General features: G+C 43.1%; 1 protein-coding gene across 1 annotated transcript; it reads left to right on the forward strand.

Annotated features, from left to right (window-relative positions):
- The first annotated feature begins 61370 nt into the window (after positions 1 to 61370).
- Positions 61371 to 115881, forward strand: N4BP3 (NEDD4 binding protein 3). The gene is made up of 5 exons (XM_069764214.1): positions 61371 to 61547; positions 101675 to 102109; positions 103147 to 103719; positions 104061 to 104321; positions 113110 to 115881. Exons 2-5 carry the CDS (start codon positions 101702 to 101704, stop codon positions 113638 to 113640), a joined length of 1773 nt encoding a protein of 590 aa, XP_069620315.1. The 5' UTR covers positions 61371 to 61547; positions 101675 to 101701; the 3' UTR covers positions 113641 to 115881.
- Positions 115882 to 144179: the final 28298 nt, after the last annotated feature.

A 144179-nucleotide genomic window follows, 5' to 3' on the forward strand; every position in this document is an offset into this window, starting at 1 on the left:
CCTCCTTCTCCACACAGCCCCTCATCATCCCTCCTTCTCCACACAGCCCCCTCATCATCCCTCCTTCTCCACACAGCCCCCTCATCATACCTCTTTCTCCACACAGCCCCCTCATCATCTGTCCTTCTCCACACAGCCCCCTCATCATCCCTCCTTCTCCACACAGCCCCCTCATCATCCCTCCTCCACACAGCCTCATCATCCCTCCTTCTCCACGCAGCCCCCTCATCATACCTCTTTCTCCACACAGCCCCTTCATCATCTGTCCTTCTCCACACAGCCCCCTCATCATCCCTCCTTCTCCACACAGCCCCCTCATCATCTGTCCTTCTCCACACAGCCCCCTCATCATCCCTCCTTCTCCACACAGCCCCCTCATCATCCCTCCTCCACACAGCCTCATCTCTCCTTCTCCACATAGCCCTCTCATAATACCTCCTTCTCCACACAGCCCCCTCATCATCCCTCCTTCTCCACACAGCCCCCTCATCATCCCTCCTTCTCCACACAGCCCCCTCATCATCCCTCCTTCTCCACACAGCCCCCTCATCATCCCTCCTTCTCCACATAGCCCCCTCATCATCCCTCTTTCTCCACACATCCCCTTTCAAGTTACATCAAATAAATTCATCCTCTGACCACTCACACTGAATCCTGGGTCTTCATTCCTATTTGTGCAGGGGGCCATTGTGCAGACTCTCATTCCTATCTTCCCACAGTTCCATAGTGCAGCCCCCTCGGTTCTCTAGTAGTCACAGGGCTCCAGCAGCCTCAGTCAGCACAGCGCTGCTTCCTGTTATCAGGTCACTGGTCTGATGGAGGCCCCGCCCCTTCCAGTGACATCATGCCCTCAAAAAATCAACTCCGTTCTAGACGCTGTGTGCAGTGTCTCACAGCCTGTGGCGCTGTGCGGGTTATTCTATACCCGGTGCCGGCCGCCTGCACTGCTCAGTAACATGTGATGTGAGAGCTTTCTATCACCTGCTGCTGCCGCTTCTATTGATCTCATGAGCACTGCGCAGCTGAGAGAGTGGCGCCAAGACATCTGTAGAAGCCGCAGCAGGTGATGAGAAAGCTCTCACCTCACATCACATGTTACTGAGCAGTGCAGGCGCCGGCACCAGGTATGGAATAACACTGCTGGGTGCCTGCAATCATAATGCGCTAAAATACAGGACAGAGCAGGAGTCTGGTGAGGGGGAGGGCCCCCTGGGGGGTGGGCCCACCGGAGGATTCTCCGATCTCCCGGTGGGCCAGTCCGACACTGCATGTGCGGTACGTGTTTTACACGGACCCATTGACTTTAATGGGTCCATGTAATACGTGCGCTCCCACGAACACTGACATGTCTCCGTGTTTGGCACACAGAGACACGGTCCGCAAAAAATCAATGACATCTGCACAGATGCATTGATTTTAATGCGTCTACGTGTGTCAGTGGCTCCGGTACGTGAGGAAACTGTCACCTCACGTACCGTAGCCACTGATGTGTGAAACCGGCCTCAAATGTTATCACTAAGAAGGGCACCCCTACTCTCCTCCTCTTCTCCTTTATATCCCCTCTCTTAACGCTCCTATTTTCCTTTTTTTAAGTTTTTATATTTGAGGTTTTGCTGGGCTCAGCTACCATTTATACTTTGACCGCTAAGATTAAGTTCCTATGATGAGTTTTTGGTGTGTTTTTGACACTATATTTTTGCTGTACAAAAAACACTGTGCATTGCAGTTCCAAACAAATATAACCTAATATAAAAGCATACTGCATAGACACACAGCAGTAAATTAACCCCTTTACCCCCAAGGGTGGTTTGCACGTTAATGACCGGGCCAATTTTTACAATTCTGACCACTGTCCCTTTATGAGGTTATAACTCTGGAACGCTTCAATGGATCCTGGTGATTCTGACATTGTTTTCTCGTGACATATTTTACTTCATGACAATGGTAAAAATTATTTGATAGTACCTGCGTTTATTTGTGAAAAAAATGGAAATTTGGCGAAAATTATGAAAATTTCGCAATTTTCCAACTTTAAATTTTTATGCAATTAAATCACAGAGATATGTCACACAAAATACTTAATAAGTAACATTTCCCACATGTCTACTTTACATCAGCACAATTTTGGAACCAAAATTTTTTTTTGTTAGGGAGTTATAAGGGTTAAAAGTTGACCAGCAATTTCTCATTTCTACAACACCATTTTATTTTAGGGACCATATCTCATTTGAAGTCATTTTGAGGGGTCTATATGATAGAAAATACCCAAGTGTGACACCATTCTAAAAACTACACCCCTCAAGGTGCTCAAAACCATATTCAAGAAGTTTATTAACCCTTCTGGTGCTTCACAGGAATTTTTTGAATGTTTAAATAAAAATGAACATTTAACTTTTTTTCACAAAAAATTTAATTCAGCTCCAATTTGTTTTATTTTACCAAGGGTAACAGGAGAAAATGGACCCCAAACATTGTTGTACAATTTGTCCTGAGTATGCCAATACCCCACATGTGGGGGTAAACCACTGTTTGGGCGCATGGCAGAGCTCGGAAGCGAAGGAGCGCCATTTGACTTTTCAATGCAAAATTGACTGGAATTGAGATGGGACGCCATGTTTCGTTTGGAGAGCCCCTGATGTGGCTAAACATTGAAACCCCCCACAAGTGACACCATTTTGGAAAGTAGACCCCCTAAGGAACTTATCTAGAGGTGTGGTGAGCACTTTGACCCAACAAGTGCTTCACAGAAGTTTATAATGTAGAACCGTAAAAATAAAAAATCATATTTTTTCACAAAAATTATCTTTTCGCCCCCAATTTTTTATTTTCCCAAGGGTAAGAGAAGAAATTGGACCCCAAAAGTTGTTGTACAATTTGTCCTGAGTACGCTGATAGCCCATATGTGGGGGTAAACCACTGTTTGGGCGGATGGGAGAGCTCGGAAGGGAAGGAGCGCCGTTTGACTTTTCAATGCAAAATTGACAGGAATTGAGATGGGACGTCATGTTGCGTTTGAAAAGCCACTGATGTGCCTAAACATTGAAACCCCCCACAAGTGACACCATTTTGGAAAGTAGACCCCCTAAGGAACTTATCTAGAGGTGTGGTGAGCACTTTGACCCACCAAGTGCTTCACAGAAGTTTATAATGTAGAACCGTAAAAATAAAAAATCATATTTTTTCACAAAAATTATCTTTTTGCCCCCAATTTTTTATTTTCCCAAGGGTAAGAGAAGAAATTGGACCCCAAAAGTTGTTGTACAATTTGTCCTGAGTACACGGATACCCCATATGTGGGGGTAAACCACTGTTTGGGTGGATGGGAGAGCTCGGAAGGGAAGGAGCGCCGTTTGACTTTTCAAAGCAAAATTGACAGGAATTGAGATGGGACGCCATGTTGCGTTTGAAGAGCCACTGATGTGCCTAAACATTGAAACCCCCCACAAATGACACCATTTTGGAAAGTAGACCCCCTAAGGAACTTATCTAGAGGTGTGGTGAGCACTTTGACCCACCAAGTGCTTCACAGAAGTTTATAATGCAGAGCCGTAAAAATAAAACAAAATTTTTTTCCCACAAAAATTATTTTTTTAGCCCCCAGTTTTGTATTTTCCTGAGGGTAACAGGAGAAATTGGACCCCAAAATTTGTTGCCCAATTTGTCCTGAGTGCGATGATACACCATATGTGGGGGGAACCACTGTTTGGGCACATGGGAGGGCTCAGAAGGGAAGGAGTGCCATTTGAATGCAGACTTAGATGGAATGGTCTGCAGGTGTCACATTGCGTTTGCAGAGCCCCTAATGTACCTAAACAGTAGAAACCCCCCACAAGTGACACCATTTTGGAAAGTAGACCCCCTTAGGAACTTATCTAGATGTGTGCTGAGCGCTTTGACCCACCAAGGGCTTCACAGAAGTTTATAATGGAGAGCCGTAAAAATAAAACAAAAATTTTTTCCCACAAAAATTATTTTTTAGCCCCCAGTTTTGTATTTTCCCCGAGGGTAAAAGGAGAAATTCGACCCCACAATTTGTTGTCCAATTTGTCCTGAGTGCGCTGATACCCCATATGTGGGGGGGAACCACTGTTTGGGCGCATGGGAGGGCTCGGAAGGGAAGGAGCTCCATTTGGAATGAGGACTTAGATGGAATGGTCTGCAGGTGTCACATTGCATTTGCAGAGCCCCTAATGTACCTAAACAGTAGAAACCTCCCACAAGTGACACCATTTTGGAAACTAGACCCCCTAAGGAACTCATCTAGATGTGTTGTGATAGCTTTGAACCCCCAAGTGTTTCACTACAGTTTGTAACGCAGAGCCGTGAAAATTAAAAAAAAAAATCTTTCCCCCCAAAATTATTTTTTAGCCCCCAGTTTTGTATTTTCCCGAGGGTAAGAGGAGAAATTCGACCCCAAAAGTTGTTGACCAATTTGTCCTGAGTACGCTGATACCCCGTATGTTGGGGGAAACCAACGTTTGAGCGCATGGCAGAGCTCGGAAGGGAAGGAGCGCCATTTGGAATGCAGACTTAGATGGAATGGTCTGCAGACGTCACATTGCGTTTGCAGAACCCCTAATGTACCTAAACAGTAGAAACCCCCCACAAGTGACCCCATATTGGAAACTAGACCCCCCAGGGAACTAATCTAGATGTGTTGTGAGAACGTTGAACCCCCAAGTGTTTCACTACAGTTTATAACGCAGAGCCGTGAAAATAAAAAATCTTTTTTTTTCCCACAAAAAATATGTTTTAGCCCCGAGTTTTGTATTTTCCCAAGGGTAGCAGGAGAAATTGGACCCCAAAAGTTGTTGTCCTATTTGTCCTGAGTACGCTGATACCCCATATGTTGGGGTAAACCCCTGTTTGGGCACACGGGAGAGCTCGGAAGGGAAGAAGCACTGTTTTACTTTTTCAACGCAGAATTGGCTGGAATTGAGATCGGACGCCATGTCGCGTTTGGAGAGCTCCTGATGTGCCTAAACAGTGGAAACCCCCCAATTATAACTGAAACCCTAATCCAAACACATCCCTAACCCTAATCCCAACAGTAACCCTAACAACACCTCTAACCCTGACACACCCCTAACCCTAATCCCAACCCTATTCCCAACCGTAAATGTAATCTAAACCCTAACTGTAACTTTAGCCCCAACCCAAACTGTAGCCCTAGCCCTAACCCTAGCCCTAACCCTAACCCTAGCCCTAACCCTAGCCCTAACCCTAGCCCTAACCCTAACCCTAACCCTAGCCCTAACCCTAGCCCTAACCCTAACCCTAGCCCTAACCCTAGCCCTAACCCTAGCCCTAACCCTAGCCCTAGCCCTAACCCTAGCCCTAACCCTAGCCCTAACCCTAGCCCTAACTCTAACCCTAGCCCTAATGGGAAAATGGAAATAAATACATTTTTTTAATTTTTCCCTAACTAAGGGGGTGATGAAGGGGGGTTTGATTTACTTTTATAGCGGGTTTTTTAGCGGATTTTTATGATTGGCAGCCGTCACACACTGAAAGACGCTTTTTATTGCAAAAAATATTTTTTGCGTTACCACATTTTGAGAGCTATAATTTTTCTATATTCTGGTCCACAGAGTCATGTGAGGTCTTGGTTTTTGCGGGACGAGTTGATGTTTTTATTGGTAACATTTTCGGGCACGTGACATTTTTTGATCGCTTTTTATTCCGATTTTTGTGAGGCAGAATGACCAAAAACCAGCTATTCATGAATTTCTTTTGGGGGAGGCGTTTATACCGTTCCGCGTTTGGTAAAATTGATGAAGCAGTTTTATTCTTCGGGTCAGTACGATTACAGCGACACCTCATTTATATCATTTTTTTATGTTTTGGCGCTTTTATACGATAAAAACTATTTTATAGAAAAAATAATTATTTTTGCATCGCTTTATTCTCAGGACTATAACTTTTTTATTTTTTTGCTGATGATGCTGTATGGCGGCTCGTTTTTTGCGGGACAAGATGACGTTTTCAGCGGTACCATGGTTAGTTATATCTGTCTTTTTGATCGCGTGTTATTCCACTTTTTGTTCGGCGGTATGATAATAAAGCGTTGTTTTTTGCCTCGTTTTTTTTTTTTTTTTGTTACGGTGTTTACTGAAGGGGTTAACTAGTGGGCCAGTTTTATAGGTCGGGCCGTTACGGACGCGGCGATACTAAATATGTGTACTTTTATTGTTTTTTTTTTATTATTTAGATAAAGAAATGTATTTATGGGAATAATATTTTTATTTTTTTTTCATTATTTTGGAATATTTTTTTTAATTTTTTTTTACACATTTGAAATTTTTTTTTTTTACTTTTTTACTTTGTCCCAGGGGGGGACAATACAGATCAGTGATCTGACAGTTTGCACAGCACTCTGTCAGATCACTGATCTGATAGGAGTGCAGGCTGCTTCACAGTGCCTGCTCTGAGCAGGCTCTGTGAAGCCACCTCCCTCCCTGCAGGACCCGGATCCGCGGCCATCTTGGATCCGGGGCTGGAGGGAGCAGGGAGGGAGGTGAGACCCTCGCAGCAACGCGATCACATCGCGTTGCTGCGGGGGGCTCAGGGAAGCCCGCAGGGAGCCCCCTCCCTGCGCGGTGCTTCCCTGTACCGCCGGCACATCGCGATCATCTTTGATCGCGGTGTGCCGGGGGTTAATGTGCCGGGGGCGGTCCGTGACCGCTCCTGGCACATAGTACCGGATGTCAGCTGCGATAAACAGCTGACACCCGGCCGCGATCGGCGGCGCTCCCCCCGTGAGCGCTGCCGATCGCATATGACGTACTATTGCGTCCTTGGGAAGAAAAGCCCACCCCACATGGACGCAATAGTACGTCTAATGGCAGAAAGGGGTTAAAGAGGTTGTCCACTACTTTAGCATTGATGACCTATCCTCAGGATCGTAATGTGAAAGTAGTGGACAACCTCTTTAATTGTAAAACATGTAAATTACAAAGGGTACTAAGTTTATATTTTTTTGTCAAAAAAGCGTTAAAGACATTCCACCACAATAAGGTGTACCCAATCAGGATAGTCCCTAACTCTAGTAATTCACCCCACTAAGTGCAAACAGGCCTCAAAATGAACAAGGGGCAAAAACATGATCAGTGTTTGACTGTTTTCAAGTAGAATTGTACTAGTTGTGGAAAATCTGCAGGTAAAAAACACGTATACATTTTTAGTGTATCTGCACTGCAGAAATGCACTAAAAATCTAAAATTTAAAAATAAATGCATGTGAAAAATCAATGGATAAAAAAATGTTTCTGTCCACTGTATATACAGTCAGTGTAAAGATGGCAGATACTGGTGATGCACTGTATATAGTCAATTGTGTTATTCTAGAGCCATTTTAATCAGTTATAAAAAAAAAAGACCTGTGCTGTACACGGAACAGAAAAGTGGAAATGCAAAACATTACGCATATACCATTCCACTATTCGAATGCATTTTACTTTATTAGCAAGAAAAACATTAAAATTATGTGATGAAAATCATTTAAAGGGGTTTTCCCATGACCAAAGTACATTTTACTTAATAGAACGTGGAATAATAATAAATTCCAGAATTGGATGTGTTTAAACAAATGTTCCTGTGCTGAGATAATCTTATTAATGTGCCACTGTTATGTACTGTGTAATGGAACTTATTATTATTCAAAAATATATTGATTAAAATGTTGATTAAAATTTGTTTGTGTGAAAACCCCTTTAAAGTAAATTTGTCTGCAGGATTTTGCTCCGTAAACTACAAACAGTGTCAGGTTGGCACCATTATACTAATTAAAGTGATACCTGGGTTGATTAAATCCAACTTGTGGTTGTTTTACGGTATGTTCTCACAGTCAGGAATCGGCAGCTCTTTCCACTCCATCCAAAGTGCCCCCGGCTTTTGTACACACGGTGATTCCGCATGTGTTCATTGAACCATGCGGAATCACCGCGTCTAATACATCGGACGGGAAATTTATCTTGAGGAGACTGAGCGTCTCTGCAAGATAAATTGACATGCTGCGGTCTCGAAAGATGCGTCGCATGTCCATCTCCGCAGGGAAGCCAAAGGTGTCCCTGCACGCATAATAGAGATAGGATTTCTTCAAATCCCATCCACTATGCTGTAACATCTGGTCGCTGTGGGTTGGACGCTGCAGACGTATGCAGCATTCAACCCGCAGCGTTTCCTGACCGTGGGAACATCCCCTAATCTGTATTTTTTTTTAGTTAATTTGATTCTCATGCTTCAGAGCAGCATGTGGGTGGAACTTTATGTGATGCTCTGGGGGGCTTCATGTGGTGCTCTGCTTACATATGCATCTGTATGGGCTTATCGCAGGTCACTGATCCCTCACTGACCCTAACAGCGGCGGACACCGCGTTATCTGTGCAGCACCACAGGTCCACTTTAGGCACACCCATCTACCTAGCATGCTTACATTCATATAGCGGCAGACATCGCATTTGTAGCGTGACAACACAGGTTACTATTGGTTTGCCCCATGTATATTGGAATGCCATCTCTTCTCTAAGTTATATCTATTACAAGTGAACTCTACTAACAGGGTCTGATTCCCCTCACTTCTTGGCTCTGATACGACCAAGCTTCTGGTATTAGGTGGATCTCCATATTTGGTTTATCCATTATACATTATGATACTCTTCATAGATATTCTCTCTTATTTGGTCTCCATATACATGGACCCATATTGCTGCCTACTTTATACCACAAGAGCAGTCGGTTTACTGAAGAAGGTCTTTTTTGGACCGAAACATTTAAATTTTGGACTGCAATAAATATACTTCTTCAAAGGTACTACTGCCTACAAGATGAGTGCCAAATTATTTATTATATAACTGATCCCTCACTGACCTGCCCCCTATTTTACATACTGCACATCATATCGTGTGGTTAAAAGAATATATATTTATCAAAAAACAGCGCCTGTGGCGCCTGCGCAGTAGCATCTATCACCGTTAGATGCTTCTGTGCAGGATTCAACGCCATCTTGATGGAGCTGATTTTTTTTCTCCAGCAAAATGGTGGCGCCGTTTGGCTATTAGCATCTATCGCCGATAGATGCTTCTGTGCAGGTAGCGGCGCCATTTTGATGGAGCCCTATTTTTTTTCTCCAGCAAAATGGCGGTGGCGCTTGCGCAGTAGCATCTATCGGAATGCCATTTTAATGAATGTTAATTTTATTTCCCCTCAATAGTATATGCAGTATGTAAAATACGGGGAGGATCAGTGACCCGTCATAAGCCATTAGTATGAATTCCTAAGCAGAGCACCACATAAAGGCACCCCCCCACAGGCCGCTACGGAGCACCAAAATCTCATTAACTGAAAACTACAAATAAAAATTAAACAACCACAAGATGGATTTCATCAACCAAGGTATCATTTTAATCAGTATAACGGCACCAACCTGACACTGTCTGTACTTTACTCAGCACAATCCTGCTGACAGGTTCCCTTTAATATTTATATATCAGTGCAATTTTGAGCCTGTTCAGGTTGTCACATGTGTTTAGAATACACATTGAGAAACCCATGTGGCCATGTTTCCAGCTTGCTATAGCAAAGATCACCAGTGAATATTATTGCAATATGATCATCCAGTTAAGCTGGTTTGTGGTTAAAGCACTGTAAACATGTTTGAATGATCTACAATATTTCATGGCTAATCTGTTATTTTTTTTATTTCAAGGGTCAAAAAAGAGTTCCCCATAACCCTCAAAGACGATGAGTTTTTTTCTGCAATAGATGAAATAAGAAATTTAATTGAAAGGTACAGTGATGTACAGCATCTTTACAATACTCTGTTCATACTGGCATTTGTTAGTTTTATTTCTTCATTACAACAAAACTGAATTCATCTGGAATACAGATCTATGACTTTGTGCCCTATTGATCAGAATGGTATCTGTCTGACGTCAATTTTTAAAGAAATAGAGAACAGGGTGCTAAATGTGACAATTTATTATGTAATTCCCCATGTGGTGGACCGTTTTATTCCCAAACTAAAGTCAGTGGGATTAGAGATCTTCCACTCTCAGAATTGTCTAGCAGCTGCTCTTTCCCCACCACCCACTGCTATAAGAATGCAGGCTCTAGGGGGCTATGCATGTTTATAGAGGAGTCAGGAGAGACTGTTGACTACCCTAGCTGCTGTTCTTCTTCAGGCCTCAAACGCACATTTGTAAAGCGCTGCGGAATATGTGGGCGCTATATAAATAAAAATTATTATTATTATAAATATATGTTATATACAAGGTTTTGGATTGCATTTTAGCTAGGGAGAGGTTGCCATATACTACAATAATTCCTATCGGCAGAATGCAAGCAAGAGCTTTCCTGCCAGTTTGACCCTACAAGTGTCAGCTGGGTGATGACAGGGTAATATTTGTCCGCCATCTCCATAATAAACACACAATTCTCCTGATTTGTTTGACACGTTGCCTTTGTTTGCCAGGGGCAGTGTGCCATAAATAAACATTAGACAATGAAGCCTTCTTAAAGTGTACCTGCCATATGTTTAGCCATGTGTTTCAAAGCTGCAAGCTATGGAGCATCATCAATAGAATGTATAGTTTAAATTTGTTCTCCCAAATATACAACAAAAATCAGGAAATCTGTTAAAGAAAGTGAGCACCTTTAAGGTTTGTTTCAATGTTCAGGTTTTTTGAATGCAGTTTTGAATGGAAACATTGAGACTTCTTTTTCAAAAACAGCATCAAAAACCTATATCTGAAAGCAAGCCCTGAGTGCTATCATTTCATAATGCTGAATTACTCTAATAAATAATTACAGTGCAGAAAATCCATCTTTATCAGGAATTTTCCATTATTGTTGTCCTAAAACAAACAAATGTGTACTGACATTTATTGAAAGGGATGCCCAGTTGCGTTTCTAGCAGTATTATGGAGGCGAGGATCCTTGGTTAATGTGTACTTGCTATTTATTTTCTTGTTGGTTGGTCCAGAAGAGCACTGTAAGGCCTCTTTCTCACAAGTGTATTTGTCATTTAGTGGGTCCTAATGTAAACCAATGGGGTTAGTCTCGTGGACTTTTTTCTCATGTCCATTCTTGAAAAACAGAGCACGTGATCCATTTTTTGAAAAGGATACAACCATTAAAGTGAGGGCCTTTAACCAAATGTTGAGCTGGACGCACAATGTAATAGAGCGGAATGAAATGTGTTTTTTTCTTATTGCTCCTCTATTGCATTATTAGGAATCAAAATATTTGGCACCGAATGAGTTCACTTTATTTAAATCCAATTGGGTGTTTTCACTGGGGTGTGTACTTCTCCCTCCGTGAGTTTCTATCTGATAACACCCACTTGGACGTTACTCGTTATTTGCCATGACTTTGATTTCTAATATCTCTGCAACGGAGGGGCGAAATTTAAAAAACACCAAACGTTTTATTCTGCTCTGCATCCACTATTGTCTTGTGCGTCCAGTTCCACATCTAAAATTTGGAGAAAGCTCCTCTTTTAATCCATGAAAAGTGCTTAAAGTACATATGCATCAGTATTATTTTCTATTGAGCAAACATGGATACATTTGAATGCAAAAACGGATCAAGTAATGCGGAAATACTGATACATCCGGTAAGTTAAACGTCCGTATTGCAGATCCGTAATACAGACTTATGATAATTCGCTCGTGTGCAATAGGCTTTATAGTCAGCGCTAGAGTTGAGCGACCTTGACCTTTTTAGAGTCGAGCCGGGTTTTGCGAAACCCGACTATCTCAAAAGTCGGGTCGAGTGAAATCGGCCGATTATGACGTAAAGTCGGGATCGACCGAAACACGAAACCCAATGCAAGTCAATGGGGCAGCATAGTCGGCAGTGAGTGGGGGCCAGGAAAACACCTAGAGTGCCCATTTTAATGTCAAAACCATCCATTCTTCTTAATGAAGCTTGTCACGCGTAATTTACCTTATAGTAATTGGAAGGCATTTGAAATTGGGGGTCATTTGGCTAAAGTTGTGGTGGGTAGGGCTGGTTCAAGTAATTAGTGGGCCCAGGAAATCTGGACCACGTCACGGCAGTGGAGCAGGGAGAGGTAAGTATTTCAACTTTGCAAGTGCTGTGAACCTGAGCAAGCAGGGGGGGCCCACTCGTTGGCATTGGCACTGGCACAGGGCCCCTCAAAGTACAGCGGTGTGTTTGCACGGCGGGGGCGCCTCCCACCGGCAGCAACACTTTTGCGTACTATGAGAGGCCCTGTGCCAGTGACGTCGCCAACTAGTATTCCTCCCCCCACCTGATGAAGGAACCTGCACTTTCATCTGCACCTTCCTCTTTGTCCCCGTGTAAGGTGGTATGGTATGCGGGAAGAGCAACCTGACTTTCAGCAGGGTCACAATGTTGTTGTGTAGCGTGCACGGGGAATGTTGCGTTATGGGTCAATGTACCAGCAGACTCATCTATCACTGGCTGGGCAATGGGCAGGATGAGGAGGAAACACAGATATAGGCCCAAAGAATAAAGTTGGCTAAATGCAGTTCAAAATTGGTAACACAGGAATAACCAGGGGCATTGCAGTGGAGGACAACTGGAATGAGAGGCAGACACCGATAGTAGGCCCCAACCCAACTAGTAGGCCAAATGCAGTCTAACATTAACAACTACTTAACGAGCGCCTGAAAACGGAATTTCAGGACAGGAAACCAGGAGAACAGCAAGGAGCGGCAGACACTGTTAGTAGTCCCCAAACCAACTAGTACGCCAAATGCAGTTGTTCCATTTAACCACAATTTAACGAGAGCCTGAAGATAGAAGCTCAGGAAAGGCAACCTGGAGAACACCTTGGAGTGGAACACACCATCTCTCTCCACCCCATACCCATTTTGTAGGCCTAATGCAGTGTAGTTTTCTACAACTACTAAACGAGAGTCGGAAGACCGAAGTAATGGCAAGGAAACCTGGGGAACACCTTGGAGTGTAACACACCATCTCTCTCCACCCGATACCCATTTTGTAGGCCTAATGCAGTGTAGTTTTCTACAACTACTAAACGAGAGTCGGAAGACCGAAGCAATGGCAAGGAAACCTGGGGAACACCTTGGAGTGTAACACACCATCTCTCTCCACCCGATACCCATTTTGTAGGCCTAATGCAGTGTAGTTTTCTACAACTACTAAACGAGAGTCGGAAGACCGAAGCAATGGCAAGGAAACCTGGGGAACACCTTGGAGTGTAACACACCATCTCTCTCCACCCCATACCCAATTTGTAGGCCTAATGCAGCCTACTTTCCGACAACTACTAAACGAGAGCATGAAGATCGAAGCTCAGGAAAGGCAACCTGGGGAACACCTTGGAGTGTAACACACCCTCTCTCTACACCACGGAAGGGCTGATTCTTAGGAAGGAAGGCTGTCGGAAAGAAGCAGGGCGCGTCCGAGGGTGATTATATTCTTATTAGGTATATACTCACCCTCGGACGCGCCCTGCTTCTTTATTTGTAATGAATTTTTTGGGTAAATAATGATTTTATTATTTTCATTGTTTTGCATCTTCTTGGCAATAATATAAAGAAGACGCGACAGGACAACACTCGGTGGATGCCATATCTGTGTTTTAAATTGAAAAAAACTTTCAGTTAACTACTTGCAGGAGAAAGTTATTGTAGCTGGTGGCCATTTTTAGTACTGTACCAGATTTTTGTTGTATGTGTTTGTTTTTAATGTTAAAATGTCTGCATTTGATATCTCTCCAGTATTTTCTATTTTATAAGCAAAATACTTATTTTTATATTTTCTGATGTTGGTTCAAGGGGTACACGGGCAGCAGTAGACAGGTCAGTGGAGGCCTAGTGGAAGGAGGGACCGCAGACAGGCTTCGAAGCCCTAACATAATAAATTGGGCTGGCTGTAGGCAATTTAAAATTGGTTCCAGGGGAACCCGGGCAGCAGTAGACAGGTCAGTGGAGGCCTAGTGGAAGGAGGGACCGCAGACAGGCTTCGAAGCCCTAACATAATAAATTGGGCTGGCTGTAGGCAATTTAAAATTGGTTCCAGGGGAACACGGGCGGCAGTAGACAGGTCAGTGGAGGCCTAGTGGAAGGAGGGACCGCAGACAGGCTTCGAAGCCCTAACATAATAAATTGGGCTGGCTGTAGGCAATTTAAAATTGGTTCCAGGGGAACACGGGCGGCAGTAGACAGGTCAGTGGAGGCCTAGTGGAAGGAGGGACCGCAGACAGGCTTCGAAGCCCTAACATAATAAATTGGGCTGGCTGTAGGCAATTTAAAATTGGTTCCAGGGGAACACGGGCGGCAGTAGACAGGTCAGTGGAGGCCTAGTGGAAGGAGGGACCGCAGACAGGCTTCGAAGCCCTAACATAATAAATTGGGCTGGCTGTAGGCAATTTAAAATTGGTTCCAGGGGAACACGGGCGGCAGTAGCCAGGTCAGTGTAGTAGTAGTGGAAAGAACGGGCCGCAGACAGGCTTCGAAGGCCTAACATAACAAAAATTGGGCTGTAGGCAATTTAAAATTGGTTCCAGGGGAACACGGGCGGCAGTAGACAGGTCAGTGGAGGCCTAGTGGAAGGAGGGACCGCAGACAGGCTTCGAAGCCCTAACATAATAAATTGGGCTGGCTGTAGGCAATTTAAAATTGGTTCCAGGGGAACACGGGCGGCAGTAGACAGGTCAGTGGAGGCCTAGTGGAAGGAGGGACCGCAGACAGGCTTCGAAGCCCTAACATAATAAATTGGGCTGGCTGTAGGCAATTTAAAATTGGTTCCAGGGGAACACGGGCGGCAGTAGCCAGGTCAGTGTAGTAGTAGTGGAAAGAACGGGCCGCAGACAGGCTTCGAAGGCCTAACATAACAAAAATTGGGCTGTAGGCAATTTAAAATTGGTTCCAGGGGAACACGGGCGGCAGTAGACAGGTCAGTGGAGGCCTAGTGGAAGGAGGGACCGCAGACAGACTTCGAAGCCCTAACATAATAAATTGGGCTGGCTGTAGGCAATTTAAAATTGGTTCCAGGGGAACACGGGCAGCAGTAGACAGGTCAGTGGAGGCCTAGTGGAAGGAGTGACCGCAGACAGGCTTCGAAGGCCTAACATAAGAAAAATGTCAATACAATGGTATTGACAGTGCCAGGCATTGAAGGATGTCAGCGCATAGACTAAACATTGGTGGAGCTGTGAGAGAAAATTTTGCAAGTGGTAGAGCACTGTTTGACCTGGGGGGGGGGACTGTCTTGTGGCCGGCGGTACAGGCCCAGGGCCCCTCATATTACAACGGTGTGTTTGACGTTGGGTGCGCACCACCACCGCCAGACACTTTATTGTACTATGAGGGACCTAGTGGCAGTGCCGTCGACCAAAAGCGGGCACACCCACCTCTTCAGACAAACAGTACTCTCATGGGTGCTGGCGCCAAGTGGCGATACCACGGCCCCGTGTGGGGACTTTGGCCATTTAGGGAGGTGTTAACATGTCGGATGCTGGACAATCAGGTGCTGCAAATTACGAGATTGGAAAAGTCGTTCAGAATAGTCCACAGGCAAGACCTTTACATAGGAAAGCTAGGTGTCAGCCGGGCAAGGTGGGGCAAAAGATTTCGAAATCCAGTTGTGGTTCATTTTAATGAAGGTTAGATCATCTACATTTTGGGTAGCCAGACGAGTCCTTTTTTCTGTTAGTATTGAACCTGCAGCACTGAATACTCTTTCTGATAGGACACTAGCTGCCGGGCAAGCAAGCTCCTGCAATGCATATTCTGCCAATTCTGGCCAGGTGTCTAATTTTGATGCCCAGTAATCAAATGGGAATGACGGTTGAGGGAGAACGTCGATAAGGGATGAAAAATAGTTAGTAACCATACTGGACAAATGTTGTCTCCTGTCACTTTGAATTGATGCTGCAGTACCTGTACTGTCTGCGGTCATAGCAAAATCACTCCACAACCTGGTCAGAAAACCCCTCTGGCCAACGCCACTTCTGATTTCTGCCCCTCTAACACCTCTGGTCTGCTGGCCCCTGCAGCTCGTGTTAGAACGATCACGGGCGCTGTGTGCAGGGAATGCCAGAAGCAAACGGTCAATAAGAGTTGATTGTTTGGTTGCTAATATTAGTTCCAAGTTCTCATGTGGCATTATATTTTGCAATTTGCCTTTATAGCGAGGATCAAGGAGGCAGGCCAACCAGTAATCGTCATCGTTCATCATTTTTGTTATGCGTGTGTCCCTTTTGAGGATACGTAAGGCATAATCCGCCATGTGGCCCAAAGTTCCAGTTCTCAAATCTGTGGTTGTGCTTGGTTGAGGGGCAGTTTCAGGCAAATCCACGTCACTTGTGTCCCTCCAAAAACCAGAACCCGGCCTTGCCGCGCCAACAATTTCCACTGGCCCAGGAAAAGCTTCCTCATTAAAAATATAATCATCCCCATCATCCTCCTCGTCCTCCTCCTCCTGTTCGCCCGCTACCTCGTCCTGTACACTGCCCTGACCAGACAATGGCTGACTGTCATCAAGGCTTTCCTCTTCCTCAGCTGCAGACGCCTGATCCTTTATGTGCGTCAAACTTTGCATCAGCAGACGCATTAGGGGGATGCTCATGCTTATTATGGCGTTGTCTGCACTAACCAGCCGTGTGCATTCCTCAAAACACTGAAGGACTTGACACATGTCTTGAATCTTCGACCACTGCACACCTGACAACTCCATGTCTGCCATCCACTGCCTGCCCGTGTATGTGTATGCTCCCACAAAAACATAACAGCCCGCCTCTGTTCACACAGTCTCTGAAGCATGTGCAGTGTTGAGTTCCACCTTGTTGCAACGTCTATGATTAGGCGATGCTGGGGAAGGTTCAAAGAACGCTGATAGGTCTGCATACGGCTGGAGTGTACGGGCGAACGGCGGATATGTGAGCAAAGTCCACGCACTTTGAGGAGCAGGTCGGATAACCCCGGATAACTTTTCAGGAAGAACTGCACCACCAGGTTTAAGGTGTGAGCCAGGCAAGGAATGTGTTTCAGTTGGGAAAGGGAGATGGCAGCCATGAAATTCCTTCCGTTATCACTCACTACCTTGCCTGCCTCAAGATCTACAGTGCCCAGCCACGACTGCGTTTCTTTCTGCAAGAACTCGGACAGAACTTCAGCGGTGTGTCTGTTGTCGCCCAAACACTTCATAGCCAATACAGCCTGCTGACGTTTGCCAGTAGCTGCCCCATAATGGGAGACCTGGTGTGCAACAGTGGCAGCTGCGGATGGAGTGGTTGTGCGACTGCGGTCTGTGGACGAGGTCTCGCTTCTGCAGGAGGACGAGGAGGAGCTACAGCCAACTGTTTCCTAGACCGTGGGCTAGGCAGAACTGTCCCAAACTTGCTGTCCCCTGTGGACCCTGCATCCACCACATTTACCCAGTGTGCCGTGATGGACACGTAACGTCCCTGGCCATGCCTACTGGTCCATGCATCTGTTGTCAGGTGCACCTTTGTGCTCACACATTGCCTGAGTGCATGGACGATGCGCTCTTTAACATGCTGGTGGAGGGCTGGGATGGCTTTTCTGGAAAAAAAGTGTTGACTGGGTAGCTCGTAGCGTGGTACAGCGTAGTCCATCAGGGCTTTGAAAGCTTCGCTTTCAACTAACCGGTAGGGCATCATCTCTAACGAGATTAGTCTAGCTATGTGGGCGTTCAAACCCTGTGTACGCGGATGCGAGGCTAAGTACTTCCTTTTTCTAACCATAGTCTCATGTAGGGTGAGCTGGACTGGAGAGCTGGAGATCGTGGAACTAGCGGGGGTGCCGGTGGACATGGCAGACTGAGAGACGGTGGGAGATGGTATTGTTGCCGCCGGTGCCCTAGATGCAGTGTTTCCTACTACGAAACTGGTGATTCCCTGACCCTGACTGCTTTGGCCTGGCAAAGAAACCTGCACAGATACTGCAGGTGGTGCAGAAAATGGTGGCCCTACACTGCCGGAAGGGATGTTGCGTTGATGACTAGCTTCATTGGCCGAGGGTGCTACAACCTTAAGGGACGTTTGGTAGTTAGTCCAAGCTTGCAAATGCATGGTGGTTAAATGTCTATGCATGCAACTTGTATTGAGACTTTTCAGATTCTGCCCTCTGCTTAAGGTAGTTGAACATTTTTGACAGATGACTTTGCGCTGATCAATTGGATGTTGTTTAAAAAAAATGCCAGACTGCACTCTTTCTACCATCGGATACCTTTTCAGGCATTGCAGACTGAGCTTTAACCGGATGGCCACGCTGTCCTCCAACAGGTTTTGACTTTGCCACGCGTTTTGGGCAAGATACGGGCTCAGTAGATGGAACCTGTTGCGATGTTGATGCCTGCTGCGGCCCCTCCTCCTCCGCTTCAGAACTGCTGCCGCCTGCACCCTGTTCCCCCAATGGCTGCCAATCGGGGTCAAGAACTGGGTCATCTATTACCTCTTCTTGTAGCTCGTGTGCAACTTCGTCTGTGTCACCGTGTCGGTCGGTGGTATAGCGTTCGTGATGGGGCAACATAGTCTCATCAGGGTCTGATTCTTGATCATTACCCTGCGAGGGCAATGTTGTGGTCTGAGTCAAAGGACCAGCATAGTAGTCTGGCTGTGGCTGTGCATCAGTGCACTCCATGTCAGATTCAACTTGTAATGGGCATGGACTGTTAACTGCTTCACTTTCTAAGCCAGGGACGGTATGTGTAAAGAGCTCCATGGAGTAACCCGTTGTGTCGCCTGCTGCATTCTTCTCTGTTGTTGTTTTTGCTGAAGAGGACAAGGAAGCGACTTGTCCCTGACCGTGAACATCCACTAACGACGCGCTGCTTTTACTTTTACCAGTTTCACGAGAGGAGGCAAAAGAGCTAGAGGCTGAGTCAGCAAGATAAGCCAAAACTTGCTCTTGCTGCTCCGGCTTTAAAAGCGGTTTTCCTACTCCCAGAAAAGGGAGCGTTTGAGGCCTTGTGTAGCCAGACGACGAACCTGGCTCCACAGCTCCAGACTTAGGTGCAATATTTTTTTCCCACGACCACCTGATGCTCCACCACTACCACTACCCTCATTACCAGCTGACAATGAACGCCCCCGGCCACGACCTCTTCCACCAGACTTCCTCATTTTTTTAAAAACGTTACCAAACTAACGGTATTTGTTGCTGTCACACAACTTACACGGTGAGCTATAACTTCAGTATGATTTAGCTACCCCTTTACAGGTGGGTGAGACCACAACGAAAATCAGGCACAATGTAACACACTCTGTTGTTGGTGGCAACAAATGAGAGAGATGCCACACACGCAGGACTGTCACTGAAGCGCAAATGTAAATATTAATCTCCCACTGATTTGTTTGTTTTTTTTTAACAGGGAGACTTTAGAAAAAAAAAAATAATTAAAAAAAATGATTTTTTAAGGAAGAATTTATAAACCAAATAAAATAAAATGATTTTTTCAGGGAGAATTTAGAAAACAGATAAAAAAAAAAAAAGGCTTTCTAGGGCCCACTGAGTGAGAGAGGACGCACACAGGAGTCAGGAGTGGCACACAAGCCCAGAGGCCAATATTTATCTCCCACTGATTGATTTAGTGATTTTTTCAGGTAGATTTTGGAACCCAAATCAAGCAAAAAAATTAATAGGCTTTCTATGGCCCACAATTGGAGAGAGAGAGATGGCACACCCAGGAGTCAAGACTGGCACACAAGCAGAAAGGGCAATATTAATCTCCCACTGATTTGATTTTTTTTTTTTTTGTTTCAGGGAGACTTTAGAAAAAAAAAATACAAAAAAAATGATTTTTTTTCAGGAATAATTTAGAAACCAAATAAAATAAAATGATTTTTTCAGGGAGAATTTAGAAAACAAATAAAAAAAAAAAAGGCTTTGTAGGGCCCACTGAGTGAGAGAGGACGCACACAGGAGTCAGGAGTGGCACACAAGCCCAGAGGCCAATATTTATCTCCCACTGATTGATTTAGTGATTTTTTCAGGTAGATTTTGGAACCCAAATCAAGCAAAAAAATAAATAGGCTTTCTATGGCCCACAATTGGAGAGAGAGAGAGAGATGGCACACCCAGGAGTCAAGACTGGCACACAAGCAGAAAGGGCAATATTAATCTCCCACTGATTTGATTTTTTTTTTTTCAGGGAGACTTTAGAAAAAAAAAATACAAAAAAATGAATTTTTCAGGAAGAATTTAGAAACAAAATAAAATAAAATGATTGTTTCAGGGAGAATTTAGAAAACAAAAAAAAAAAAATAGGCTTTGTAGGGCCCACTGAGTGAGAGAGGACGCACAAAGGAGTCAGGAGTGGCACACAAGCCCAGAGGCCAATATTTATCTCCCACTGATTGATTTAGTGATTTTTTCAGGTAGATTTTGGAACCCAAATCAAGCAAAAAAATTAATAGGCTTTCTATGGCCCACAATTGGAGAGAGAGAGATGGCACACCCAGGAGTCAAGACTGGCACACAAGCAGAAAGGGCAATATTAATCTCCCACTGATTTGATTTTTTTTTTTTGTTTCAGGGAGACTTTAGAAAAAAAAAATACAAAAAAAATGATTTTTTCAGGAATAATTTAGAAACCAAATAAAATGATTTTTTCAGGGAGAATTTAGAAAACAAATAAAACAAAAAAATAGGCTTTCTAGGGCCCACTGAGTGAGAGATGACGCACACAGGAGTCAGGAGTGGCACACAAGCCCAGAGGCCAATATTTATCTCCCACTGATTGATTTAGTGATTTTTTCAGGTAGATTTTGGAACCCAAATCAAGCAAAAAAATAAATAGGCTTTCTATGGCCCACTGAGTGAGAGATGACACAGACAGGGATGGCACTCTAGCAGAAATGCCAATCTTAATCTCCCACAAAAAAAAAAAAAAAAGGAACTGTCCTTGAATTACTATCTCCCTGCAGTAATCTCAGCCAGGTATGGCAGGCAGCAATAAGGAGTGGACTGATGCACAAATTAAATAAAAAGTGTGGACAAACAAACAAGATAGCTGTGCAGAAAGGAAGGAACAAGAGGATTTGTGCTTTGAAAAAAGCAGTTGGTTTGCACAGCGGCGTACACACAGCAATGCAGCTATCAGGGAGCCTTCTAGGGCAGCCCAATGAGCTACAGCGCTGAGGAAAAAAAAAAAAATGTAGCTTCCACTATCCCTGCACACCGAAGGTGGTGTTGGGCAGTGGAAATCGCTACAGCACAAGCGGTTTGGTGGTTAATGGACCCTGCCTAACGCTATCCCTGCTTCTGACGAAGCGGCAGCAACCTCTCCCTAAGCTCAGATCAGCAGCAGTAACATGGCGGTCGGCGGGAACGCCCCTTTATAGCCCCTGTGACGCCGTGGACAGCAAGCCAATCACTGCAATGCCCTTCTCTAAGATGGTGGGGACCAGGACCTATGTCATCACGCTGCCCACACTCTGCGTTTACCTTCATTGGCTGAGAAATGGCGCTTTTCGCGTCATTGAAACGCGACTTTGGCGCAAAAGTCGCGTACCGCATTGGCGACCCCTCACAGGGGTCGGATCGGGTTTCATGAAACCCGACTTTGCCAAAAGTCAGCGACTTTTGAAAATGAACGACCCGTTTCGCTCAACCCTAGTCAGCGCCTTCTCGTGAAAGGCTCTTACTGTTATGTTGCTCCTCATACTTCACACTGCAGTTTTGCCATCTCAAATTGATTGATGTATATAAACAAAGTCCAGAAACTCAGTGAATGAAGTACTGATTTCTTTTAAATCTTCAGACAGTTAAAATATCAATTTTAAAGAATTCTCGGTAATTGGCACTTACATTGTCTTGAAAAAGTATTCATACCCTGTGAACTTTTCCACATTTTTTACAATACTCCCTCAAACTTAAATGTATTTCACTTGGATTTTATGTGACATACCAACGCAAAGAAGCAAGTATTTGTGATGCGTAAAGGAAATTGTATATGGTTTTCTAAATATTTTAAAAAAATATAAATCTGACAATTGTGATATGCATTTGTATTCAGCCCCCTTGAGTCAATACTTTGTAGGACCATCTTTCCCTGCAATAAGTGCTGCAAGTATTTTGGGAAATGTCTCTACCAGCTTTGCACATCTAACGTCTGAAGTGTTTGTTCATTTTTTCTTTGCAAACTACCTCTAGCTTAGTGAGATTGGATGAACAGAGTCTGTGAACCACAATTTTCAAGTCTTTCCATAGATTCTCAATAGGATTTAGGTCGGGACTTTGACTGGGCCATTCAAACACATGAATATACATTGATCTAAACCATTCCATTGCAGCTCTGGCAGTACAAGTGCTTCTCACTAAATTAGAATATCATCATAAAGTTAATTTATTTCAGTTCTTCAATACAAAAAGTGAAACTCACATATTATATAGAGTCATTACAAACAAAGTGATCTATTTCATGTGTTTATTTCTGTTAATGTTGATGATTACGGCTTACAGTCAATGAAAACCCAAAAGTCATTATCTCAGTAAATTAGAATAATTAATAAAAAGCACCTACTAAGGCTGCCTAAGTATTTAAAAAGGTCCCTTAGTATGGTTTCAGTAGGCTCAAGGCCGGCTCCAGGTTCTTGAGGGCCCCGGGCAAAAGAGTCTCAGTGGGCCCCCCTTTAACACATACCACGATTCATGATCGCATATAAACACAGCCATACAGTATATAACAGCCCACATAGTATATAGCACAGCCACGTAGCATATAACAGCTATGTAGTATATAACAGCCCACGTAGCATATAACACAGCCACGTAGTATATAGCACAGCCCACGTAGCATATAACAGCCCATAGTTTATAGCACAGCCACATAGTATATAACACAGCCCACGTAGTTTATAGAACAGCCATCTAGTATATAGCACAGCCCACGTAGTATATACCACGGCCCACATAGTATATAGAACAGCCATGTAGTATATAGAGACACTTGCCCCATATAGTGCTGCACAAACGTTATGGCCCCATAGATGCTCCATACAGACACTTGCCCCATATAGTGCTGCACAAACGTTATTGCCCCATAAGATGCTCCATACAGACACTTGCCCCATTTGCTGTTGCTGCGATAAAAAAAAAAATCACAGTCTCACCTCTCCTTCGCTCAGGCCCCGGCACTTTCAATATTCACCTGTCCTCGTTCCAGCCGCCGCTCCACCTTCTTCAGTGTCTTCTGCACTGACGCTCAGGCAGAGGGCACGCACTAACCACGTCACTGAGCCTCTGACCTCAGTGTCACTGCAGAAGACGCTGAAGATGGAGGCGGAGCGGCGGCTGGAACGAGGAGCAGGTGAATATCGCGCAGTGCTGCGCTCCCCTCCCTGTTATACTCACCTGCTCCTGGCGCTGTGCAGTCCCTGCTTCCCTGTGCTGACAGCTTCTTCCTGTATTGAGCGGTCACCGTTACCGCTCACTACAGTAATGAATATGTGGCTCCACCCTTATGGGAGGTGGAGCCGCATATTCATTACTGTAATGAGCAGTACCATGTGACTGCTCAGTACAGGAAGAAGCTGGGGAGCCGGGGACCTGCAGGGGCTGTGCCAGCCACCAGGAGTAGGTAGGTGAGTATAATTAGACAGCCCCTGGCCGCTCCCCCTCCCCTGCCGAGTCAGCTGCGTGATTTGCTGCTAGCTGAGGGCCCCTGGGGGAGCGGTGGTCCTAAGCACTGGCAGCTCCCTGCCCCTAACGCTGGCCTTGAATGGGTCCCCCTGTCTCGCCAGGGCCCCGGCACTTGCCTGGGTATGCCAGGTGCTGATGTCAGCCCTGAGTAGGCTCCATAATCATGGGGAAGACTGCTAACTTGACAGATGTCCAGAGGTCAGTCATTGACACTCCACAAGAAGGGTAAGCCACAAAAGGTCATTGCTAAAGAAGCTGGCTGTTCACAGAGAACTGTAACAAAGCATTTTAATGGAAAGTTAAGTGGAAGGAAAAAGTGTGGTAGAAAAAGATGCACAAGCAACTGGGATAATTGCAGCCTTGAAATGATTGTTAAGAAAAGGCTATTCAAAAATTTGGGGGGAGATTCACAAGGAGTGGACTGCTGCTGGAGTCATGGCTTCAAGAGTCACCACACACAGGCATATTCAGGACATGGGCTACAAGTGTTGCATTCCTTGTGTCAAGCCTCTCAAGACCAATAGACAATGCCAGAAGTGTCTTACCTGGGCCAAGGAGAAAAAGACTTGGACTGTTGCTCAGTGGTCCAAGGTGTTGCTTTCAGATGAAAGTACATTTTGCATTTAATTTGGAAATCAAGGTCCCAGAGTCTGGAGGAGGAGTGGAGAGGCACACAATCCAAGCTGCTTGAGGTCTAGTTTGAAGTTTCCACAATCAGTAAATGGTTTGGAGAGCCATGTCAGCTGCTGGTGTAGGTCCACTGTGTTTTATTAAGACCAAAGTCAGCACAGCCGCCTACCAGAACATTTTAGAACACTTCATGCTTTCTTCTGCCGACAAGCTTTTTGGAGATGGACATTTCATTCTCCAGCAGGACTTGGCACCTGCCAAAGTACCAATACCTGGTTTAAAAACAATAGTATTAATTCGCTTGAATGGTTAGCAAACTCACCTGACCTTAACCCCATAGAGAATCTATGGGTGTATTGTCAAGAGGAAGATGAGAGACACCAGACCCAACAATGCAGACGAGCTGAAGGCTGGTATCAAAGCAACCTGCGCTTCCAAAACACCTCAGAAGTGCCACAAGCTGATCGCTTCCATGTCATGCCGCATGGATGCAGTAATTGATGCAAAAGGAGCCCCGAGTAAGTATTGAGTGCATTTTTTGAACATACACTTCATAAGGCCAACATTTCGGATTGTAAAATCATTTTTCAAGGCTGGTGTAGTAAAATATTCTAATTTACTGAGATAATAACTTTGGGGCTTTCATTGGCTGTAAGCCATAATCATCAACATTAACATAAATAGACACTTGAAATAGATCACTCTGTTTGTAATGACTCTATATAATATATGAGATTCACTTTTTGTATTGAAGGACTTAAATAAATTAACTTTTTTATGACATTCTAATTTAGTGAGAAGCACTTGTATGTTTAGGGTTCTACTGGAAGCAGGCTCGGACTGGCCCATAGGGTAACAGGAGAATCCCCTGGTAGGCTCCTTGTGCACATCTTGGCCCCCAACCCCTCTGTACGGCCAGTACTTGGCATAATTTACTTGATTCACTCTGTACAGAAAAAACAGCATATCATCGTTCATTAACCACACTACCCAGTTTATTAATGTATATGGATATAGGTAAATTTGTGAACACGGGTAGTGTAATATTTATATGCAGGTGAAAAATGGGCCCCTCAAAGTCAATGTTACTGGTGAGCTCTTAGCACCCCAGTCTGACACTGGCTGGAAGGCAAATCTATGCACCAGACTCAAGTCTTTTGCAGCCAGGTTCTACTCCAGGATTGCCCTGTGATTAGCTTCATCAATCTTCCTATCAACTCTAACCAACTTCCCTGTCTCTCCTGAAGAAAATCATTACACAGCAATGACAGCATGATGCTGCCACCACCATATTTGATGGTGAGGATGGGGTTTTCAGGGGGATGTGCAATGCTAGTTTTCTGCCATACATGGAGTTTTGTATTTAGCCTAAAAAGTTCTACTTTGGTCTAATCTAACCAAAGCACCTTCTTCTACATGCTAGCTGTGTCTAGACATTGCTTTTAGCAAATTGCAAACAGGACTTACAGACTTGATATGGCCATAAAGGCCAGATTAGTGGAGCATACAACTAATAGTTGTCATACTTGGAAGGTTTGTGTCACAATTACACCCCATAGTGTGTCTGGAATGCAGTTACTGATGGCTCAGCTGTTCAATTTGGTAGAGGGGCATGTTGAAGCTGTCAGTACTTTCATGAACAGCTCAGTATTTATTCTGGTGCAGGGGCGTACTGAGCTGTCTGTGTTTTGATTGACAGTTCAGCCATCCAATCTGAGACTGGGAGGTGCTGTCTGTCTCCAGGTGTTCATTGTCCCAGGTGAATGCTCTGCTACTTAGTTGGACTGTTAGTCCCAGACGTTTGACAGATGTACAGTACAGACCAAAAGTTTGGGCACACCTTCTCATTTAAAGATTTTTCTGTATTTTCATGACTATGAAAATTGTAAATTCACACTGAAGACATCAAAACTAAGAATTAACACATGTGGAATTATATACTTAACAAAAAAGTGTGAAACAACTGAAATTATGTCTTATATTCTAGGTTCTTCAAAGTGGCCACCTTTTTGCTTTGATGACTGGTTTGTACACTCTTGGCATTCTCTTGATGAGCTTCCAGAGGTAGTCACCGGGAATGGTTTTCACTTCACAGGTGTGCCCTGTCAGGTTTAATAAGTGGGATTTCTTGCCTTATAAATGGGGTTGGGACCATCAGTTGTGTTGTGCAGAAGTCTGGTGGATACACAGCTGATAGTCCTACTGAATAGACTGCTAGAATTTGTATTATGGCAAGAAAAAAGCAGCTAAGTAAAGAAAAACGAGTGGCCATCATTACTTTAAGAAATGAAGGCCAGTCAGTCCGAAAAATTGGGAAAACTTTGAAAGTGTTCCCAAGTGCAGTGGCAAAAACCATCAAGTGTTACTGGAAAAAAAATCGCAACATGCTATGACTGTAATCGAATCGCGTTCGACAATAGAAGTCAATGGTAGTGATTTAAAAATCTGACAATAGGACATCACTCAACTAATCCAAATGGCGTGAAATTTTCTTGTAAAATTCTCCACTGGACCTGGAAATTGCATTAGCCCAATGCAGGAAATTGTAAGCCAAACCCATCCTGGCAACCTATAAAGAAAACACCCCTCCACGGAGATCAGAAACATGGCACCTCACATTAATGTGGAGATCCCAATTGTCTTAGTGCAGGAGCAGCCTAAGCTCTGGGATAATTAAGATGTAGCATATCAAGATTGCAGCAAAAGGGATGCATCTTAACTTAAGCGTCAGGAGAAGTCACCCCTCAGCAGATAAACATCGCCGCATCCTAGTATTCTGAAAGGTGATGTCGGGCCAGAGTACCTCCAAAAGCTTGTCAAATTTTACTTTGTTCATCCTTGTGTATTTATAAAACTTTTGCGGATGCTTGCGTAGCTCATCATAGAGGCGATGGAAGTGTCCCTTTGTTGCTTGTTTGGCCAGGAGTGGATATATCCAGTACTGCCTCTTCGGAACACCAAGAATTGGTTACGGCTCGCCATAGCGCCAGTGAAGTTTGATCTGATCGATAGTTTTAAATGTCAGGTAGAAGGATATCTTAAGCCACAAAAATACTAACAAGACAACAGGGTCATTAAGAGGGAAAAGACAATAAACCTATATGTGCTCCGAGTATCAAACAAGGAAAAGTGGCCTTTATAGGTTTTGACCAAAGAATTACTTAAGTTTGTAATATATAGCAACGTGTCACTACGGAATGTGGGATTTACCGTACATTGGTTTTGTTATGTACTGTATGTGTATAATCTGTGAAATACATACAACACGTCTGTGCTGACAGACAAGCTGGGTAGATACCTTATCAAATCCGTTTCCTTATGCATCCACTGTCATCAGAGTATGAAGTGTCAGCATTCCCCTGGTGTTTCTGAAACCAGCCTATGTTTACCATGCATTCTGCACCAGATACTAGTCACACTTAATTAACTCTGCGATGTTAAGTTCACTTTTATGAGATCACTTGAATTTCTAGTTCTATAACTATGTCTTATACATTGCATGTATTTTATTGCTCCTACACTTTTTTCTGCTAGACTTTAAGGAAATATGTATTTAATCAGAATACAAACAGGCAGGAGATTGAATGCATTAAAATAGTAACGAGTAATGTAAATTATTGTCCCATATAAAGCTAATACAAACATGTTTGTTATATTGCTACAGATAAGGTATATGCTATCCTAAAAGTAGCGTCTGAAGGTACCGTCACATTAAGCGACGCTGCAGCGATATAGACAACGATCCCAATCGCTGCAGCGTCGCTGTTTGGTCGCTGGAGAGCTGTCACACAGACAGCTCTCCAGCGACCAATGATGCCGAAGTCCCCTGGTAACCAGGGTAAACATCGGGTTACTAGGCGCAGGGCCTGGTTACCATTGTAAATGTAAAAAAAAAACACTACATACTTACATTCCGGTGTCTGGTCACGTCCCTCGCCTTCAGCTTCCCGCACTGACTGTGAGCGGCGCGCCGGCCGTAAAGCAGAGCGGCCTTGCGCTTAGTAACCCGATATTTACCCTGGTTACCAGTTAAGACATCGCTGAATCGGCGTCACACACGCCGATTCAGCGATGTCAGCGGGAGATCAGCGACCAAAATAAAGTTCTGATCATTCCCCAGCGACCAACGATCTCCCAGCAGGGGCCTGATCGTTGGTCGCTGTCACGCATAACGATTTCGGTAACGATATCGTTGCTACGTCACAAAAAGCAACGATATCGTTAACGATATCGTTATGTGTGACGGTACCTTAAGGGGTATCGTTTCTCCTTATGGAGAGTGACATACCATCTCTGGCTTGTCAAGGTAAGGAGCCTTATTCACTGTGCAATGCTCCTCTGGGAAATATAATATGCAAATTGCCTCTTCTGAGAAAAAGAGGACTTAAACTCTATAGCGCCACCTGTTGGAAGTAGCGATCCTACAAGTCACAATCAACCCTTTAACGAGTCGTGGAATATGACTTAGGATAAAAGCCAAATCAGTATCTCAATTCGCAGACACGGTGTTTCGGGCTGTTGGCCCTCGTCAGTGCGAAGCATGAGAACTAATTTGGCTAATTGAGAGGCTCTGGACTGCGGTCTAAGGGGTATCGTTTCTCCTTATGAAGAGTGACCTTATTATTATTATTATTCAAAATCTTTATAAAATCATGGCAGGAGACAATGCACACAGACGAATTGTGCATTGTCTCCTGCCATGTTATTTAAAGATTCTGAAGAATAAAATTTTGGATTTTTAAGAAGCTGAAATAATTCTCCTCTTTCTTTGACTCCCACACGTGTGACTCCACGAGTTCTGTGGTTCTGCACGCCACATGCCGCTGCAGGTGAGCGGTTTTTTTCCCTTTTTCCCTTTTTCCCATGCATAATATCTAATTGTAGTTCTCTAGTGTTGTATTCGAGCTACTTTATTTTGGAGCTCCAGTGTAGCAGTATAGAGGTGAACACTCCCAGTCTTCAATGTCGAGGGGTCAGTGACACAGTAAACCATATTCATGGTGGAAGCAAATAAATGGCTGTCCATAAATATTTTAAGACTAGGAGAAGCCCTTGATCACATAGCATAAGACTCGCTCTCCTTATTACAGCTCTGGCGAATTATAAGAGTTTAGAAAGGTTTACTGTGCTTGGTTGAGCACGCCTCTCTAGATTTATTTGCATTGCTCCTGTCAGTGCTCTACTATAGTTACCTAACCCAGTCTGCAGCCACTCAAACAAATGGAATTTTCGCCATGGTGTTTGCTTATTTACACATGGTATTTATTTAAACTCCATGTCTTTCGAAAATTGTTTCTCTTCCAGTCAATATTAGGATTAAAGTATTAACCTTCTTGTATGTTTATAGTTTTTGTCCCCAGTCTGATAAGAAATAAAAAGCCATGGTATAATAATTATTATTATTTAGTTTTTGGAGCATCATTAATTCCATGGTGCGGTACATAAGGGGTTACATACATTTTCTTCAAACCCAGTGATTTCAGTGAGAATGGCCCAATTGTAAATGCTAAGATCCACAAGAGTGACATTACAATACAGGATGCCTAGGGTGCTGCAAGGGCCATGTGTTTTAGATTTGTGTGCCCTTTGCTCCCTGTAATCCCAGCTGTACAGCTTAAAATAATTGCTATGCAGTTAGGCTATTCCCTAAATAACTGTCATGCTGTTCAGTCTGACAGATAAGGGACATGATATATGTTTGACTAGTTGTGCAATTCCAAGTTCAGTTGTTTGGCCCATGACTGAATACATAGCTGCAAGCTCCACTGCTGCTATATTTCATTTTTTAGAAGATAACTGCGTAGGGTGGGTTCCGGGTGTTATTTATTAGAAACAGGAAAACATAATTCATGCCACATGGACAGATCATTTGCATTAGTATAAATACTTTCAACTAACCAGTCTAAACATGCAGGAAAACATTACCTGAGTTCATTTATTGTATAAATCTACAATATACATACAGCTTAACATCCAATGATGTGCAGTATCTGTCATTGTATGCCTCCCCTTGTTTGATCAGCTGTCATGTGCTGGAAAAAGTGCAGGCTCATCGCTGGAGCCTGCACGTTTTCCGGTTTTCCCTCACATGACAGCTAATTTGATCAGCTGTCATGTGCCCCTAACTGCCGCAGGTAGAATCGCGATCCACCCGCGGCTGTTAACATGTTAAATGCCGCTGTCAAACTCTGATGCCAACCATCCAGAAATTCTTGAACAGTAAAAATACAACATTTTATTGACCCAGTTCGTAAAAAATAACAAAAATTGATATGTCTTTGATTTTTTTTTTTTTTCAAAGCGCTGGAGAAACTTATACAGATTGTTATAACTGTAATTATCATTTTATAGTTCACAGTGAATGCAGCTGATGTTTCATATCAGAATTATGGGCTGTAGACATTATATATCAATTAAAATCTAAATGATTTGTTATGGTTTTACAATGTGTCCATATAAAACGTTGGCAGTTAGTGATTTTTTTATAAGCTCTCCAAAAAATAAAAATCCAATTGATAACCCTGCCAATAGCCAAGAAAAAACAATGCCATTTGATGCCAATAACTTAAAACTGGGGTCTATTTCTCATGGATTCATTCATAAAAAGCCTTACTGCTGATATACTGAACAAAAATATAAACACAACATTTGTTTTTGCTCCCATTTTTCATGATCTGAACTCAAAGATCTAACACTTTTTCTATGTACACAAAAGGCCTTTTTCTCTCAAATATTGTTGACAAATTTGTCTAAATCTGTTAGTGAGCCCTTCGCCATAGCCAAGATAATCCATCCATCTCACAGGTGTGGCATATCAAGATGCCGATTAGACAGCATGATTATTGTACAGGTGTAGAAGGCCACTCTGAAATGTGCAGTTTTACAATATTGTGATGACTGGGTTGTTCAGAAAACCAGTGAGTATCTGGTGTGACCACCATTTGCCTCAGTTAGTGCAACACATCTCCTTTGCATAGAGTTGATCAGGTTGCTGATTATGGCCTGTTGAATTTTGGTCCACTCCTCGTCAACAGCTGGATATTGGCAGGAACTGAACAGGCTGTTGTATACGCCAATCCAGAGCATCTCGAACATGCTTAATGGGTGACATGTCCGGTGAGTATGCTCATGCAAGAACTTCGCACAGCCATTGAAGAAGAGTGGACCAACATTCCACAGGCCACAATCAACAACCTGATCAACTCTATGCAAAAAAATGTGTTGCACTGCGTGAGGCAAATGGTGGTCCCACCAGATGCTGACTGGTTTTCTGACCCCACGGGCACTCCCAATACTGTAAAACTGCACATTTTAGTGGCCTTTTATAGTAGTCAGCCTAATGCATGCCTGTGCAATAATCATGCTGTCCAATCAACGTCTTGATATGCCACACCTATGAGGTGCTCATTAACACAGATTTAGATACATTTGTGCACAATATTTCAGAGAAAAAGGCCTTTTAAGTACATAGAAAAAGTTTTTGATCTTTGAGTTCAGCTCATGAAAAATTGGAGCAAAAACAAAAGTGTTTGGTTTATATTTTTGTTCAGTATCGTTATGTCATATTTGTACATTGACAACAACATAACTTAAAGGGGTTATCTGGAACTTTTTTCCCCTATGGGGCTAAGCATTTACCAACAGGTAGTTATTAACTTCCTGCCTGTTCTGCCCTGCGACAATATCTCCTATCTCAGAGAAGGTACATACAGCTCCGTCAGCGATCCTCCTGCTTCCTTTGACATCATGCCGACAAAGCAACTCCTTCTCTTCCGCTCTCTTCTGTCATCGGGGCCTCACTCACAACATCTTTCTAATTGACAGGCAACTCAACGTGATACAGCAAGCATGGAACCAGTTGTTAATCAATATGATGTCGGCAGTGACACTCCATCGAAGGAGCAGGCCGAAAAGAAGGCATTGCTCTGTCAATGTGAGGTCAGAGGAAGCCGCATAATCACTGCCTAAGCTGGGAAAAATCGTCACAGGGCAGAACAGGCAGGTAGTTCTTAGCACCATAGAAAAAAAAAGTCCTGGATAACCCTTTAAAAGGTCAGGAAACAGCTTATTTCGGTATGGGTGAAATTCAGCCATTGCAACCAAACAATAGTCTTTTATTACCTCGTAGTCACCTGATGCATCTGACAGAATGGGATACAGGGCACGGAATGGAGGAGTGGGGGGTTGAGTAGATGTGTCCCTGAGTCTATCACCCCTTAATGCTTTATATCGTACATGTCATGTCATGAGCACGTCATTGTCACTTTTAATATTAACCCCTTAGTGACAGAGCCAATTTTGTACTTAATGACCGAGCCAATTTTTACAATTCTGACCACTGTCTCTTTATAAGGTCATAACTCTGGAGCGTTTTAATGAAGCCTGCTGATTCTGAGATTGTTTTTTCTTGACATATTCTATTTCATGTTAATTGTAAAATTTCGATACCCCATATGTGGAGGTAAACCACTGTTGGGACGCACGGCAGAGCTCGGAAAGGGAAGGAGCGCCGTTTGACTTTTTCAACGCAGAATTGGCTGGAATTGAAATCTGACACCATGTCGCGTTTGGAGAGCCCCTGATGTGCCTAAACAAAGGAAACCCCCCACAAGTGACACCATTTTAGAAACTATACCCCCCCAAGGAACTTATCTAGATGTGTTGTGTGTACTTTGAACCCACAAATACTTCACAGAAGTTTATAACGTAGAGCCGTGAAAATAAAAAATATATTTTTTCCACCAAAATTATCTTTTTGCCCCCAAATTTTTATTTTCCCAAGGATAACAGGAGAAATTAGACCATCATAGATATTTTGCAATTTGTCCTGAGTATGCCGATACCCCATATATAGGGGTAACCCACTGTTTGGACACCCGGCAGAGCTTGGAAGGGAAGGGGTGCCGTTTGACTTTTTCAACACAGAATTGGCTGGAATTGAAATCGGACACCATGTCGCATTTGGAGAGCCCCTGATGTGCCTAAACAGAGGAAACCCCCCACAAGTGACACCATTTTAGAAACTAGACCCCCCCCAAGGAACTTATCTAGATGTGTTGTGCGTACTTTGAACCCACAAATACTTCACAGAAGTTTATAACGTAGGGCCGCGAAAATAAAAAATCAAGGGTAACAGGAGAAATTAGACTGCCAAAGTTGTTGAGCAAATTATCCTGAGGATGCTGATACCCCATATGTGGGGTTAAACCACTGTTTGGGTGCACGGCAGAGCTCGGAAAGGAAGGAGCACCATTTGACTTTTTAATCCCAAAATTGTGAGAGCGGATGCCAAGTCGAGTTTGGAGATGGGCCTGAACAGCAGAAACTCCCCACAACTGACCCCATTTTAGAAACTATACCCCTCAAAGATTTTATCCAGGGGTACATATAGAGCAATTTGAACTCACAGGTATGACACAGAATTTGATAACATTAGGTCATCATATTGAAAAAGTTCATTTTTTTCACCAAAATCTTGTTTTGGACCTGAATTTGTCACTTTTGTCAGAGATTACACCAAAAAGTGGACCCCACAATTTGTTACCCACTTTATGAGCGCGGCGATATCCCATGTGTAATCAAAAAGTTCTGTTTGGACAATGGCAGGGCTCAGACAGGAAAGGGCACAATGTGACAAATTTGGTTTTATTTGTGTGGTTCAAGAGCAGCAGAAATCCCTCATAAATGTCTTTTTTATAAATTGTACCTTCTAATCTATTTATCTAGGGAGGTAGTGAAAAGTTTGATGCCACCATTTTTATGCATTTGATGCAACACAAGTTTGAAAATTTCCAATTTGCATTTTTTTCACTGTCTCTTTTATGATTCTTTTTTGTACATTCTGAGGAACAAACCTTAATTTTTAGACCACTAGTTTTTATGTGTTCAGAGCTATATCCAATATGGCACCAATGTGAGTACTGAACACACAGTTTTGCCTATAATAATAGACGGCACACCATTTGGTCTTTAGGCTGTGTGCACACGTTCCGGATTTTTCGTATTTTTTTCACGTTTTCGCTATAAAAACGTGATAAAACCGTGAAAAAATGCATCCATTAAGCATCATATTAATATAATGCAATCAGCAATTTTTGTGCACATGTTGCGTTTTTTTTCTGCAAAAAAAATGCATCGGGGTAAAAAACGCAGCATGTTCATTAATTTTGCGGATTTTTCGCGGATTTCCTGCTATTTAATGCATTGGGAAGCTACGGAAGAAAACGCAAAAAAACCACACAAAAAACGCAAGAAAAATGCGCAAAACAAAACACAAAAAAAAGCATGTGGATTTCCTGCAAAAAAGTCCGGTTTTGTTCAGGAAATGTCTGCAAAGAATCCTGACGTGTGTACATAGCCTAAAGGTAAGATTGAAGTTCCAGGACCCATTCAAAGCTTCTAGAGAAAATCCTTCCAGGAATTATTACTCACAGAAGGAGGCATGCTCCTAAAAATACATTGACTGATTATAAAATTTGGTCTTGCTAACAAACAGTTCTCCCACATTTGCATATACTGTAGCAGGAAGAATAAACAGTACTGGAATGAAGGACAAAATGCGGTGGAAAATGCAGCCAACTATGTGGCAAAGCGGAGTTTGTTCCAAAGATAAAAGAACACCAGCAGGGCTAGAATGGCAGACTCTTTCAGAAACTGGTCGTACAACGTCCATTTAGCTCCATCAATCCCTTTATGAGAGATGAATGTGCCAATAGACATGGTACACCATATCAAGCTCCAATCCGCCAAGGTCAGAACCGCTATATGCACAAAATAAGCAGTTCTCTACAGAAACTGTAAAGTATTGTATGGTACCAGAGGTTCGGCAAGAACCATAAAGTAAAGCCCATAGTGTATAAGTACGGAACTTCCTCATTATTAGAAATCCTCCAATAAAATGATCATGCCCATATCACAAACATAAATATAAGCAATATAAATGGAAGCCAAAGTTTTGTGTAGCAAGACAGTCGTAAAAACAGTCAAAGTTAGATAAATGGTCAAAAATGTTTGTGAGTAATCAAGTCCTAGAATTAATTTTCAGAAGACCTGACTTTTTAAAAACATTTGTGGGGTCCACACTCTGGAGTGTACAGACGTGGGTACGTGGACGAGAATTTGTTGGAATAGTAGTTTGGTATGTGATTGATCATGTCCTGGAATTAATTGTGAAATGGGGTAAAATGGGATCTACTAATGAAAATATTCTCTACTACTTGTTCCAAACCGCTCTACTGGGGCCACTAAGCAGAAAATAAAAATTAAAAAAAAAAAAACCTAATAATTGTAAGAGGTGTGCTAGGTCTCAAAACAGGGGGAGATACAAAGGCCTGGTTGGGATGGGCATGTGGGGCAATAGTACCGGGAATCACTTTGTCTGCCACTCTTCTTACAAACCCGGCATCTTTTTTGAGGATACCTTTGGGTGGAAGTGACAGGGACAGGGAGAGGAAAATGGCGCTCTGCAGGTCTCCGGGCATCCTCGCAGTCAAAGGCTTCCCCCTGTGCCATCGACTCAAACATGAGGCCCTCTACAATTTATTCCTGAAATTGGAGGAATGTAAGCGGTCCTTGGGACTTTTTATACAGAACAAAGCTGTTGTATGTGGCAGTTGGATAAGGTAGATTGCCACCTTTTTGTACCAGGCCCTGGTCTTCCACTTCACCAGGTATGGTTGTAGAATCTGGTCTGACAAGTCAATGTCTCCCATATATTTATTATAGTCTGTGACGCAGACAGGTTTTTCCTTGTCCCTGGTGGTGTCCCTGTCTCTGACTGTCACAGTGGTGTCCGCATGTAGTGTGGTCAGTATGTAGATGCCCTTCCTGTCATTCTACTTCATTGCAAGAAGTTGGTCACTTGCGAGTGAGAATGACACCCCCTTCTCCAAACGTCTGGACACCAACTGTGACGGAAACCCCACTTGGTTTTTCCTGACTGTCTCACATGCCCCTGTATTTGCAGCATGAATGGCTTTGTTTAGGGGGATGCTTGAGTAATAATTATCTGTGTAGATGTGGTACTCTTGATGGATAAAGGGCGTCACTAGCTCCTAGACAATTTTCCCAGGGATGACAATTGTCTGGGGGCAGTTTGGGGGGTTGATTTGGCGGTCCCTACCTTTATAAATTAGGAAGATGGAAAGGTACCTTGAGGAGTCCTCACAAGTTTTATACAATTTTATGCCTTACTTAGCTCGCTTGGATAAGATAAATTGGCAGAATCACAGACGGCCCTTGTAGCTCATCAAGGACTTGTCGACTGCCACATTTTTCTCTGGGGTATAGGAATGTAGAAATGAATTTTGTAGGAGGGAAATTCGGGGTCTCAATTTATTTAGCCGATCATAGTTGGGGTCAGTTCTAGGGGGGCTGGGGAATTGTCACCGAAGTGGAGGAATCTCATCAGGGCTTCATAACGGACTCGGGACATGACGGCTGCAAATACAGGGGTTCTGTGGACAGCTTTTGTTGCCCAGTAGGAGCAGAGTGTGTGTGTTTTTTTTTTTTTTACTAAAACCATGTTCAGGGTAAGGCCTAAGAAATGTTTTATTTCAGGGACCAGGAATGGGAATGAAAGGCAGTGGGTTTTTGGAGATATATTGTCGGACATATAAGTTTGTTTGGTGGGCGATTAATTCTAGGACTTCTGGGTTAATGAAAATTTGGAAAAAATCAATGAGGTTAAAATTGGTGACATCTACTCTTATTCCAGGGACTGCAGAAAAAGGGGGAATTTGAGGGGAAAATAAAGAATCATTATACCACAGCGGTGGGGGGACTGCGGTACTTGGTCCTGCCTCTGAAGCTTCAGCAGTGACGACCGACTCCGCTACCATCGGGCTGGGGGATCCCGTGGAGGAAGAGTCATCGTCACTGCCTGAAAACTGCTTTACTTCATAGGCAGATTCTGTTTCACTGCCGGAGCAAAGCAGGCTGTATGTTTGCTCCGAGCTGAATGTTCTGTGGGCCATTTTTTCATTTGCCTGGCTAATGAAAAACTAACCTTAATCTAACAGTAGTAGTTTTTTCCAGATTGGTTTTACACTTGCCGTGTTTTTTCGGCCCGTTTTTGCAGCCCCAATGCATTTCTATGGGGCTGCAAAAATTTGTAGGAGCGCCATACGCCATAAGGCCGTGAGGGCCGTATTTACGGCCTTAAAAAAATATTGAACTTGCTCAATAAATTTCACCGCTTATTTACACGGGCCTCATTGAAAATCAATGGTGCACCGTGAATTCCGTTTTGCGGATCACTGGATTTTTTTGGTCCCTACTTTTTGCCTACTATTCAAATGCAGAAAAATGGTGATCCGCAAGATTTTTGGGGTAGACCGGGAAAATTACGGTGATACGGCCTGCAGAAAAGGCCCACAAAAATGGGCTGCTAAAATCACGGTAAGTGTAAAAGAAGCCTAATATGTGTAACCCTAACCCTAATCTAACACTAGTATTTTTCCATGCTAACCCTAACCCTAATACGTATAACCCTAATACATGTAATCCTAATGGAGCGCCCCCAAGGGCTGTGGGGTACTCAGATCCAGGCCCTTCTGTAGTCAATGGGGATGTCACTGTGGCTGACCCGGTCCGTGGCCCTCAGGAGGTCCGTTGATGAAATGGGGAAAGGTCTTTAAAGGGATAATGTTCGTGACGCCACCTGTGGTATTCGGTCAGGGTGACCGACGCTGCTGAGGGGTCCGCTGGGGTGATATTATGGCAGCTAGATGGTATACCTTCCCACAGGTGAAGTATGTCCCCAGGGCTTCCCAGAGTGTAGATGGTGGATGGTGAATGATGTAAGGCGCAGTGAATAACGAGGACACAAGGGTGTAGTCTCTTTACCTTTACTGAAGGCTTCAGCATTCACAGTCCAGGGTAGGGACCACAGAGCAGACAGAGTCCGGCCGGTCTGAAGGCAAATCCAGAGTCCAGGCAGATCTTGGCGGGCGCATGCGAGATTCCAATCCTTCCCCCCCCCCCCCCCCGTTAAATCCAGTACTCCCGGACTGGGAAAAAAGAAAACAACAATACATCAGCAAAAGACATGCAAAATTTTTGAAATGCTATGAAACAAGTTAATATATAATAAGCCTCCCTTTATGGGAGGTGAGAACACTTGAACGTTGAAAACAATAACATATTTACATTGTCCGTACGACTTTCAAAGGCAAATAGAAAACAATTACTATCTATCTATGAAACATAATTACCCATACAGGTATTCTACCTACTAAGTGCAAGTACCCACTAAGGGTATGCTATAATTAATCCTTAAAGTGCTAATCAACATTTTCCTTATCTTTCTTCTATACATCCTTTTCTAAAACCTATCATTTTATTTAAAGTACATCAGCTTACATTTTTATTCTCAACATTATAAAACATTCTATCACTATCTAACCTGCTACATACTATCTGCTATGTAAACATTATTGCTATCTACTTCTTAAGGCAACATTATCACTCTTTAGCAAGGTGCAACTAATGAACATTCCCTTTAAGAGAAAACTCAAGTCTTTTGTGAGGTAGTGCAAACAATCAACAAGTCAGTCATCAACTTTTAAAACAGCAAAACTTTCACGAAGTCCTCAGGAACAGTTTCTTCGCAAAAGCTTCTTCTTGTAAAACCAGTAGGGAGCACCTTTAAGAAGGTGCAAACTATATACAAGCAAGTCACAATCATGCACAGTTCATGATTCCGCAGTTCTTTGGTATAACAGTAGAAAACTTGTGCAAAACAGGTGCTACTAAAACATAGGATCCCTTTAAACAGGGGACCCCTTTAAGGAAATAACCCTAGATTGGTTTAACCCCTTTCTGCCATTAGACGTACTATTCCATCCATGTGGGGTGGGCTTTACTTCCCAAGGACGGAATAGTACGTCATAGGCGATCGGCCACGCTCACGGGGGGAGCGCGGCCGATTGCGGCCGGGTGTCAGCTGCTTATTGCAGCTGACACCCGGCACTATGTGCCAGGAGCGGTCACGGACCGCCCCCGGCACATTAACTCTCGGCACACCGCGATCAAACATGACCGCGATGTGCCGGCGGTGCAGGGAAGCATCGCGCAGGGAGGGGGCTCCCTGCGGGCTTCCCTGAGACCCCCGCAGCAACGCGATGTGATCGCGTTGCTCCGGGGGTCTCCGTACCTCCCTCCTGCAGCAAGTCCCGGATCCAAGATGGCCGCGGATCCGGGTCCTGCAGGGAGGGAGGTGGCTTACCAAGTGCCTGCTCAGAGCAGGCACTTGGTAACGCTGCAGCGCTGTTTGACAGATCGGTGATCTGTCAGAGTGCTGTGCAAACTGGCAGATCACCGATCTGTATTGTCCCCCCCTGGGACAAAGTAAAAAAGTAAAAAAAATTCTTTTACAAGTGTGTAAAAAAAAAAAAAAAATCCTAAATAATGAGAAAAAAAAATATTATTCCCATAAATACATTTCTTTATCTAAATAAAAAAAAAAAAAACAATAAAAGTACACATATTTAGTATCGCCGCGTCCGCAACAACCCGACCTATAAAACTGGCCCACTAGTTAACCCCTTCAGTAAACACCGTAAGAAAAAAAAACAAATTAAGCAAAAAACAACGCTTTATTATTATACCGCTGAACAAAAAGTGGAACAACACGCGATCAAAAAGACAGATATAAATAACCATGGTACCGCTGAAAGCGTCATCTTGTCCCGCAAAAAACGAGCCACCACAAAGCATAGTAAGCAAAAAAATAAAAAAGTTATAGTCCTGAGGATAAAGCGATGCCAAAATAATTATTTTTTCTATAAAATAGCTTTTATCGTATAAAAGCGCCAAAACATAAAAAAATGATATAAATGAGGTATCGCTGTAATCGTACTGACCCAAAGAATAAAACTGCTTTATCAATTTTACCAAACGCGGAACGGTATAAACGCCTCCCCCAAAAGAAATTCATGAATAGCTGGTTTTTGCTAATTCTGCCTCACAAAAATCGGAATAAAAAGCGATCAAAAAATGTCACGTGCCCAAAAGTGTTACCAATAAAAACGTCAACTCGTCCCGCAAAAAACAAGACCTCACATGACTCGGTGGACTCAAATATGGAAAAATTATAGCTCTCAAAATGTGGTAACGCAAAAAATATTTTTTGCAATAAAAAGCGTCTTTCAGTGAGTGACGGCTGCCAATCATAAAAATCCGCTAAAAAACCCGCTATAAAAGTAAATCAAACCCCCCTTCATTACCCCCTTAGTTAGGGAAAAATAAAAAAAAATTAAAAAATGTATTTATTTCCATTTTCCCATTAGGGTTAGGGCTAGGGCTAGGGTTAGGGTTAGGGCTAGGGTTAGGGTTAGGGTTAGGGCTAGGGTTAGGGCTAGGGTTAGGGTTAGGGCTAGGGTTAGGGCTAGGGTTAGGGCTAGGGTTAGGGCTAGGGTTAGGGTTAGGGCTAGGGTTAGGGTTATGGTTAGGGCTACAGTTAGGGTAAAGGCTACAGTTAGGGTTAAGGCTACAGTTAGGGTTAAGGCTACAGTTAGGGTTAGGGTTTGGATTACATTTGCGGTTGGGAATAGGGTTGGGATTAGGGTTAGGGGTGTGTCTGGGTTAGAGGTGTGGTTAGGGTTACCATTGGAATTAGGGTTAGGGGTGTGTTTGGATTAGGGTTTCAGTTATAATTGGGGGGTTTCCACTGTTTAGACACATCAGGGGCTCTCCAAACGCAACATGGCGTCCGATCTCAATTCCAGCCAATTCTGCGTTGAAAAAGTAAAACAGTGCTCCTTCCCTTCCGAGCTCTCCCGTGTGCCCAAACAGGAGTTTATCCCAACATATGGGGTATCAGCGTACTCAGGACAAATTGGACAACAACTTTTGGGGTCCAATTTCTCCTGTTACCCTTGGGAAAATACAAAACTGGGGGCTAAAAAAGAAGTTTTGTGGGAAAAAAAAGATTTTTTAATTTTCACGACTCTGCGTTATAAACTGTAGTGAAACACTTGGGGGCTCAAAGTTCTCACAACACATCTAGATAAGTTTGTGGGGGGGTCTAGTTTCCAATAAGGGGTCACTTGTGGGGGGTTTCTACTGTTTAGGTACATTAGGGGCTCTGCAAACGCAATGTGACGCCTGCAGACCATTCCATCTAAGTCTGCATTCCAAATGGCGCTCCTTCCCTTCCGAGCCCTCCCATGCGCCCAAACGGTGGTTCCCCCCCACATATGGGGCATCAGCGCACTCAGGACAAATTGGACAACAAATTTTGGGGTTCAATTTCTCCTGTTACCCTTGGGAAAATACAAAACTGGGGGCTAAAAAATAAGTTTTGTGGGAAAAAAAAGATTTTTTAATTTTCACGGCTCTGCGTTATAAACTGTAGTGAAACACTTGGGGGCTCAAAGTTCTCACAACACATCTAGATAAGTTCGTGGGGGGGTCTAATTTCCAATATGGGGTCACTTGTGGGGGGTTCTACTGTTTAGGTACATTAGGGGCTCTGCAAACGCAATGTGACGCCTGCAGACCATTCCATCTAAGTCTGCATTCCAAATGGTGCTCCTTCCCTTCCGAGCCCTCCCATGCGCCCAAACGGTGGTTCCCCCCACATATGGGGCATCAACGCACTCAGGACAAATTGGACAACAAATTTTGGGGTCCAATTTCTCCTGTTACCCTCGGGAAAATACAAAACTGGGGGCTAAAAAATAATATTTGTGGGAAAAAATGTTTGTTTTATTTTTACGGCTCTGCATTATAAACTTCTGTGAAGCTCTTGGTGGGTCAAAGTGCTCACCACACATCTAAATAAGTTCCTTAGGGGGTCTACTTTCCAAAATGGTGTCACTTGTGTGGGGTTTCAATATTTAGGCACATCAGTGGCTCTCCAAACGCAACATGGCGTCTCATCTAAATTCCTGTGAATTTTGCATTGAAAAGTCAAACGGCGCTACTTCCCTTCCGAGCTCTCCCATGCGCCCAAACAGTGGTTTACCCCCACATATGGGGTATCAGCGTACTCAGGACAAATTGTACAACAACTTTTTGGTTCCAATTTCTTCTCTTACCATTGGGAAAATAAAAAATTGGGGACGAAAAGATCATTTTTTTTCACAAAAATTATTTTTTATTTTTACGGTTCTGCATTATAAACTTCTGTGAAGCACTTGGTGGGTCAAAGTGCTCACCACACCTCTAGATAAGTTCCTTAGGGGGTCTACTTTCCAAAATGGTGTCACTTGTGGGGAGTTTCAATATTTAGGCACATCAGTGGCTCTCCAAACGCAACATGGCGTCTCATCTCAATTCCTGTGAATTTTGCATTGAAAAGTCAAACGGCGCTCCTTCCCTTCCGAGCTCTCCCATGCGCCCAAACAGTGGTTTACCCCCACATATGGGGTATCAGCGTACTCAGGACAAATTGTGCAACAACTTTTTGGTTCCAATTTCTTTTCTTACCATTGGGAAAATAAAAAATTGGGGGCGAAAAGATAATTTTTGTGAAAAAAAAATATTTTTTATTTTTACGGTTCTGCATTATAAACTTCTGTGAAGCACTTGGTGGGTCAAAGTGCTCACCACACCTCTAGATAAGTTCCTTAGGGGGTCTACTTTCCAAAATAGTGTCACTTGTGGGGGGTTTCAATGTTTAGGCACATCAGTGGCTCTCCAAACGCAACATGGCGTCCCATCTCAATTCCAGTCAATTTTGCATTAAAAAGTCAAATGGCACTCCTTCGCTTCCAAGCTCTGTCATGCGCCCAAACAGTGGTTTACCTCCACTTATGGGGTATCGGCGTACTCAGGACAAATTGTAAAACAAGGTTTGGGCCCATTTTCTCCTGTAACTCTTGGCAAAATAAAACAAATTGGAGCTGAAGTAAATTTTTTGTGAAAAAAAGTTAAATGTTAATTTTTATTTAAACATTCCAAAAATTCCTGTGAAACACCTGAAGGGTTAATAAACTTCTTGAATGTGGTTTTCAGAACCTTGAGGGGTGCAGCTTTTAGAATGGTCTCACACTTGGGTATTTTCTATCATATAGACCCCTCAAAATGACTTCAAATGAGATGTGGTCCCTAAAATAAAATGGTGTTGTAAAAATGAGAAATTGCTGGTCAACTTTTAACCCTTATAACTCCCTAACAAAAAAAAAATTTTGGTTCCAAAATTGTGCTGATGTAAAGTAGACATGTGGGAAATGTTACTTATTAAGTATTTTGTGTGACATATCTCTGTGATTTAATTGCATAAAAATTCAAAGTTGTAAAATTGCGAAATTTTCAAAATTTTCTCCATGTTTCCGTTTTTTCACAAATAAACGCAGGTAATATCAAAGAAATTTTATCACTATCATGAAGTACAATATGTCACGAGAAAACAGTGTCAGAATCACCGGGATCCGTTGAAGCGTTCCAGAGTTATAACCTCATAAAGGGACAGTGGTCAGAATTGTAAAAATTGCCCCGGTCCATAACGTGCAAACCACCCTTAGGGGTAAAGGGGTTAAGCAGCAAAAAGGGAAATGTTTTTGAACTATTTACAGTTTTTCAGGGCTTCGAGGTTTATTGGTGATTCCACTCTGGGGGCAGTACCGGTGGGGGTAGTCCTGTTGGGTATCGGCTACCACCGGGTACTACATAGAGTGCATCCTCACTCTGGATTGGAGTCTGTGTGCTCACAGTTCTCCGTGCCACTGAAGTCTGGGTGCACTTTGAGCACATGGTGACCACTGCAGGGGTCACCTGTTCAGGTGGAGAGCGGTAGGACGGTGAGACAGTGATGTCTGGTTTGTATTTACGGATGTGAAGGGCATACCACCCCTTGTCTCCCCAATGCCGCATGTACCTGACACAGTCACCTGGGTACAAATCCCGGCCAGGGTGTCCCTCGATGAGGTGCGCCTCCACATCGCGCCGATTAACAAACACTTCGAGGTCGAGGTCGGGCTCCTTTATAAAGCCCCAACCTCCCTGCAGGCAGAAGGTTACGATGGTCCCATACTGCTGTGGGCCCCAGTCCTCCTCAGCCATCTGCCTAGCCTTAGCTTTGGCCTGCAGGTCACTCTCACGGTCAGCCTGGCGCTGGAGCTCCTTCTTCCTAGCCCACTCCGCCTCCTGCCGACGCAGCTGCTGACGGTAGTCTTGTTGGGGGACGACTTCAATGCTCTCCCCTTCTGGCTGGGCCTCCCCAGGGAATCCGATTAGGTTGGTGGTAGCGCGGGTCCATTTAAAGGTCAACCACTCTCCCTGGATGTCCACTTTCTGTCTGATGGGCTGCAGCGGGACATCTGAGGCCTTCATAGTCTCCCAGGGCCTCTCCCACGTCAGATGGCTACACGCCCGGCCGGGCGGTCGTGGTGGGGGTAAGTCTACATCTACCAGCAGGGATTCCTCGGCTACCGGGGCAGGGTCGGTGTCATTAGCTGCCTCCGTGGCATCTCCGGTGCCAGTCTCCTCTGCCGCAGACTGGGGCTCTGACGGTTGGCTGCATTGTTACTCCTCAGGGCCGGAAGTCACACGTTGGCACAGGCTCCAGAGCTGTCGACACATCTCATCAACTTCCGCTCCCAGAACCTCCTGGTTCGCGTGTCCTGGTAGGGTTCCGCTCGGCTCCCATTGGCTGGGACAGCGGTGGCTGTTCTCCCCCTCTCCCGGACTGCCTCCGCTCGCCATAATGCCAACCTGGTTCTGCCGAATGGCGTCCAGTGGTTCTTGCTCCTCCTCCGGAGGGCGGTTCCTTCTTCGTCCTCCACCATCCCAGACCAGGAGGCGGACTTTTTTCGTTGATGGGCATATTTCCCAGACATAGTAGTATCTGTGAGGGGCTGGCTTTACTTTCGCGCCATTCTTCCATGCTACGCCGACGATGACACGCCCCACTAATCCAGCACCCCACATGGTGCTGCAATGGTGGCGGTTTTGGTGGGAATGTTGGCGGCAAATAGCAATACACAGTCTTTCAGCAGAAACAGTTCAAATACGATTCTGGCACAGTCCTTAGGCGTACATGACCCGATTTTTCAGGCTTAAGTAGATCCTGTTCGTGACGCCAAAGTTTTGGAGCGCCCCCAAGGGCCGTGGGGAACTCGGTGCCGGGCCCTTCTGTAGTCAATGGGAATGTCACGGTGGCTGACCCAGTTCGTGGCCCTCGGGAGGTCCGTTGATGAAATGGGGAAAGGTCTTTAAAGGGATAATGTTCGTGACTCCACCTGTTGTATTCGGTCAGGGTGACCGATGCTGCTGAGGGGTCCGCTGTAGTGATGTAATGGCAGCTAGATGGTATACCTTCCCACAGGTGAAGTATGTCCCCAGGGCTTCCCAGAGTGTAGATGGTGGATGGTGAATGATGTAAGGTGCAGTGAATAACGAGGACACAAGGGTGCAGTCTCTTTACCTTTACTGATGACTTCAGCATCCACAGTCCAGGGTAAGGACCACAGGGCAGGCAGAGTCTGGCCGGTCTGAAGGCAAATCCAGAGTCCCCTTATCCAGGTGGAATTCAATAGCCTTCCTCTAGTGCCTGGGTGTTTTAGTACCTCCCTGCTGAGCAACTCGGTAAGGTCCTCACAACTATTGTAGATGATAAGTCTCTTCTCTCTGTCCCCCTGACGGATAGGACAAACCCGTATGACTGGTGGCCTGGGGCTTTTTACAGGGACCCTAGCAACGCCCCGGCCCCCACAAATTGCCACCCTGCCTCCTGGGTAAATGGTTGGGCAGCTAACGTGGAATTATCTGTCCTGCCAGTCTCTGAAGTAACGGCATAGAGATCCTTACTCCCTCGGTGTTCTGGCTACCGGTAGTGCCCTTCAGAAGGAGGCAGGCTGCTTCTAGCTGGTCTCACTCTGATGTTCCTCTCCTTTTGCTATGACTTCGTTGCTCACTCACTGAAACACAATTCCTTTTGTGTCCTTTCTTAGGATGCTGCCGCATGGGATGCAGGTGCAGCTCCGTGTATCTTCCTCTTCCACAGGCCGCAGTCTGGAGATGGCTGGAACCCACTCCAACCAGCCTCTGCCAAACTCGGTCGGGACTCACTGACTATGTCCTACTCCCTCCAGTCAGCTTCTGTCTGGGTGAAGCCCAGACAGCTTCTACCTAATTTCCTAACCAACCCACCAGTTTTACCTAAGTGTGAGGAGTGCCCTAATAGATAGAAGCATGGCTGGCGGACTGAAGTGTGAAGTGTGTTCTGTGGTTGTGATTGCCTTCAGACGTAACATCACTTTCCCTGGTGGAAGAATAATATTACTGCAACAAACCAGGACTCTAGGGCGCTGCACTAACAGCAAAAAAAAATATTTAAAAAAAAATTATATAAAAAAAATATAATTATTTTTATAAATCCCCTGACAACGGGGATACGGGGATTACGGAGAATGGGGGTGGGTAATTGGACGTTTTACGATGCTTTTGAAAGCAGAAATTTATTTTTAGAATTCTGACAGGGCAGCGCTTGAACTGTAGTCTCTCTCTCTTCTCTCCCAGAACAACTACAAGGAGAGAAGGAAGAGGTACAGCCCAAGTGCTGCAATATTTACCAAATATTGGGGGTTTTGATTCACTGTGATAGGGCCTATTACAGTAATCGAAACCCAGCAGCCAATGAGCAAATTCTCATCGGTTGCCGGGTGCAGGCAGGCAGATCTTGGCGGGCGCATGCGAGAAAATTCTCATCGGTTGCCGGGTGCAGGCAGACAGATCTTGGCTGCCATTTTCTTTCTCCCAGAGGAAGGAGGGGGACCGGGGAACAATGATCTGGGACATAAGGTACTGTGGGGTTGGGGGATCCTATTTCTCTCTCCTCTGATGTGTGATCACATCAGAGGAGAGAGAAATTAAATGGAAAATGACACTTTTTTTTTTTTTGCAGTCGCCGTTATACCATTAACCCCTTTCTGACCTCGGATGGGATAGTAAGTCCAAGGTCAGAACCCCCGCTTTTATGCGGGCTCCAGCGGTGAGCCCGCATCAAAGCCGGGACATGTCAGCTGTTTTGTACAGCTGAAATGTACCCGCAATAGCGGCGGGTGGAATCGCGATCCACCCGCCGTTATTAACTAGTTAAATGCCGCTGTCAAACGCTGACAGCGGCATTTAACTAGCGCTTCCGGCCATCCGGCCAGAAATGTGTGCATCGCTGACCCCCATCACGTGATCGGGGGACAGCGATGCATCGGCATAACAATCAGAGGTCTCCTTGAGACCTCTATGGTTGTTGATGCCGGATTGCTATGAGCGCCACAAAGTGGCAATGCAGCAATTCTACTACATAGGGGCGATCTATGCATCGCTCCTATGTAGCAGAGCCGATCGAGTTGTGCCAGCTTCTAGCTTCCTATGGAGGCTATTGAAGAATGGCAAAAGTAAGAAAAAAAAAGTTTTAACCCCTTCCCGACCCATGACGCCACGTAGGCGTCATGAAAGTCTGTGCCAATCCGACCCATGACGCCTATGTGGCGTCATGGAAAGATCGCATCCCTGCAGATCGGGTGAAAGGGTTAACTCCCATTTCACCCGATCTGCAGGGACAGGGGGAGTGGTAGTTTAGCCCGGGGGGGTGGCTTCACCCCCTCGTGGCTACGATCGCTCTGATTGGCTGTTGAAAGTGAAACTGCCAATCAGAGCGATTTGTAATATTTCACCTATTATAACGGGTGAAATATTACAATCCAGCCATGGCCGATGCTGAAATATCATCGGCCATGGCTGGAAACACTAATGTGCCCCCACCCCACCGATCGCCCCCCCAGCCCCCCGATCTGGCCAGTACACTGCTCCGGCTCCCCTCCGTCCAGTGCTCCGCTCCCCCCCGTGCTCTTGTCCGCTCCCCCCGTGCTCCAATCACCCCCCCCCCCCGTGCTCCGATCACCCCCCCTGCACTCCGATCCACCCCCCGTGCTCCGTTCCACCCCCCCGTGCTCCGTTCCAGCCCCCCGTGCTCCGTTCCACGCCCCCCGCGCTCCGTTCCACGCCTGCCGCGCTCCGATTCCCCCCCATGCTCCGATCCCCCCCCCCCATGCTCTCCCCCCCACCCTATCATACTTACCGATCCTGCCGGGGTCCGTCCGTCTTCTCCCCGGGCGCCGCCATCTTCCAAAATGGCGGGCGCATGCGCAGTGCGCCCGCCGAATCTGCCAGCCGGTAGATTCGTTCCAAAGTGCATTTTGATCACTGAGATATAATCTATCTCAGTGATCAAAATAAAAAAAATAATAAATGACCCCCCCCCCCTTTGTCACCCCCATAGGTAGGGACAATAAAAAAATAAAGACATTTTTTTTTTCCACTAATGTTAGAATAGGGTTAGGGGTAGCGTTAGGGGTAGGGTTAGGGTTAGGGTTAGGGGTTGGGTTAGGGGTAGGGTTAGGGGTAGGGGTAGGATTAGGGGTAGGGGTAGGGTTAGGGTTAGGGCTAGGGTTAGGGGTAGGGGTAGGGTTAGGGTTAGGGGTAGGGTTAGGTGTAGGGCTAGGGTTAGGGTTTCGGTATGTGCACATGTATTCTGGTCCTCTGCGGATTTTTCCGCTGCGGATTTGATAAATCCGCAGTGCTAAACCGCTGCGGATTTATGGCGGATTTACCGCGTTTTTTTCTGCGCATTTCACTGCGGTTTTACAATTGCGATTTTCTTTTGGAGCAGTTGTAAAACCGCTGCGGAATCCGCACAAAGAAGCGACATGCTGCGGAATGTAAACCGCTGCGTTTCCGTGCAGTTTTTCTGCAGCATGTGTACAGCGTTTTTTGTTTCACGTAGGTTTACATTGAACTGTAAACTCATGGGAAACTGCTGCGGATCCGCAGCGTTTTCCGCAGCGTGTGCACATACCTTTAGAATTAGGCCATGTGCGCATGGTGCGGATTTGGCTGCGGATTCGCAGCAGTGTTCCATCAGGTTTACAGTACCATGTAAACATATGAAAAACCAAATCCGCTGTGCCCATGGTGCGGAAAATACCGCGCGGAAACGCTGCGTTGTATTTTCCGCAGCATGTCAATTCTTTGTGCGGATTCCGCAGCATTTTACACCTGTTCCTCAATAGGAATCCGCAGGTGAAATCCGCACAAAAAACACTGGAAATCCGCGGAAAATCCGCAGGTAAAACGCAGTGCCTTTTACCCGCGGATTTTTCAAAAATGATGCTGAAAAATCTCACACGAATCCGCAACGTGGGCACATAGCCTTAGGGTTAGGGTTGGAATTAGGGTTGTGGTTAGGGGTGTGATTAGGGTTATGGCTACAGTTGGGATTAGGGTTAGGGGTGTGTTGGGGTTAGGGTTGTGATTAGGGTTATGGCTACAGTTAGGATTAGGGTTAGGGGTGTGGGGGGGTTAGTGTTGGAGGTAGAATTGAGGGGTTTCCACTGTTTAGGCACATCAGGGGGTCTCCAAACGCAACATGGCGCCACCATTGATTCCAGCCAATCTCGTATTCAAAAAGTCAAATGGTGCTCCCTCAATTCCGAGCCCTGACGTGTGCCCAAACAGTGGTTTACCCCCACATATGGGGTACCAGCATACTCAGGATAAACTGCGCAACAATTACTGGGGTCCAGTTTCTCCTGTTACCCTTGTGAAAATAAAGAAATGCTTGCTAAAACATCATTTTTGAGGAAAGAAAAATGATTTTTTATTTTCACGGCTCTGCGTTGTAAACGTCTGTGAAGCACTTGGGGGTTCAAAGTGCTCACCACATATCTAGATAAGTTCCTTGGGGGGTCTAGTTTCTAAAATGGGGTCACTCGTGGGGGGTTTCTACTGTTTAGGCACACCAGGGGCTCTGCAAATGCAACGTGACACCCGCAGACCATTCCATCAAAGTCTGCATTTCAAAAGTCACTACTTCCCTTCTGAGCCCCGACGTGTGCCCAAACAGTGGTTTACCCCCACACATGGGGTATCAGCGTACTCAGGAGAAACTGTACAACAACTTTTGGGGTCCAATTTCTCCTGTAACCCTTGGGAAAATAAAAAATTCTGGGCTAAATAATTATTTTTGAGGAAAGAAAACGTATTTATTATTTTCACGGCTCTGCATTATAAACTTCTATGAAGCACTTGGGGGTTCAAAGTGCTCACCACACATCTAGATAAGTTCCTTTCGGGGTCTAGTTTCCAAAATGGGGTCACTTGTGGGGGGTTTCTACTGTTTAGGCACATCAGGGGCTCTGCAAACGCAACGTGACGCCCGCAGAGCATTCCATCAAAGTCTGCATTTCAAAACGTCACTACTTCAATTCCGAGCCCCGGCATGTGCCCAAACAGTAGTTTACCCCCACATATGGGGTATCACCGTACTCAGGAGAAACTGGACAACAAATATTGGGGTCAAATTTCTCCTGTTACCCTTGGGAAAATTAAAAAATTCTGGGCTAAATAATTATTTTTGAGGAAAGAAAACGTATTTATTATTTTCATGGCTCTGCATTATAAACTTCTGTGAAGCACTTGGGGGTTCAAAGTGCTCACCACACATCTAGATAAGTTCCTTTCGGGGTCTAGTTTCCAAAATGGGGTCACTTGTGGGGGGTTTCTACTGTTAAGCCACATCAGGGGCTCTGCAAACGCAACGTGACGCCCACAGAGCATTCCATCAAAGTCTGCATTTCAAAACGTCACTACTTCACTTCCGAGCCTCGGCATGTGCCCAAACAGTGGTTTACCCCCACATATGGGGTATCAGCGTACTCAGGAGAAACTGGACAACAACTTTTGGGGTCAAATTTCTCCTGTTACCCTTTGGAAAATAAAAAATTGCAGGCTAAAAGATCATTTTTGAGAAAATAATTTTTTTTTTTATTTTCATGGCTCTGCGTTATAAACTTCTGTGAAGCACTTGGGGGTTCAAAGTCCTCACCACACATCTAGATTAGTTCCTTTGGGGGTCTAGTTTCCAAAATGGGGTCATTTCTGGGGGATCTCCAATGTTTAGGCACACAGGGGCTCTCCAAACGTGACATGGTGTCCGCTAATGATTGGAGCTAATTTTCCATTTAAAAAGCCAAATGGCGTGCCATCCCTTCCGAGCCCTGCCGTGCGCCCAAACAGTGGTTTACCCCCACATATGGGGTATCAGCATACTCAGGACAAACTGGACAACAATATTTGGGGTCCAATTTCTCTTATTATCCTTGGCAAAATAGGAAATTCTAGGCTAAAAAATCATTTTTGAGGAAAGAAAAATTATTTTTTATTTTCATGGCTCTGCGTTATAAACTTCTGTGAAGCACCTGGGGGTTTAAAGTGCTCAATATGCATCTAGATAAGTTCCTTGGGGGGTCTAGTTTCCAAAATGGGGTCACTTGTGGGGGAGCTCCAATGCATAGGCACACAGGGGCTCTCCAAACGCGACATGGTGTTCGCTAACAATTGGAGCTAATTTTCCATTCAAAAAGTCAAATGGCGCGCCTTCCCTTCCGAGCCCTGCCGTGTGCCCAAACAGTGGTTTACCTCCACATATGAGGTATCGGCATACTCGGGAGAAATTGCCCAACAAATTTTATGATCCATTTTATCCTACTGCCCATGTGAAAATGAAAAAATTGAGGCGAAAAAAATTTTTTTGTGAAAAAAAAGTACTTTTTCATTTTTACAGATCAATTTGTGAAGCACCTGAGGGTTTAAAGTGCTCACTAGGCATCTAAATAAGTTCCTTGGGGGGTCTAGTTTCCAAAATGGGGTCACTTGTGGGGGAGCGCCAATGTTTAGGCACACAGGAGCTCTCCAAACGCGACATGGTGTCCGCTAACGATGGAAATAATTTTTCATTCAAAAAGTCAAATGGCGCTCCTTCCCTTCCGAGCCTTACCATGTGCCCAAACAGTGGTTTACCCCCACATATGAGGTATCGGCATACTCAGGAGAAATTGCCCAACACATTTTAGGATCCATTTTATCCTGTTGCCCATGTGAAAATGAAAAAATTGAGGCTAAAATAATTTTTTTGTGAAAAAAAAGTACTTTTTCATTTTTACGGATCAATTTGTGAAGCACCTGGGGGTTCAAAGTGCTCACTATGCATCTAGATAAGTTCCTTGGGGCGTCTAGTTTCCAAAATGGGGTCACTTGTGGGGGAGCTCCAATTTTTAGGCACACGGGGGCTCTCCAAACGTGACATGGTGTCCGCTAAAGAGTGGAGCCAATTTTTGATTCAAAAAGTCAAATGGCGCTCCTTCCCTTCCAAGCCCTGCCGTGCGCCCAAACAGTGGTTTACCCCCACATATGAGGTATCAGCGTACTCAGGACAAATTGGACAACAACTTTCGTGGTTCAGTTTCTCCTTTTACCATTGGGAAAATAAAAAAATTGTTGCTAAAAGATAATTTTTGTGACTAAAAAGTTAAATGTTCATTTTTTCCCTCCATGTTGCTTCTGCTGCTGTGAAGCACCTGAAGGGTTAATAAACTTCTTGAATGTGGTTTTGAGTACCTTGAGGGGTGCAGTTTTTAGAATGGTGTCACTTTTGGGTATTTTCAGCCATATAGACCACTCAAACTGACTTCAAATGTGAGGTGGTCCCTAAAAAAAATGGTTTTGTAAATTTCGTTGTAAAAATGACAAATCGCTGGTCAAATTTTAACCCTTATAACTTCCTAACAAAAAAAATTTTGTTTCCAAAATTGTGCTGATGTAAAGTAAACATGTGGGAAATGTTATTTATTAACTATTTTGTGTCACATATCTCTCTGGTTTAACAGAATAAAAATTCAAAATGTGAAAATTGCGAAATTTTCAAAATTTTCGCCAAATTTCCGTTTTTATCACAAATAAACGCAGAATTTATTGACCTAAATTTACCACTAACATGAAGCCCAATATGTCACGAAAAAACAATCTCAGAACCGCTAGGATCCGTTGAAGCGTTCCTGAGTTATTACCTCATAAAGGGACACTGGTCAGAATTGCAAAAAACGGCAAGGTCTTTAAGGTCAAAATAGGCTGGGTCATGAAGGGGTTAAAAAATATGAAAAAAATATATATGTATGGTGTCTATGAACTTGCAGTGACCTGGAGAATCAAAATGGCAGGTCACTTTTAGCATTTAGTGAACCTAGCAAAAAAGCCAAACAAAAAACAAGTGTGGGATTGCACTTTTTTGTAATTTCACCGCACTTGGAATTTTTTTCCCTTTTCTAGTGAACGACATGCTAAAACCAATGATATTGTTCAAAAGTACAATTTATCTCACAAAAAATAAGCTCTCACATGGCCATATTGATGGAAAAATAAAAAAGTTATGGCTCTGGGAAGGAGGGGAGCGAAAAACGAAAACGCGAAACCGAAAAAAGCTGGGGTCATGAAGGGGTTAATAACGACGATCGCAACACCGGGGTTGGTAAAAACCGACCCGAATCATGTTCCCTGGGGTCTTGGCTACCCCCGGCAGCCGAGACCCGGAGAAATTCCAACACTAGAGGGCCACTATAACCTTAAACCTCAGCGCCGTTAAAAAGCGGTGCTGTGGTTTAAGTACCCTTATCTGCTGCTGTCAAAAGGTGTATCGGTGGTTGTTAAGTGGTTAATTGTTAATAAAAGTAAATTAAAAGGACTGTTTTTAAAATAGAAACCAAATTCAGTTGTTTTAATTTCTATTTAACTTCATGTTTTTGTCAGTATTATGTAAATATTTTTTTTCCTTACATGCGGTTCCCATTGTCTGACATTGTGCTTTAATAATCTGCTATTATGTAGTGGAACACCTTTAAGATGCAATTAAAAGTGAGTGAACACAAGTCTACCATGCTTTTGTGTCTGCCTAAAAAAGATAGACAGCAGCGGAATAGAGGCCAGATGGCGTATAATGGCACAGTCTGCCTCAGTATACTGATTGGTCCCATCAAGGGTTCATCTGAACTTCGGTTTTAAGGGATTTGGATGGAAACTCAGGCTCCGTATTGAGCATACAACACTGTATCAGTGTGAACCAGGCTGTCACGCAGTGACGAGGAACTGTGGGCAACCTACCTGATCCCTCAAACTAGGGGGCGTCCTAGTCTTGCCCTGTTCCCTGGATTACCTTGGAGAGTGGAGACGCCAGGGCCACGTACCTTGCTATGCTCCTATCTTAAACCTAATCTGCTCCATCCCTCACCCAGGGAAGTGTGAGGCTGAAGTGTATAGGATTACTCTAACCAGACAGACAAGGGAAGACAAACCACAATCATACAAATATACTCACAATAATAATAAAGTGGATTACAGGGGAGGGATAGGGAGGAGAAACCAAATAGAAGAGGATGAGGATAGACATGCAAACCAACTACAATCAGAAATCTCCTCAACAACTCTCCAACCGCCTACTCCAAACACTGAATTTCTCCTCCACCATCTAACCAGGAAGTAAGAACTATCACTGGCAATTCCCAAGTGCCAGTGGTGAGCATATATAAGAGGGGAGTGTCCAACACAGAACAGCTGAACTGATTAACCCTTGCAATGACAAAGCAAGGAATATCTGCACTGTTTAATAGGATAGTGAAGCAGTTCTAATCAGTGCAGGATTTTGTGTGACCAGACACTGCGATCTACTGGCCCCTCTATGTTGTGGTATCACCATGGCCTTAGGCCTTAGCTGCATTCACTTATTGAATGTTTTTGACATTCATTAGGGTATGTTTTTCGCAATTCTTGAGCTGGTCTGCTCAACAAAACGAGTTTCCTGTTAATTTGTATGGAAAAACAACAGGCTGTACATACTATATGTTCAGGATTTTGAACATCTTTTAAACGCTTCAGGCATTCAAAAATGCTAAGGGTTTAAAATAAAGTGACATGTACATACATTCTTCTGTTATTTTCTTCTAGGAACACGCTCAATATCTTACCATGGAAGTCAATAGGAGGGCTAAAAAGTCACCAGCAAGATGAAGGGTGTCTGTTTTCTTCATTTTGTAATGGATTTAAAAAAAAAAGTCCAGAAAAAGATGTGGAATAAATGCTAAAAAAATGGTTAACCAAACACTTGAGGAAAAAAAACAATTGAAACAATGCAGTGTCAACTAACGGTATACATAGAAATCATGGGGCCCCACAGCAAAAGTTCAAATTAACACCCACCCACACAAACAATATTAGGCTGAGTAGACATGGTGATATCTCCCAACTTTTATAAACACAGAGATATACAGGGTGGAGCGCGGTAATTTGCTGATTTGGGAATGAAATAAAAAAATTATGATCATTAGAAAAATTTATTTTATATTTTAATTATACTGAACAGTAATGGAATTTTTAAATTACATGGTTTTAAATAGTGTATCTGGCAAATGTCGACCTTCGCTATCCACACACTGCTGCATACGTTTTCTGAAGTTTTCATGAACTCTAACAAGCATGTCCACTGGTATTCTGCCAATTTCAGCTTCAATATTGTTCCTTAGGTCTTCCAAGGTGTTGGGACGGTTGATATACACCTTAGACTTAGACGCACCACACAGTGACGCGGTCCGAATGCAGAGGTCTCTCGTGAACTTCTCTGGGGTTTGTTTCACTCCAGTAACGCATATTTTGTTTGTTTACACACCCACTGAGGTGAAAATGTGCCTCATCAGAAAAAAACACAATTGCGTCACGGGGTATCGTTGCTAACATGTCTTCACAAGAGGTCCGCCGTGTCAAATAGTCCCATGCTGACAAATGTTGGACCACGCACATTTTATACGGGTGAAAATTCAGTTCATCATGAAGAATCCGGTGGAGAGAACGTCTTGAAATGCCAAGAGCAAATGATTGCTTCCGAGCAGAGCGTTTCGGAGATTGCAGTACTGCTGCTCTAACTCTCTCGATGTTTTGTGGTGTTGTAATCCTTCTCTCAGGTCCCCTTCGTACACATGACACATTCCCTGCTGTTCTGAATGCATTCACCCAATTTACAATTGATTGCCGTCCAGGAACACGTCCGCGTGGAGGAACAGCGAATTGTAAACAAAAAGCACGCTGCACTGCAATGATCGAGTGGGCATTTGAAAAATACGCTTCAACACAAAATGACCTCTCCTCACGTGTCCACTGCATGATGGCAACTGAAAGGCAGAGGAATACAAATCTCCCATCAGCCACTGTAAGCCACACCCACTCTCCCCTCTCTTCGACCGACAGTGCCGCCACAGCATGCAGTGCAAAAAAGCAAATTACCGCGCTCCACCCTGTACATGTATTGTGGGACGTACCTGTAACTATACCACTATTGTAGCCCCTAAGGGTCATCAGAACATGGCATGTTCATAGAAATATATGAAACTGTCATGCTACAGTCGGGAGGCCCACGGCCAGTCCATGCATTGCAGTCCATGATTGGACCAAGATCCACGAACATCTGCATGAACCCTTAGGGGCTACAATAGTGGTATAATTAATTATTATATCAAGATCCATGGACATCTGCATGAGCCCTTTTTCACCCATGATACTCCTTTTGTGGCCTTTAAGCAAAATATAAATTTAAAAAAACTGACTGTCACATGCAAACATAAACTAAGGTGCTGAACTTAGAGTCACCAACTCATATACATTCAAATAAATAAGGCAGCACGCTGCAGCGCTAAAACATGCAAACATGAAAATTGAGCTGCATTACTGCACTAGAAATATGAAAAAATGGCCAATTCATGTGTCCCTGGTAGCCACATTAGGGCATCTCTTGTATACCAGGTCCTACACTTTCCTTTCCTCGCTGAGAATAAACGTCTTCATCTGAATGGGTACCTGTGAAACCTCTTCTGAGACTAAATGTCTCTCTCTCTGTGGAGGGGTAATGGACCTGCTGCGATTAAAATACCTGTGGCTAAGAGGTGGAGTGCTCAGTCAGAAGGCTAGTAAATACAAATTTCAAAAAACTGACCGTCACATCCAAACATAGACTTAGGCTATGTGCACACATTGCGGATTAGGCTTAGGAATTTCTGGTGCGGATTCTGTCTCTCCTGGCAGAAAACGCACCTGCAGATTTGTTGCATTTTTTGTGCGGTTCCACAGCATTTTTTGTGCGGTTCTGCTGCGGTTTTCTTGCCGATTTGCTGCGTTTTTAACCCCTGCGGTTTTCTATAATGGAATGGGTAGAAAAATGCTGCAGATTCACAAAAAAGAATTGACATGCTATTTCTTTTAAACCGCAGCGTTTCCGCAGCTGATTTTCCGCAGAGTGCACAGCATTTTTTTTCCTCATTGATTTACATTGTACTGTAAATCAATTGCGGATCTGCAGCGTCTCTGCACTGCAAAAAACGCTGCGGATCCGCAGAGAATCCGCAACGTGTGCACATACCCTAAGTGTGAACAGGTACTGAACCTAGAGTTATCAACTCATATACAGTCAAATAAATAAGGCAGCACACTGCGGCGCTAAAACATTTAAGCAAAATATGTCAACTGCATAAATTTTTTCGAATAGCCGATTTAGCCATTATATAACCATTGTTGTTTAGCTGAAAAAAGTTAACTCCACGAAGACTTTAAACAGAAAATGATCATTTCCTGTGTAAATCCTTTCATGGCATTTATAGAGTACTAGGTGGTGGCCCGATTCTAACGCATCGGGTATTCTAGAATATGCATGCCCTCGTAGTATATTGACCAGTCACATAGTATTTTGCCCAGCCACATACTATATTGCCCAGCCACGTACTATATTGCCCAGCCACGTACTATATTGACCAGTCACGTAGTATATTGACCAGCCACATAGTATATTGCCCAGCCAAGTAGAAAATTGCCCAGCCACGTACTATATTGCCCAGCCACGTAGTATATTGTCCAGCCACGTAGTATATTGCCCAGCCACGTAGTATATTGCCCAGTCACGTAGTATATTGCCCAGCCACGTAGTATATTGCCCAGTCACGTAGTATATTGCCCAGTCACGTAGTATATTGCCAGGTCACATAGTATATTGCCCAGTCATGTAGTATACAGCACAGAGCCACGTAGTATATTGCCCAGCCACGTAGTATATTGCCCAGCCACGTAGTATATTGCCCAGTCACGTAGTATATTGCCAAGTTACGTAGTATATTGCCCAGTCACGTAGTATACAGCACAGAGCCACGTAGTATATTGACCAGCCACGTAGTATATTGCACAGCGACGTAGTATATTGCCCAGCCACGTAGTGTATTGCCCAGCCACGTAGTATATTGCCCAGTCATGTAGTATATTGTCCAGGCACGTAGTATATTGCACAGCCACGTAATATACAGCACAGAGCCACATAGTATATTGCCCAGCCACGTAGTATATTGCACAGCGACGTAGTATATTGCCCAGCCACGTAGTGTATTGCCCAGCCATGTAGTATATTGCCCAGTCATGTAGTATATTGTCCAGGCACGTAGTATATTGCACAGCCACGTAATATACAGCACAGAGCCACATAGTATATTGCCCAGCCACGTAGTATATTACACAGCGATGTTGTATACAGCACAGAGCCACGTAGTATATTGCCCAGTCACGTAGTATACAGCACAGACATGTAGTATATTGCCCAGCCAGGTAGTATATTGACCAGTCACGTATGTAACAGGTTAAAAAATAAAAAAGAAACATACTCACCATCCGAAGAGCCCGTCGTAGTTCCGGCGCTTGTGTGGGGTGTCCGGTCCCAGGATTGGTATGAGCGCAGGACCTTCCATGACGTCGCGGTCACATGACCGTGACATCATGGAAGGTCCTTCTCCCATAGCATCTTTGGAAGCGGAACCTGCCGCTTGCAGCGCCGAGGAGAGGATGCGACGACGGAAGGTGAGAATAAGGTTTTTTTTTTTTATTATTATTATTTTTAACATTAGATCGTTTTACTATTGATGCTGCATACGCAGCATCAATAGTAAAAAGTTGGGGACACACAGGGTTAATAGCGGCGGTAACGGAGTGCGTTACCCGCGGCAGAATGCGGTCCGTTACCGCCGGCATTAACCCTGTGTTAGCGGTGACCGGAGGGGAGTATGCGGGCGACAGGCACTGACTGCGGGGAGTAAGGAGCTGCCATTTTCTTCCGGACTGTGCCCGTCGCTGATTGGTCATGACAGGCAGCTGCCGAGACCAATCAGCGAATGTATAACCGTGACAGAATTACAGACAGACAGACGGAAGTGACCCTTAGACAATTATATAGTAGATGATTCTCCCAAAAAATCCCACCTATATACACACAGAATACAGGGTGGGCCATTTTAATGGATAGACCTGGGTGGCACATGTATATGGATACACCTAAATAAAATGGGAATGGTTGATGATATCAACTTCCTGTTTGTGGCACATTACTATATGGGAGGGGGAAAGCTTTTCAAGATCGGTGGTGACCATGGTGGCCACTTTGAAGTCAGCTGTTTTGGATCCAACTTTATAAATGGCCCACCCTGTATAATATCCCCATAGTGAATTCCCCTCACAATTTCACACTACAGCCCCCTGACTCATATAGTATGATAACTCCACAGTACTTCCAGTAAAGTATGACGCCACATCAGTGCTTCCAATACTGTATAATAACCCTACTGCATAAAGCCCCTTAGGTGCTTCCTTCACAGTAGGATGTCCCCATTGTTTTTCCCACACACAGCATCATGCACCCCACACAGTAAGATACTCCCACAGGTAGCCACTCAGTATGTTGGCCCCTACAGCCCCCACTCAGCATGATGACTCCCACGCTACCAATCTGAATGATGGCCACCACAGTCGCTCAATCAATAAGAAGGCCCCTACAGACCGTTATATAGTATGATGGCTCCCTTACCCCCTGATGCAGTATGATGCCCCCTTACAGACACATCCTACTCAGTTTGATGGCTCCCACAGACAGCCACTCCATATGATAGCCCTGACAGCCAACCCCACTCAGTGTGATGGCTCCCACAGCCCCATTAACACATTATGATGTCCACCATGGCCCTTACTCAGTATGATGGCCCCCACAGCCATGTTCCATTCAGTATGATGGCTCTCTCAGAAAGCCACTCCATATGATAGCCCCACAGCCAACCCCCACTCAGTATGATGGCACCCATAGCCCATCTCTCACTCAGTATGATAGCTCCCAAATCCCCTCACTCAGTATGATGTCCCAACAATTGCCCACTGAGTAAGATGGCCTACACAGCCACCTCTTCCTCAGTATAATGATACCCACTGTCCATTCCCCACTCGATACGATAGCTACCACAGCCCTTCGGTCAGTACGATGCTCTCACGAGTACTGACATTTAAAAATATAATAATAATCTATTTATATAGCGCCAACAAATTTCGCAGCGCTTTACATAGAAATACATGCAGCCGCACACTTGGGTCCCGAGGGCCGGCAGCAGTGCAGGGTATTGATGCGGGAGTTTCTCACCTTCACACTTTCAATATTTGGTCAGTATTTTACCTCAGTATGTGTAATCCAAAACCAGGAGGGGAACAATCAGAGGAAAAGTATAATAGAAACACATCACCGCTTCTGTATTACCACCTACTCCTGGTTTTGGTTTACACATCCTGAGGTAAAATGCTGTCCAAAATCTCAAGGTGTGCACGTGGCCTAATTTTTCTTTATTTTTGGTATTTTTAAGATCAGCAGATTTGACGCTGAGGACCTGCAGCTGTTTTCCATGCCTTGTACAGTACCATGTAAACGTATGAAAAACAAAATTCGCAGTGCACATGCTGCGGAAAAAAACGCACGGAAACGCATGTCAATTATTTGTGCGGATTCCGCAGCAAGTTACACCTGGTCCTCAATAGGAATCCGCACAAAAAACGCACAAAAACCGCGTGTAATCCTCAGTGCGGTTTACCTGAGGAATTTGCAAAAACAGCGTGGAAAAATCCGCACACGAATCCGCAACGTGTGCACATAGTCTTATATTATAGATCGGACACATAAACAAATGTTAAAAAGTGTCCATAAACAAAAACACTGTCAATACCAATTGTAAAAACGCTTGAAAATCAAGACTACTGGCCAAAGAGGTGCACAAAGCAATACAATTTAATAACAGATATAAAGTATAAGAGACGTGAATGAAAAGTTCCTGTCAGCTACGGCCTGAGCATTATTACACCGAGCTCCTACAGCAAAATCCCATCTGGCAGCGCTGCCAGGAGAATGGCTGGAGTCTGTAATCCAGGCCAGGATTTGTCTCAGGTCTCGGCTGGGATTAGTGACTACATAGTGAGTAATGGAGTCCAGGCCGCATCTTGTCAGAGTCTGGAGGACAGGACTGGTGTCCCTGCTTCTGAGCTGAGAGGTGTGCTCAACCCTCAGAGAGAGTCAGTGTGTGTGTGACAGTGCCAGGCTGCAGCCGCATCTTCCCGGGTCTCTGCTGACTACTAGAATATGGTGAGTGCCCACATTACTTCGTGTGTCCCTACAGTGTGCACAATGAGTGCATGCCCTTATCGTGGGAGATGGTGAGGGTGCAATCTGAGCTTCACTTCATAGGCTTTGAATACTATTAGCCTGTGCTTTCTGGATTATATGGGGTCTTATTCTCCTGTGCTTTCTGGATTATATGGGGGTCTTATTCTCCTGTGCTTTCTGGATTATATGGGGTCTTATTCTCTTGTGCTTTCTGGATTATATGGGGTCTTATTCTCCTGTGCCTTCTGGATTATATGGGGTCTTATTCTCTTGTGCTTTCTGGATAATATGGGGTCTTATTCTCCTGTGCTTTCTGGATTATATGGGGTCTTATTCTCCTGTGTTTTCTGGATTATATGGGGTCTTATTCTCTTGTGCTTTCTGGATTATATGGGGTCTTATTCTCTTGTGCTTTCTGGATTATATGGGGTCTTATTCTCTTGTGCTTTCTGGATTATATGGGGTCTTATTCTCTTGTGCTTTCTGGATTATATGGGGTCTTATTCTCTTGTGCTTTCTGGATTATATGGGGTCTTATTCTCCTGTGTTTTCTGGATTATATGGGGTCTTATTCTCTTGTGCTTTCTGGATTATATGGGGTCTTATTCTCTTGTGCTTTCTGGATTATATGGGGTCTTATTCTCTTGTGCTTTCTGGATTATATGGGGTCTTATTCTCCTGTGTTTTCTGGATTATATGGGGTCTTATTTTCTTGTGCTTTCTGGATTATATGGGGTCTTATTCTCTTGTGCTTTCTGGATTATATGGGGTCTTATTCTCTTGTGCTTTCTGGATTATATGGGGTCTTATTCTCTTGTGCTTTCTGGATTATATGGGGTCTTATTCTCTTGTGCTTTCTGGATTATATGGGGTCTTATTCTCTTGTGCTTTCTGGATTATATGGGGTCTTATTCTCTTGTGCTTTCTGGATTATATGGGGTCTTATTCTCTTGTGCTTTCTGGATTATATGTTTGTTTTTTTCTGGATTATATAGGGTCTTATTCTCCTGTGCTTTCTGGATTACATGGGGTCTTATTCTCATGTCCTTTCTGGATTATATGGGGTCTTGTTCTCCTGTGCTTTCTGGATTATATGGGGTCTTATTCTCTTGTGCTTTCTGGATTATATGGGGTTTTGTCAGTGTTGGAAAATGTGAATTCACTCCTCTGTTGTGGCAATGCACCACTTACATTGAAATCTGTAGATCTCCCTCCTTTTCCCATTGGGATCATGGTGGAAGTGTCTTGTAAGATCTGGAGCTTTGGGGAGATCTATAATTTATTTATCCACTGGATTACCATCCGCGTACACAAGAATGGCGTTACTGGTCCCAACCAACACACGATGTTGGTTTAGCATTGTCTGTATTGTCTTGTGTGCATCAGTCGGATGCGATGAACTGAATCTTTAGGAAGAATGCCATTAAATGTTCTGGATGAATTTATGGTTTATTAATCCAGGACAGAATTGTTTTCTTGGCAGTGTGACGTCAGGATAGACACCTTGCAGTGATGTGCTGGTCCTCCATCCTCATTATTTGTCATTTTAGGTTACATGATTACAATCGATTGTTTCATTCTCAGTAAATGTGAAATTATTTATCCAAACCATTCCAGTCATATATATGAGGTTTCCTCTTTTGATGACCATGTAACTTCCTGGTAACAGTACACGGGAATTTCCTTTAATCTGGAATAAAATCCAGAAAGTCTTATTAGATCAGAACTAATTTGGATCAAAAACATTAGGCCCGATTCATTATTGAATTTGCCCCTAATTTTATGGTGATTTCAACCTTCTTTTTTTTTTTTTATGTTCACTATTTTGGGGTTTTCTGTTGTTTTCAAATGGCTCATCAGTTGAGGCTCTTTGAAAAGTTGAAAAATTTTTGCACAAATGTAATCAAGTCCCCTTGGAGGGATTTTATATATTCCCAAAATCTTTGTGCAGATTTTTGTTAAATATTTTAGGGAACGTAACTTCATGTGCTAAAAAGGAAAATTCTAATTAAAAAACAAATTTTAAAGCTCAGTTTTGTTCTTGCGCAAAATGTAATGGATCGTGTGCGCGCTATGTTGAACAAGTTGACATAAAAAGGTCAATGAATACCCAGACTGTCCATAGCTTCAGCAGGGCAACAGTCACTGGTGTAGAGTCATGGCAGGTGGTGATCTTAAGTGACATGGGCTGGTACTAACCTGTGGCGGCAACATTACTTCGACTTTTAGTTCCCCAGATGCTAGCTCAATGATATTCAGTTCTTGATGCTGAGACCAACAACCATATGGACAGTATTTCTTTAGCATGAGGAAGTCCACAGGTGGCAATACCGAGCAGGCAATGACATGAGCCCACTATCAACATTACTGCCAATTTGGAGGTCAGATATGAAGTGGCGCTTCAGTTAGGAAATGTCATCGGGTGTCATGACAGGAGCAATGTTGAGGATATCCAGCTTCCTCGATGGTGCCCTCAGCAGATCATGATCTGCCATTTTCAGCAGCCTGTATTCATTTGCGCGCTGCCAAATGAAGCTGTAATGGCATGGCAGGCACCCATATGACAACCAGGCAGCTTATGACATTTCTTCCACATCTGCAAGTCCTCCAATATCAGATTTTCCTTTCTGAAATGTCACTTTATGCAGCTTTGGCCATCATCTTCTCAAGTCATGCAACTAGATGCCCACTGACAATAAGCCATTATTGTATAGTAAAATATAGCCAAACCAGTGCTATCTACAGTGGTGGGCCTGGCACAGCTGTGCAGTTCCTGAAAATCCCCCTGATCAGAGAGCTGCATGCTGCACATCCATTGAGTAAATGTGAGTGCAGTGCAAGGTGTGATTACAGCTGGTGTAGTAAACTGGGATGTGCTGGGAAACGCAGCAGGCACACCTATGCAATGGGACAGGATTATCACAGGTTGATGTTTGTCACAGGAATCCATTTTAACCCTTTTTACTGCCATAGATAATCTACACTTCAAACTGATTAGTAAAGTGAAATGGTTCCCTCAGTTTTTCCTATGATTCTGCACAAGTACGGTAAGAAGATTTATTTTGGTGCCTGGAGTCTGGGTGACAAATTATAAGGGCAGAGCTTTCCGATGTTCACGTATGGCAAGATAGTCATACAGCACTGGACAACCTGCCATTCTGGGGGCTGGGAAAGCTAGGTGATATGTGAGAACTGTATTTGTGGACTTATTAGGGCTTGTTCACAAGTTGTGTTTTTCCTGTGCGGTTTCCAAAAAAAACGCTGCAGTTTACGGTGCCAACAAAAATGCATGAACTTTCCGAAATCACATGCTGCGTATTTTTTTCTTTGCAGATTTCATCTATCAGAGCGTTTTGTTTTTTTTCAAATCTGCGGTGTGTCTATTATTTCAGCAGCTTTATGCCTATTCAAGTAACTGGGGGAAAAAAGCAAGTAAAAATCTTTAAAAAAAAAAAAAAAAAAAAATGCTTGTATGTTTTTTTTTTTTCTGCCAACACTGGGTTTTGTGCAGAATAATCAGCTGCGAACACTGAACATGTGCACATGCTAGACTACGGTATATGCACATGGAGGATTTTTTTTTGCTGTTTGAACACTAAAAATGACAAGTTTTCTGGTACAAAATGCGGTAGAAAAGCGGTTTTGGAACAGTTTTTTTTTCTGGAAGCATTGTTTTGCAATCTTTTGATTGGATAGTGCCTAGTATAGAGCATATTCTATTAGGATCATCTTCAAAGAAGTGACATACACTTTTTTTTCCACCATGCGTTTTTCAAAATCTGAAGCAAAAAAAAAAAAGTTCAAAAGACTGAACATATCAACAGCAAAGTGATTTTGCCATAGAAATGAATATGAAGAGTGTTTCAAGTGTTTTTTGAGTTTTTCGGAAGAAGATCCTAGATTTACGATTCCTTAGTTTAACCACTCCAGCGGTTTTAATTATTGCAGCACTGCACTTAGTCTTCCACTTATCATCCACCTTCTTCATCTGTTATCGGCGCCGCTCCTCTCTGTCTCCATCATTTTAAGCTGCCAGATCCCTCCAGTGTTTGCAGGTCACTTTAAGTCTATGAAAGCCTCGCTCAGTCTCTCATGGACTTGCATTGAGAGCGTGTGACCGTTACCTCTGCCTCTTCCGGTCCTTAAGAAGTTACGGTGACAAGATGGTGGCCTGGGACAAGATGACGATGACGGGTGGTAAGTATACTATTAGATGCAGAGATCTTACGTTAATAGCACTGCAATTGAAAAAAATGCTGGAGTGGTGCTTTATTTCGAGCAGGAAATGCTCCATTAAGAGTTCTGTATTCATGAACTATGATTCATTAAAGTGGAAATTAAGAGTAAATACATCTGCCCCTTGCGAGTGCTTCTTAATTAAAACAATAGTAAAATGAATTAACATTATTCGCTCCTTGTACAGTGCTAAGTCTGTAATTGTTGCTTTCCCCATTTTCCCCTACAAGCCATTCATTATTGTTTAGCAGCAGCTAATTGGTGCATTCCTATTGTGCTCTGACTGCGCTCAAGCGATTTCCGCCTACCTACATGTGAGAAGTTCACTACACCCCATAGGCATGTCTGAACTACCAGCGTGCATGCAGGTTTTCTGTCATTCCCTGCCATGTTTTCATTGTGAGGTTATGACTTAGCTGGCAGGTGAGAAATTCCTGTAATCTGTCTTATACCGTGCCCCAAATATATAGAAAAAAGTGTTAACGTTGGAGCACGAGACTAATAGGTCTCCTAGAAGCTTCTAAGATGTATAACCAAAGAAATGTTTTTTGTTGCCTTTCGTCATTGATTTATTAAACTAATTGGACTAGAGGTTAAAAAAAAAAGGTACTACTAGTTTAGAGGTTGAAATAAAATACGTCTGGCATGCTCCACTAGCGTATAAAAAAAATCCAAGTCTCTTGCCGAAAAAATGGTGATTTTCATCTCGGCGGTTGTCTGTATGGCATCTGTTTTATAGATCAGCAGTTCTTAAAGACAATGTGAAAGAATTGTAATTCCTATGTTAAAGAAATGCAGTGTATCTATAAAAATCGGGTGCTATACTGTTCATCCTTATGGGATCCAATTTCTACCCCCCACATCCATAGAGTTGAACATGTGAGTATCATCAAACATACAAAAAAAACTAGGACATGTGTTGTGAATTCTGTTTTCGAACTCCCTCCTGTGGTCATGAATGGTACTTCGGCGAGTTCTGTCCATGGACTCCCTGTGGTGGCTGTGAGTGGAGCTGCTGCTTCTGAGGTTCCTTCCACAGGTGACGTAGTTTATTCTTTGGCTGGCTGTTCTATTTAACTCCACTCAGATCGTTACTCCATGCCAGCTGTCAGTGTTCTTGTACTGGTTCAGTTCGCTCTGGGATCTTTCTGGTGACCTGTCTACTCCAGCAGAAGCTAAGTCCCTGCTAGTTAATTATTTGTTCATTGTTTCCTTGTCCAGCTGCTATCATGATTTTGTCTTGCTAGCTGGAAGCTCTGGGATGCAGAGTGGCACCTCCGCACCGTGAGTCGGTGCGGAGGTCTTTTTGCACACTCTGCGTGGTCTTTTGTAGTTTTTTGTGCTGACCACAAAGATACCTTTCCTATCCTCAGTCTGTTTAGTAAGTCTGGCCTCCCTTTTCTGAAACCTGTTTCATTTCTGTGTTTGTGACTTTCATCTTAACTCACAGTCAATATATGTGGGGGGCTGCCTTTTCCTTTGGGGAATTTCTCTGAGGCAAGGTAGGCTTTATTTTCTATCTTTAGGGCTAGTTAGCTCTTAGGCTGTGAAGAGGTGTCTAGGTCGTGTTAGGTACGCTCCACGGCTATTTCTAGTTGTGTGATAGGATTAGGGGTTGCGGTCAGCAGAGCTCCCACTTCCCAGAGCTTGTCCTGTGTGAGTTTAACCATCAGGTCGTTCCAGGTGCTCCTAACCACCAGGTCCATAACAGACATGCTATTTATTTATATTTATTTTTTTCTTAGATTTGGTCCACCAAATAAACGTCACATCGAAGCGGTCCATTTGAATAATATTGATCCAATGGTTTGTGAATTTGGCCTAAGGGGGCAGTCAGACAGCCATATAAGGGCAGTCTCACACGTCCAGATAATTCCGGTACCGGAATTATCTGTGTCCGTGTGCCGGTGCGTTTCTGTGGCACATCAGTGTGGCACACGTGTGCCCACTGGGTACCACACGGAGTGTGCAGGAGACAGCGCTAAAGTTTAGCGCTGTACCCTGCATCTGGTGCTGAAGCCGCGATTCATATCTTCCCTGCAGCAGCGTTTGCTGTAGAGAAGATATGAATAATCGTGTTTAAAATATAAAGATCCATGATCCCACCCCCCTCCCACCCCTCCTGCTGTTATTAAAATACTCACCCGGCTCCCTCGCTGGCTGGTGCTGCTTCCTTTCCTGGCCGCACCTTCTACTGTATGAGCGGTCACGTGAGGCCGCTCATTTACAGTAATGAATATGCGGCTCCACCCCTATGGGAGGTGGAGCCACATATTCATGATTGTAATGGATCTTTATTTAAACACGATTATTCAAAGCTTCTCTGCATTTGCTGCAGGGAAGATATGAATCGCGGCTTCAGCACCAGTGGGGGGACAGCGCTTACAATAGCGCTGTCTCCTGCACGCAGGGCCGGCTCCAGGTTTTTGAGGGCCCCGGGCGAAAGAGTCTCAGTGGGCCCCCCCTTTAACACATACCCCGATTTATGATCACATATAAATACAGCCATGTAGTATATAACACTGCCCACGTAGCATATAGCAGCCCACGTAGCATATAGCAGCCCATGTAGTATATAGCACAGCCCACGTAGTATATAGCAGCGCAGTCCACGTAGTATATAGCAGCCCACGTAGTATATAGCAGCGCAGCCCACGTAGTATATAGCAGCAGAGCCCACGTAGTATATAGCAGCGCAGCCCACATAGTATATAGCAGCGCAGCCCACGTAGTATATAGCAGCGCCACTCACTCAGGCACTGGTAGGACTAGGAGCTCCTCCTGAATCTGCCTCATAATAACTTCAGCAGCACGGCAGCCAGCCAGGGGCGGAGAGCAGAGCAGGAGAACGTGCTCTCTCCGCCCACAAACAATGTCACACTCGCTGCCTTCTCTTAACCCCTATGTGTGCCTGCCTGGCTGCACTCACTGAGTGTGTCAGAGCTGGCACATAGGGGTTAAGAGACTTTGTGGGCGGAGAGAGCACGTTATCTCCTGCTCTGCTCTCCCAGCTGTATCTATGACAGCGTGAGTGGGCCCCCCTCTCTCCCCAGGGCCCCGGCATTTGCCCGGTGTGCCGGGTGCTGACGCCGGCCCTGCCTGCACGGCACACGAACAACGTCCGTATGCGGTACGTGTTTTACACGGACCCATTGACTTTAATGGGTCCGTGTAATCCGTGCGCTCCCACGAACACTGACATGTCTCCGTGTTTGGCACACGGAGACACGGTCTGCAAAAAATTTCACTGTGTCTACGTGTGTCAGTGGCTCCGGTACGTGAGGAAACTGTCACCTCACGTACCGGAGCCACTGACGTGTGAAACCGGCCTAACATGGAGGTTTATTGCATCACCGTGCACAGACTGGCCGGAGGCTCTCCTGACCCGAGCGTGATGGCTGCATAGAAATACAATCTGTCACGCTCAGCACAGGAGAGCTGCCGGCCAGACCGAGCATTGCGATGTGATGGCCATCTGACTGCACCCTTATATTGCCTCTCACTATATAGCACGTGTCAGTAAAAATAATTCTAACCATGACCAAGGTTGATGTGGGCAACTGTACCGTTTTTACCTGGCATTAGACTGTGAGGTTGTTCCTTACACTTCTAACGTGGAGGCTTTTGTATCTTCGAACTATGCCTTTGGGTTCTCATGCACTTGTTTTATTGAAGTCATTGGTGAGGCCAGTGTATTGTACAGTTCTGTTGCCTTGTTACCAGTTTATGGCCCAGTTTATAGATAATTGATTTGTGCCTTGCAAGGCAATTAAGCAGACTCCTTAGCATTTCAGTTCAGCAATGAAAAGGGGCCATTTAGGAGCACTTTGTGTGGTCCCCTGGCAGATTTGCAAGGGATGCCATACCAAGGTCAATAGTATGTATATGTCAACATTACCGTAAAACTATAGCCTAGCAAGTAAGTTATTTAGCGGATCTAAAAGAAGCACTCCCATTAAACGTCTTATACCCTAAACCTTTGTAAATGTATATATAATGTAGTGATATGCTTACCGATTGGAGTATTCCCCAGCTTTCAGTGTCTCGCCGGTCGTCACTCGCATGACTTCTATTCAAACTTCCCGGATCACAACTGGAGTCACTTTAGGGTAGGTTCACATGAGCGTATAAAACAATCGATCAGTGTCATGCAGAAAAATGGGACAATTTTTTTATTCACTTGTCATCCATATACAATCCGATTTCACGACCGCAGCTGTTAATCATTTACAAGACCATTTACAGATTCCTATGTTACAGAATTGCAATGTATCCGTAATTGGATGCTATACTGTGTATATGTATGACATTCGATTTCCCCCTACTCACACACACTCACACATAGATTTAAGTGGGCGAGTCTCATCCCGCAAAAGGAAGAAATTGGTGGGGTTTTTTTTTTGTTTTTTTTTCCCTCCACACACATTCGGTTGCTGAAAAAATGCTCATCTGTACTGCCCCATTGGCCAACATTGGTCCGAGTGGACAGCACTTCGACCAAAAATATGATCGTGTGGACAAGGTCTTCCAATGTAAGCCTATGGAACTTTGTTCTGACGCTTTATAGACTTTTATTGGAAAAGCGACTTTCGACAAAATGACAAGTCAGAATAGAAGTCATTTGAGCGGAGAGAGGACCAGGGCTACGCTGGAAACCAGGGTAGATATGTGTGTATGTATGTATGTATACACATTAAATCCCCAATTTTTGTGCACATGATGCGTTTTTTTTCCGCGAAAAAAGGCATTGCGGTAAAAAACGCAGCATGTTCATTAATTTTGCGGATTTCCCACTATATAATGCATTGGGAAATGTCTGGAAAAATCCGCAAAAAAACGCGCAAGAAACGCATGCAGATTTCTTGCAGAAAATTTCAGGTTTTTCTCAGGAAATTTCTGCAAGAAATCCTGAACGTGTGCACATAGCCTAAATTTTATTAGTCTCATCAGGCTGTGGTGAGACTGGATAAGTTTCCCATAGTTTGCAGTCATGGTAAGGGTGTCACCCGTAGGTGTAGCTCATTACTAGTCCAGCTTGACTTGTCTGGAAATCTAGTAATCCTTGTTCCTTCTGCTGGGTTATTTATAGAGTCGGTGGGATTATTGAAGCCCCAGCCCTGTGCTGCCATTCTACACAGCTGCTCATGTCGAGGTCACTGCATGAATAGTTTCTGTTGGAGATCAACCAGTTTTGCCTGCAGGTGGATTTGTCTTCTAGGTCTCTGGGTTTTCGTTGTTTATATTGCTCAAGGAACACATTGCTGCATTGTTATTCTTCTTTTGTAATCTATGCTGATTCCGTGAAGTCGGTCATAGAATGCCCCATATTATTATCCTAAGTAATGAAATCACCAGGGTTCTTCTGACATTACCTACTGGGGAATTTTGTCACTTCTAATCGGTTAATTTACCTATGTGACCATCACATAAGCCTAGAAAATACAGGTCACTGATTCCTTTTGGCCAGGGGAAGTCCACTTTTAGAGCGGCCGGGGTCACTTGAGTGCCAAGTTATCGTTTAAACAGTCTAAGCAGACTTAATCCTTTTTGCTGGGACACTTAACTAGTTATCTGCTCCCTTTATCTTCTCATAGTATGTAACAACGGAGCATGATTTGAGCAAACAATGACATATGATTATTGTCTGGAACTGCGCTGCCTGCTTTTTCTTTTTTTGGCAAATGCAACAAACAAAAATATTTTTCTTGTTGTTTTCTCCCCATGGACTCAAAACACATGAGAGATGTGTCATAAAAGATAATTTCCTTCTTTAATGAACATCACTTCCATCAGCAAAATTGATTGATACTCCGTGTAATGTCCCTTTGGAAGGCCAATGTCAACAAAACTGTGTTGCTGCTTCAAAGGGATAAATATTTACCATTTTAAGCATGGAATGCACTTACCGTATGTCAGACTTCATCACCACTGGCTACTAAAATGGGCCTACGTGGATATCATTGCATATATGAGCTGATTTTAAATGAAGATTCCATGGTGCTGTACATGAGAAGGGGTTACATACAAGTTATAGATATCACTTACAGTAAACAAACTAACAATGACAGACTGATACAGAGGGGCGAGGACTCTGCACTTGCGGGCTTACATTCTACAGGATTATGGGGAAGGAGACAGTAGGTTGAGGGTTGCAGGAGCTCCGGAGTTGGTGAGGCGGTACCTTCGGTAGTGATGAGGAGGTAGCAAGGTCAATGTAGGCTTTCCTGAAGAGATGGGTTTTCAGGTTCCGTCTGAAGGATTCGAATGTGGTTGATAGTCGGACGTGTTGGGGCAAAGAATTCCAGAGGATGGGGGATATTCGGGAGAAGTCTTGGAGGCGATTGGATGAGAAGCGAATAAGTGTGGAGGGGAAAAGAAGGTCTTGGGAGGACCGGAGATTACGTTAGGGAAGATATTAGGAGATTAGTTCAGAGATATATGGAGGAGACAGGTTATGGATGGCTTCGTAGGTCAGTATTAGTAATTTGAATTGGATACGCTGAGGGAATGGGAGCCAGTGAAGAGATTTGCAGAGGGGGAAGCAGAGGAGTAGCGAGGAGAGAGATGAATTAGTCGGGCAGCAGAGTTAAGGATGGACTGGAGAGGTGCAAGGGTGTTAGCAGGGAGGCTGCAGAAAAGGATGATGCAGTAGTCAAGGCGGGAGATGATGAGGGCATGCACAAGCATTTTAGTAGATTGACGGTTGAGGAAAGGACGGATTCTGGAGATATTTTTGAGCTGGAGGCGACAGGAGGTGGAGAGAGCTTGGATGTGCGGTTTGAAGGACAGGGCAGAGTCAAAGGTTACTCCGAGGCAGCGGACTTTCGGTACGGGGGAAAGCATGATATCGTTGATTGCGATAGATAGGTCAGGTAAGGAAGATCCATGGGATGGAGGAAAGTTGATGAGTTCAGATTTGTCCTCATTGAATTTGAGGAAGCGAGAGGAGAAGGAGGATATGGCTGATAGGCACTCTGGGATTCTGGACAGCAGAGCGGTGATGTCTGGGCCAGCAAGGTAGATCTGAGTGTCATCAGCATATAGAGGTGGTACTGGAATCCATGGGACCAAGCCAAGTGTATAAATTGAGAAGAGTAGGGGTCTTAGAACAGAGCCTTGGGGAACTCCAACAGAGAGAGGGTGGGATGAGGAGGTAGTGTGGGAGATGCTGAATGTGTGGTTGGAAAGGTACAAGGAGATCCAGGATAGGGCGAGGTCATTGATGCCAAAGGAGGAGAGGATCTGTAGTAGGAGGCAGTGGTCAACTGTGTTGAAAGCAGAGGACAGGTCTAGAAGGAGGAGTACAGCGTATTGTCCATTAGCTTTGGTGGTAAGTAGGTCGTTAGTGATTTTGGTCAGGGCGGTCTCAGTTGAGTGATGGGGGCGGAAACCAGATTGTAGATTGTCAAAGAGCAAGTTAGATGAGAGGTGGGAGGAAAGTTCAAAGTGGACATGCTGCTCCAGGAGTTTGGATGCAAATGGGAGCAGTGATTTTGGGCGATAGCTGGACATAGCAGTTGGATCGAGGGTTGGCTTTTTAAGGATAGGCTTGATTGTGGCATGTTTGAAAGCAGAAGGGAAGATGCCAGAAGATAGTGATAGGTTGAAGAGGTGGGTTAGGGATGGGATAAGTGTGGTGGGGAGGAGGAGGGATGGGATGGGGTTGAGCGCACAGGTGGAGAGGTGCGATTTGGAGAGGAGACAATTAGGCTGTGTGCACACATTGTGGTTTTTTCGCGGTTTTTCCCGATAAAAACGCTATAAAACCGCAAAAAAACGCATACAATAAGCATCCCATCATTTAGAATGAATTCCGCATGTTTTGTGCACATGATGCATTTTTTTCCGCGAAAAAAACGCATCGCGGCAAAAAATGCAGCATGTTCATTAATTTTCCGTTTTTTTTGCGGATTTCCCACTCCAAAATGCATTGGGAAGTGTCCGGAAAAAAACGTGGCAAAAACGCATCAAAACCGCGGCAAAAACGCACGCGGATTTCTTGCAGAAAATGTCCGGAATTCTCAGGAATTTTCTGCAAGAAATCCTGAACATGTGCACATAGCCTGAAGCCCCCCTTCAGTGATGTTGGATAGGGAGTCTATGGGGTTTGGGCATTGGTCTGATATACAAAGGGGTTGTGGTGGTTGAACAATGAAGACTTGCCTTGTCTGGTCGATCTTATTTTTAAAGTGTGTGGCAAATTCCTCAGCAGAGATGAGGGAGATTGGAGGGGGCAGTGGGGGGGCGGAGGAGGGAGTTAAAGGTTTTGAATAACTGTTTGGGGTTGTAGGATAGGGAAGATACGAGGGTTGTGAAGTAGGCCTGTTTAGCAGAGGTGAGAGCAGATTTAAAAGCGATTGTTGCATGTTTGAATGCAGTGAAGTCATCTTTCAAGTGTGTTTTCTTCCAACGCCGCTCTGCAACCCTGGACACTTGCCGGAGATTTTTAGTGGTGTTTTTGTGCCAGGGTTGTCTATTGATATGTCGCACTCTGCCATGGACGAGATGGGCAACTGTGTCAATAGCTGATGCAAGAGTGGCATTGTAGAAAGCAGTGGCACTGTCTGTGTCGTGGAGTGAGGATATGGATGCCAGTGGTAGGATAGAGTCAGAGAGTGTCTGGGTGTCTAGGTGTAGAAGGTTTCTGCGGGGGTGCGCATTTTGCTGGACATGGATGACCGGTGAGGAGGACAGGGGTGAGAAGGTGAACAGATGGTGGACGGATAGAGGGAGAGGGGAGGTGGTGAAGTTAGATAGAGAGCAGAGACGGGTGAAGACCAGGTCTAATGTATGTCCGTCCGTCTGTGTGGGTGGCTGCGGAGGACCACTGAGTAAGTCCAAAGGATGAGGTAAGAGACAGAAGTTTGGAGGCTGTTGACTGAAGAGTATCAATGGGGATGTTGAAGTCACCCATGATGATGGTGGGAATGTCAGCAGAGAGAAAGTGAAGAAGCCAGGTGGAGAATTGGTCAATAAAGGCAGTGGCCGAGCCTGGAGGTCGGTATATGACGGCCACTTGGAGGTTGGAGGGAGAGTAGATGCGGACAGAATGGACTTCAAAAGAGAGGCGGATAAGGGAGGGTAGAAGTGGAATTGGGTTAAAGGTGCAGTTAGAAGAAAGGAGAAGACCCACTCCTCCACCATTTTTGTTGCCGGGTCGAGGGGTGTGGGTGAAGTGGAGGCCTCCGTAACACAGCGCAGCAGGGGAGGCGGTGTCAGAGGGTGTTAGCCATGTTTTTGTGAGGCCAAGGAAGGCAAGATTGCAAGAGAGAAAAAGGTTGTGAATCACGTGAAGCTTGTTGCAGATTGAGCGGGCATTCCAGAGTGCTCCAAAGAGAGGGAGCAGGGGGGTGGGCGTCAGGGGCACGGGTTTTATGTTGGAAAGATTGCGGTAGTTCATATTAGATAGGGAGCGGTAGGAGGGGGTAGTGGGAGGTATGAGCAGTGGGGGTCCCAGGTTGGTAGATATGTCTCCAGCAACATATATATATAGAGAGAGAGAGAGATATAGATGTAGATTTTTTTTTTCAATAATCTCTAGGACATATAAAAAAGTAAGGTTTTCTTAGGCTTGTCTTCTAATCTACACATGCTTGGTTTGACAAAATTTGCCATCTTTCTTTAGGCTCTATTTTCTACAAGTAATGGTTAGGTGCACATGTCTTCTCTCCAACCAATAAACATGGTTCAATTATTCTGATCAGAGTGGTATCAGTTTTGGAGAGAAAAAAAAATTTCCTAACCTCCATTCTGTCAGTCCAAGAAAATCTGGCTGCACTCTGTCCAAATGCAGTCCGATGTTTTTTGCTGAGATCAAATTAGATATGTGCACAGCCCTGTAGAATGAAAACCACGGATAGCACTTGTATGAGAAAATCGGTCATGTGCTTGAGCTCTAAGATTCAGATGCATATGCTGTAACCTTAAAAACTGTATCTTTGGCTTTGAACCGTCTCACATTGACTGTTGCCTCCAGACAGGTTAATTGTTCGAAGCAAAACTGTTATCTGTTGGGGCGCCATAGTGGAAGGTCTCATGCTTGTGGCTTATTTTTGACATCTTTGTCATGTGGATACTACCTCTATGTGCAATATGCTTTATGAACTGTGGCACATGTTAGAGATATGCTCTTGAAGCTTTGCTTTCAGAGACCATACAAAATCTTATGGAGGTACCATATGGTGCCACATAAAATGACAATATGGTAGACCCACAGGAACTTAGATCAGAACCATGCACTTGACCTTATTGTGTCAGACTCTAAGCACCTAAACATCTCAAGGTCTTGAATAGTGTGAATGGTCACTGATTTCAGCAAGGATTTATGGTTTTAAACCAGCAAGAGCCCCCTCTATAGGTTATCTACACCCTTGACCAGCAGCTAGGAATTGTCTGAAGCTCATTGACTGTTTCCAACATATTACTGCACAGCCCTCGTACGTCACACAAGAACTGCTTGATTTTACAGATGTAATCTAACATGTAAGGCTATGTGCACACGTTGCGGATTTCCTGCGGATCCGCAGCGTTTTTTACCGTGCAGAAACGCTGCAGATCTGCAACTGATTTACAGTACAATGGAAATCAATGGGAAAAAAAATGCTGTGCTAATGGTGCGGAAAACTCCACACTGAAAACGCTGCGGGTTAAAAGAAGGAGCATGTCATTTATTTGTGCGGATCTGCAGCGTTTCTGCTCCCATTGACTTGACTTTAAGTGACGGAACTTTGTGCTCCATCACAACTCTTAGGGTATGTGCACACGTTGCGGATTCTCTGCGGATCCGCAGCGTTTTTTGAGGTGCAGAAATGCTGCAGATCAGCAATTGATTTACAGTACAATGGAAATCAATGAGAAAAAAAAATGCTGTGCACACTTTGCGGAAAATCCGCTGCGGAAACGCTGCGATTTAAAAGTAGCATGTCACTACTTTTTTGTGAATCTGCAGCGTTTTTGTACCCATTCCATTATAGAAAACCGCAGGGGTAAAAAAGGCAGCAAAAACGCACAAAAAACACTGCGGAACCGCACAAAAAACGCGACAAATCCGCAGGTGTGTTTTCTACCAGGAGAGGCAGAATCCGCACCAGAAATTCCTAAGCCTAATCCGCAACGTGTGCACATAGCCTTAACAGTATGGGTGTCTTGAGAACACCGATTCTGCTAACAACGCAGCAGACCAGGCAGCCATGACCAGACAGGCCCTTCTGGCATTTGCCAGAATAGCCAGATGGTCAGTCCGGCCCTGCTTACGATGTTTATGAACAATAATGTCTGCATTCCTTTGTATATTAACATGTTGCTATAAACACCCATGATAAGTGATGCCACTGTATTCTTCTCCAGTTCCTAATTTTCAACCTGTACCAGCTGCTGCCATTCCTGGTAAAATACCATTAACTTTTTGGATATGTGGATCATCAAAACCTAGTGTGAAGAACTACCCTGTCACCATTAAAAAGACCTGAAGCAAATGGACTGTGGGAAGGGAAATGTATAAGTACGTGGATACAGTAAGGTTCCAGCTCACGGGAATCCTACTTGTGCTCAGCATAAAGAATATGTTGATAGCACTGACAGCCACAGGGAGTAGTCCATTCATAAAATCCAGGCTGTCCAGACATTGTTGCGTAAAGTTGAATCATTACACTCGATAATACTTACGGTAATTAAAAAAAAAAAAAGTTACACAACATTCTGTTTTGTGTATCGCAAAGATCTTTGTGTTTCCATTACTTTCACATTTTACCCTTTTTACATTTGACAGACAAAGCCATTGCAAAACCTTTTCTGCTTTGTTACAATATGTAGGAAACTCTGGCTGCAATACCTGTAGCCAGGCCAAAGTTTGCTAGGTGTTTCTATTGCATCCGAGGGTCCTGCAACAAGCAAGTAGCTTGTAGTATCAGACATGGTTGGACTTCTTGCAACGCTCTTGTCACAATTACAATACACTTTAGGTGCCAACGCGACCCCATTCACTTGTATTGGGCTGCGATGTAGCAGCAACACTTAGCGAACTTTGGTCACACGTGTCGATGCTGAAGTGTAGACTCAACCGAAGGCCACGTGCACATGTTCTGTACTTGGTCAGTATTTTGCATCAGTATGTGTAATCCATAACAGGAGTGAAACAATCAGAGGAAAAGTATAATAGAAACATATGCACCACTTCTGGATTATCACCCACTCCTGGTTTTGCCTTACAAATACTGGGGTAAAATACTGACCAAATACTGAATGTGTGAACATTGCCCAAAAGGTGCACAGACCATAACCCTTTGGCCTGTGTATGATCAGTATATATGTCATCATACCCTTTTTTTTTTTTTTCCGGCTGTATGAAATGGCACAGCCACTTGCTCTATTCTTTGCTGAGGCATGTAGAAAATATTTACGCCATATATACTTTTTTTATTTTATTTTTTTTATATTTCCTTTTTAGCAGGAGCCAATGGGAAACATATCACTCTGTCCACATATTGCAATATATCAATGGTATTCATCGGAGATATACAATGGAAAAGCCTACTGATGATTATCTCCAATGTCCACTGAATAGACAATAAGGCTCTGCTCATACTTCTGTTGCCTGTCAGAACAGCCTAGCATAATGTAGTATTATAACTAATTAAGAGGAAATTACCTGTTCTCTTTGTGTGTAATTGGACAATATTTACAGATCTACCATGTTTGGCATTAATCCTTTTAAGGCCGGGCTCACACATGCGAGAAACACGTTCGTGTCTCGCATGTGAAATCCAAGCTCTGGCGCCGGCACTCCAGAGCGGAGCGTGCAGCTCCATGTGTTGCTATGCGGCCGCACGCTCTGCTCTGGAGTGCCGGCGCCAGAGGAGGGATTTCACATGCGAGACACGGACGTGTTTCTCGCATGTGTGATCCCGGCCTAAAAGGGAAGCTGTGAAGTGAATAAGAAGATTCCAATAATCGGCACTGTATTCTACTCACATGTTAAAAAGCAAGTAATACATAAAAAATAAGCAAGGGCAGGTAATTCAATTACCGGAATGTCTTAGAATTTTCTACCGTAAACTTGGCTTTAGGGCTCATGCTCACTTGCGAGACACTCGGATGGGTCTCGCATGTTAATACCCAGCACTGCACCCGGCACTCAGGAGCGGAGCGTGCGGCTGCATGTATTCCTATGCAGCCGCACGCTCCGATCTGAGTGCTGGCAGCAGCGCCGGGTATTAACATGCAAGACTCATCCGAGTGTCTCACAAGTGAGCATGAGCCCTTAACCCCTTCACGACATGCTCCGTACTAGTACTGCACATGTTGTGTCTCCCCCTTTGATGTGGGCTCCAGCGCTGAACCCACATCAAAGTTGCGACATGTCAGCTGTTTTGTACAGCTGACATGTGCGTGCAATAGTGGCAGGTGGAATTGCGATCCCCCGCTGCTATTGACTAGTTAAATGCCGCTGTCAAACGCTGACAGCGGCATTTAACTACCGCTTCCCGCCATCGGGCCGGAAATGCGCGCATCGCCAACCCCCGCCATGTGAACGGGGGTCAGCAATACGTCGGCATGACAACCTGAGGTCTCCTTGAGACCTCTATGGTTGTTGATGCCGGCTTTCTGTGAGCGCCACCCTGTGGTCGGCGCTCATACAAGTCTGTAATTCAGCTGCATAGCTCCTATGTAGAAGAGCCGATCAGGCTATGCCAGCTTCAGGCCTCCCATGGAGGCTATTGAAGCATGGCAGAAGTAAAAAAAAAAAAATGTATATTTTTTAAAAAAATGAAAAAATAATTATGAACGTTTAAATCACCCCCCTTTTGCCCCATTAAAAATAAAACAATAAAAAAATCAAATATACACATATTTGGTATCGCTGCGTTCAGAATCGCCCGATCTATAAATTAAAAAGAGGATTAACCTGAGCACTAAACTGCGTAGTGAGAAAAAAATTACAAATGTCAGAATTGTTTTTTTTGTCACCGCGACAGTGCATTAAAATGTAATAACGGGCGATCAAAAGAACTTATCTGCACAAACGTGGTATCATTAAAAACGTCAGCTCGGCACACAAAAAATAAGCCCTTAACTGACCAGAGATCTGGAAAAGTGGAAATGCTACAGGTATCGGAAAATGGCACAATTTTTTTTTTTTTTAGCAAAGTATGGATTTTTTTTTTCACCACTTAGATAAAAAAAATAACCTAGACATGTTTGGTGTCTATGAACTTGTAATGACCTGGAGAATCATAATGGCAGGACAGTTTTAGTATTTAGTGAACCTAGCAAAAAAGCCAAACAAAAAAACAAGTGTGGGATTGCACTTATATTTAAGTCACATGCTGTCCATTTCCTTGTGATCCTCCTTGAGATGGTTCTACTCCTTCATTGGAACCCAGCTGTGTTTAATTAAACTGATAGGATTTGACTTGGAAAGGCGCACACCAGTCTATATAAGACCTCACAGCTCACAGTGCATGTCAGACCAAATGAGAATCATGAGGTCAAAAGAACTGGCCAAGGAGCTCAGAGACAGAATTGTGGCACGGCACAGATCTGGCCAAGGGTACAAAAGAATTTCTGTAGTACTCAAGGTTCCTAAGAGCACAGTGGCCTCATAATCCTTAAATGGAAGAAGTATTTTTTTTTTTTTAACACATCCAATTATGGAACTTATTATTCCAAGATATATTAATCAAAATGTATTTTGTTGATGGAAAAACCCATGTAAGGTCTCACGCACATGGACATTTTACGGCGATGTTTGGTATGGAGCTCTATTAGTCATCCATAGAAGTGCATAATCCCATTCCTTTACATGTAAATTACATATCAAGGCATACAGAGGCATGTCCCATCTGACTCCAAATCTATTGAGTATTTTCTTCTAGCAGCAATGTTTAAAGAGGACAATATGTCTACACATATCATGCCAAAGTATATTCAAAGCGGAGGCTGTGCAGCTCTGTCTGGGTTCTGTGCACTGAGCTCTATGTTCATGAGCGCTAATTCCTTATTTGTATTCCTGGTATACGAGAGGGGGTTCAGGGATAAAATATGAACATTACCACAATATTGGCCTTGGAAAGCCGTTTTTAAGGTTTGATTACAATTTTTTTTAAATATAGCAACTACATATATTGATATCAACTGTGACTAGTCTCTGAAGGTCCAAAACTGGCTGTCCATTAGTATCTCTCGGGTGGGGACTAAAAGTAAATGTTACGCCTCCCCTTTGTCATCATCCTTGATGAGGTTTGGAAATTCCAGAAAGCCAGTGAACAGAGAGCTAAGGAGGTGATATTAATTGTATACTCCCGATTAGACATTCCTGGAAGTTTCAAGGAATTAGGAGGTTTCATGTCATGCTGCATCTAATAGCATTTATTCATCAAACGCTTCATGGTGAAGCTATGAGTTCACATTGCTTTTTGATGTTTTACCATCTGAAATTTAGTTCTATAGATCATACTGTAACGTTTGCTGAAATGAGAAGTCGCTGAGTAATATTCCTCAAAATATGGATGATTCTAGAGAAACTAAAGTGATCTTCTCCTGTGACCCTACACCCAGCATCCCTAGCAATCGGCTACATAAAGGGTAAGTCGGTGAATGCGCTGCATAGCCGCAACAGCCTGTTTAATTAGTAAAGAAGATGCAGTTCTCACTGGGGAATCCATAGCCCCTTCAGAAGATTAGAGTAGGTCATCAAATCACTTTTATAGATTGACAAAGCAATAACCAAAAGTGATCACTAAAATGATAAACTGTATAGAGATTTTTTTTTTTGTTCAAAGGGTTGTCAGAATGAAGATATATGACCTATTTTTATATGATTGTTCATCAATAGCAGATCGATGGGGTTCAGACTGATACCTGGTGCCACCTCTAAAAGTGACAGAGCCAGCTTCATACGTTGTGTAGTGGCCTTTCTCGTGTACTGTAGCTCATTGAGGCGAATGGAAGCGTAGCTGACCATATATGAACCATAATAAGTGTATGGGTATGCACAGCTGTTGATACAATCATTAGTCCTATTACAATTGTATGTCAGTATTTCTCTCCAGGTATATACGGTACATGGAAAATGCTGATGAAACATTTGTTGGTCCACATAAAAGATGTGATCATCCGAAAAACAAGCATATGATAATTATTGGGAAAATATACTTTTGAAAAGTGATTGGAATCAGATGACCGATCATCTGTATGCGTACAAGGGCCTCATATGGTTATTTCCTATATAGCAAGTTGCTCCTTAGCCATAGGATAGAACAGCACTCCCAGTCCTCATGCACAGCAATTAGGTGCAATGCAACTTGGCAAATTTTGGTCTGATGTATCCACCAAATCTAAATCCATGGGGGAAAAAAGGGAAGTGTTCCAAATAATGCAACATTATGATCAGTGATGCAACTTTTCAACTACATTATAGCTCAATGAAAGCTGTAATATAGCCAGAACCTTACATCCTAAAATTGATATATTATATTGAAACATGATTTGGAGTGCTGCTTCCTTTTTTGAATATCTGTAGGATAGGGAATAATTTACTGATCACTGGGTACCCCAGCAATCCCGAGAATGAGGCACTGAGCCCAGGAATAGCCCCTCTTGAATGAAGCAGAAGTGTGCATTCTCAACGTCTGCTCCATTCATTGTCTATTTTTGTTAAGGCATGTGCATAACTATGTGGGTTTGATCCTTCCTTTAGATAATTTAGGACTTTTCACTGATAACAAGTGGTTGGTTTTAAATAAAGACTGGCTTAGATGAGAGCATGATCAAGAACAATGGTTTGATTACGGTATTTAAACATGCCAGCAATCACCCAAACGTTAAGCAAAATTTTAATTCCCTCGTTAAAAGAAGTTATTGGTAGCACATCGTCTTGTGGAATCAGAAGGTGTGCTGCTGATAACGATGATATTGTCTGCACAGAACAATCATTAATTGTTTTGTGCATATAGAATTCTGGGCTGCCTGTTTCAGCTGCTGTCTTCATGTGTAGATGCACCTTAAGTTCTGCTCAGTAGTTAAGGGGTTCTACAAGCTAAACGTAATGCTCTATTTATGAGAAGCGGATGACCAAACTCGTTTGCACTCTATTTTCCCCGAAGCTAATCCCATGTGTTGGAGGCAGGGCTGTGGAAGTCGTGAGTCTGTGTCCATTTTGGTGGAGTCTGTATAAAATGGATCGACTCCGGCTCCTAAAATATGTAATAAATTGGGTTCGGTAGTTCAGTGCAGGATGTGCTGTAAAGGTATTCATAAGAATTTGGGAAGGTTATGAAATGTCCTATAAATGTCTGTTCTATTCCTGATCTCGGCATTTAGTTGAGATGAATCTGTGCTGTACTTTATGTACATGCTCAGTAGTGACCAGTGCTATGGAGTCGGAGATTTGGCTTACCGACTCCACAGCCCTGGTTGGAGATGAGGAAGGCAATTTATTACGTATTTTTTGGTCTTGTAGGCTCCTCACTAATTTTTAGGATGAAGTACAATTGGTGATGCAAAAAAATTACGGATTTTGTGCTTGACCTTGACTCCTGCTCTCATCCTTCTCCATCATTGTGTCATCCCTCTAAAAAAAAATATACCGGCATTCTGTACTGAGGCACTTAATTGTGACTGCTCCTACATGCATCCCCCGCCTCTGGAAAAAGCATGTTGATGGGGGGGAACTGACTGCTCTTTTATGACCTTTTGTATAAAACTTGGTGTTATTGGCTCGAATTGAGATCTTCTGATGAATATCGTGCCTATATTGAGGAGCAATGAACGTGGGACCTTTAGTCTAACAGCACCACCGCCATTCTTCCCTTGTCTTTACAGATTCTGTTTCTTTTCTCTTTTCTTCTTCTTTCTTGAGTTTGATCTTTTATACTTGGTTGATGTAAAGAAATTTATATCATTCCGCTTTATTGAACAACTGTTGATGAGATTTTAGTATGAATAATGATCTTGATGTCAAGATGCTGTCTCACTTTTCATAAAATCTATATGGATATTTACGTTATACTATTGGATGTGCCTTGGTTTTTGGTTTATGGAATTTAATAAATGAAAATTGAAGGGAAAAAAAAAGTGAATGAGAAGCTAGTTGTCACGTGACGTCGAACTTTCGAGCTGGCAACAGAGTGGAATCAGGATTCTGCAGTGTGATAATGGCATTGCAAAAGATTGTTTAACATGAAAAATCCCTTTAAGAGTGTGAATCTTTTCACTTTTTTTTTTGTTTTTTTGTTATATATATATCAGGCTGCCAATTTAGCTTACAAATACTGAGGTAAAAATACTGAGCAAATAATGTGTGAACGAGGTCTAATACAGGAGGAGATGACACACAGGTATATACTATATACAGGGGAGATGACACACAGATATATACTATATACAGGAGAGATGACACACAGGTATATACTATATACAGGAGCAGATGACCTACAGGTATATACTATATACAGGAGGAGATGACATACAGGTATATGCTATATATATAGAAGATGACATACAGGTATATACTATATACAGGAGGAGATGACACACAGATATATACTATATACAGGGGAGATGACACACAGGTATATACCATATACAGGAGGAGATGACATACAGGTATATACTATATATAGAAGGAGATGACATACAGGTATATACTATATATAGGAGGAGATGACATACAGGTATATACTATATACAGGTCAGATGACACACAGCAGGTATATTATATATACAGGGGAGATGACATACAGGTATATACTATATACAGGAGATGACATACAGGTGTATACTATATATAAGGGAGATGACAAACATGTATATACTGAGGTGAAAATGAAAAGGTGTGAGTGCAAAATGAGAGGAGTGAGGGAAAATAGTGGAGTGATCGGAAAATGACAGATGTGAGGTCGAAATGATAAGTGTTAGGGGGGAATGAGAGGAGTGAGGGAGAAAATGAGAGGTGTAAGGGAGAAAATGAGAGATATGAGGGGGAAAATGAAAGATGTGATTGGGAAAATGAGAGGCGTGATGGGAAAATAAGAGAAATGAGGTGCTATAATAACCACAGATATTTACTATGCCCAGGCAACGCCGGGCTCTTCAGCTAGTGTGTGTATATATATATATATAATGTGTGTGTGTGTTAAAAAAAAAAAAAAGCAAAGAATGTAGAAATAGGTGACTGAGTTATTCATACAGTGCAAAAGGTACCTTGGTAAGTGCTCTTCTTTCATCTGCATCATTTTCCCTTGGGAAAAAACTATCCAACCATTTTAGAATATTATTGCTTGTCTGTGGTTAACCTATGAACGTCCTGACATTGGAATTCTCTTCTAATTATGGGCAAATGTTTGCAGCTATGGTTATGTATATGAATAGAACAGGGTGCCATGTGAACTATTCTCCTCTGACCAGCCACCGTCTTGGCACGGATTGTGTGCTGGTCCTAGTGTTGTGTCTGCATTGGCGCACTTGACACCATGGCTGTATTCACAATGGGTGAAACTTGAGCAGCCGAGATTTTATTTTGCCAGGAGCCAGTATGGAATAGTTTCTGTTTACAGTTAAGTGGCCGAGGGCTTCGCTGCCAGATAATTGACTTTGATAAAGCATGTATCACCTGGGAGAGAAGGGGAAATGGGCAGGATGAAAGCTTCCATACAAATGAGTCATCCAGTGAGTTATTTGGGAGATTCTTATTTCCCAGTTTCCTAAGAGTGAACACACTGTGACTTGTGACTAAATTCTTTCAGTATTGTTCTAGACTTTTAATGGTGTGTATGTATATATATATATATACTAGATTGTGGCCCGATTCTAACGCATCGGGTATTATACAATAAGATATAGTTGTAAGTATAGTTTGCAAGTTCAAAGTTAAAGGAACACTGGCCACAATACCAGAATATGACAGATGAAACAGTTACCAGGATCCACCAGATTCTTGGAGGTAATCACAAAATCTTCAAATTACGGTACTTCAAAACACCTGCAACAAGATTTAGTGGCCGTAGGCATTGAGCTTTCAGTGTGCACAGTAAGGAGTAAACCAAACACAGAAGGTCTCCATGCGTTGACTCTTAAGAGATACACCTTTACTGACTTAAAAACACAAAAAAGTAGACTTTAATATTCTTAAAACCGTATGAATAAGCCCAGAAGTTGAGGAGCAATTACGGTAAATAGCACTAACTTTGCAGACCGATGGATGAGCGGTATGTCTTGAGGAGGAAAACTGAAGCATTACCCTAGAAAGAACATCCTGGTAGTGACTCTGTATTGCTAGTTTTTGCTTCCTCTGGCCGTGCAGCATGCGGAAGGCCAGATGGAGAACATGAAATGTCTTCTATAATGAAGCTGAAGCTGTCATTAGACCTTTTAACTGGACATTGATCTCAAGCATATCTATTCAGTTGACCAAGGCTTGGCTTCAGAAGAAGTCCTGGGAGATTCTGCAGTGACAGTCATCTGGCAATGAACATGATAGAAAATATTTTGTGGAATTTGAATAAGGTCGTTGAAGCACGCAAACCCAAGGAAATTGGTGGAGGGCAATAACCATAAAAATGGATTAGGAAAGCTGTCCTATTATTTATGATCCATAGACTTGCATTTTGATCTGACACCCAAATCAATATTGGACAACTCTGTGCTTTTTGTGGGGACCACCAAGTCCAAGGAAAAAAACGGACATGAACTACCCCAGAAATTTTTCTTCGTATCACAGTCCTCCATGTTATTTCTTAGGGCGTTTTTCTGCCATCTGCTATCCTGTCGTGCCAGACTGAAGTATAATTGTATCACATGTTTTAGTGGTCAAACAGGAGTAAAAGGGACAGCCGCCGTTGAGCGGGGGCGCCTATCTCAATTAAATTTTAGGGTGCCAACCTCCGCTGCATAGGTAGGGAAGATTTAGAGCATTAACAGTGTGAGGGACATTTTTAGTCGAGCACGGTTGTCTGTATGGTGATTGTGTTTAATATTTTAAAAGTGAACAATAAAGATCTAGTTTTATCTAATATTTGTTAGGGTACAAGGTTTCTTGTTTTGTTTTTTTTCTTGAATTTGAACCTTGATTGCCCATCTAAAAAATTATTTTTTGTTTGCGTTTTTCTGCTATCATAGATATGAGTGATATAAATAATAAACAAAATATCTGTGAAAAACATCAAAGACTACAAGAAAAACTGACGTATGAACAAGCTTTTACATTGTTCTTGTTTTTATAATTACAAAAAGCATAAAGTATGTTCATTTTCCTAACAAATCTAATTTGGAAAGGGTTGACGGGTGGGTTCGATCGTTTTGATTGCATCTGTATAAACTCTGAAAACACCTTTCTCACAGGAATAACTGCTTTGTACATGTAATAACTCCACAGTTGACTCACTATAGGTTTGCTGTAGCATTTATAGATTTTTTTGCTGTGTGCACACTATATCTAGATACTAGTTACATTCTTCAGGCAAAGTTCAGATGAGTATATGGAAAATTGTAAATTTTTCATCTGCATGGTGTTCCTGATATACATTTTTAACATCTCTTTGACATCCAAATGCCTTGCACAATTCAAACCCAAAGTTTCTATCTGATGCCAAATGGATTCTCAATATGACATACGGTACTTTTTTTTAAATCACACCTGAAGAATTTAGTGGGTGTTTAATCCGATAAGTGGATAACATTAGTTCACGTTGCATTTTTTTTTCTTTTACACATGGTGCGTGTTGAGAGACATTCACGCTAGCTAGACAATTGATCAACATTGGTCCATGTGTATACAGCCTTGGGATTATTACCTTAGTTAATGTGCATTATACCATCAGCAGGCAGGATTTTGTTCTTAATGTTCCTTATAATATGGCACGCCTAGAACAAATTGTACATATAAACCACCCACTTGCTTTGGGATGTACAGAAGATCTATTGTTGAGGCATTCTGCTTAATGAAGCCTGACCTAATTAGTATGGACGCAGTAAACATTCATATCTATGCATTTATAGACTTTAATATGGGAATGTTGTGGCAGTAGTCGTGGAGATAATGGTATACCCGTGGCCACATTGATAATGCACCAGTACCTGAAAACTGAAAGCGATACCAACCAGTCATCACAGTAAATACTTTGATCTTGTCAGGTCATTGTAGTTATATAGTTTATATACTGATCAGTTCAGTAAAACTGCTTTCTGATCAAGTAAATAACATTGGTCATATCTTGACACTGGCACCATTGGGCTCTGTTCACAGTTCTGTATAGTACTTCTGCTCATCTGTTCTAAACCGAAAAGACAAACTGAATTGGCATCCTGTGCATCCATGTGTCAAACTGAAGAAAAATTTCTGCCTGTGGGACTTTTTTTTTTTTCCACTGTTCTAAAAAATAATCAACTAATGAAAAGGAGACTGGATCCATATAAATCAATGGGACCCCTCTGCTTCTGTTCAACACAGGCATGCATAATTCCTCTTGTCTGTTCTAAATGGAACAGACAGAAATAAAATAGAGACAAGTGAAAAGAGCTTGTCAGTCCCTGAAAATGAAACCAGAAAAATTGGCAGTAGTAAGGATCTGCGAGACTTTGGCAGGTGCCTACATGTGATGGCTAAATGACTGGATCCGATTATCTCCAAAATGGAAGATCTTCTGGGGTGTTCCCAGTATGCAGTTATTAGTAATTACCAAAAGTGGTGCACGGAAAAAACAGTGTAATGGCGATAGGGCGATGGGCACATAAAGAGTTAAGGCTAGCCTATCACACCGACTTTGTGCTCTAGCACAACTTGCCTAATACTATGATTGGGCTAAATCACGTTGACCATTGTCCAACTTTGAAAGCTCATACAATGGGAACATGGGCTTCAGAACTGGACCATTGAGCAATGGAAAAAAGTGGTTTTGTTTAACAAATCCCATTATTCTATTTTTTTTAACCTAATTTGGATGTATGCTTGCTCATGTGTCACTTACTAGTAAAAAAAAGTTGACACCAAAATGCACTATAGGATTGAGGCAGTGTGATGCTCTGGGTCACGTTCTGCTGTGTAACCTTGGGTCCTGGTATTCTTGTGGATGTAGATGTTATATTGACACACACCACCTACTTAGATCTAGTTACAGACCTGGTGCACCCCTTCATAGCCACAGTATTCTAACTGGCAGTGACCTCTTACAGCAGGGTGGACTCTTCCAAACTACAAAAATCATTCAGGAATGGTGGCATGGAGGTCTTCTGGAGTCTGCACCTTGACTAGGGTTGTTTTGAATGTGCAAGGGAACTTGCCACCTACCTCAAATCATGCTGTCTAAAAATGTGTAAGTTGGGAGCTAACTGCGGATATAGGTGAGGTTCATTCCCCTAAGGCTGTGTGCGCACGTTGCGGTTTTTCCCGATAAAAACGCTATAAAACCGCAAAAAAAACCAAAAACGCATACAATAAGCATCCCATCATTTAGAATGAATTCCGCATGTTTTGTGCACATGATGCGTTTTTTTCCGCGAAAAAAACGCATCGCGGTAAAAACCGCAGCATGTTCATTAATTTTGCAGTTTTTTTTGCAGATTTCCTACTACAAAATGCATTGGGAAGTGTCCGGAAAAAAACGCGGCAAAACCGCATGCAGATTTCTTGCGGATTTCTTGCAGAAAATGTCCGGTTTTTCTCAGGAATTTTCTGCGAGAAATCCTGAACGTGTGCACATAGCCTTAGCTGTGCTAAAAGAAGCCCAGAAATCTCTCTAGCATCAGAATAATTACTTTACTGTAGTCTATTAGCAGGGCATTTTCTAAAGGCATAATAGTGGGTACACTGATACACATATCTATGAGAAGACCATAGCATTATAGATGGAAAATGGTAGGTAGGGTCCGGTAAACAGGTTTTCCATAGAAGCCCAAGAGCTTTAGGTTATTTCAGTGTGTACTTCTGTGTAATCACAAATGTTAACCTCCCAGCATATCCTAAAACGCTTATTGAGCTTGACTAGTGTATTGTCCTATGTTTTGGGAAAGTTCATGGCTCCTCAGTGGCCAGCAAGGTTGCTTCTCGTTTTATGTGACTACTAGCAATAGTGCAGCCTCCCTACAGACATGCACCTATGCCTCGATGCACAAGCAGAAAAAAGCTTATTGTTTCTACCAGCATCTCCTGGCTCAGTATGGGCAAGACAGTTCTCAGAAGATTAGTATAGCTGATCCTGTAATCTCTCCCATTTCTGGTTTTAATGCTGGTCTAGTGATTTCTATTGTATGGGTGGATGAGGGCTGGACACAGGGCCTGAAAGAGGGCTTTCTTTTCAAACCTGCAAGCATGTTTTGCAGCTACAAGATAACATCGGTCTTCTTTTGGCTTTAAATGAAGCAAGAAAGTACCGTATGTTGTTGTCCCAAAGTCTTTTAGCTGCTTCATAGGTGAAGAAAGGATATTATGTGCTGGATCCATGTGCACACATATATGCCTGTCAGTAAACGATATGTTTCTGAAATTGGCACTTCACTTAGTGTGACAAGTGGCTGGGTTACACAGGGTGGCTTTGTCAGGGACTTATTGGAATAAATAGCATCACTGTAAAAAAATGAAGGGTTCTATTAACAGGATATTCACAGATCTCATTTCTTGAAGTTTTGTAGAAGTCTGGGAGAGAAAACAAATGTATCCCCCATCACCGGCTGGGAAACAGCTGAGGGCTCTTGGAATTGGCTGGTCCTCCTCCCCAAATGTGTGATGTTTCCAGAGACACTTGTAAATGATTTATTTATTTATTTATTTTTTTTCCCCTTTAGAAAAAAAAATAATGGGGATGGCACACAGCATCCCTATAGTACTGTTATATTGGGACATCAGGCTGAGTTTTGTGGCCATATTATAAGCACAGACATGCACCCATATGCCACTGTTGTGAAATTTCCTTCTAAATGGTGCTTCTGCCTAAGCAACTGGATGAGTGTGACAGGAATACAATAGTCCAGGAATCTGTAATTTGTGAAACCTCTCGTCACCATTCAGAGATTCTGAAACAATAGAACAATGTCCCACAGAACATAAAAAAACACAAAAAAACGGAATCTAAGTAAAGATAGACCAGTGCATTACAAACACTGTTACTCCTTCTCTACTCCCCTCTTATCTCCTCTTCTCACAATCGCATACAAGATTTCCCCCGCACATCACCCCTACTCTGGAACTCTATACCCCAACACATGAGACTCTCGCCTACCATCGAAACCAGTGATGCTGCTACCATGAGGCTATTTGAGCTCTTTGGCTCAAGCGGCACGAGAGGGGGCGGCAAATTCTGTAGTATTATACTCACCTTCTCCCAGCGCGGTCCCTGGACATCCCTGCTTCTTCCAGTGCTGCAGTTCTTCCTGCACACAGCGGTCACATGGTACTGCTCCTTACAGAATTGAATATGTGGCTTCACCTCCCATAGGGGTGGAGCCGTATATTCATTTCTGTAATGAGCGGTAACTATGACCGCTCAATACAGGAAGAAGATGCAGTGGTGGAAGAAGCAGGGACGCAGCGCCGGGAGCAGGTAAGTATACGGGGAGGGGGAGCGCAGCACTGCGCGATATTTACCTCTCCTCGTTCCAGTGCGGCTCCGTCTTCAGCGTCCTCTGGCAGTGACGCTCAGGTCAGAGGGCGCGGTGATGTAGTCAGTGCGCGCCCTCTGCTGAACGTCAGTGCCGAATACGGAGCCGCACGAGGAGCAGGTAAATATTGCCAGTGCCGGGGTCCTGAGCGAAGAGAGGTGAGTATGTGATTTTTTTTTTTTTTATGGGGCAAGTGACTGTATGGAGCATGTTATGGGGCCAAAACACTTGTGCAGCATTATAAGGGGCAAGTGGCTGTGCGGAGCATCTTATGGGCCATAACAATTGTGCAGCACTATATGGGGCAAGTGCTTATATGGAGCATCTTATGGGGCCATAACATTTGTGCAGCACTATAAGGGGCAAGTGGCTGTGTGGAGCATCTTATGGGGCCATAACTCTTGTGCAGCACTATAAGGGGCAAGTGGCTGTGCGGAGCATCTTATGGGGCCATAACACTTGTGCAGCATTATAAGTTGCAAGTGGCTGTGCGGAGCATCTTATGGGGCCATAACACTTGTGCAGCACTATAAGGGGCAAGTGGCTGTGCGGAGCATCTTATGGGGCCATAACGTTTGTGCAGCACTTTAAGGGGCAGTGACTGTACGGAGCATCTTATGGGGCCCTTATTACCCTTTATGCAGGATTATATGGGGCATATTTTAATATGGAGCATCTAATGGGGCCCATCAAACTTTATGGAGCATTATATGAGGCTCCTGATTTAATATGGATATTCAAAAACGCTTAACCTACTGATGTCTCAATTAATTTTACTTTTATTGGTATCTATTTTCACTTTTGAAATTTTCCGGTAGCTGCTGCATTTTCCACCCTAGGCTCATACTCGAGTCATTACGTTTTCCCAGTTTTTTGTGGCAAAATTAGGGGGGTCGGCTTATACTACTCGGGTCGGCTTATACTCGAGTATATACGGTAACCGGATTTGCGCTGCTAGGTTTTTTTTTTTTTTTTATAAAACTCCGGGATCAAGTGCCCGTCCCCCCTCCTCCCTTCCTCCTTCCCACCCCCCCTCCAGCAGGGACTATGTGGGGGGGGGCGCCATTTTTCCGTTCAACTAGCAGAGGCTAGGTTCACCCCTGATCGAAACCTTCAAAAAGAACTGGAAGACTCAACTCTTCCAACAAGCCTACAACCTTCAGTAACCACTCGACTAAACTGCTGCACGACCTGTGTAAATTTGGTGTGCCATCTAAATTACTCAACACACAGCCATTAATGTCTAAACCGCTGGCAACAAGTGAGTACACGACTAAGTCAAAATGCCAGTTTGTGCCCAATTAGCCATTTTCCCTCCCTGGTGTCATGTGACTCATTAGTGTTATAAGGTCTCAGCTGTGCACGGGGATTAGGTGTGTAAGATGTGGTGTTATCGCTCTCTCATACTGGTCACTGGAAGTTCAACATGGCACTTTGTAGCAAAGAACACTCTGAGGATCTGAAAAAAAGAATTGTTGCTCTACGTAAAAATGGCCTAGGATATACAAAGATTGCCAACACCTGAAACGGAGTTGCAGCATGGTGGCTAAGACCATAGAATTGTTTAGCAAGACAGGTTCCACTCAGAACTGGCCTCGTCATGGTCAATCAAAGAAGTTGAGTGCACGTGCTCAGCGTTCTATCCAGAGATTGTCTTTTCAAAATGGACATATGAGTGCTGCCAGCATTGCTGCAGAGGTTAAAGGGGGAGGGTAAGCAATTCTGTGCTCAGACCATGCTCCGTAGGCTGCATCAAATTGGTCTGCATGACTGTCGGCCCAGAAGTAAGCATCTTCTAAAGATGATGCTCAAGAAAGCCTCAAGTTTGCTGAAGACAAGCAGAATAAGGACATGGATTACTGAAAACCATGTACTGTGGTCTGATGAAACCAAGATTAACTTATTTGGTTCATACGGTGTCAAGCGTGTGTGGTGGCAACAAGGTGAGGAGTGCAAAGACAATTGTCTTGCCTTCAGTCAAGCATGGTGGTTGGGAGTGTCATGGTTTGGAGCTGCATGACTGCTGCTAGCTGTGGGGATCTACAGTTGATTGAGGGAACCAGGAATGCCAACATGTACTGGGACATAATGAAGCAGAGCAAAATCCCTTCCCTTTCAAAACTGGGCCGCAGGCAGTATTCCAACATAACGACCCCATATACACCTCCAAGACAACTACTGCCTTGCTAAAGAAACTGAGGGTAAAAGTGCTGGACTAGACAAGCCAAGCATGTCTTCAGTCCTATTGAGCATCTGTGGGGCATTCTCAAACGGAAGGTGGCGTAGCGCAAGGTCTCTAACATTCACCAGCTCCGTGATGTCCCCATGGAGGAGAGGAAGAGGATTCCATTGGCAACCTGTGTAGCTCTAGTGAACTCCATGCCCATGAGAGTTAAGTTAATAGTGGCCACACAAAATATTGACACTTTGGGCACAGTTTGGCCATTTTTACTTAATTTTGTTACCAGTGGTTTAGACATTAATGGCTGTGTGGTGAATTTGAGGGCACATCAAATTTACAGTGTTATACAAGCTGTACATTAACTACTTTACATTGTATCAAAGTGTCATATCTTCAGTGTTTTTCCATGAAAAGATATAACACAATATTTACACAAATGTGAGGCGCATTCACTTTTGTGATCTATTTCTCACACAACATTCCTATAACCTCATACTGTGCTCAGCAGTGAAAGCAATCACAATGGGAAACCCTGGCTGTATATTACCCCTTAAATAAATAAGCCATCATCAATACATGCATAGCAGTATGAATGAAGGACATATTTCAAGCTGTGAAACTGTATGTGTGGTACTAAATAAACCTACCAGCCTTTGTGTGAACACTAGTATATTGTAGATTTACCAAGAAATGAGGAGTGTCCTATTCAAACAGCCTCTCTTGCTTCCTGATTAATCCTCCCATTCGTTTAACAAGTGTAAGTACCTACTGCGCCATATGAGCTCTGAGCATGATTGTGTGGGTTTCCTTGTGTACTTCTTTTTCATCCACACTTCAGTAAATGTATAAATAGGATTGGATCTGTTCACATTATATTTATGTAGCTGTTATATGCGTACAGTGTGATAGAGAGACACGTGTGCATATGCATATATGGCTCAAAAATATAAAGGATCACTAAAATACCACATCCTAGGTATCACTTAATGAAATTTTCCAGTTGCAAATCTTTATTAATTACATAGTGGAATACATCAAGAACAATAAAACCTAAAAATGATCAATGTGAATAAAAATTCATATCCCATGGAGGTCTGAATTTGGAATGATACTTAAAAATAAAATTACAGGCTGATCCAACTTCAGTGGAAATGCCTCAAGACAAGGAAATGATGCTCAGTAGTGTGTGTGGTCTTTACATGCTTGTGTGACCTCCCTACAACATCTGGGCATGGTCCTGATGAGGTGGTGGATGTTCTCCTGAGGGATCTCCTCTCAGATCTGGATTAAAAGCATCAGTCAACTCCTGGACAGTCTGTGGGGCAGTGTGGCTTTGATGCATAGAATGAGACATAATGTTATAGATGTGCTCAATTGGATTCAGGTCTGGGGAAAGGGCAGGCCAGTCCATAGCATCAATGCCTTCATCATGCAGTAGCTGCAGGCACACTTCTGCCACATGAGGCCTAGCATTGTCATGTATCAGAAGGAACGCAGGGCCCAGTACATCTGCATATGGCTCACAATGAGTCTGAGGATCTCAATCCGGTACCTAATGGTAGTCAGGGTACCTCTGGCTAGCACATGGAGGGTTGTACGGCCCTCCAAAGAAATGCCTCCCCACAGAGGGTTGTTGCTCTCCTATGGCCACTTCCACGTCTACTGGTGTACTGGCCTGTCTCTGGGTATCTGCTTCATGCTCTAGACACTGTGCTGACAGACACAGCTACCCTTTTTGATGCCTCTCACATTGATGTGCCATCCTGGATGAGCTGCACTACTGAAACAACGTCTGTGGATTGTACAGTAGACACCGCCTCATGCTACGTACCTCTAGGGGTGAGAGAAATGACAAAATAAAAAAGTGGCCAAAACAGCACGATGAGAACAGAAATAGTCTGTGGTTATCACCTGCAGAACCTCTCCTTTATAGGGGTTGTCTTGCTAATTACCTATAACTTATAAGAAAAAGGGAACTCCAGACCCATACAAAATCTGAGATCTAATAACCACATATAAAAAGTAAAGTCCGATCAAACATAATTTTATTAAATATATTATAGACCTCAGAAACACTTAATGTACAAATAGTAACAATTTGGACGAGTATACAAATAGGAGAGAGCAAAAAGACAGAATACACGGTGAAGTAAAGCGAATCATCCCTACAAAGACAGGCCAAAAGAAGTACCTAGCCACTGGAGTACATAGGCTCAAGAACCTGTCGCATTAAACCAAAAGGCAGGGGTCACACTAATGTAGCAGGCCGAAAAAAATCAATCCGGATACCTGCTGACCACAAGCCAAAGCTGCTTGTTGCACAACATGTATTATATAGATAAAAAAGGTGCTAGTGCAAAAAAGTGCCAAAAAGCAGCGATCGGTTATGATCATAGCTTACCCATGTGGGGAGGTGATGACGCTGTCACCGTGTATCCGCACTGCCCCGACGCGCGTTTCGCGTTGCGGGCTTCTTCGGGGGGCCGTGTGGATACACCGGGCACGACTCAGCCTTTTATGTGTGCCCTGAGAGCCACCCGTGTGAACGCATGAAGGGCGGGCCACATCTTTTACTGCAGCAGATGGGGGTAGGGACTACCGGATTGTGAACTACATCTCCTGTAGTACCACATATGTGGTTTACTATGCTGTATGTCCCTGTAAGCTCATTTACGTGGGACTTACCTCACGTGAGCTACGGATACGGACGAGGGAACATGTGAGGGACATCCAGGCTGCAAAAAACTGCACTGATCCATCTGACCTCAAAACGATCCCTGGACACTTCAGGCTGCGCCACAACTGTGACCCCACCGGTTTACGGGTACGGGGCATTGATAGGGTACATTGTGGTACCCGGGGTGGTGATCCTAAATGGGTTCTGGCGCAGCTTGAGTGTCGATGGATCGTTTCCTTAGGTACCATGTCTCCTCACGGTCTGAACGAAAAGCTTTCTTTCGCCCCATTTCTTTAATTCCCTTGTAATGATGCCCTCTCTCTCTCTTCTGCTTCCTTTTGGTTTTTAATATAGTGTTTTTGGATGTTGTGTTTTATATTTTTTATTTTTTTCACTCAGTGTCCTGTATATTTGGTTGTCCTTGTCCCTGCCTGTACAAACCCACTATTATAATTGGCAACAGCTCTATGGATGCACTAGGAGTCGCCTTGGAGTTGATCCCGACAAAATGAGGCTGGAATTACATATGGAGGATGTGGGAATAATCGCCTTATTAACCCCTTTTCCTATATAAAGAACTGATGACAATCAAGATTCGCTCCAACAACTGATATTCGGCACTTTTATAACACATAGATCCCTAGTGCACAAATGTGTTAATCAGGCATCTTTCATTGTATTGTGTGTGTTTTATCTCTTGGACCCTAGTTATGTATACATGCTGTATTAAGTTACTGCACCGTGACATGATTTCCATCCTCAGCCTTGAAAGTACCTTTTTCTGTTGTATTGTGTTACTGAGCGCTCCCAGATACGCATGCGCCGTGTGATCTCGGACTTGCCTGCGTCTCAGAAGTAATCCTTATGGCTGCGGTCCGGGCCAGTGACGTCACAGGAAGTTTTTCCTTTGACCCGGATGTACGGACGCGTCGCATGGCAACCTGGGTCCCGCCCTTCATGCGTTCACACGGGTGGCTCTCAGGGCAATGTGACAGGTTCTTGAGCCTATGTACTCCAGTGGCTAGGTACTCCTTTTGGCCTGCCTTTGTAGGGATGATTCGCTTTACTTCACCGTGTATTCTGTCTTTTTGCTCTCTCCTATTTGTATACTCGTCCAAATTGTTACTATTTGTACATTAAGTGTTTCTGAGGTCTGTAATATATTTAATAAAATTATGTTTGATCGGACTTTACTTTTTATATGTGGTTATTAGATCTCAGATTTTGTATGGGTCTGGAGTTCCCTTTTTCTTATGTAGGATTTATGTCGTCTTTGGGACTGACTCTCCTTGCTTTGTGCAAGTTTAAAAGGTGTATGGATATCCAATATGTCGGGTTTTGTTAATTACCTATAACTTGTTGTTTACTCCATTTAAACAACAGAAATTGATTCATAATTGGTGTTGCTTCATAACTGGAAAAGTTGATTTCACAGAAGTGTGCTTTGACTTGGCAGTACAATGTGTTGCTTAAGTGTTCCATTAATTTTTTAGATGTGTATGTATATGTTTACATGTACACTGGATACATGTAGCATAGATGTTGGGAGCTTTCCTAGTGTATATGCCAAATGTTCATCACAAACATTATCTGATCACCATTAAATTGGTCCGAATGTAAGAGCTGTATACCCAATGGGAATAAGTAAAATCTGATCATGTCACTGGAGTTCTGTAAGCCAGATATCTTGTACAGACTGTATTGTACACGTCTTCATGGTCTGATCCAAGTTGTCTCTGTGTGACAGAAGGTAAAAAGTTTCAGTATAGAGAGAAGTGTACAAAATGCATATATTTTCTGTTTCTTGGATCAGGGGTACATTAAACCTGCCAGCATAGCTGAATGTAATGAGAATGGAGATCTAGATCCATGGTGGCAGATGCTAATCTGGCTTGGTGGGCATGTGTAGTGGTGTTTTGCTTCTTGGAAAGCCAACATGCACATAAGGAAGGCTGGAGAGCCTCCTGTGGTGTGAATTAATTATTGTTCTGCTAGGAACGCATGGAATTCGCTCTGCGACTCTCTTGAAGACTAGCCATTGTGTCTATGACAATTGAGGTAAAACCAACACATTCCAGCCACAAGCAGGACTGACCCAAGCTTCCACATTAATGTTTGGATTCCTGGTTTATTAATTAAACAAAACCATATCAGTAAAGGAATGTGTGATAAGAGTCTGGGTGCTGGGAACTCCTTACAGGTGCATTAACCCATTATGCTTTTTTCCAAATCTTTGAATGGTTGCAATTTGCAAAACCTAATTATGAGATAAAAAATACCCATTCCACCCAATTGCTGAAGCTTTTTCAGTTACTGTATTTCTTTTCCATTTCATTCAGACAAAATACTAAATCTATGGGATCCTTAATAGCGAACGTGCTCGGATGAGGTGTTATGCAAGCATTCTTGTGTGCTTACCGATGTCTTTGGTGTGCTTGAAAAATGCCCCAGTCCCTGCGTCTGCATGTCTTGTGGCTGTTAGACATCCACAAAACATGCAGGAATTGCCCAGCAGCCGCAAGAGATGCAGCCTCACGGACTCGAACATATTTTTTGAGCATGCCAGAGTCACTCTGCACACAAGCATGCTTCGACAACACCTTATCCGAGCACGTTCGCTCATCACTAATACTTAAAGGGATTTTCCCACAAACAAAGCTAATTTTAAAGTTGATTTTAATCAATATATCTTATAATAATAATTATTATTATAATAATAATAATAATTTCCACAATTGGATGTGGTTAAAAAAAAACTGTTCCTGTGCTGAGATAATCTTATAAATGTGCCCCTGCTGTGTACTGTGTAATGGCCATGCAGGAACATGGTCTAATCTTACATCTCTGGGCCTAGGGGTGAGGCAAAATGGTATACAGACAGGACAGCACAGGATGCAGTACATAGCAAGGGCACATTTTATAAGATTATCTCAGCACAGGAACATTTTATTTAACAAATCCAATCGTGGAAATTATGATTCCAAGATTTATTGATTAAGATGAACTTTGTTTGTAGGATAACCCCCTGTAACGATTTAATCGAACATTATTTTGGTATACATCCCATTATGCACCACTTTCTCCTAAATCCTCGGGTCATCATAGGGAAGATTTTGGATCCATATTCTGCTCCCCACTGTGGGATACTGCCTAAATATCCAGAAAATGGTTTTCAGACATTCTCCCAGAAAAGCCGTTTACTTGAATGGTTAAATCCGAATCCTCTCCTATTAATCTTTGGACTTGGTTTGGCTTTCTTTTGGTGGCGTCCACCATGCCATACCTACAAATGGAAACATTGCTTCTGCAGACTGCACCATTACATTCCAGTGTAAGCTTGATACCCATTTACTAGCTCTTAAACAAGTTCACTAGTATGAAGGAAGTGTTTTGGAACCTATTTGCTATGGACTTAAAAAAATTGGGTTTAGACAATGACTGTAAAAAAAAAATTAAAAAAAAAAATCCAAAAAGCAATCACATTTTTGGAAGTTACTTGGTCATCACACATGGGTCTCATTTGCAAAAAAAATAAAAAAAAAGTTTTGTTTTTTTTCCTTTCTGCAGTATGCATCTCCTGCTGAAAATGTTTTTTTTCTTATATAAATGTTTCCTGTTTAAAAGATTATTTTTCCCACTATCTCGCTTTTCTGTGGGTAGTCACTTCTACATACTTTTGTATGTGGATCAGAGAACCAATTTAGGGTAAAAGCAAATTGGTTGATTTGTGAGTATTTTTCATCTTTCCCTATCCTCCTCCTTTTTTTTTTTTCCAGCAGGATTTGAACATTCTGTATGTAACTGGGTGTCTGTTTAAGAACGTGTTCACTTTTCTGCATGAAATTCTGTGGGCGGCCTTCAGCTGTCACTGACTAAATGTCTCCTTCCGTCCTCCATAATCTTGTAGTAACATTTCATCTAATTCCCATAACCTTCTATATGATTACTTCTTGTGTGTAGGATAATGAAGACTAAACTGTGGTAGATGGCTCATACTCTTACTCCCCCAATGCACCACAGTTACTTAAGGATAGCTACCCAAAAGTCACATTTTACCAGCACGTTACAGGGAAGCAGTTTACCCTCTCCATCTTTGAACTGTAGGAGGATTGGAGCTCTCAATCGTTGTCTTTCTGCCTTCCTAGACATCTATGGCATGAGAGGGTTTTACAGATTGGGGTTCCAGTATACTAGTATTGCAGCTTGGCAACAATTTGTGCTTGTAATATACGAAACCATCTCTGAGGATCTTGAAAATGGAAGTATATGTTAGAAGTCTTTAGTATACGGTGATTAAAGTTCATTTATCACAGACTGAGCCACCCCCTTAATATAACTCCTAATGATGAAAGGTAAGTCACCGGTAGAACACATGTGGATCTCGGAGAGCACTGGAAAGAGAACACGTGTAATCTCTATTTAGCAGCGTTATGGTAATGCTGGACATCCTATTATCATACTTAGCGCTAATGAAGGTACACATAATATTTATATCCTAATTTGTTTTGTTGGCAAGGTAGGACGTCATTATGTAACAGTACTGTTAAGCAGTGCTTCATTATGTGTCTAAAAGAGCTGTAATGCTACAGTGTTTAATCCGCTAGTTAGAGAAGACCTGTCTGAAGATCAAAAGTGGGCAGGTTTTTTTTCTTTTTATTCCTACTGCTCCCCTGATTTATTACGTGTTTTTTTTTTTTGTTTGTTTGTTTTTCTTAAATCCTCCACACAGCTGCAGAGATATGGACCTTTTTATTAAGTGACAATTTGTATAGTCTTTACTGAGGCGGGGGGTGGCGGGTATGGGGGGGGGGGCTTGCAGATTATAATGCAAAGTAGCCTAAACCCACGCCCCAAGAAAATCACGTAAATGCTGTCCCCTTGGTAAAGACCACAAAAAGTTAGCTCTAAGTAAAAAGGCCCCTTATATATGCAACTTGATGGCGGATTTAAAAAAAAAACAAAAACTTGAATACTTGGCATTGCAGTGGGAATAACAAGATCAACCGCTGTCCTCTTGAAATCTGGCATACCGATTACCGTAGATCTCTTGTACAAATGATCTGATGAATGTAATCAGCCATATTTTAGCTGATCAAAAATATTTGTCTAGCTTTAGGATTTCACCTAACAGGAGTTCAGACCAGTCTTTCTTAATTTTTTCTCAATACTCAAGGGTTTCAAATTCAGTAGATGGATCTGTAGAGGCTGGCAGATCTGTGGGAGTTAAATGGCGATCAGTCCTAATGTTCTATTTTAGCTCAGAAGAGTATTTGTATGAAATAGCATGCAAATTCCACATCTTGATCCTTCCATGATAAGTACATCGTATTAAGTGACCAGTGGCATTACAATTGCCGTACTGCTATATATAGAAATGACAAGTGCTTCAAACTTCTGGCTAACAAAGTACATTTCTTTTTACAGAATCGTCAAGACATTTGCTAATTCTCCATGGCAGCTGCACAAACGTTCAGCCTGTCCTGTGACTCTAGGAACCATCATCTCCGATCTTTCAATTCCGACGTTTCTTACAGGTGCAACATGGGTAGTGTGAGCAGCCTGATAGAGAAACATGACTTCTCACCAGATGACATTAACTTGGACTTCAAGCCTCTCTCAGATTCACACAGTCCTGGAAATATATTCGAGAAAGGTCTAAATCAACGAGAACTGCTTAACTATTTGAGTATCACAAAGAAAGATGGTAAAAGTGGCAAAAAGCTATCCTCGGGGTTGGTATTCCGAAGAGAGCGCAGCGTGGATGGAGGAGAGAATGACTATCCAGTTCTATACCACAAAGATTGCCGAGGGACCGACTTTAGCAAAAGCTCGCTTCCAGAAAGGGGACGTTTTGAAAAGGTCATTGCCTTATATTTCATACAGGCTAATTTCTGTATTTCACATTAAATTGTCAATTCTTCTAAATTTACACTGCTGTTGTTTTAGGTATATTTGTAACATAAACTGCTTTAACACATCCATAAAGACTCTGATGGAGAACTGCTGACTGGCTCTTCTGCTCTTAATCTTGTTCTTTTTAGAACTGCAGAAGTGGTATTTGGCACCTTCAAATTTTGATTTGGTGTCTGCCAGGCAGTGCTGTATGTGCTCTCTGTTTCTACGTCTTATAAGTATCTTATTAAAGTGTTTATTTAAAGTTCCACTGTCTTGTGATATGGCAAAATGACCAAGCAACCTTAAATTATAAAGATAAAATGAAGTTAGGCAATATGTCACCATTTCCAGATATTTTATATGCAAATTGCCTCTTCAGAGAGAGAGCGGACTTAAACTCTATATAGCGCCATCTGTTGGAAGTAGCGATCCTACAAGTCACAATCTACCCTTTAACAAGTCTTGCAATATGACTTAGGATGAAAGCCAAATCAGTATCTTGATTTGCAGACATGGTGTTTCGGGCTATTGGCCCTTGTCAGTTCATCGTATGAGATCTGATATGGCTAGGTGAAAGGCTCTGGCATGAGGTCTAAGGGCTAAGGTTTCTCCTTATGGAGCGTGACATACCAGCTCTGGCTTGTCAAGGTAAGGAGGCTTATTCGCAGTGCAAATCTCCTGTGGGAAATTTTGTATGCATTTCCGGATAGCACTTTTTTTTTGTTTCCTATTCTGTTTTTATTTTCTTATGCTAGCTTTTTTGACACTTTTTGTACATGATCATGGGGTGGCTATAATGAATTCATTCTCTATGCAAAAAGATTAATTTGGTATGGCCACCACCATAATCATGGACACAGCATAGTATAAAAAAATCTATTTTCTGAAAATGAAGCTAGGGTATTATTATGGGTAGGACATCTTTATATATTCGTACAATGTGACAGTCATTATAATTGTCATAATAATAATAATCTGAAGTTCATATATTTCTTTTTTAGTCTCGCTTTGGGCAATCTGCACTGAAGCCATCAAATACTAAGAACTTTGTATCCATGCAGAGTTTATGTTCCTCAGGTGGACAGAAGTTATCTAAAAGCAATGGCAGCCTGAACACATTAGGGAGTCTGAACAGTCCTCCTCGTCGTGGGCAATTGAAGTCAAACAACATTCATCATATAAACCAGCAGGAAAGTGAAAATGAAGAGAATGAGAGCTTGTCTGATTCCAGGCAAAATTCCATCAACAGCTTCAACACTTATAGTCCAGGGTTTAGTGTAGCACGTTGTCAGATCAGTGCTTCTACTGGACATATTAATCATATTGGAGGGTCATTAGACAGAGCATCCAAAGGGGTTCGAGACGTGGTATCTGGAGACAAGAAGCCACTATCCTGCAAGAGTATGGCAACTTTGAGTCGTCTACAGTGTTCTGGGGAACCTCCTCCTCCATATGAGTACTCTCAGTCTGTAGAAGATGTAGCCCGTCAGCTGGAAGAAAGGCTAAATGAAAAGGGTCTGGAGCTAAGACAGCTGAGAAGGAGTACAAGTGACAAAGATGATCCTTTTACTCAGGTGAGTCAGAGTACATGTAAGTGCAGTGCATAATTTTGCCAGTTTTAAGAGGTGAGCACGTTAATCTGAGGTGAGCACGTTAATCTGAGGTGAGCACGTTAATCTGAGGTGAGCACGTTAATCTGAGGTGAGCACGTTAATCTGAGGAATAGCTTGATTTTTCATTTGGCCAATCTTTCCATTAAACTGCTGCCTTTGATGAGTAACATCTTGACCCTTCAATCTTGGCTATAGCTGAGTTTTTCTGTTAGTTTATTTTATGCAGGTTTGTGTTTAGTAAATGTATATACAAGCAACATTTTAATACCATTACAATGTCTATTTATCTACCCACATTGCAGGTATTTGAAGACAAGCGTCGTCTTTGGATGGAAGAACTTGATGAATTAAAACAGATGTACATAGCCAAGCTCCAGCAGATCTCTCAGCAGGCACTGCGTAGCCAACGAGCCTTACAGTTGCAACTTTATAAAGTACAGCAGGAGAAAAAGCGTCTTCACGAGGAACTGAACTCTGTAAAGACTGAGTGTGAGCAACTAAGACAAAAACAGCCGGCCCAGACTGAAAACCTTATTCCAAAACTTGAAGAGTCAAAATGGGAGGTAGGAGAATTCGCTGTGATGTATTATTGTAATCTTATTTTTTCTGTTATTATTTGCATTATTTTTTTTTCTTGACTTGAATATATATTTTTTTTGCATAATGTGGCCATAAACCTAAAAAAAAAAACTTCTGCCAAACTTGCTGATTTCAACCGGATTGGCCTACTAATGTGTGTTAGGCTAAGTTCACACGTTGCGTTTTTTTCAGCATTTTTTAGTACCAGCAAATACTAAGATTTCAGAAATCTCTTGCACGCAGCTCCTTTTTTTTTTTTTTTTTTTTGTCCTCAGGATTTTGTGCAATAGCTTGGTTTTTACCAAATGAAGCATGTAACCTTGGTAGACAAACGGCGCTGGTAGAAGTTGTCCCCTTGGCCACTACGGTTTGCTGATGGCAGCCTAGACTACCTCTCCTTTAGTTTACTGCCCAAAATATTTATGAAATCACTGCCTTTCAGTTACTCAGTAAAGTCTAGTCCAGAGAGAATAGTGTTAAATCTCAATGATGCTCGGCTGTATTCACATGGTGTACACAAAAAGGTTTAGTTTTTAATCACTTCTTAGGGAAGTGCTGAATCATTATTGGTGCAATTGTGTCTTTTGTGGCAGGGCTGTGGAGTCCGTATAAAATGGACAGACTCCAAAAATATATAATAAATTGGGTTCGGTAGTTCAATGCAGGATGTGCTGTAAATTTTTCTTAAGCATTTGGGAAAGTTATGAAATGTCCTGTAAATGTTTGTTCTGTTCCTGATCTAATGATTTCTGCTTTTAGTGGAGATGAATCTGTGCTCCACTTTATGTACATGCTCAGTAGTGACCAGTGCTGTGGAGTCGGAGTCTAAGTCAGGAGTCAGGGAAATTGAGGAGTCGGATGTTTGGCTTAACAACTGCAAAACCCTGCTTTGTGGTGTGGTGCAAAGTCGAGTTCTATTAAGCCAAGCTCCTGTTGCATCATCCTGAGCCAGGTAAAAGTGATAAGGATCATAGTGTCAACTTCCACAGATATTGTGATTATCATTGGTGCCACTAGTACTCTTTAGTTTCAACTACTGCCGAAAGTTAGATAACATCCAGGAAGACCGAAAATTGTATAAATGTGTCCTTTAGTCCATAATTTCTCAATCATTTTCTGTGTGCATCATAAGCCAGAACATAATGATGTCTGGGCCTCACCATAGGTTATAGTCCTTTCCAAAATGTTTAACACCATTTCTGAAATTTGACATGCATGTATGTCATAATCAGGAAGGATTTCCTGCAATATGACATACAGGTACGTCATGGTGATCATATGACAGGAGCAGAGCCCATACAATCACCGCCAGGAGCTTGGCTTAACTGACAATGAAGCTTGTATAACATCTCGATGGTTGTGAGACCATGGGGGCTCCCCATTTTAACCAATTGGCCTGCACAACACAATCACAAGGAGCTGATGGTTGCTGTAACAACTTGAGGCCAAGCAATGGTATAAGGTTCTGTCAGCTATGATGGCCTTTTGGCCCTCTAATAAGCATAGGTCATTGTGAAACTGATGCACTGCAAAACGCACATGCTACCTCCAATTATAGTTTTAAAGGGGTATTTCCTTCTCCAAGAACCTATCCCAATATGTAGTAGATGTAATAATAACAAATACTTCCAATTAAAAATGTAGTATAGTTGTTTGGTTTATTCGCCATGTCTCTTTCCTATTGTGCAGACATAGCAGGACCTTGGGTATCCATGGTTACGAGCACTAGGCAAGCAGCTGTTATTTTATCAGTGGATATAACCATGGAAACCTAAGGTCCTGCAATGCCTGCACATAAGGAAGGAGACATAGCAAATCAGAAAAACTATATTACATTGGCGGTATTTGTTAATATTATTATTACACCTATTCGGATGGGAACTTGGAGATGAGAATCCCCTTTAAGTGTCAAAGTTCTGTAGTGTACTAACTGAAGTCTTTTTTAATGTAAAAACAAAAAAAAATTGTAAACGTACTTGGGATTTTCCATGTCCAGAAAACGTGTGTCTGAAAAGGTGGAACTCTACTGTAACAGAGGCCACATGGATTGCAAAATGACTTTACCCCTTTATACTGAATGATTCTGTCTAAACTACATTTTCAGGGATTTAGATATAAACCCCAATGTAAATTCTCAGAATAAAGCACACGATCAATGTGAATCTAGAATCAAAAGCAGTAAAAAAAGTTATATACATAAAATTGTAATTATACAAACTTCAACTCCTCACACAAAGAAACAAGCCTCCACTCAGCTCTTGCATCTGTCCAAAGTTGCTGGTGACTCAAAAACTATGGAAAAATGACATGGTTCCCAAAAAATAAATTCCTCAAAATCCATGCTCTTGCAGTGTGTCCAAACTGCTGATGACGTCCAAATGTTGTATTTTTCGGACTATAAGGCATTTTTTTTTTGTTTTACCAAGCAAAACTATTGTTAAACAGTGTGTGCATTTTATAGTCAGGAGACAGCTTCTTGTGATGGAGGAAAGCACTGACACTGCGTTCTTCTCGATCACAGAGAGAGCTGTTCTTCCCCCGGTCTGTGATCAATGCAGAGCAGGAGAGGTAGCTGCCGGGACTTGAAGGGAGACAGCATGAGCTGAGCAACTGAAAGACCTTCGAGTAATTCAAGGACCTCTCAGGTTGTGATTGATCACATGACCTGGAAGGTCCTTGAATTAATTGTGTGCAAGGTCCTTTGGCTGCTCAGCTCATGCAGTATCCGTTCAGGCCCCGATCATGAACTGCAAGCTGTGGTAATGTATAGTGTATGCACATGTGCTTGTTAGAGAGGTGTTTGTCTGTATGTGTTTTTAATGTAGGGAAAGCAAAGAGGGAATAGGTATGTGATTAAAATATAGCTTTTATTTATTATATACAATATATTTGTAAAGGGTTTTTTTGTGCTTCATATTAAAATTAATATTAAAAGTCATCATATACTCAGTATTTAAACAGAATGTATATTGGATCAATGATGCATGCTGATCAGCTTTAATATTTGCAGTGCAGCTGTGAGCCACTAAAGTCCCAGTATGCTGGTAACAGGGTATTATATAGGTTGGATAAACTCTCTAGTCAAGGTCCCTTATATCATATAATGGGCCAGAGGTAGGGGGATCGAATTGATTGTCAGCTATAATAAAAAGCGAGGTAGTAATTGCTACAATGAACTTCGTTATTCTGATAGAGAGCACTGCATATAGTGATTGTAAACTGTAGCGTATATACACATTGCAGAGAGACAATAGATTTATTACCTTCCTATTCTACCTTGGGACATGAAAATTAGTGATAATGACCTCTCTACTTTACACCACCAGGGAAGTATTAGTAGGAAAAATGTTGTTCCTATTTTCTGCTGTCTAAACCTGGTGTGCATCTTATTGTAAGGTGCGTCTTATAGTCCGAAAAATCCGATATATGGCTTTGCTGTAGCAGGAAAAACCCATTTAATAAACTATGGGGTTTATGTCTTAAGATGCATAAGCCGGGCACAATATAGTATGCACTACAATGGAATATTTACAATTTTCACTCTGCAACATCAGTATTTCTGGAATATACCAGTGGGCTAAAAATTATCACATATGTTTCCAAAATGGATAACTTTTTTCCTGCTGTTCTGTCACACTAGTGGTTCCGCAAATGGCTCCCACAAACTATTTAAAAAATATCTGCACTACAAAAGTCAAATGACGATCCTTCCTTTCCAAGCCTACTATGCGCCCAAACCATAATTTCATCCACACATGGGTGGTATAGTCACATTTGGGACAATTCCATATCAAATTGTTGGATAATTTTCTCTTTCAAAGTCCTGCCGTGTTCCCTTTAGTTTTCGACCACATACAAGGTATTGCCATGTTTAGGAGAAATTGTATATCAAAATTTGGAGTCCACTCTCTCTTGTAACTCTTCTGAAAATGGCAAAAATATTGGCTAAAGCAACATTTCAGAGGAGAAAAATTTTAATTTTTTCAATGTCACTTTGTGTAAGCTCTTGAAGGGCTTTAACATTTCCGTAATGCACTTTTGAATGCTTTGAGGGATGCAGTTTTAAAAGTTGTTTTTTTGTTTTTCTTTTTGCATATAAGGCTAGGTTCACACTAGCGTTGCGCCGCCCTGCGTCGGCGACGCAACGCGCGACGCACGTAAAAACGCGCGCAAACGCGCGCAAAAACGCGCGCGTTTTGCAACGCGTGCGTCGTTTTTGACGAAAATCGGACGCACAGAAAATGCTACATGTAGCGTTTTCTTGCGTCCGACGCTAGCGTCGGAAACGACGCACGTGGCGAAAAACGCCACCAAAACAACGCACGCGTCCCCTATGTTAAACATAGGGGCGCGTCGCCGCTGCGTCGCCGACGCAACGGCGGCGCAACGCTAATGTGAACGTAGCCTAAGCAATAAAAGGCCCTTTCAAGTGTGAAGTTATCCTTAAAAAAAAAAAAAAAAAATTATTAAAATGAAAGAATTGCTGCTAAACGTTTAAGCCTTCTAACAACCGAAGAGTATGTTTCAATTATGATGCTGACGTAAAGCAGACAGATGCGAAATGTTGTTGCTTTTAACCCCTTCATGACCCAGCCTATTTTGACCTTAATGACCTGGCCGTTTTTTGCAATTCTGACCAGTGTCCCTTTGAGGTAATAATTCGGGAACGCTTCAACGGATCCTAACGGTTCTGAGATTGTTTTTTCGTGACATATTGGGCTTCATGTTAGTGGTAAATTTAGGTCAATAATTTTTGCGTTTATTTGTGAAAAAAAATGGAAATTTGGCTAAAATTTAGAAAATTTTGCAATTTTCAAATTTTGAATTTTTATTCTGTTAAACCAGAGAGTTATGTGACACAAAACAGTTAATAAATAACATTTCCCACATGTCTACTTTACATCAGCACAATTTTGGAAACAAATTTTTTTTTTTGCTAGGAAGTTATAAGGGTTAAAATTTGACCAACGATTTCTCATTTTTACAATGAAATTTGCAAAACCATTTTTTTTTAGGGACCACCTCACATTTGAAGTCAGTTTGAGGGGTCTGTATGGCTGAAAATACCCAAAAGTGACACCATTCTAAAAACTGCACCCCTCAAGGTACTCAAAACCACATTCAAGAAGTTTATTAATCCTTCAGGTGCTTCACAGCAGCAGAAGCAACATGGAAGGAAAAAATGAACATTTAACTTTTTAGTCACAAAAATGATGTTTTGGCAACAATTTTTTTTTTTCCCAAGGGTAAAAAGAAAAACTGGCCCCAAACGTTATTGTACAATTTGTCCTGAGTACGCTGATACCTCATATGTGGGGGGGGGAACCACTGTCTGGGCGCACGACAGGGCTCTGAAGGGAAGGAGCGCCATTTGACTTTTTCAATGAAAAATTGGCTCCAATCTTTAGCGGACACCATGTCGCGTTTGGAGAGCCCTTTTGTGCCTAAACATTGGAGCTTCCCCACAAATGACCCCATTTTGGAAACTAGACCCCCCCAAGGAGCTTATCTAGATGCATAGTGAGCACTTTGAACCCCCAGGTGCTTCACAAATTGATCCGTAAAAATGAAAAAGTACTTTTTTTTCACAAAAAATTTATTTTAGCCTCAATTTTTTCATTTTCACATGGGCAACAAGATAAAATGGATCCTAAAATGTGTTGGACAACTTCTCCTGAGTACACCGATACCTCATATTTGGTCACAAACCACTGTTTGTGCACACAGCAAGGCTTAGAAGGGAAGGAGCGCCATTTGACTTTTGAATGAAAAATTAGCGCCAATCGTTAGCGGACACCATGTCGCGTTTGGAGAGCCCCTATGTGCCTAAACATTGGAGCTCCCCCACATGTGACCCCATTTTCGAAACTAGACCCCCCAAGGAACTTATCTAGATGCATAGTGAACACTTTGAACCCCCAGGTGCTTCACAAATTGATCTGAAAAAATGAAAAAGTACTTTTTTTTTCCACAAAAAATTTCATTTAGCCTCAATTTGTTCATTTCCACATGGGCAACAGGATAAAATGGATCCTAAAATTGTTTGGGCAATTTCTCCTGAGTACACTGATACCTCACATGTGGGGGTAAACCACTGTTTGGGCACGCGGCAGGGCTCGGAAAGGAAGGAGTGCCATTTGACTTTTTGAATGAAAAATTAGCTCCAATCGTTAGCGGACACCATGTCGCGTTTGGAGAGCCCCTGTGTGCCTAAACATTGGAACTCCCCCACATGTGACCCCATTTTGGAAACTAGACCTCCCAGGGAACTAATCTAGATGTGCGGTGACCACTTTAAACCCCCAAGTGCTTCATAGAAGTTTATAACGCAGAGCCGTGAAAATAAAAAATAATTTTTCTTTCCTCAAAAATTATTTTTTAGCCTACAATTTTTTATTTTCACAAGAGTAACAGGAGAAATTGGACCCCAAAAGTTGTTGTCCAGTTTGTCCTGAGTATGCTGATGCCCCATATGTGGGGGTAAACCACTTTTTGGGCACACGTCGGGGCTCGGAAGGGAAGTAGTGACTTTGGAAATGCAGACTTTGATGGATTGGTCTGCGGGCATCACGTTGTGTTTGCAGAGCCCCTGATGTGCCTAAACAGTAGAAACCCCAACAAGTGACCCCATTTTGGAAACTAGACCCCCCAAGGAACTTATCTAGATGTGTGGTGAGCACTTTCAACCCCCAAGTGCTTCACAGAAGTTTATAACGCAGAGCCGTGAAAATAAAAAATAATTTTTCTTTTCTCAAAAATTGTTTTAGCAAGCAATTTTTTATTTTTGCAAGGGTAACAGGAGAAATTGGACCCCAATAGTTGTTGCCCAGCTTGTCCGGAGTACGCTGGTACCCCATATGTCGGGGTAAACCACTGTTTGGGCGCACGTCGGGGCTCGGAAGGGAGGGAGCACAATTTGACTTTTTGAACGCAAGATTGGCTGGAATCAATGGTGGCGCCATGTTGCGTTTGGAGACCCCTGATGTACCTAAACAGTGGTAACCCCTCAATTCTAACTTCAACGCTAACCCCCAACACACCCCCTAACCCTTATCCCAACTGTAGCCATAACCCTAATCACAACCCTAACCCCAACATACCCCTATCCACAACCCTAACCCCAACACACCCTTAACCCTAATCCCAACCCTAACCCTAATCCCAACCCTAACCACAACTTTAACCCCAACACACCCTCAACTCTATCCATAACCCTAACCACAAGCCTCTTTTTAACCCTATTTCCAACCCTAGCCCTAATTTAAACCCTAACCCTAAGGCTATGTGCCCACGTTGCGGATTCGTGTGAGATTTATCCGCACGATTTTTGAAAAATCCGCAGGTAAAAGGCACTGCGTTTTACCTGCGGATTTACAGCGGATTTCCAGTGTTTTTTGTGCAGATTTCACCTGCGGATTCCTATTGAGGAACAGGTGTAAAACGCTGCGGAATCCGCAAAAAATTGACATGCTGCGGAAAATACAACGCAGCTTTTCCGCGTGGTATTTTCCGCACCATGGGCACAGCGGATTTGGTTTTCCATAGGTTTACATGGTACTGTAAACCTGATGGAAAACTGCTACGAATTCGCAGCAGCCAATCTGCTGCGGATCCCCGCCCAATCCGCTGCGGATCCGTGGCCAATCTGCTGTGGATCCGCAGCCAAATCCACACCGTGTGCACATAACCTAACCCTAGTTCTAACCCTAACCCTAGTGGAAAACGAAAAAAAAAATATTTTCTTTATTTTATTATTGTCCCTACCTATGGGGGTGATAAAGGGGGGGTCATTTACTATTTTTTTTTATTTTGATCACTGTGATAGGTTATATCACAGTGATCAAAATATACCTGGAACGAATCTGCCGGCCGGCAGATTCGGCGGGCGCACTGCGCATGCGCCCGCCATTAGGTGAAATATTACAAATCGCTCTGATTGGCAGTTTCACTTTCAACAGCCAATCAGAGCGATCGTAGCCACGGGGGGGGGGGGGGGGTGAAGCCCCCTGGGCTGAAGTACCACTCCCCCTGTCCCTGCAGATCAGGTGAAATTGGAGTTAACCCTTTCACCCGATCTGCAGGGACGCGATCTTTCCATGACGCCACTTAGGCGTCATAGGTTGGATTGGCACCGACTTTCATGACGCCTACGTGGCGTCAAAGGTCGGGAAGGGGTTAACCATTTCATGTTTCATGACTATCTAGTTTCAGGACAGTAGAAATGTAAAGTATTAAAAAATTGCTAATTTTTCAAAATGACAAACTTCTAATATTTTATTTAGTTAACCTAAATAATAGCAAATTATATTTATCAGCTAAGCAAAAGAGCAATATGTCATGAAAAAAGCATTCTCAGAATAGATGGGTTTGTAAAAAGCATTCCAAAGTTATCACCACATGAAGTGACTCATGTCGGATTTTTAAAATCCTCACCTGGTCTGGATGGTCAAGACTAGATGTGGTAAGAAAGGTTAAACATTATCTAATTTCAGTTTAAAGTTTCTCTTCTGAACCTAGTAGAACATTAAACTACTAAGTTATGTTGCTAAAATGGAGAATCATACAACTATAGAAAGGCCACTGCAGGATATAACTTGCGTGAAAGCTGTGACCTCCCAGCTCTGCCATATGACACCAAATGGGCACCTCACCAGAAAGGCCCTCCTGACAGAGACGAATTTTTGTATACTCTTGTTACACTATAAAATAGTTTTGAACTTCTACTGTACATCATTGCGTTACTCAATAATTTTTGTTCATTCCATTTTGTAGATTTCTCAGAAGGCTGGTGAGATTTCTCTCCTGAAACAACAGCTTAGAGACTGCCAAGCTGAGATTACACAGAAAATGGGGGAAGTATTCTTAATGAAGACGCAACTTCGGGAAGCAAAAGCTACGGCAAGAGAGAAAGAAAAAGAGTCTACAGACTTAAGAGCTCGTCTTCAGGCTTTGGAAGTTTCCAAGGAAAAAGATCTAACAAATACTCAAGGAAATAACTCTAGTATAGATGACAGTAAGGGTTCAGAAGCTTCAGATTTAGAAAGGCTGAAGGCTGAGTTGATGCTAGAGAGACGTCAGAATGACGCACAGATGCTGAATTTTGAGAATGAAAGGAAAATATGGAAAGAAGAAAAAGATAAAGTACTAAGGTATCAGAAGGAGATCCAGGCAAGTTATCTAGAAATGTATCATCGCAATCATGTTCTTGAGAGACAGATTCTAGATATTAGACCTATTCCAGTTCAGTCACCAAGTACACCTTCTGTTTGGATGGACACTGTGGACTCATTTGAAACAACATGAAATAGTATGCAGTATTTTGTGAGCTAAGCATGTGTTGGACATAGGAAGAGCTGATTTGTTTATTTATAAGTTTAGACGATGTGAGAATTCTCACAAAGAAGGAAATATTGCTTTCTAAGGAAATAGTCTTTTGTTGTATGGAGAAACCGGATCAATCTCTGGGTCACAATTATTTGGTCATGAACATTTTTAATTCCTCTTAGCATTGGTGACCTAAGTTGACAGATGTTGACATGACCTGTCAGAGCTTTAGATTTAAGTATGACATGCCAACTATTGTTGGAGGATATTAGTCCATGACTAGAGAACAGCGGCGTTCTCAAAACGTCAGAGTGTTGACTACCTTCAGTACTTTATCGATTGCTTCCGATTACCTAATTACCTGTCTATTGAGGCTTTGGGACATAATGATTTTTAAGAACTGTGAAGACATACCTATATTTGTAGGAGCTTTTAAACCTTTAACCTCTAAAATGTTGTTTAATACTTAAGTTCTGGGCCAATAAACTCCTTGGTCTTGCTGAATATTGATGAGGTGAATGATGATCTGAGAAGCTTAGTTTTACTGGTCAAAAATAACCAAGTTAATTTCCCTTGTTTCATAGAAGGTGGTTCCTCTTAACCTTATTAGAACTGCTTAAAGGATTTATTACTTTACGATTCACAAACTGGTTGTACAGGACCGGTCACATGTAATGCTATCATTAAGCAGTGTATAGGTATTTCTTCCAAAGACCAATGAAACAAATGTCCCATTATTTTTGAAAGTTGTTGACAAGACAGCTGATGTAGCTACACCAATTTTGTCATGCTATTGATCAGCTATAAGATGATAAAAGGATAGTTTTGATATGCCGAGCTGTTCGTTCATTTTAATTTGTGTTAGTAAATGTATTAATCAGAAAATTGAAAGACGGGAGTAACTTTTCTATGAACTCGGAGTTGTCCCATTCTTCTGTTATGTCTACAAGAAATGTGTGAATAAAATAACATGTCATTATTATGCCCCTTTAAACCCTAAATCTAATTTTATCACATTGTCGCTTTTCAGGCCTAATTCTTTAGCTAGCAAATGCTCCACTATTTAAGGAAACTAACATTTCTCCCATTTACCAGTGACTTATAGAACGTTTTTGGTTGGCCATGTGGAGACATGATTCTGTGGGACTTGCTAACGTATGTGTTAGTTTCTCAGTTTTGCTCACCATGCTGCTCTTCCCAAAATGGCTGCTGACTGATGAGCATGTGACTAAACATGTCCATCTATCCTAAAAAAGAAAAATGGCTTACACGTGCAGTGTTTTTCCATTGGAGGAGGAAGATCACAGGATTGGGGACATGCCTCTCCACAAGCTGCCCTTTTGTAGATAGGCTGCACTAGCCAATATAGAAGGAGAACCTGTACTGTGCTCATATGTCAGTGCTAGAAAATAACAACATCCAAATCAAATTTGTTCAGTAAAACTAAATTGACCAACTCCTTCAAATGTTTGGAGATTTATTTCCTCTTCTCCAGAATCATTTTTGCTGTATAAATTTCAAGTTATTTGTATTTCACCATGAAAGTAATAACTTCACACACAACTTTCTCAAATCTAAATTTTTTTTCTATCTACTGGCTAACACGGTACAAAGATATATATCTTTCCTGTAATGCCGGCAGCTGATAAATTGTCACATGCTATATTTTGTTTTTCATTGAACAATTGTGGTCAGCATCATTGAATGGATTGTCACAATCTGTAGGAATAACCCCTATGGATGAAAGATATTTTGAAACCCAGTTGTTTATTTATTCATACATTTCCCAGTAGAGTAGAAGAGGAACAGAATATTGAAAAATCTAATTATATGCCAGGAATAATGTTTTATTGAAAATGCATTTGCTAAAGTGAACACGTCTGGAGAACTATTGGGTCCTCTGTCAACAAATTTCTTATTGTGTCATTTTAGCCGATTATTGGAAAATGTAAGGCTCTGGCCAACCTAGCAAATAACAAGCCTATTTTCCTGAGCAGTGGAACCTGGTGCTGTTTATGTAAAACATTGTAAATGTTAATGTCTGTTACTGTGCATTTTAGTGATGACGACTGCAAAAAGATTTGCCTAAACAATGTAAAATTGGGTGCACATTGTGTGATTTTTGTGATTTTTTTTTTTTTTTTTTTTTTTTTTTAACCATTTTTAAATTTGAAATGTGAATAACTCTGCTAAAAAATAAATTGATTTGTTTTTTTATTATTAATGTCTCAAAAGCTATGATTTTGTATTTTTGTCCTGGAAATTCATTTTCCAACTCCTTGGGATGTACAGTGCACAGTCTTTTTTTTTTTTTTTTAAACTGGTAAAAGACTGGCATGACAGATTTACTTTCATTGCATATTGAATGAGCTCAAAAGAATAAAGACAAGTGATCCTTTTCCATCGGAACAAACTCACTGATGGCTTCTGACTCATTTTGCACCAACAATACACAACACAGGCTATAACAGGCAAACTGTGCAAAATTCGTAACACAACCAAACTGCAAAAATTTTCAATCAAAAATATATGCATTTAAAGGGAGCCTGACATCAGAAAATCGGCTATTAACCTAACTTCATGATTCTATAGGTAATTACATGATCATTACAATGGGGTTTGTAGCCAAGCTATGTTTTCTGGTTGTCTGATAGTCATAACTTAAAAACTTACCTCCGTGTTTGTAAAACTGCTGTCGTGAGTCATCAGGGCGGTACAGTCTGACAGTCATCTTTTTTTTTTTTTTTGGGAAAAAAAAATCCCATTCCTTCTTGTCGCTTCAGTCTTGCGACCTTTGAAATCCAGTGCATTCACTTGCATGATCTAGGCTCATAACGCATCTGTCTGTCATGCACATAACCAAGCCTGGATCCTGCAAGTGTATGTATTGGATCGCCAAGATGTCTGCACTGATTTCACCAAACCAATAGATGACTCTGTGACTTGACAAGAATACAGTACCACCCCAAAGACTCTGCTTAATGGTTTTACACTCATGAAGGCAAGATTTAAATTTATAATGTATGTTATCACATAGCGTATATACTCGAGTATAAGCTGACCCGAGTATAAGCCGACCCCCCCCCTTATTTTGCCACAAAAAACTGGGAAAACTTATTGACTCGAGTATAAGCCTAGGGTGGAAAATGCAGCAGCTACCGGTGAATTTCAAAAATAAAAATAGATGCTCCATACCGTTCATTATTGCCCCATAGATGCTCCATATAAAGCTGTGCCACATATAATGCTCTGCAGCGTTCATTATGGCCCCATAGATGCTCCACATAAAACTGTGCCCTGTATAATGCTCTGCACCGTTCAGAATGGCCCCATAGATGCTCTATATAAAGCTGTGCCATATATAATGCTCTGCACCGTTCAGTATGGCCCCATAGATGCTCCATAGAAAGCTGTGCCATATATAATGCTCTGCACCGTTGATTATTGCCCCATAGATGCTCCATATAAAGCTGTGCCATATAAAATGCTCTGCACCATTCATTATGGCCCCATAGATGCTCCATATAAAGCTGTTACATATAGAATGCTCTGCACCGTTCATTATGGCCCCATAGATGCTCCATATAAAGCTGTGCCATATATAATGCTGCTGCTGCAATAAATAAAAAAAATGACATACTCACCTCTCTTGCTTGCAGCTCCTCAGCGTCCCGTCTCGGCGTCTCTCCGCACTGACTGTTCAGGCAGAGGGCGGCGCGCACACTAGTACGTCATCGCACCCTCTGACCTGAACAGTCAGAGCAAGAGGACGCGGAAGATGGAGCGGCGCCCGGCGGGTGGAACGTGGACAGGTAACTATGACATACTTACCTGCTCCCGGCGTCCCTGGCTCCTTATCCCAGACAGCTGGTCTCCGGGTGCTGCAGCCTCTTCCTCTGTTAGCGGTCACCGTTACCGCTCATTAGAGGAATGAATATGCAGCTCCACCCCTATGGGAGTGGAGTCCATATTCATAACTTTAATGAGCGGTCCCACGTGACCGCAGAACAGGGGAAGAGCTGCGGCACTGAAGACCGTGGGACGGGCAGGGGGAGCGCCGGGACTAGGTGAGTATGCGACAGTCCTCTCTCCCCCTCACCCGCCGACCCCCACCGCCGATCATGACTCGAGTATAAGCCGAGAGGGGCACTTTCAGCCCAAAAATTTGGGCTGAAAATCTCGGCTTATACTCGAGTATATACGGTAATTGCCTGCAAGAGCATGGGGCTAGATTAATAGGTGATTTTCTGATATCCTGTTTCCTTTAAGGGAACAAAAAAATTCCTCTGAACATGTCCAATTCCTTTAAGATAAGCTTATCGCTACTCTTATTTGTTTTAATTTTTTTAATGTGCCTTTAGCAAACTGTAAGCTGAAGATAGGACTAGTTTGCTGAGAAACTGATAGTTTTCACTGTGCAAGTTGCACTGTGTGTTTGTGTTCATGCACTGTGCATCAATCCGCTCCAGAGCACATTACAATTGCAGAACAAATATTTAATTTAAAGTCCGACAACCACTTATAATTGTACTTTTTTGATTTTAGGATGAGCGGCGGTTATTTTTAGAGGATCGCAAGAGAAAGAAAACATTATTGAAAGCTTAAAAAATAAAATGTTTCCTCCCATGGTTGAACGTAAAGAGAAAAGGTGCTCCAAATTTGCTACCCCCAATATAGGGCACATTGAGCAAGGGATTGTACCGTATATTTTGCGGTTTATAAGACGCAACGGATTATAAGAAGCACCCCAAATTTTGAGGAGAAAAATAGGATAAAAAACTGTTTTTAATAAAATAGTGGTACGTCTTATAATCCAAGCGTCTTATTGCTTACCGGGGGTAGTGGCTGCGGTGAAGCGGGGTCCCAAGGTTGCTGCTGGAGGAGGCAACAGTGGGGCGTTGCCGCAGGCTGGGCTTTTAGATGTGTTTGGTGGTGCGGGGGGCTTTGCTGACGTTTTGTGAAAGCCCAGAGTCCCCACACTTACATGGTTTACTACGCGGTGGACTCCAGGAAAATGGCTGCCGGGTGTGGCACATGCTGCGCAGATGGAGATCTCAGCAATCCAACAATGACCCTGGGACCCTGCTCCACCGTGGCCGGTAAGGTATATCCGCATTATAAGACGCACCCCGTTTTCTCCCCCAAATTTGGGGGGAAAAGGTGCATCTTATAATCTGAAAAATACAGTATATTATTTTCTGGATAGCCATCATTGGGCAGAAAAGTATTCACATCGAGATTTAAAGTTAAAATTTTTGTGAAAAAAAAAAGTTAAATGTCCAGTTTTTCCTTCTGCATTGCTTCAGTTCCTGTATGGCAGTTGAAGAGTTAATAAACTTCCTAAATCTGGTTTCGAGCACCATGGGAGTGCAGTTTTTAGAATGGTGTCACTTTTGAGTATTTTCTGTCATATAAGCCGCTCAAAGTCACTTCAAATGTGATGTGGTCCCTTTAAAAAAATAAATTAAATTTTGTTAGAAAAAAAATAGAAATCGCTGGTCAGCTTTTAAATCTTCTAACTTCCTAACACAAAGAAAAATGGCATACATATTGCATGAGTGGAACAATACAACGAACAAGACTTCATCTGAGGTATAATCCTGTCTGTCCTTTTTGTTCTGGATGAGTTGGAAAAGGAGCAATAGGGAACTGTGACATGAATAGAAAGCATGGTAGTCCGTGGAAAATGAAATAATCCCAAGACATACTATCTAGGGAATATCATGGAGCTATTTGGGGGCACCTAATTTTATTTGTATTTAGAGACTTCTGCTGAACTTACTGGTGATCCTTACCAAGGAGGTCAGTGCATGTGTGAAAAGTGATCACTGGCAGTCGTGCATGTGATAATTGTTTTTGTGGTAATGAAAAAAAATCTGGAAAAGGAAAGCTAGATAAAAATATAATTCCTTTTCCAGCACTGACAAGTTAAGCGGGCGAGAATGGACAAGGATCACAATGCATAATGTGGCATGTTCTCCTGATTCGCTGAACTTTTGTCCTATTATGAGTTGTAGAATTTACACATTTGTAATGTTCTCATTAAAACAACAAGCTGTCTAGTTTCATTTCATTTCACCATATGAGTTACGTGGACTGCTAGGGCAAGAACCCACTTGTCACCAGCAGCTGCACAGAGATGAAGATCTGAGACAGTAGATCAGTGGGTGTCTACAAAACTTGGCAGGATGAGCAGAAACCAAGCTTAGCTATATCTGAATGCTACTAAAAAAAACACCGGAACTATTTCATCACATGCCCAAATATATTATTGATTGTTGGATCTTAACTACATTTTCCTTTTTTTTTAGGTGAGATGTCAGATGTTTAATCTCACAGAGTCCTACATGATATTTAAATCCATGATACAAGATCAAAGGTTGCAACTGGCTTTGATCTGTACATATAAGGCTGCAATTAAAATATGCCTTAATGCAGAGCTTTCTCTTTATGGTAGACATGTTGCTAAAGTCTTTCATTACATTAAAAGGGAACATTTTATGTAGATCTAGAGTTATTTACATTAGTCAGTTCTGACAGGTTATCAAGCAGGCTTGAACCTAGTGCCTAGCCAATTGATGGGTAGAAGAGGAATAGTTTTGGAATAACAGTCTGCATTCACACTGTGACTACAGACTGCTAAATCGTGGCAGCGTGAGGTCAAGTTACAACTAGTGTTGAGCGATACCGTCCGATATTTGAAAGTATCGGTATCGGATGGTATCGGCCGATATCCGAAAAATATCGGATATCGCCGATATCCGATACCAATACAAGTCAATGGGACACAAATATCGGAAGGTATCCTGTAATGGATCCCAGGGTCTGAAGGAGAGGAAACTCTCCTTCAGGCCCTGGGATCCATAGTCATGTGTAAAATAAAGAATAAAAATAAAAAATATTGATATACTCACCCTCTGACGCGCCCTGGTCATCACCGCTGCAACCGCCTTGCTTTCGTTCCGAAGAATGAGCGCGTTAAGAGCCTTCGATGACGTCGCGGCTTGTGATTGGTCGCTGAGCGGTCATGTGACCGCTCACATGACCAATCACAAGCCGCGACGTCATCGAAGGTCCTTAACGCGCTCATTCTTAGGAACGAAAGCAAGGCGGTTGCAGCGGTGACGACCAGGGCGCGTCAGAGGGTAAGTATATCAATATTTTTTATTTTTATTCTTTATTTTACACATTAATCTTAATCCCGATACCGATTCCCGATATCACAAAAATATCGGAACTCTGTATTGGAATTCCGATACCGCAAATATCGGCCGATACTTGCGGTATCGGAATGCTCAACACTAGTTACAACACAAGACTTTGTGCTTCTCACAAAATTAGAATATCAGCAAAAAGTTAATTTATTTCTGTTCTTCAATACAAAAAGTGAAACTCATATTCTGTAGTCACTACAAACAGAGTGATCTATTTCAAGTTTTTATTTCTGTTGATGATTATGGCTTATAGCCAATGAAAACACAAGTCATTATCTCAGTAAATTAGAATAATTAACAAAAAACACCTTTAAAAGCTTCCTAAGCATTTAAAAAGGTCCTTTAGTCTCCATGACTGTGGGGCCTACTGAAACAGAAGACTGCTGACTTGACAGATGTCCAGAAGGCAGTCATTGACACACTCCACAAGGAAAGTAAATGTTGCATTTCATTTGGAAATCAAGGTCCCAGAGTCTGGAGGAAGAGTGGAGAGGCACACAATCCAAGCTGATTGAGATCTAATGTGAAGTTTCCACAATCGGTGATGGTTTGGGGAGTCATGTCATCTGCAGGTGTAGGTCCACTGGGTTTTATCAAGGCCAAAGTCAATGCCGCCGTCTACCAGCAAATTTTAGAACACTTCATGCTTCACTCTACCGACAAGCTTTTTGGAGATGGAAATTTAATTCTCCAGCAGGACTTGGCACCTGTCCACACTGCCAAAAGTACCAATACCTGGTTTAAAAACGGCAGTATCACGGTGCTTGATTGGCCAGCAAACTCACCTGACCTTAACCCCATAGAGAATCTATGGGGTATTGTCGAGAGGAGGATGAAAGACACCATACCCAACAATGCAGACGAGCTGAAGGCTGCTATCAAAGCAACCTGGGTTTCTATAACACCTCAGCAGTGCCACAGGCTGATCGCCTCCATGCCACACCGCATTGATGCAGTAATTGATGCAAATGGAGCCCTGAAAAAGTATTGAGTGCATTTACTGAACATACATTTCAGTAGGCCAACATTTCGGATTTTAAAATAATTTTTCAAGCTGGTGTTATAAAGTATTCTAATGTACTGAGATAATGACTTTTGGGTTTTCATTAGCTGTAAGCCATAATTATCAACATTAACAGAAATAAACACTTGAAATAGCTAATTCTATTTGTAATGACTATATACGAGTTTCACTTTTTGTATTGAAGAACTGAAATAAAGGGAACCTGTCACCCCCAAAATCGATGGTGAGGTAAGCTCACCGTCATCAGGGGCTTATCTACAGCATTCTGTAATGCTGTAGATAAGCCCCCGATGTAACCTGAAAGAGGAGAAAAAGAGGTTAGATTATACTCACCTAGGGGTGGTCCCGCTGCGGTCTGGTCAAATGGGTGTCTCAGGTCCGCTCCGGCGCCTCCCATCTTCATTCCATGACGTCCTCTTATGGTCTTCACGCCATGACTCTGGCGCAGGCATACTAGGGCAGAGGAAAGTACTGCAGGCGCCGGAAAGGTCAGAGAGGCCCGGCGCCTGCGCACTGCAGTACTTTGCTCTGCCCTCAACAGGGCACACAAAGTACGCCGGAGCCGTGGCGTGAAGACCAGAAGAGGACGTCATGGAATGAAGATGGGAGGCGCCGAAGCGGACCTGAGACATCCATTTGACCAGACCGCAGCGGGACCGCCCCTGGGTGAGTATAATCTAACCTCTTTCTCTCCTCTTTCAGTTTACATTGGGGGCTTATCTACAGCATTACAGAATGCTGTAGATAAGCCCTTGATGACGGTGAGCTTACCTCACCATCGATTTTTGGGGGTGACCGGTTCCCTTTAACTTTCTGATGATATTGTAATTTAGCGAGAAGCACCTTTTATATGCGATATGCACAGGGTCAGTTTTAGACAAAATGTGGCCCTGAATGCTAACACATTGCACCATCACCCTCAAACATTTAGGCTGCATTTACATGCTTTGATTAAATGATCGCGATCGACAATATTGAAGTCTTTCAACACTTGTTTACTGGTCTCTACACAATTTAACGAAGAATGATGGGCAAAGAACAATCACTAGTAGGTCAATCTGTCCCCATACAGTATCATTTTAGAATTTTGAATAACTAGAAGAGGAAGACCTGTGAAGACTCAGACTTCAAATTTAGATTTAAGAAAGGCAAATTTCAAGGGACTCAGAACGAGAATCAGAGGGATCCAATGGCTGGATATCCTTAAGGACACTAATGTCCAGGAAGGATGGGAAATTTTGAAAATTTAGATTCTCAAAGCACAATCGTTACCAATTCCGAAAAGAGGGAAGAAATAGGAAGCATTTCAGGAAACCAGGTTGGATGAACACAGAACACATGCTAAAAAGGAAGAAAGAAATGTTTATCAAATGGAAAGAGGGAGGCATATCTAAAGAAGATGATAATGCAGATTATGAAAAATTCCTGCGGCGCTGAGTATACAGGTCTCGTATTGCTGCGAATTTAGACAATGACCACTTATTTGTCAAAAAATGTAATATAAAAAATATATATAAATTCGCGCACAACGAGATCAAAGATAAAGTGGACGTAAGTTTAATAGAACAATAAATACATAAACAATCTACAGATATAAGCTTGCACTCTTCGCAGAATAAATTCCAACTATAGTAAAGACTCCTAAGCAAAAGAACAACAGTTTGTATGGTAATTATACAACACCGTAAGTTCAACCGAATTGATGTTAACGTCACCAGCAGCCCCTTATTTGTATATAAAAGGACTATAGTGACGCTGTATCTGTCTGTAGCAATGTGTAACAGCTAGAAAGAGGACAAAGATACTGAATGCCACGCACTTATTTAAAAGTAATAGCACAAAAGGAGTATTTCTATGAACTTTGTTTAGCTGAAAACTAATCCCCCACTGTGGGAATGCGGCATAAGAAAAAAAAAAAAAAAATATATATATATATATATATATATATATATATATATATATATATTATAAAAAGGAAAAACTGGTGATAACAGTCATGATGCAAGAAGCGGCCCCGGCCGGTGGCAAAGCTTCACTAAAAAGGAGGGTAATGAGGCGTACTGCAATTGGATTAAACCGGGTCGGAAATCCGATGCATGTACGCCACTGGTTACCTTAAGCATAACACTGATAGTGGATAGACGAGATCAGGGATCTGATGGAGGAAAGCGCTTCTTTCCGAAACGCGTTGGATACTATTGGTCCTTTCTGCTATCTGCAAGTTTACTCTGTTGGAACTTCTTTCACTGCATCATGTGACTGGTGATGTCACGGCAGGTCCTGCTCTGTGATCACACACTGTGAGGAGATCGCTATCACCGCATGCAGCCACTACTACGGGCAGCCGGGACTCTCCAGACAACATAAGACGCTGGACATCTACATCAGCAGGAGCAATGTGGAAGGAGTACCTCTCGTCTATCCACTATCAGTGTTCTGCTTAAGGTAACCAGTGGCGTACATGCATCGGATTTCCGACCCGGTTTAATCCAATTGCAGTACGCCTCATTACCCTCCTTTGTAGTGAAGCTTTGCCACCGGCCGGGGCCGCTTCTTGCATCATGACTGTTATCACCAGTTTTTCCTTTTTATAATATATATATATATATATATATATATATAGATATATATATATATATATATCTATATATATATATATTTTTTTTTTTTTTTTTTTTCTTCTTATTGCTGCATTCCCACAGTGGGGGATTAGTTTTCAGCTAAACAAAGTTCATAGAAATACTCCTTTTGTGCTATTACTTTTAAATAAGTGTGTGGCATTCAGTATCTTTGTCCTCTTTCTAGCTGTTACACATTGCTACAGACAGATACAGAGTTAATATAGTCCTTTTATATACAAATAAGGGGCTGGTGGTGACGTTAACATCAATTTGGTTTAACTTACGGTGTTGTATAATTACCATACAAACTGTTGTTCTTTTGCTTAGGAGTCTTTACTATAGTTGGAATTTATTCTGCGAAGAGTGCAAGCTTATATCTGTAGATTGTTTATGTATTTATTGTTCTATTAAACTTACGTCCACTTTATCTTTGATCTCGTTGTGCGCAAATTTATATATATTTTTTAAGATGATAATGCAGTCTGCAGAACCTGCAGGGCACAAATCAGATTATATAAAGCTGAGAACATTCAAACTCTTTGCAGATGTTGTTCTTGGTGGGGTTGAAACACAGTAATCCAGCACTGCAAGGCCGCTCATATTTTTGCATTGACGACTCATTGTGGAAGCCTATCACTGTGATGCAAACTGTGTGCCCCATTGCTGTATTGGGGAAAACCACTGTCAACATTGTCTTCAAGCATGTTTTGCTACTGCAGCATGGGCATGTTCCTTTCCAGGTGGGGAAGCAACTGGCAAAGTTTACTTTTGTATCGTGGATAGAACACACTGGCAACCCAGTAGTCAGCACTATTTCGTATCATAACTATACGGGTAATAATCTTGTTGCAGATAGTGCTGCTAGAAGTCACTCATGGGTCGGTCTCTTTCATGAGGTCAAATTCCACAGTGTGGAGTCCTCCATCCCCTCCTGGCAACCACGGACAAAAGAGGGAATCATAATGGTCTTAATCTCAAAACTGTTGCGCGTCATTTCAAGGCAGAAACATTACTGTGTCCAACAGTTATTAGATATATGAAACTGAAATAGCTGTTGCAAAAAAAACAATTTTTATAAAACATTAAGCTTAAGATTAATAGGGGTGCCCAAACTTTTTCATATAACTTTATATTGCATTTTTATAACTGTACTCTGATGTTTTTTAAAAAGTTGGCAGAAAACATGATTTTTAACCTTTTTGCTGGTCTGAAAAGGGACCCAAGTTTAGGCAACTGCAGTCTCGCAGACACTGCTGGCCACTGCCAGAGTTGGAGCTCACGATACATTGATTGTCGTGGTTGCATACCTCTGTATCTGCCGGAAGCCACAACGTAACCTCATCATCTTCATTCTCTGCTGAGTTACTCAGCTGCATGCCTCTGAGTTTACACCAAGTATGATCAACTACCTCATCCTCAACCTCTCTGTTCTCCCACTCCTCACCCTGAGAGTCACCCTCCTCCTCTTCCTGCCCTGACAACACAGTATAGTCCACGGGCACCTCAAATATGAGTCTTGTCACAAATGGATAACTTCCACCAACCGGTGTTAGGATTCTGCTCAGACCCTTCTTTGTCCGGCCCTGGATCAAAGTGAAAAAAATTTGGGCATTGGTGTAGATAATTTTATCCTCTTGACTCTGTGAATATTTGGAGTACACTTCCGATGCCCATGGCATACAGCGTGTGAACAGATCTCAACCATCTGTGGTTCCCAACAGTCAGATGGCCGGTTGTAGAGTTGTGATGTGGGGGAAAACAAGGGTAATTGGGGTGCCACCTCTGAGGAGGGCCCACTTGATGCAGTGCTTGCCATCTACTGGAGCACATGTTCTTTCTGGCCCTCATCTGAAAAGTGTACCGCTGTGCAGCTGCCAAAGAAAGGGAGTTGAGTAAAATGTCCTGTAACAGAGGTTGTAAAAATGCTGTGCAATTGCTCACTGCAGCAAAACAAAGCTATTTCTCATCCCTCATATCATACCTGTCTCACAACCCTAAACAGCTATTCAGTACTTTCAATTCTCTCCTCTGTCCACCAGCTCCCCCTCCCTCTATTCTCAACTCAGCTGAAGACTTAGCCTGATGACCTGTGAACTTGACCCAATAACGTCCCACCTCATTCCAAACCTTACCCCATTCTTCATCCCAAGCCTAACTCACCTCCTCAACTTGTAACTAACAACTACTGGTGTCTTCCTTTCCTGATTGAAACATACCTCGATCACATCCATCCTCCAAAAGCCCACCCTTGACCCATCCTCTGTGTCTAGCTATCGCCCCATCTCAATTTTCCCCTATGCCTCCAAACTACTGAAACAACACGTCCATTTTCAACTGTCCTCCCACTTTTCCTCTTGCTCCCTCTTTGACTGCTTACAAACTGGCTTCAGACCGCACCATTCCATGGAAACAGCCCTGACTAGCGTCACCAACAATTTACTAACCGCCAAATTACAGCCACACTAATTTGTCCTCCTCCTTCTCTTGGATCTGGCATCTGCCTTTGACACAGTGGACCATTCTCTATTACTGCAGACTTTCTGATCTGTTGCTGTTATACACTTGGTCCTTTGTTGGATCCCCTCGTACCTAACAGATAGGACATTCAGTATCTCCCACTCACACGCCACCTACTCATCGTGCCACCTATGTGTCACTGTCCCCAAAGGTTCAGTTGTAGGCACTGTCACTATGCTTAGGGTGTGAGCGCGCTCCCTCCCTCTTAAAAGGACCACCCGGGTCAACCTAATGTATTCCCAGCCTATAGCTGGGTGACACCTTCTATTTAAGGTTTCTCCTCCAATATGGAGGTGTCTGAGCTAGGTTGTTAGTTTGTCTTACATGCTTGCTTGTTGTCAGGTTCCCCAGGTCTGCCTGTCTACCCTGTACCTGTCTGTTCATACCTGTCTGTGCTCTTCTGTCCGTCAGCCGGTACAGATCGTACCAGCCAGGACCTAGCTAACACCCAGTCCAGCCAACACCTGCCAATACTTTTCTGTTCCTCAGCCAATCCCATCTGCACCCGTGGCTTCAGTGTCCCTACAGTGCTTACCTGCATTCTTCATCCCTCCTTCAGGCTGTAGCAGCCTACCCACTCTAGGGGGTCAGTTACCACCCTCTGTAGGTCAGCCCTGGAGTACCACCTGGTGCCACCTCCTCCCTCCTTGGGGCGCAGTTTTTGCCTGCTGCCACTTATCTGAGTTGGGATTTGGTAGGCCACTTAGTTACGCCACTTCAGGCTTTCTGAGGGACAAGGCACCGTGGTTCCACCACCTTGCCCATTACAGTCTCCATCTGCTGGGTTTTCTGTAGTGGAAAAAGTGTTGGTCCACACTATACTAGTTCTACTCTACACTGTGTGCATAATTATTAGGCAAGTTGTATTTTGATCACATGATACTTTTTATACATGTTGTTCTACTCCAAGCTGTTCAAAACCCTATATAAGGTGTGCCTAACCTTTGGCAAAATGGGTCAGACGAGAGATTTAACGGGCTCTGAAAAGTCCAAAATTGTGAGATGTCTTGCAGAGGGATGCAGCAGTCTTGAAATTGCCAAACTTTTGAAGCATAATCACCAAACAATCAAGCGTTTCATGGCAAATAGTCAACAGGGTCGCAAGAAGCGTGTTGGGTAAAAAAGGCACAAAATAACTGCCCATGAATTGAGGAAAATCAAGTGTTAAGATGCCAAGATGCCATTTGCCACCAGTTTTGCCATATTTCAGAGCTGCAACGTTACTGGAGTAACAAAAAGCACAAGGTGTGCGATACTCAGGGATATGGCCAAGGTAAGGAAGGTTGAAAAACGACCACCTTTGAACAAGAAGCGTAAGATAAAACATCAAGCATGGGCCAAGAAATATCTTAAGACTGACTTTTCAAAGGTTTTATGAACTGATGAAATGAGTGACCCTTGATGGGCCAGATGGATGGACCAGAGGCTGGATCAATAAAGGGCAGAGAGCTCCACTCCGATTCAGATGCCAGCAAGGTGGAGGTGGGGTACTGGTGTATGGGCTGGTATCATCAAAGATTAACTTGTGGGACGCTTTCGGGTTGAGGATGGAGTGAAGCTCAACTCCCAGATCTACTGCCAGTTTCTGGAACACAACTTCTTCAAGCAATGGTACAGGAAGAAGTCGGTATCGTTCAAGAAAAGCATGATTTTCATACAGGACAATGCTCCATCGCATACCTCCAACTACTCCACAGTGTGGCTGGCCAGTAAAGGTCTCAAAGAAGAAAAATAATGACATGGCCCCCTTGTTCACCTGATCTGAACCCCATAGAGAACCTGTGGTCCCTCATAAAATGTGAGATCTACATGGAGGGAAAACAGTCCACCTCTCGGAACGGTGTCTGGGAGGCTGTGGTGGCTGCTGCACGCAATGTTGATCGTAAACAGATCAAGCAACTGGCAGAATCTATAGATGGAAGGCTGTTGAGTGTCATCTTAAAGAAAGGTGGCTATATTGGTCACTAATTTTTTGGGGTTTTGTTTTTGCATGTCAGATATGTTTATTTCTACATTTTGTGCAGTTATATTGGTTTACCTGGTGAAAATAAACAAGTGAGATGGGAATATATTTGGTTTTTATTAAGTTGCCTAATTATTCTGCACAGTAATATTTACCTGCACAAACAGATATCCTCCTAAGATAGCCAAATCTAAAAAAAAAAAACACTCCAACTTCCAAAAATATTAAGCTTTGATATTTATGAGTAGGGTTGAGCGACTTTTAGTTTTTTAGGGTCGAGTCGGGTTTCGCGAAACCCGACTATCTCAAAAGTCGAGTCGAATGAAATCGGCCGATTATCGCGAAAAGTCGGGGATCGACCGAAACACGAAACCCAATGCAAGTCAATGGGGAAGCATAGTCGGCAGTGAGTGGATGCCAGGAAAACACCTCCATGCCCATTTTAATGGCAAAAACATCCATTCTTGTTACTGAAGCTTGTCAATCTTAATTTACCTTATAATAATAGTAAGGCATTGGAAATTGGGGGTCATTTGGCTAAAGTTGTGGGGGGTAGGGCTGGTTCAAGTATTTAGTGGGCCCAGGAAATCTGGACCACGTCACGGCAGTGGAGCAGGGAGAGGTAAGTATTTAAACTTTGCAAGTGCTGTGATCCTGAGCAAGCAGGGGGGGCCCACTCGTTGGAATTGGCACTGGCACAGGGCCCCTCAAAGTACGGCGGTGTGTTTGCACGGCGGGGGCGCCTCCGACCGGCAGCGACACTTTTGCGTACTATGAGGGGCCCTGTGCTAGTGATGTCGCCAACCCGTTTCCCCACCCGCCACCTGATGAAGGAACCTGCACTTTCATCTGCACTTCCTCTTTGTCCCTGTGTAAGGTGGTATGATATGCGGGAAGGGGAACCTGACTTTCAGCAGGGTCACATTCTTGCTGTGTAGCGTGCACGGGGAATGTAGCGTTATGGGTCAATGTACCAGCAGACTCATCTATCACTGGCTGGGCAATGGGCAGGATGAGGAGGAAACAGATATAGGCCCAAAGAATAAAGTGGGCTAAATGCAGTTCAAAATTGGTAACAGGACTAACCAGGGGGCATTGCTTTGTTTAGTGGAGTACAACTGTATTGAGAGGCTGACACAGTGAGTAGGCCCAAATCAGTAAGTAGGCTAAATGCAGTTCAAAATTGGTAACAGAAGTAAACAGGCGGCACTGGTTTGTTCAGTGTAGGAGAACATCAAGGAGCGGCAGACACCGTTAGTAGGGCCAACAAAACAAGTAGGCCAAATGCAGTGTTATATTAAAAACAATTTAATGAGAGCCTGAAGATAGAAGCTAGGGAAAGGCAACCTGGAGAACACCTTGGAGCGGAAGACACCGTTTGTAGAACCCAGACCCAACTTGTAGGCCTAATGCAGTGTTGTTTCAACAACTACTTAACGAGAGCTTGAAGATAGAAGCTAGGCAGAGGCAACCTGGAGAACACCTTGGAGCGGCAGACACCGTCTCTACAACCCAGACCCAACTTGTAGGCCTAATGCAGTGTTGTTTCAACAACTACTTAACAAGAGCTTCAAGATAGAAGCTAGGGAGAGGCAACCTGGAGAACACCTTGGAGCGGCAGACACCGTCTCTACAACCCAGACCCAACTTGTAGGCCTAATGCAGTGTTGTTTCAACAACTACTTAACGAGAGCCTGAAAATGGAATTTCAGGACAGGAAACCAGGAGAACAGCACGGAGCAGCATACACCGTTAGTAGGCCCCAACCACACTGGTAGGCCAAATGCAGTGTAATATTAACAACTACTTAACGAGAGCCTGAAAATGGAAGATCAGGACAGGAAACCAGGAGAACAGCAAGGAGCGGCAGACACCGTTAGTAGGCCCCAACCCAACTAGTAGGCCAAATGCAGTTGTTCCATTTAACAACTATTTAACAAGAGCCTGAAGATAGAAGCTCAGGAAAGGCAACCAGGAGAATACCTTGGAGCGGCAGACACTGTTAGTAGGCCCCAACCAAACTAGTAGCCCCACTGCAGTTGTTAAATTCCGATAGGCTGAAAACCTGATAATTGCAGGTAATTTTTTTAAAGAGGACAGCTGTATTGAGTGGCGCTGCCAGACACTGTTAGTAGACCTTACACCACAAAGTTGGCTCGACGCAGGTTTAAAAAGGGTTACATGGGTACACGGTCTGCATTGGTGTGCTCAGTGGAGGACAATTGGAAGGAGGGACCGCAGAAACACTTAGTAGGCCTAAAATAAAAAAAGTAGGCTCTAAGCACTTTTAAATAGGTTCCAGGGGTGCACAGGCAGCATTGGTGTGGTCAGTGGAGGACTATTGGAAGGAGGGACCACAGACAGACTTAGTAGGCCTAAAATATCAAAATAGGCTCTATGCAGCTTTGATTATGTGGCAACCTGGAGAACACCTTGGAGCGGAAGACACCATTTGTAGAACCCAGACCCAACTTGTAGGCCTAATGCAGTGTTGTTTCAACAACTACTTAACAAGAGCTTCAAGATAGAAGCGAGGGAGAGGCAACAGAGAGAACACCTTGGAGCGGAAGACTCAGTTTGTAGACCACAACGAAACTTTTGGCCCCAATGCAGTTTTATAATTCAGACAGGCTGAAAACCAGCTTTTTTTTTTTTTTTTAAGAGGACAGCTGTATTAAGCGGCGCAGACAGACACTGCTAGTAGGCCTTACACCACAAAGTAGGCTCACTGCAGGTTGAAAAAAAGTTACATGGGTCCACAGTCGGCATTGGTGTGCTCAGCGGAGGACAAATGGAAGGAGGGACCGCAGACAGACTTAGTAGGCCTAAAATTTTAAAAAATAGGCTAAATGCTGTTTGAATTATCTTGCAGGGGTACACAGGCAGCATTGGTGTGGTCAGCGGAGGACGATTGGAAGGAGTGTCTGACACAGTTAGTACTCCCAAAAAATAAATAGATGTTGTCTCGCAAAACAACAAAACACCCCAAAAAAGGGTGGCATACTTAGGTACAAGGGTGGGCTCCTCTGCTGAGTTTCTGACATAGTAATTTGGCGCTAAGTATTTACTGGTGTCAATATAGGACACTGACCCTGACTATTTTAACTAGCATCATACATGTCAACAAATTGGTATTGTCAGTGCCAGGCATTGAAGGATGTCAGCGCATAGACTAAACATTGGTGGAGCTGTGAGAGATAATTTTGCAAGTGGTAGAGCACTGTTTGAGCTGGGGGGGAAACTCTCTTGTGGCCGGCGGTAGAGGCCCAGGGCCCCTCATTTTACAACGGTGTGTCTGACGTTGGGTGCGCGCCACCACCACCAGAGACACTTTATTGTACTATGAGGGACCCAGTGGCAGTGCCGTCAACCAAAAGCGGGCACACCCACCTCTTCAGACAAACGGCACTCTCACGGGTGCTTGCGCCAAGTGGCGAGACCACGGCCCCGTGGGGGGAGTTAGCCCATTTAGGGAGGGGTAAACATGTCGTATGCTGGACAAACAGCTGCTGCAAATTAAGAGATTGGAACAGTCAGTAAGATCAGTCCACAAGCAAGACCTTTTTATAGGAAAGCTAGGTGTCAGCCGGGAAAGGTGGGGCAAAATAATTCGAAATCCATGAGTGGTTCATTTAAATGAAGGTTAGATCATCAACATTTTGGGTAGCCAGACGAGTCCTTTTTTCGGTCAATATTGAACCAGCAGCACTGAATACTCTTTCTGATAGCACACTAGCTGCTGGGCAAGCAAGCTCCTGCAATGCATATTCTGCCAATTCAGGCCAGGTGTCTATTTTGGATGCCCAGTAATCAAATGGGAATGACGGTTGAGGGAGAACATCGATAAGGGATGAAAAATAGTTAGTAACCATACTGGACAAATGTCTCCTGTCACTTTGAATTGATGCTGCAGTACCTGTCCTGTCTGCGGTCATTACGAAATCACTCCACAACCTGGTCAGAAAACCCCTCTGTCCAACGCCACTTCTGATTTGTGCAACTCTAACACCTCTGCCCTGTTGCCCCCTGCAGCTCGTGTGAGAACCATCACCGGCGCTGTGTGCTGGGAATGCCCGAATCAAGCGGTCTACAAGAGTTGCTTGTTTGGTTGCTAATATTTGTTCGAGGTTCTCATGTGGCATGATATTTTGCAATTTGCCTTTATAGCGAGGATCAAGGAGGCAGGCCAACCAGTAATCGTCATCGGTCATCATTTTAATAATGCGTGGGTCCTTTTTGAGGATACGTAAGGCATAATCCGCCATGTGGGCCAAAGTTCCAGTTGTCAAATCTGCGGTTGTGCTGGGTTGAGGGGCAGTTTCAGGCAAATCTACATCACTTGTCTCCCTCAAAAATCCTGAACCCGGCCTTGCAACGCCACCAGTTTCTATTGGCCCCAGAGAAGCTTCCTCATTCAAAAAATACTCATCCCCATCATCCTACTAGTCCTCCTCCTCTTCGCCCACTACCTCGTCCTGTAGACTGCCCTCACCAGACAATGGCTGAATGTCATAAAGGCTTCCCTCTTCCTCGGCTGCAGACGCCTGCTCCTTTATGTGCGTCAAACTTTGCATCAGCAGACGCATTAGGGGGATGCTGATGCTTATTATGGTGTTGTCTGCACTAACCAGCCGTGTGCATTCCTCAAAACACTGAAGGACTTGACACAGGTCTTGTACCTTCGACCACTGCACACCTGACAACTCCATGTCTGCCATCCAACTGCCTGCCCGTGTATGTGTATCCTCCCACAAATACATAACAGCACGCCTCTGTTCGCACAGTCTCTGAAACATGTGCAGTGTGGAGTTCCACCTTGTTGCAACGTCGATGATTAGGCGATGCTGGGCAAGGTTCAAAGACCGCTGATGGTTCTGCATACGGCTGGAGTGTACGGGCGAACGACGGATATGCGAGCAAAGTCTGCGCACTTTGAGGAGCAGGTCAGGTAACCCCGGATAACTTTTCAGGAAGCACTGCACCACTAGGTTTAAGGTGTGAGCCAGGCAAGGAATGTGTTTCAGTTGTGAAAGGGCTATGGCAGCCATAAAATTCCTTCCGTTATCACTCACTACCTTGCCTGCCTCAAGATGTACACTGCCCAGCCATGACTGAGTTTCTTTCTGCAAGAACTCGGACAGAACTTCCGCGGTGTGTCTGTTGTCGCCCAAACACATCATAGCCAATACAGCCTGCTGACGCTTGCCACTAGCTGTCCCATAATGGGACACCTCGTGTGCAACAGTGGCAGCTGCGGATGGAGTGGTCGTGCGACTGCGGTCTGTGGACGAGCTGTCGCTTCTGCAGGAGGAGGAGGAGGGGGGGCGAACTCCTACAGCCAACTGTTTCCTAGACCGTGGGTTAGGCAGAACTGTCCCAATATTGCTGTCCCCTGTGGACCCTGCATCCACCACATTAACCCAGTGTGCCGTGATGGACACGTAACGTCCCTGGCCATGCCTACTGGTCCATGCATCTGTTGTCAGGTGCACCTTTGTACTCACAGATTGCCTGAGTGCATGGACGATGCGGTCTTTTACATGCTGGTGGAGGGCTGGGATGGCTTTTCTCGAAATGAAGTGTTGACTGGGTAGCTCGTAGCGTGGTACAGCATAGTCCATCAGGGCTTTGAAAGCTTCACTTTCAACTAACCGGTAGGGCATCATCTCTAACGAGATTAGTCTAGCAATGTGGGCATTCAAACCCTGTGTACGCGGATGCGAGGATGAGTACTTCCTTTTCCTAATGAGAGTCTCATGTAGGGTGAGCTGGACTGGAGAGCTGCAGATCGCGGAACTAGCGGGGGTGCCGGTGGACATGGCAGACTGAGAGAGGGCTGGAGATGGTATTCTTTCTGGTGCCCTACATGCAGTGTTTCCTACCACGAACCTGGTGATTCCCTGACTGCTTTGGCCTGGCGACGAAACCTGCACATTTTTACTGCAGGTGGTGCGGGAAATGGTGGGCTTACAGTGAGGGAAGGGATGTAGCGTTGCTGACTAGCTTCATTGGCCGAGGGTGCTACAACCCTAAGGGACGTTTGGTAGTTAGTCCAGGCTTGCAAATGCATGGTGGTTAAATGTCTACGCATGCAACTTGTATTTAGACTTTTAAGATTCTGATCTCTACTTAAGGTAGTTGAACATTTTTGACAGATGACTTTGCCCTGATCATTTGGATGTTGTTTAAAAAAATGCCAGACTGCACTCTTTCTACTATCGGATACCTTTTCAGGCATTGCAGACTGAGCTTCTTTAACCGGATGGCCACGCTGTCCTACAACTGGTTTTGCCACGCGTTTTTGGCCAGATACGGGCCTGGCAGATGGAACCTGTTGTGATGTTAATGCCTGCTCCTCCTCCTCCGCTTCAGAGCTACTGCCGCCTGCACCCTGTTCCCCCAATGGCTGCCAATCGGGGTCAACAACTGGGTCATGTATGACCTCCTCTTCTATCTCGTGTGCAACTTCGTCTGTGTCACCATGTAAGCCGGTGGTATAGCGTTAGTGACGGGGCACCATAGTCTCATCAGGGTCTGATTCTGGATCAGTACACTGCGAGGGCAATGTTCTGGTCTGAGTCAAAGGAGCAGCATAGTAATCTGGCTGTGGCTGTGCATCTGCGCACTCCATGTCCGATTCAACTTGTAATGGGCATGGCCTGTTAATTATTTCACTTTGTAACCCAGGAACGGTATGTGTAAAGAGCTCCATGGAGTAACCCGTTGTGTCGCCTGACGCATCCTTCTCTGTTGTTCTTGGTGAAGAAGACAAGGAAGCGACTTGTCCCTGACCGTGAACATCCACTAACGACGCGCTGCTTTTACATTTAGCAGTTTCAGAAGAGGGGGCGAAAGACCTAGAGGCTGAGTCAGCAAGGAAAGCCAAGACTTGTTCTTGCTGCTCCAGCTTTAAAAGCGGTTTTCCTACTCCCAGAAAAGGGAACGTTCGAGGCCTTGTGTAGCCAGACGACAAACCTGGCTCAACAACTCGAGACTTAGGTACTATATTGCTTTTCCCACGACCACCTGATGCTCCACCACCACTACCATTATTACCAGCTGGCAATGACCGACCACGGCCACGACCTCTTCCACCAGATTTCCTCATTGTTTGAAAAACATAACCAAACTAACGGTATTTGTTACTGTAAAACCAGTTACAAGGTGAACTCAAACTTCTGTTGGATTTATATATCCCTTTATAGGTGGGTGAGACTGCAGGGAAAATCAGGCCCAATGTACAACAGTACACAGCTTAAGTGGCAGACAGATATGCCACTAACATGACTGACGCAGATGCAGACACTACCAATAAAAATCTCCCCCTTTTTATTTTTTCTGGGAGAATATTGAAGAAATGTGGCCCACTCTTATACAGTATATGTTCTGTGGCATAAAATGAAAGACAGATGCCACACACACGACTGGCACTGAGGCAGAATTGCCAATCTTAATCTCCCACTATTTTTTTTTATTTATTGGAGAATTGGCAAGAAATCAGGCCCACTGTTAGACTCTATGTTTTCTGTGGCACAAAATGAGAGACATATGGCACACACAGGACTGGCACTGAGGCAGAAATGCAAATCTTAATCTCCCACTATTTTTTTTCCTGGGAGAATTTTAAAAAAATTTGGCCCAGTATTGCACACTAGGTTTTCTGTGGCACAAAATCAGAGACAGATGTCACACACACGACTCCCACTGAGGCAGAAATGCCAATCTTAGTCTCCCACTTTTTTTGTAACTTTATTGTGTGAGAATTGTCAAGAAATCAGGCCCAGTGTTACACACAAGGTTTTCTGTGGCACAAAATGAGAGACAGATGCCACACACAGGACTGGCACAGAGGCAGAATGGCCAATCTTAATCTCCCACTATTTTTTTTTCTGGGAGAATTTAAAAAAAATCTGGCCCAGTATTACACACTAGATTTTCTGTGGCACAAAGTTAAAGACAGATGCCACACACACACACGACTGACACTGAGGCAGAAATGCCAATCTTAATCTCCCACTTTTTTGTAACTTTATTGTGGGAGAATTGTCAAGAAATCAGGCCCAGTGTTACACACTAGGTTTTCTGTGGCACAAAATGAGAGACAGATGCCACACACAGGACTGGCACAGAGGCAGAATGGCCAATCTTAATCTCCCACTATTTTTTTTTCTGGGAGAATTTTTAAAAAATCTGGCCCAGTATTACACACTAGGTTTTCTGTGGCACAAAATGAGAGACAGATGCCTCACACACGACTGGCACTGAGGCAGAATTGCCAATCTTAATCTCCCACTATTTTTTTTATTTATTTATGGGAGAATTGGCAAGAAATCAGGCCCACTGTTAGGCTGTATGTTTTCTGTGCCAGAAAATGAGACACAGATGCCACACACAGGACTGCCACTGATGCAGATTTGTTCAAGAAAAGCACATCCAGCCCATGAATGGCAGCGCTTCCCAGGACTCACATTCAAAGATGATATTCACTGATGCAGATTTGCCAATTTTAATCTGCACCCTTTTTTTTTTTTTCTTCTTGTATTAGAGTATATTTTCTGTGGCAGAAAGTGGCTTGAAGAGATATAACGAAAAAAAAAAAAAGGGACTGTCCTACAATTACTATCTCCCTGCAGTAATCTCAGCAAAGTATGGCAGGCAGCAATAACAAGGAGTGGACTGCTGCACAAAAAAGTCAAAAGTGTGGACAAACAAACAAGATAGCTGTGCAGAAAGGAAGGAGCAACAGGATTTGTGCTTTGAAAAAAGCAGTTGGTTTGCACAGCGGCGTACAAACAGCAATGCAGCTATCAGGGAGCCTTCTAGGGCAGCCCAATGAGCTACAGCGCTGAGGAAAAAAAAATGTAGCCTCCACTGTCCCTGCAAACAAAAGGTGGTGTTGGACAGTGGAAATCGCTACAGCACAAGCGGTTTGGGGGTTAATATACCCTGCCTAACGCTATCCCAGCTTCTGACGAAGCGGCAGCAACCTCTCCCTATGCTCAGATCAGCAGCAGTAAGATGGCGGTCGGCGGGAACACTCCTTTATAGCCCCTGTGACGCCGCAGAAAGCAAGCCAATCACTGTAATGCCCTTCTCTAAGATGGTGGGGACTGAGACCTATGTCATCACGCTGCCCACACTCTGCGTCCACCTTCATTGGCTGAGAAATGGCGCTTTTCGCGTAATTGAAATGCGACTTTGGCACGAAAGTCGTGTACCGCGTGGCCAACCCCACACAGGGATCGGATCGGGTTTCATGAAACCCGACTTTGCCAAAAGTCGGCGACTTCTGAAAATGACCGATCCGTTTCGCTCAACCCTATTTATGAGTCTTTTTGGTTGATTGAGAACATAGTTGTTGATCAATAATAAAAATAATCCTCTAAAATACAACTTGCCTAATAATTCTGCACACAGTGTATTGCAATTAATGCCACAAATTTTTGTAAATGTGTAGACTCCTTCATGCGTGTTGTCTGTAGCAGTAGGCCTCCGAAACCTTCACTCCTCCACTTCCATGGAGTCAACTACCCATGTTACTACTATCCTTAGATTTTTCTGACAATAGTAGTCTACAAAACTGATATTTGTGCCTGAGTGTGGCTGAGCATGAAAGCAGGTTGAACTATTGCATGTGGTATCAGAGCTCCCAGCACAGCAGGTCTACACCGATTCCTCACCCACTTCGTCTTACTTTGATGTTCAATTCAAAGCTGTAAATGCTGATCCAGACCCTGATACCTCATGCATGTCTGATTGCTGCTGTGCCATGCTGCAATTTGAACTGTGGGTGAATTGAAGCCACTTTCCTGGTGTCTGTCCCTCATTTGATGTGTTTTGGCAGATTTTGGAGGCATTTGAAGGTGCTATGTATGCGTTTTGTCGTCGTCACATATTGTGGGACGTTCTGAGACGTTGTTGGAACGATTGTGTTACCTGCTAGAGAAGTTCTTCCCACGCTTCCAAGCGTGACATCACTCTCCCCGTGAGTAAAGCAATGCTACTGTAACAACCAGGACACTGGAGTGTTAGATTGTGTCTGCTCCAAATTTAATTGTAAAATTCAAGTACATGTACAAAGAGAGAGAACCACACTGACACTCTTAGTATCAGAACAGAACTCCTTTATTACATCATACGGTTAGTCTTTTTATAGGTTAAGTCATGCATTGCAATTATATAACTGGCTCATCTTCTCTCTAAATACAGTATGTGCTGACATTAGCATACATACAATTGGCTAGGTTAACACTATTGACACCCAGCTAATACTTCTGAGGTGTAAGAAGGAAAAATATAGGAAATCGTTTGTGCCAACTGCCATGGGAATGTACAACAATAACATTAGGGTTAAACCACCAAGGTGAATGTCTACTTATTTCTCTACATTTCAGTTCACTCGTTGTGTATGTCCTATTCTAATGTATAATGTTCTTCTGTCAACTCCACTGTCACGTCAACTATGTAATTCCTTTATGATTTTTATGATTTGATTTAAGTTGTGCTGCTGTGATACCATAATTTCCCACGGGATCAATAAAGTGTATCGTATCGTATCGTATGGTCTAGCGGTCATACTAGCCTCTAAGTTTCGTGTCTTCTTTGAATTATGTCCTAACACAAAGTCATTCCAGAGACCCCCTTATCTGATCATGGACTCCATCTTGAAAGGAAAGAAATAAATGCACAAAGAAACTAAAATGAAGTCAGGATAGAAAAAGTGTAAGGCTGGGGTCACACTTTCGAGTTCAATGTGAGAAACTCGTGCATCAATACCCGACACTGCCACTGCCCTACCTCCCTCCCTGCAGCAGGCCCGGATCCAAGATGGCCGCGGCATCCGGGTCTTGCAGGGAGGGAGGTGGCTTCACAGAGCCTGCTCAGAGCAGGCACTGTGAAGCCTGCATAGCTCTCAGACAGATCGGTGATCTGACAGAGCGCTGTGCAAACTGTCAGATCATTGATCTGTGATGTCCCCTCCTGGGACAAAGTAAAAAAGTAAAAACAAAAATTCCAAATGTGTAAATAAAAATAAAATAAAAAATTCCTAAATAATGAAAAAAAAAATATTATTCCCATAAATACATTTCTTTATCTAAATAATAAAAAAAACAATAAAAGTACACATATTTAGTACCGCCACGTCCGTAACGACCCAACCTATAAAACTGGCCCACTAGTTAACCCCTTCAGTAAACACCGTAAGAAAAGAAAAAAACGAGGCAAAAAACAACGCTTTATTATCATACCGCCGAACAAAAAGTGGAATAACACGCGATCAAAAAGACAGATATAAATAACCATGGTACCGCTGAAAACGTCATCTTGTCCCGCAAAAAACGAGATGCCATACAGCATCATCAGCAAAAAAATTAAAAAGTTATAGTCCTGAGAATAAAGCGATGCAAAAATAATTATTTTTTCTATAAAATAGTTTTTATCGTATAAAAGCGCCAAAACATAAAAAAATGATATAAATGAGGTATCACTGTAATCATACTGACCCGAAGAATAAAACTACTTTATCAATTTTACCAAACGTGGAACGGTATAAACGCCTCCCCCAAAAGAAATTCATGAACAGCTGGTTTTTGGTCATTCTGCCTCACAAAAATCGGAATAAAAAGCGATCAAAAAATGTCACGTGCCCGAAAATGTTACCAATAAAAACATCAACTTGTCCCGCAAAAAACAAGACCTCACATGACTGTGGACCAAAATATGGAAAAATTTTAGCTCTCAAAATGTGGTAACGCAAAAAATATTTTTTGCAATAAAAAGCGTCTTTCAGTGTGTGACGGCTGCCAATCATAAAAATCCGCTAAAAAACCCGCTATAAAAGTAAATCAAACCCCCCTTCATCACCCACTTAGTTAGGGAAAAATTAAAAAAATTTATTTATTTCCATTTTCCCATTAGGGCTAGGGTTAGGGCTAGGGTTGGGGTTGGGGTTAGGGTTAGGGTTGGGGCTAGGGTTAAGGCTACAGTTAGGGTTGGGGCTAAAGTTACGGTTAGGGTTTGGATTACATTTACGGTTGGGATTAGGGTTTGGATTAGGGTTAGGGGTGTTTCTGGGTTAGAGGTGTGGTTAGGGTTACTGTTGGGATTAGGGTTAGGGGTGTGTTTGGATTAGGGTTTCAGTTATAATTGGGGGGTTTCCACTGTTTAGACACATCACGGGCTCTCCAAACGCGACATGGCGTTCGATCTCAATTCCAGCCAATTCTGCGCTGAAAAAGTAAAACAGTGCTCCTTCCCTTCCGAGCTCTCCCGTGTGCCCAAACAGGGTGTCACTTGTGGGGGGTTTCTACTGTTTAGGTACATTAGGGGCTCTGCAAACGCAATGTGACACCTGCAGACCATTCCATTTAAGTCTGCATTCCAAATGGAGCTCCTTCCCTTCCTAGCCCTCCCATGCGCCCAAACAGTGGTTCCCCCCCACATATGGGGTATCAGCGCACTCAGGACAAATTGAAAAACAAATTTTGGGGTCCAATTTCTCCTGTTACCATTGGGAAAATACAAAACTGGGGTCTAAAAAATAATTTTTGTGGGAAAAAATTTTTGTTTTATTTTTACGGCTCTGCATTATAAACTTCTGTTGAGCCCTTGGTGGGTCAAAGTGCTCACCACACATCTAGATAAGATCCTAAGGGGGTCTAGTTTCCAAAACGGTGTCACTTTTGGGGGGTTTCTACTGTTTAGGTACATTAGGGGCTCTGCAAACGCAATGTGACCCCTGCAGACCATTCCATCTAAGTTTGCATTCCAAATGGCGCTCCTTCCCTTCCGAGCCCTCCCATGCGCCAAACAGTGGTTCCCCCACATATGGTGTATCATCGCACTCAGGACAAATTGGACAACAAATTTTGGGGTCCAATTTGTTCTGTTACCCTCGGGAAAATACAAAACTGGGGGCTAAAAAAATAATTTTTGTGGGAAAAAAAAGTTTGTTTTATTTTTACGGCTTTGCATTATAAACTTCTGTGAAACTCTTGGTGGGTCAAAGCGCTCAAAACACATCTAGATAAGTTCCTTAGGGGGTCTACTTTCCAAAATGGTGTCACTTGTGGGGGGTTTCAATGTTTAGGCACATCAGTGGCTCTCCAAACGCAACATGGCGTCCCATCTCAATTCCTGTCAATTTTGCATTGAAAAGTCAAACGGCGCTACTTCCCTTCCGAGCTCTCCCATGCGCCCAAACAGTGGTTTACCCCCACATATGGGGTATCAGCATACTCAGGACAAATTGCACAACAACTTTTGGGGTCAAATTTCTTCTCTTACCCTTGGGAAAATAAAAAATTAGGGGCGAAAAGATAATATTTGTGAAAAAATATGATTTTTCATTTTTACGGTTCTGCATTATAAACTTCTGTGAAGCACTTGGTGGGTCAAAGTGCTCACCACATCTCTAGATAAGTTCCTTAGGGGGTCTACTTTCCAAAATGGTGTCACTTGTGGGAGGTTTCAATGTTTAGGCACATCAGTGGCTCTCCAAACACAACATGGTGTCCCATCTCAATTCCTGTCAATTTTGCATTGAAAGGTCAAACGGCGCTCCTTCCCTTCTGAGCTCTCCCATGCGCCCAAACAGTGGTTTACACCCACATATAGGGTATCAACGTACTCAGGAACAAATTGTACAACAACTTTTGGGGTCCATTTTCTCCTGTTACCCTTGGTAAAATAAAACAAATTGGAGCTGAAATAAATTTTTTGTGAAAAAAAGTTAAATGTTCATTTTTATTTAAACATTGCAAAAATTCCTGTGAAGCACCAGAAGGGTTAATAAACTTCTTGAATATGGTTTTGAGCACCTTGAGGGGTGCAGTTTTTTGAATTGTGTCACACTTGGGTATTTTCTATTATATAGACCCCTCAAAATGACTTCAAATGAGATGTGGTCCCTAAAAAAAATGGTGTTGTAAAAATGAGAAATTGCTGGTCAACTTTTAACCTTATAACTCCCTAACAAAAAAAAAGTTTGGTTCCAAAATTGTGCTGATATAAAGTAGACATGTGGAAATGTTCCTTATTAAGTATTTTCTGTGACATATCTCTGTGATTAAATTGCTTAAAAATTAAAAGTTGGAAAATTGCAAAATTTTCATAATTTTCGCCAAATTTCCATTTTTTTCACAAATAAACGCAGGTACTATCAAATAATTTTTACCACTATCATGAAGTACAATATGTCACGAGAAAACATTGTCAGAATCACTGGGATCCGTTGAAGCGTTCCAGAGTTATAACCTCATAAAGGGACAGTGGTCAGAATTGTGAAAATTGGCCCGGTCATTAACGTGCAAACCACCCTTGGGGGTAAAAAGGTTAATAAAAAATATAAACTGAAATATCACATGGTCATAAGTATTCAGACCCTTTGCTCAGTACTGAGCAGAAGCACCTTTTGAGCTAGTACAGCCATGAGTCTTCTTGAAAATGATGCAACAAGTTTTTCACACTGGGATTTGGGGATCCTCTGCCATTCTTCCTTGCAGATTCTCTCCAGTTCCATCAGATTGGATGGTGAACGTTGGTGGACAGCCATTTTCAGGTCTCTCCAGAGATGCTCAATTGGGTTTAGGTCAGGGCTCTGGCTGGGCCAGTCAAGAATGGTCACAGTGTTGTTCTGAAGCCACTTCTTTGTTATCTTAGCTGTGTGTTTAGGGTCATTGTCTGGTTGGAAGGTGAACCTTCGGCCAAGTCTGAGGTCCAGAGCACTGTGGATGAGGTTTTCATCCAGGATATCTCTGTACTTGGCTGCATTCATGTTTCCTTCAATGGCAACCAGTCATCTTGTCCCTGCAGCTGAAAAACACCCCCAGAGCATGATGCTGCCACCACCATGTTTCACTGTTGGGATTGTATTGGGCAGGTGATGAGAAGTGCCTGGTTTTCTCCACACATACTGCTTAGAATAATCACCAAAAAGATCTACGTTCATCTCATCAGATCAGAGAATATTATTTCTCATATTCTGGAAGTCCTTCGTTTGTTTTTTAGCAAACTCTATGCGGGCTTTCATATGTCTTGTACTGAAGAGAGGCTTCCTTCGGGCCACTCTGCCATAAAGGCCTGACTGGTGGAGGGCTGCAGTGATAGTTGACTTTGTGGAACTTTCTCCCATCTCCCTACTGCATCTCTGGAGCTCAGCTACAGTGATCATGGGGTTC

This window comes from Ranitomeya imitator, chromosome 4 (genome assembly GCF_032444005.1).
Source record: "Ranitomeya imitator isolate aRanImi1 chromosome 4, aRanImi1.pri, whole genome shotgun sequence".
Lineage (NCBI taxonomy): Eukaryota > Metazoa > Chordata > Amphibia > Anura > Dendrobatidae > Ranitomeya > Ranitomeya imitator.

Bases quoted from the DNA above. Each gene is read 5' to 3' on its own strand.
- N4BP3 (XM_069764214.1), top strand. From the start codon at position 101,702: ATGGCAGCTGCACAAACGTTCAGCCTGTCCTGTGACTCTAGGAACCAT. The intron at 102,110-103,146 runs GTCATTGCCTTA...TTTCTTTTTTAG, and splicing joins AAAGGGGACGTTTTGAAAAG to TCTCGCTTTGGGCAATCTGC. The intron at 103,720-104,060 runs GTGAGTCAGAGT...CCCACATTGCAG, and splicing joins AAGATGATCCTTTTACTCAG to GTATTTGAAGACAAGCGTCG.